Source organism: Bufo gargarizans, chromosome 3, assembly GCF_014858855.1.
Source record: "Bufo gargarizans isolate SCDJY-AF-19 chromosome 3, ASM1485885v1, whole genome shotgun sequence".
NCBI lineage: Eukaryota > Metazoa > Chordata > Amphibia > Anura > Bufonidae > Bufo > Bufo gargarizans.
Window position 1 is genome coordinate 213,120,481 of NC_058082.1, and position 144,179 is coordinate 213,264,659.

Consider the following 144,179-nt stretch of genomic DNA (forward strand, 5'->3'; position numbering starts at 1 on the left):
CATCAGATCTGGGTTTGCTTTTCACAAGAAGCATTGCCTGATGTAAATGATGCCTCGCACAAAAGAGCTCTCAGAAGACCTACGATTAAGAATTGTTGACTTGCATAAAGCTTGATAGGTTTATAAAAGTAACCAAAAGCCTTGCTGTTTATCAGTCCACAGTAAGACAAATTGTCTATAAATGGAGAAAGTTCAGCACTGCTGCTACTCTCCCTAGGAGTGGCCGTCCTGTAAAGATGACTGCAAGAGCACAGCACAGACTGCTCAATGAGGTGAAGAAGAATCCTAGAGTGTCAGCTAAAGACTTACAAAAGTCTCTGGCATGTGCTAACATCCCTGTTAGCGAATCTACGATACGTAAAACACTAAACAAGAATGGATTTCATGGGAGGACACCACAGAGGAAGCCACTGCTGTCCAAAAAAAACCATTGCTGCACATTTACAGTTTGCACAAGAGCACCGGGATGTTCCACAGCAGTACTGGCAAAATATTCTGTGGACAGATGAAACCAAAGTTGAGTTGTTTGGAAGAAACACACAACACTATGTGTGGAGAAAAAGAGGCACAACACACCAACATCAAAACCTCATCCCAACTGTGAAGTATGGTGATGGAGGCATCATGGTTTGGGTCTGCTTTGCTATGTCAGGGCCTGGACAGATTGCTATCATCGAGGGAAATTAATTCCCAAGTTTATCAAGACATTTTGCAGGAGAACTTAAAGCCATCTGTCCACCAGCTGAAGCTCAACAGAAGATGGGTGTTGCAACAGGAGAACGACCCAAAGCATAGAAGTAAATCAACAACAGAATGGCTTAAACAGAAGAAAATACGCCTTCTGGAGTGGCCCAGTCAGAGTCCTTACCTCAACCCGATTGAGATGCTGTGGCATGACCTCAAGAAAGCGATTCACACCAGAATATTGCTGAATTAAAACAGTTCTGTAAAGAGGAATGGTCAAAAATTACTCCTGACCTTTGTGCACGTCTGAACTGCAACTACAGGAAATGTTTGGTTGAAGTTATTGCTGCCAAAGGAGGTTCAACCAGTTATTAAATCCAAGGGTTCACATACTTTTTCCACCTGCACTGTGAATGTTTACATGGTGTGTTCAATAAAAACATAGTAACATTAAATTCTGTGTGTGTTATTAGTTTAAGCAGACTGTGATTGTCTATTGTTGTGACTTAGATGAAGATCAGATCACATTTTATGACCAATTTGTGCAGAAATCCATATCATTCCAAAGGGTTCACATACTTTTTCTTGCAACTGTATATGGCAGATTAACTTCTTTAAGGTTCTTTTGCATGGTCCAATGTTACAGGCAATTATTAGGAATGAACCAGTTGATCCCAATAATTGTATAGTAGTATTATCCAGCTCACCTCCTTGGCCTTTGTTCTCCCGTATGTCCAGAAACCTTTGGGTGTGTCCCAGTATAGCAGAAATAAGTGAAAAAATGGTTTTGGCACTAAATTTGTAGTCCAATAACTTCTTCTTTATTGTAACTTATGTACATCAGCAGACACAACCACGAAGTATGTGGTAATCATTGGCACGTTTCGGACAATATGTTCTTAGTCGTAACAATGTTCCATGGTAGTTTGAGATATTTAAAGACCAAAATCCCATCCCCAACAAAATAGCAGGAGGAGGTATCTCACCACCATTGGTCATTCTAACATGGAACCACCTTTAGCTCAATTTATCATGATCAAACTTCAGCACTGAAGTAGTGTATGTGATCGGATGTGAGGAATGTGATCTTATATATGTGGGCAGTACAATACGCAAGTTCAAAAATAGGATTCTTGAACATTTGAACTATATAACAAATCCCACAGCTCTAAATATCTCAAATGCAGCCAAACATTTTATTCACATCCATAGTCGGAGAACGAACACCTTTCGTGCTTTTGCAATTGAAAAAGTCACAGCGCCCCTACGGGGTGGTAATCATAGAAAGAAACTGCTTTTGAGAGAAGCCTTCTGTATTTTTAGATTAAATGCCAGGGTTCCTACAGATTTGAATCAGAGAAAGGAATTAATGTATGTTTATCAGCAATAGCAGTATAATAACATAACATAAAATAATGTGATATATCAGTTCATCTGTGATATGTTGGTTTCGAAGGTTCATAAAGTGGCTTGCTACTTTGTTTTAAATATTTTTGTATTTGTCACTGTGCACATTGTGCGATTTTTATTAGTTTTTTCCCAAGGTCCCTATACCCAAGAACATTTGATTCATTTATTTGAATTGGGTGGGGAGGATAGGGTTAACCTGATTTAAAGGATAAGTGAATAATGTTGCACAGGTGAAGTTTGATAATGATAAATTGGGCTAAAGGTGGTTCCATGATAGAATGACCAATGGTGTTGAGATACCTCCTCCTGCGATTTTGTGGGGGATGTGACTATGGTCTTTAAATATCTCAAACTAACATAGAACATTGTTACGACTAAGGACATATAGTCCGAAACGCGTCAATAATTACCGCATGCTTCATGGTTGTGTCTGCTGATGTACATAAGTTGAAATAAAGAAGAAGTTTTTATTGGACTACAACTTTAGTGCTGAAACCATTTTTTCACTTATTTCTGATCCCAATAATTGCCTGAGAGTCAGAAGTGATGAGAGCTGCATTTACATAGCAATCATTTCCTGTTGGGTGATCACTGGCACCTTTTACACAGGTCAATTATCAGGATTATCTGATTATTAGACCATGTAAAATGACCTTTTTTGACTACAACAAGATGGTAGATATTTACAGCAAAAACATGATTGGATCTCATCAGTAGAGTTGAGCGAACACCTGGATGTTCGGGTTCGAGAAGTTCGGCCGAACTTCCCGAAAATGTTCGGGTTCGGGATCCGAACCCGATCCGAACTTCGTCCCGAACCCGAACCCCATTGAAGTCAATGGGGACCCGAACTTCTCGGCACTAAAAAGGCTGTAAAACAGCCCAGGAAAGGGCTAGAGGGCTGCAAAAGGCAGCAACATGTAGGTAAATCCCCTGCAAACAAATGTGGATAGGGAAATGAATTAAAATAAAAATTAAATAAATAAAAATTAACCAAAATCAATTGGAGAGAGGTCCCATAGCAGAGAATCTGGCTTCCCGTCACCCACCACTGGAACAGTCCATTCTCAGATATTTAGGCCCCGGAACCCAGGCAGAGGAGAGAGGTCCCGTAACAGAGAATCTGGCTTCATGTCAGCAGAGAATTAGTCTGCATGTCATAGCAGAGAATCAGGCTTCACGTCACCCAACATTGGAACAGTCCATTTTCATAAATTTAGGCCCAGCACCCAGGCAGAGGAGAGAGGTCCCGTAACAGACAATCTGGCTTCATGTCAGCAGAGAATCAGTCTTCATGTCATAGCAGAGAATCAGGCTTCACGTCACCCACCACTGCAACAGTCCATTGGCATATATTTAGGCCCAGCACACAGGCAGAGGAGAGAGGTCCCGTAACAGACAATCTGGCTTCATGTCAGCAGAGAATTAGTCTGCATGTCATAGCAGAGAATGAGGCTTCACGTCAGCCACCACTGCAACAGTCCATTGGCATATATTTAGGCCCAGCACACAGGCAGAGGAGAGAGGTCCCGTAACAGACAATCTGGCTTCATGTCAGTAGAGAATCAGTCTGCATGTCATAGCAGAGAATCAGGCTTCACGTCACCCACCACTGCAACAGTCCATTGTCATAAATTTAGGCCCAGCACCCAGGCAGAGGAGAGAGGTCCCGTAACAGACAATCTGGCTTCATGTCAGCAGAGAATTAGTCTGCATGTCATAGCAGAGAATGAGGCTTCACGTCACCCACCACTGTAAGAGTCCATTTTCATAAGTTTAGGCCCAGCACCCAGGCAGAGGAGAGAGGTCCCGTAACAGAGGATCTGGCTTCATGTCAGCAGAGAATCAGTCTTCATGTCATAGCAGAGAATCAGGCTTCACGTCAGCCACCACTGTAAGAGTCCATTTTCATAAGTTTAGGCCCAGCACCCAGGCAGAGGAGAGAGGTCCCGTAACAGACAATCTGGCTTCATGTCAGCAGAGAATCAGTCTGCATGTCATAGCAGAGAATGAGGCTTCACGTCAGCCACCACTGCAACAGTCCATTGGCATATATTTAGGCCCAGCACACAGGCAGAGGAGAGAGGTCCCGTAACAGACAATCTGGCTTCATGTCAGTAGAGAATCAGTCTGCATGTCATAGCAGAGAATCAGGCTTCACGTCACCCACCACTGCAACAGTCCATTGTCATAAATTTAGGCCCAGCACCCAGGCAGAGGAGAGAGGTCCCGTAACAGACAATCTGGCTTCATGTCAGCAGAGAATTAGTCTGCATGTCATAGCAGAGAATGAGGCTTCACGTCACCCACCACTGTAAGAGTCCATTTTCATAAGTTTAGGCCCAGCACCCAGGCAGAGGAGAGAGGTCCCGTAACAGAGGATCTGACTTCATGTCAGCAGAGAATTAGTCTGCATGTCATAGCAGAGAATGAGGCTTCACGTCAGCCACCACTGCAACAGTCCATTGGCATATATTTAGGCCCAGCACACAGGCAGAGGAGAGAGGTCCCGTAACAGACAATCTGGCTTCATGTCAGTAGAGAATCAGTCTGCATGTCATAGCAGAGAATCAGGCTTCACGTCACCCACCACTGCAACAGTCCATTGTCATAAATTTAGGCCCAGCACCCAGGCAGAGGAGAGAGGTCCCGTAACAGACAATCTGGCTTCATGTCAGCAGAGAATTAGTCTGCATGTCATAGCAGAGAATGAGGCTTCACGTCACCCACCACTGTAAGAGTCCATTTTCATAAGTTTAGGCCCAGCACCCAGGCAGAGGAGAGAGGTCCCGTAACAGAGGATCTGACTTCATGTCAGCAGAGAATTAGTCTGCATGTCATAGCAGAGAATGAGGCTTCACGTCACCCACCACTGTAAGAGTCCATTTTCATAAGTTTAGGCCCAGCACCCAGGCAGAGGAGAGAGGTCCCGTAACAGAGGATCTGACTTCATGTCAGCAGAGAATTAGTCTGCATGTCATAGCAGAGAATGAGGCTTCACGTCAGCCACCACTGCAACAGTCCATTGGCATATATTTAGGCCCAGCACCCAGGCAGAGGAGAGAGGTCCCGTAACAGACAATCTGGCTTCATGTCAGCAGAGAATCAGTCTTCATATCATAGCAGAGAATCAGGCTTCACGTCACCCACCACTGTAAGAGTCCATTTTCATAAATTTAGGCCCAGCACCCAGGCAGAGGAGAGAGGTCCCGTAACAGAGGATCTGGCTTCATGTCAGCAGAGAATCATTCTGCATGTCATAGCAGAGAATCAGGCTTCACGTCACCCAACATTGGAACAGTCCATTGGCATATATTTAGGCCCCGGCACCCAGACAGAGGAGAGGTTCATTCAACTTTGGGTAGCCTCGCAATATAATGGTAAAATGAAAATAAAAATAGGATTGAATGAGGAAGTGCCCTGGAGTCCAATAATATATGGTTAAGGGGAGGTAGTTAATGTCTAATCTGGACAAGGGACGGACAGATCCTGTGGGATCCATGCCTGGTTCATTTTATGAACGTCAGCTTGTCCACATTGGCTGTAGACAGACGGCTGCGTTTGTCTGTAATGACGCCCCCTGCCGTGCTGAATACACGTTCAGACAAAACGCTGGCCGCCGGGCAGGCCAGCACCTCCAAGGCATAAAAGGCTAGCTCTGGCCACGTGGACAATTTAGAGACCCAGAAGTTGAATGGGGCCGAACCATCAGTCAGTACGTGGAGGGGTGTGCACATGTACTGTTCCACCATGTTAGTGAAATGTTGCCTCCTGCTAACACGTTGCGTATCAGGTGGTGGTGCAGTTAGCTGTGGCGTGTTGACAAAAGTTTTCCACATCTCTGCCATGCTAACCCTGCCCTCAAAGGAGCTGGCATTGACACAGCTGCCTTGGCGACCTCTTGCTCCTCCTCTGCCTTAGCCTTGGGCTTCCACTTGTTCCCCTGTGACATTTGGGAATGCTCTCAGTAGCGCGTCTACCAACGTGCGCTTGTACTCGCGCATCTTCCTATCACGCTCCAGTGCAGGAAGTAAGGTGGGCACATTGTCTTTGTAGCGTGGATCCAGCAGGGTGGCAACCCAGTAGTCCGCACAGGTTAAAATGTGGGCAACTCTGCTGTCGTTGCGCAGGCACTGCAGCATGTAGTCGCTCATGTGTGCCAGGCTGCCCAGGGGTAAGGACAAGCTGTCCTCTGTGGGAGGCGTATCGTCATCGTCCTGCCTTTCCCCCCAGCCACGCACCAGTGATGGACCCGAGCTGCGTTGGGTGCCACCCCGCTGTGACCATGCTTCATCCTCATCCTCCTCCACCTCCTCCTCATCCTCGTCCTCCTCGTCCTCCAGTAGTGGGCCCTGGCTGGCCACATTTGTACCTGGCCTCTGCTGTTGCCAAAAACCTCCCTCTGAGTCACTTCGAAGAGACTGGCCTGAAAGTGCTAAAAATGACCCCTCTTCCTCCTCCTCCTCCTCCTGGGCCACCTCCTCTTCCATCATCGCCCTAAGTGTTTTCTCAAGGAGACATAGAAGTGGTATTGTAACGCTGATAACGGTGTCATCGCCACTGGCCATGTTGGTGGAGTACTCGAAACAGCGCAACAGGGCACACAGGTCTCGCATGGAGGCCCAGTCATTGGTGGGGAAGTGGTGCTGTTCTGTAGTGCGACTGACCCGTGCGTGCTGCAGCTGAAACTCCACTATGGCCTGCTGCTGCTCGCACAGTCTGTCCAGCATGTGCAAGGTGGAGTTCCACCTGGTGGGCACGTCGCATATGAGGCGGTGAGCGGAAAGGCCGAAGTTACGCTGTAGCACAGACAGGCGAGCAGCAGCAGGATGTGAACGCCGGAAGCGCGAACAGACGGCCCGCACTTTATGCAGCAGCTCTGACATGTCGGGGTAGTTGTGTATGAACTTCTGCACCACCAAATTCAGCACATGCGCCAAGCAAGGGATGTGCGTCAAATTGGCTAGTCCCAGAGCTGCAACGAGATTTCGCCCATTATCACACACCACCAGGCCGGGCTTGAGGCTCACCGGCAGCAACCACTCGTCGGTCTGTTGTTCTATACCCCGCCACAACTCCTGTGCGGTGTGGGGCCTGTCCCCCAAACATATGAGTTTCAGAATGGCCTGCTGACGTTTACCCTGGGCTGTGCTGAAGTTGGTGGTGAAGGTGTGTGGCTGACTGGATGAGCAGGTGGAAGAAGAGGAGGAGGAAGCCGAGAAGGAGGAGGTGGCAACAGGAGGCAAAGAATGTTGCCCTGCGATCCTTGGCGGCGGAAGGACGTGCGCCAAACAGCTCTCCGCCTGGGGCCCAGCTGCCACTACATTTACCCAGTGTGCAGTTAGGGAGATATAGCGTCCCTGGCCGTGCTTACTGGTCCACGTATCTGTGGTTAGGTGGACCTTGCTACAGATGGCGTTGCGCAGTGCACACTTGATTTTATCGGATACTTGGTTGTGCAGGGAAGGCACGGCTCTCTTGGAGAAGTAGTGGCGGCTGGGAACAACATACTGTGGGACAGCAAGCGACATGAGCTGTTTGAAGCTGTCTGTGTCCACCAGCCTAAATGACAGAATTTCATAGGCCAGTAGTTTAGAAATGCTGGCATTCAGGGCCAGGGATCGAGGGTGGCTAGGTGGGAATTTACGCTTTCTCTCAAATGTTTGTGAGATGGAGAGCTGAACGCTGCCGTGTGACATGGTTGAGACGGTTGGTGACGGAGGTGGTGGTGGTGGTGTTGGTGGTACATCCCCTGTTTGCTGGGCGGCAGGTGCCAACGTTCCTCCAGAGGCGGAGGAAGAGGCCGAGGCGGCAGCAGCAGAAGAGGCCGAGGCGGCAGCAGCAGAAGAGGTAGCAGGGGGAGCCTGAGTGACTTCCTTGGTTTTAAGGTGTTTACTCCACTGCAGTTCATGCTTTGCATGCAGGTGCCTGGTCATGCAGGTTGTGCTCAGGTTCAGAACGTTAATGCCTCGCTTCAGGCTCTGATGGCACAGCGTGCAAACCACTCGGGTCTTGTCTTCAGCACATTGTTTGAAGAAGTGCCATGCCAGGGAACTCCTTGAAGCTGCCTTTGGGGTGCTCGGTCCCAGATGGCGGCGGTCAGTAGCAGGCGGAGTCTCTTGGCGGCGGGTGTTCTGCTTTTGCCCACTGCTCCCTCTTTTGCTACGCTGTTGGCTCGGTCTCACCACTGCCTCTTCCTCCGAACTGTGAAAGTCAGTGGCACGACCTTCATTCCATGTGGGGTCTAGGACCTCATCGTCCCCTGCATCGTCTTCCACCCAGTCTTGATCCCTGACCTCCTGTTCAGTCTGCACACTGCAGAAAGACGCAGCAGTTGGCACCTGTGTTTCGTCATCATCAGAGACATGCTGAGGTGGTATTCCCATGTCCTCATCATCAGGAAACATAAGTGGTTGTGCGTCAGTGCATTCTATGTCTTTCACCGCTGGGGAAGGGCTAGGTGGATGCCCTTGGGAAACCCTGCCAGCGGAGTCTTCAAACAGCATAAGAGACTGCTGCATAACTTGAGGCTGAGACAGTTTCCCTGGTATGCATGGGGGTGATGTGACAGACTGATGGGGTTGGTTTTCAGGCGCCATCTGTGCGCTTTCTGCAGAAGACTGGGTGGGAGATAATGTGAACGTGCTGGATCCACTGTCGGCCACCCAATTGACTAATGCCTGTACCTGCTCAGGCCTTACCATCCTTAGAACGACATTGGGCCCCACCATATATCGCTGTAAATTCTGGCGGCTACTGGGACCTGAGGTAGTTGGTACACTAGGACGTGTGGATGTGGCAGAACGGCCACGTCCTCTCCCAGCACCAGAGGGTCCACTAACATCACCACGACCATGTCCACGTCCGCGTCCCTTACTAGATGTTTTCCTCATTGTTATGGTTCACCACAACAACACAAATATTATTTGGCCCAATGTATTGTATTCAAATTCAGCGGGATATAAATTTGAGGCCTAGTATTTAGGCGCTGGGTGACCGGTATGGATTTACTAACAGAATTGGACTTGGAAATGCACAGTAGCGTGTGTGTGAAGTTATTCTGAATGACCCTATGTGCACCTTGAATATTATATACCCTTTTAGGGATAGATTTCAAATAGCTCTGATATAGCAGGAACCACTAAATTATGAAATTGCTAAATTGGGAATTGTATTTCAACCCAGAACAAAAAATGTGCTTTGACGGACACTGAATAACTTTCCCAGCCACAACAGGACAGCGGTAACGAGAGATTTAGCGGGATATAAATTTGAGGCCTAGTATTTAGGCGCTTGGTGACCGGTATGGATTTAGTGACAGAATTAGACTTGGAAATGCACAGTAGCGTGTGTGTGAAGTTATTCTGAATGACCCTATGTGCACCTTGAATATTATATACCCTTTTAGGGATAGATTTCAAATAGCTCTGATATAGCAGAAACCACTAAATTATGAAATTGCTAAATTGGGAATTGTATTTCAACCCAGAACAAAAAATGTGCTTTGACGGACACTAAATAACTTTCCCAGCCACAACAGGACAGCGGTAACGAGAGATTTAGCGGGATATAAATTTGAGGCCTAGTATTTAGGCGCTGGGTGACCGGTATGGATTTACTAACAGAATTGGACTTGGAAATGCACAGTAGCGTGTGTGTGACGTTATTCTGAATGACCCTATGTGCACCTTGAATATTATATACCCTTTTAGGGATAGATTTCAAATAGCTCTGATATAGCAGGAACCACTAAATTATGAAATTGCTAAATTGGGAATTGTATTTCAACCCAGAACAAAAAATGTGCTTTGACGGACACTAAATAACTTTCCCAGCCACAACAGGACAGCGGTAACGAGAGATTTAGCGGGATATAAATTTGAGGCCTAGTATTTAGGCGCTGGGTGACCGGTATGGATTTAGTGACAGAATTAGACTTGGAAATGCACAGTAGCGTGTGTGTGAAGTTATTCTGAATGACCCTATGTGCACCTTGAATATTATATACCCTTTTAGGGATAGATTTCAAATAGCTCTGATATAGCAGAAACCACTAAATTATGAAATTGCTAAATTGGGAATTGTATTTCAACCCAGAACAAAAAATGTGCTTTGACGGACACTAAATAACTTTCCCAGCCACAACAGGACAGCGGTAACGAGAGATTTAGCGGGATATAAATTTGAGGCCTAGTATTTAGGCGCTGGGTGACCGGTATGGATTTACTAACAGAATTGGACTTGGAAATGCACAGTAGCGTGTGTGTGACGTTATTCTGAATGACCCTATGTGCACCTTGAATATTATATACCCTTTTAGGGATAGATTTCAAATAGCTCTGATATAGCAGGAACCACTAAATTATGAAATTGCTAAATTGGGAATTGTATTTCAACCCAGAACAAAAAATGTGCTTTGACGGACACTAAATAACTTTCCCAGCCACAACAGGACAGCGGTAACGAGAGATTTAGCGGGATATAAATTTGAGGCCTAGTATTTAGGCGCTGGGTGACCGGTATGGATTTAGTGACAGAATTAGACTTGGAAATGCACAGTAGCGTGTGTGTGAAGTTATTCTGAATGACCCTATGTGCACCTTGAATATTATATACCCTTTTAGGGATAGATTTCAAATAGCTCTGATATAGCAGAAACCACTAAATTATGAAATTGCTAAATTGGGAATTGTATTTCAACCCAGAACAAAAAATGTGCTTTGACGGACACTAAATAACTTTCCCAGCCACAACAGGACAGCGGTAACGAGAGATTTAGCGGGATATAAATTTGAGGCCTAGTATTTGGGCGCTGGGTGACCGGTATGGATTTACTAACAGAATTGGACTTGGAAATGCACAGTAGCGTGTGTGTAAAGTTATTCTGAATGACCCTATGTGCACCATGAATATTATATACCCTTTTAGGGATAGATTTCAAATAGCTCTGATATAGCAGAAACCACTAAATTATGAAATTGCTAAATTGGGAATTGTATTTCAACCCTGAACAAAAAATGTGCTTTGACGGACACTAAATAACTTGCCCAGCCACAACAGTACAGCGGTAACGACAGATTTAGCGGGATATAAATTTGAGGCCTAGTATTTAGGCGCTGGGTGACCGGTATGGATTTAGTGACAGAATTAGACTGGGATATGGCCAAAAAATAACCACACTATTGCTGGTTAAATGCACTTGGTGACGGGCGCAGCTTGCCCCTGATGTAGTATATGGCCAAAAAATGAACAGACTATTGCTGGTTAAATGCACTTGGTGTCACAGCTTGACCAACCACACTACTGAGGGTTAAATGCACTTGGTGACGGGCGCAGCATGCCCCTGATTTAGTATATGGCCAAAAAATGAACAGACTATTGCTGGTTAAATGCACTTGGTGTGATAGCTTGACCAACCACACTACTGAGGGTTAAATGCACTTGGTGACGGGCGCAGCTTGCCCCTGATTTAGTATATGGCCAAAAAATGAACAGACTATTGCTGATTAAATGCACTTGGTGTGTGTCATGGAACCATGAACCAGACGTACAACAAGAGATAAGTGGAAATAAGAAGGCTTTATTGAAAATCAAGCTGTAAGCAAAAGTCCAAACGGATGGCTAAACCGAAGCAGGGTCTTGCGTAGACAGAGGTCAGGAACCAGAAGGGTAGTCAGACGAAGCCTGGATCAGGAACCAGCAGGGTAGTCAGACGAAGCCAGGATCAGGAACCAACGGGGTAGTCAGACGAGGCCAGGATCAGGAACCAGAAGCAGCAGCAGTCTTAGAAGCATGTGAACACAGGAGGACCAAGCAAGGAACTGAAGCCACAGACCTCCTATATATATGAGCTAGGCATCCAGCTCCTCCCAGTGGGAAGGAGAAGCCGCAGGGTGGGAGGCTACAAGAAACCCAGAAACCAAGATGGCCGCCAGCACATGTCAAACGAAGGAGAGTAGTAAGAAGGTAAGACCATGACAGTACCTCCCCCTCAAGGGCCCCTCCTCCGTGGAGTAAGGAACGGTTTCTGAGGGAAGCGTGCGTGGAAGGCTCGGAGCAAAGCAGGAGCATGGACATCTGCGGAGGGAACCCAGGAACGCTCCTCTGGACCATAACCACGCCAATGGACCAAGAACTGCAACCGACCGCGGACCAGGCGTGAGTCCAGGATATTGCTCACCTCATATTCCTCACGATTGCCCACTTGGACCGGACGGGGCCGAGGAACCGAGGAAGTGAAACGATTACACACCAATGGCTTCAACAGGGAGACATGAAACACGTTGGAGATCCGCATGCCAGGAGGAAGCGCAAGGGCATAGGCTACCGGGTTTACCCTGCGAAGCACTCGGAAGGGACCAACAAAGCGAGGCGCCAGCTTGGGAGTGGGCACTCGAAGGTTGAGGTTGCGGGTGGACAACCATACACGGTCTCCGACCTGGTAGGAAGGAGCGGGCGCTCGTCTGCGATCAGCCTGGAGTCTCTGGCGCTGCGCAGAGACCTCAAGGGACCTCTGGATCTGTACCCAAGAAGCACGTAGGACGGAAAGGTGATCCTCCACAGCCGGAATATCCTGGGGAGAGAATACCTCCGGTAACACGGCAGGTTGGAACCCATAATTGGCCATGAAGGGAGACGTCCCAGAGGAAGAGTTCACCGCCGTGTTCCTGGCAAACTCAGCCCAAGGCAGGAGGTCAACCCAATTGTCTTGGTGATCGGAGACATAGCAACGAAGGAATTGCTCCAAGGCCTGATTGGATCGTTCTGCGGCCCCGTTGGACTGAGGGTGGTAGGCCGAGGAGAAAGAGAGATGAATCCCCAACTGGGAGCAAAAGGCGCGCCAGAACCTGGACACAAACTGACTCCCCCAATCCGACACAATCTCCTTGGGCAAACCGTGCAACCGGAAGACCTCCCTGGCGAAAATCGTGGCCAACTCTTGTGCAGAGGGTAACTTCTTGAGAGGAACACAGTGGCACATTTTGGAAAACCGATCCACAATCATGAGAATGACCGTATGGCCTCGGGATGCAGGGAGGTCCACAATGAAATCCATCCCCAGGTGTGACCATGGGCGCTCCCCGGTGGCTATGGGTTGCAAAAGGCCCAACGGAAGGTGCCGAGGGGACTTACTCTGGGCACAAACGGAGCATGCCGCTACATATGCGGCGATGTCGGAACGTAGAGAAGGCCACCAGAACAGACGTGAAACAGCCCAGGACAGCTGATTCTTTCCAGGATGCCCCGCGGCCTTGGAGTTATGGTAGGTTCGCAACAACCGAGTGCGCAACTCCTCAGGCACAAAACACCTGCCGTTGGGTCTCCCAGAGGGAGCACCAGATTGAGCCGCCAAAATCTGCTCACCCAGGGGAGAGGTCAGGCTGGTGCGAATGGCGGCCAGGATCTGATTCGGAGGTATGACCGAAGTCGGAATCGACTCCTCCCCGGACAGCTCGGAGTACTGCCGTGATAAGGCATCCGCTCTGATGTTCTTGGACCCGGGTAGGTAGGAGACCACGTAATTAAAACGTGACAAGAACAGAGCCCATCTGGCCTGACGTGGTGTCAATCTCTTGACCTCAGAAAGGTAGGTCAGATTCTTGTGGTCCGTCAGGATGAGAACCGGAACCACCGAACCCTCGAGCAAGTGCCTCCATTCTTTAAGGGCCTGCACGATGGCCAATAACTCCCTGTCACCAATCTGATAGTTGCACTCCGCGGAAGACAGTTTCCGGGAGTAAAACCCACAAGGAAGCAGAGGACCCTCTGGTGTTCTACGCTGAGACAGAAGGGCGCCTACTCCCGTCTCAGACGCGTCCACCTCGAGGACAAAGGGCAACCCAGGGTTGGGATGCGACAGAATCGGAGCCGACACAAAGGCGGACTTTAGAGCCTCAAAAGCTCGGATGACCTCGAGCGGCCAGACCTGGAAATTACTGCCCTTCCTGGTCAGATCCGTGAGAGGCTTGGCTAGCATGGAAAAGTCCCTGATGAACTTCCGATAATAATTGGCGAAGCCCAAAAAGCGCTGCAGGGCACGGAGACCACTGGGCTGGGGCCACTGTAAGACAGCCGAAACCTTCTCAGGATCCATGGAGAACCCCTCAGCGGAAATGATGTAACCTAAGAAGGTTACCTGGGATCGGTGAAATTCGCATTTCTCAAGCTTACCGAACAGCCTGTTCTCTCGTAACCGTTGCAACACTCGTCTGACATCCATAATGTGGGCCTCCATGGATTCAGAATATACCAAGATGTCATCCAAATAGACCACCACACACTGCTGCAACAGGTCACGGAAAACATCGTTGATGAATTCCTGGAAGACTGCGGGCGCATTGCACAACCCAAAGGGCATAACCAAGGATTCATAATGACCGGTCCTGGTGTTAAACGCGGTCTTCCACTCATCGCCCGCCTTGATCCTTACCAGGTTATATGCCGCCCTCAGGTCGAGTTTGGTAAAGACCGTGGCCCCTTTGAGGCGATCGAACAGCTCGGAAATCAAGGGTATCGGGTAAGCGTTCTTGATCGTGATGCGATTGAGACCCCTGTAATCGATGCAAGGCCTCAACTCACCGCCCTTCTTTTTCACAAAGAAAAATCCAACCCCTGCCGGGGACGAGGATTTGCGGATGTGTCCGCGTGAAAGCGCCTCCCTCACGTACTCCTCCATGGCCTCATTCTCCGCTACCGACAGTGGATAGACTTTGCCACGAGGAGGAACGGCACCAGATTGTAACTCTATGGCACAATCGTATGGGCGGTGCGGAGGTAGGGCAACCGCGCGCACCTTATCGAATACATCCCGGTACTCTTCGTATTCAGGAGGCAACAGAGAGTCCGAGGAAGTACACAGCAACTTGACAGGCCCATGGATGCAACTAGCCCCACACTGCGGTGACCACGAGAGGATCTCGGCCGATCTCCAATCGAAAGTCGGATTATGCTTCTGGAGCCAGGGGTACCCCAAGACCACCGAGTAGTGTGGAGACGAAATCACCTGGAGACAGACCGACTCTCTGAACGGCACCAATGGCTATCCCCACTGGAAGGGTCTCATGAGTCACGTGTGGCGGCAGAAGGGGTCTGCCGTCTATCGCCTCAAGAGCCAGTGGGGAACCTCGAGGCTGCAGAGGAATGGAATTGGCGGCAGCGAACACACTATCAATGAACAAACCACCAGCACCAGAGTCCACCAACGCCTGGGTCGTCACCGAGCCCCCGACCCAGGAGAGGACAACAGTGATCAGTGGTTTGTCAACACGGGAAACCGGGGACGAGGAGACTCCACCCAAGATCTGCCCCCGACAGGATCTCAGGTGCGAGCGTTTCCCGGACGGTTCGGACATGCCAACCGAAAATGCCCACCGAGACCACAATACATGCATCGGCCTTCGCGTCTCCGGAGTACCCTCTCCCCCTCGGACAGGCGAGCAAACCCCAGCTGCATGGGTTCACCCCCAGACAAGTCATCCCCAGGAGGCGTGGGAGGAGAGGGAGGCACGGGTGGGACAGCAAACGTAGGCGCCAATCTGTTAGAAGACCTCCGCAGGCTCTCCTTAAAGGAAGGTCTCTCCCTGAGTCTGGTGTCAATCAAAATCAGGAAAGAAATAAGAGACTCGAGCTCCACTGGTAGGTCCTTAGCTGCAACCTCATCCTTCAAGGCATCCGAGAGACCATGAGAGAAAGCAGCGACCAGAGCCTCATTATTCCAGCCCACCTCTGCTGCCAGGGTACGAAACTCAATGGCGTATTCAGCTACGGATCGTGAACCCTGTCTGATGGACATAAGGAGCTTCGCAGCAGAGGCAGCACGAGCCGGCACATCGAATACCTTCCGAAGAGAAGCAACAAAACCGGAAAACTCGGCAACCACCGGATTGTTGTTCTCCCATAAAGGGCTGGCCCAGGCCAAGGCCTTGTCCGAGAGCAGCGAGATCAAGAAGCCCACCTTTGATCTCTCAGTAGGAAAGGCATGTGGCAGCAACTCGAAATAAATGCCCACCTGGTTAAGGAAACCTCGGCACTGAGTTGGCTCTCCCCCAAAGCGCTGTGGAAGGGGGGCAGAACCGGTCATACCCCGAGACACCGCAGGCGCAGCAACAGGTGTCGGGGTAGACTCTGGCGCAACAACCGGAGCGGCAGTAGGAGCGGGCCCAGGAGCGACAACCGACCCATCGGCAACGGAAGCGAAATGAGCCGTGCGTTCAAGCAGGGTTTGCAACGCCACAGCGAACCGACCCAACAGGTGATCCTGCTGATCAAGTCTGGCAACCAGCGTAGGTAGCGAGGATGGCCCTGTACCGTCAGAATTCATGGCTTGGTCCTAATGTCATGGAACCATGAACCAGACGTACAACAAGAAATAAGTGGAAATAAGAAGGCTTTATTGAAAATCAAGCTGTAAGCAAAAGTCCAAACGGATGGCTAAGCCGAAGCAGGGTCTTGCGTAGACAGAGGTCAGGAACCAGAAGGGTAGTCAGACGAAGCCTGGATCAGGAACCAGCAGGGTAGTCAGACGAAGCCAGGATCAGGAACCAACGGGGTAGTCAGACGAGGCCAGGATCAGGAACCAGAAGCAGCAGCAGTCTTAGAAGCATGTGAACACAGGAGGACCAAGCAAGGAACTGAAGCCACAGACCTCCTATATATATGAGCTAGGCATCCAGCTCCTCCCAGTGGGAAGGAGAAGCCGCAGGGTGGGAGGCTACAAGAAACCCAGAAACCAAGATGGCCGCCAGCACATGTCAAACGAAGGAGAGTAGTAAGAAGGTAAGACCATGACAGTGTGACAGCTTCACCCTGATGTAGGCTTTAGCCAAAAAACAACCACACCATTGAGGGTTAAATGCACTTGGTGACAGGCGCAGCTTGCCCCTGATGTAGTATATGGCCAAAAAATGAACAGACTATTGCTGGTTAAATGCACTTGGTGTGACAGCTTGACCAACCACACTACTGAGGGTTAAATGCACTTGGTGACGGGCGCAGCTTGCCCCTGATGTAGTATATGGCCAAAAAATGAACAGACTATTGCTGGTTAAATGCACTTGGTGTCACAGCTTGACCTACTGAGGGTTAAATGCACTTGGTGACGGGCGCAGCTTGCACCTGATGTAGTATATGGCCAAAAAATGAACAGACTAGTGCTGGTTAAATGCACTTGGTGTCACAGCTTGACCAACCACACTACTGAGGGTTAAATGCACTTGGTGACGGGCGCAGCTTGCCCCTGATGTAGTATATGGCCAAAAAATAAACAGACTATTGCTGGTTAAATGCACTTGGTGTGACAGCTTCACCCTGATGTAGTCTTTAGCCAAAAAACAACCACACCATTGAGGGTTAAATGCACTTGGTCGCAGCTTGTGCTGGCGCACCACAAGACACAAAATGGCCGCCGATCACCCCAGAAAAATGTGACTGACAAATGGTCTGGGCAGCCTAAAAACTTTGAGCAATTGAGTATCAGCAGCTCAATGATCCACAGCTGCAGATCGATCAATAATCAAGTACTTTGGAGGAGTTAATCTGCCTAATCTCGCCCTACTGTCGCAGCCGCAACCTCTCCCTACGCTAATCAGAGCAGAGTGACGGGCGGCGCTATGTGACTCCAGCTTAAATAGAGGCTGGGTCACATGGTGCTCTGGCCAATCACAGCCATGCCAATAGTAGGCATGGCTGTGATGGCCTCTTGGGGCAAGTAGTATGACGCTTGTTGATTGGCTGCTTTGCAGCCTTTCAAAAAGCGCCAAGAAAGCGTCACAAAAGCGCCAAGAAAGCGACGAACACCGAACCCGAACCCGGACTTTTACGAAAATGTCCGGGTTCGGGTCCGTGTCACGGACACCCCAAAATTCGGTACGAACCCGAACTATACAGTTCGAGTTCGCTCATCCCTACTCATCAGCAATTAGCTTTTTGAAAGTTTTTTTTTTTCATTTGATTGCACATGATGGCTCTAAACATTTTTAGCTGTAGAATTCTACTGTTATGCAGAATTGTGATATTTTTCTGAAAATAAGACCTTTTTAACAAACAGAAGTTCTAAAATGAACTGCTAATTCTAATGCAATTGGATAGAAGACCATGACTCATCTCCTATATCTTTTTTAAATCTTTTTTATTAAAATAGGTTTGACTAATGCTACAGTACAATAAACCAAGCCAATCCCAGCGGTTAAACTTTTAACATTAAAAGTAATATCTTTGTAGGCTTTTTTTAATAACACATTGACATACTGCAGGGATTAAATAAAGGAACTAAAACTGGGAGTCATTTTGTAAGCAAAATGTGCAAATTGCACACCATATCGTGGTTACTAAGAAGCCAACAATAGTGAAGGGCTGCTATTATCATGCTCTCGTACTGTAAGCTTTCACAGTACACTGGACAGTCTCAGAAATAACTTCTTATAAACCAGTTTTTCTGAGTGATCTCCGTGTACAAGGATCAGCAAATGTCATAAAATAGTAATTGCTAATAAACTCGACAGGAAGCAAAAAAGCTATTATATTTCTGAGGGCACGTGATGTGATAACAGTGTTCATGAGTGGCATTTCCTATGTGCTGCAAAGTCAGTGTTAGTTATAAGGTTCCCTATTGTGCAATAATATAGATCCTCTATTCTTCCCTACTTACTCAACCCTTAGCTAATCAGGCAACATTGATTTTGGGGGGGCAATGCCTCATAAATAAGAGCTCAGCATGACAAAGAGGATAGAAAGTAGGATCCTGCCAGGTGCTGATTGCTTGCAGTCCTATGGGATACAGTGTTACATTTAAAGAGATAACGCCTCACTGTGGATGAGCCAGACACACACTTACAGATCTAACCTTCCACAGTCTCTTCAAGATGCTCAAGTATAGGACACACAAAAGAAACATGTCACCTACAGAGAGGAAGAGGGTCCTTAAAATCAAATCCGTAAAGCACCATCCTCCTCTGCCTCTCCTGTTTGCATTCTGCTGCCTGAGTGCTCTTCACTTTTCTGCAGGTAAGAGAATTTCACTGCTATATAACTTCTACAACAATTGACATAAATACTATAAATATAGTACAAATAGTATAATTTACCTATCAAACTGATCAAGACTTGGTGTCATCTCCTGTTTCTGGCATGACAATCAAATTGTAAATGCCATTGTAATAAACTGGACATTTTGAAACTTTTTTATGTATTAGTAATGTACTTTTAACATATACTATTAAACAATTTGTCATTTTTATATAAGATTCATTTATTTACTGTTATTTCCATAGCACTGCATACATTTTGAAGGGTTAGGGTTCTCAGCCTGTGACTCCAGTGAGGCTAGCAATATAATCTCTATTTCTGTCATATACATTACACACACATAGGACAATTGGACTATTGTCTTAACAAGACATTTAGCTGATTAGTATGTTTTTGGCATGTGGCCAGAGAAGCTAGATTATTGTGATAAACTCAATTAATAACTTGCAAACCCCACCACTGAACCCAAAAAATAAATATTGTGTAGGTAAATGTTTTACTTTAAAGGGGTTGTCGAACTTCTAAACTTTGGTGACCTATCCTTCAGATAGGTCATCAATATTAAATCTGTGTGGGTCTGACACCGAGCCCCACAAGTGATCAGCTGTTTGCGGCAGCTACCAGCAAGAGAAACATAACCAGAAACTGCAGCTCAGCTCTCATTCACTCGAATGTAAGTTGAGTTGCACTATGCCACAGTGGATGGAGCCTTCTGCTACCAGTTCCATCCATGGTCATGTTCCCAGCTGCTGGGAACCTGTCATTTTGAACACGGTGTCTGATCTGTGGATAACACTGTATAGAACAGGAGAAGCTCAGATTCAGTAAAACTTGCATTTTACTAATTTAATTCCCTGCTCTTCCAATGTAGTCATATAGCCGGCCTTATTCAGTGATTGACAGCCTTCGCTGTACGACTGATTACTAAGATAACTGTCAGTCAAGGAGTAGGACCTCCCATTGGACTTCTGAGTTTAGAAAGCGCAGAGGTATAAAATGTATGTTACAAGTTTTACTGAATCTTTTCCCACAAAACCATATACCAATCTGCTCAGCTCCTCCTGCTCTATAACTACATGTTCATGCTGACAGGTTGTAATAGTTCCTCACCATTTTTTTTTATTGCATGAGAATATTTGTGTATATCTTGAAAACCATATATACCTAGATCTGAGTCATAGACAATGCTTTGTGACCTCAAACACAATCTGTCATCAGAAGAAAAAACAGAAATATTATAATGTTTGGATAGCTGAAGAGGCACATATTGCAAAGATGTTATTGTTATATGTGTACTCCCATTCATTCACCTGCTGCATTGTAATGTATCCCATGTACTCTTAAACTCAAGAAATACTGTAGTATAGCGGGACTCCTAGATGCTTCATTAGCATACATAGCAGGGGCTGTTTACTGATTTGGGGAGTGCAAGTGATTCAGATATAATAATTACATCTTTGGAATATGTAGGGGAAATTTATCACTTCCTGCACTCCAAGATTTTGTCTTCGTAAAGGGCTTTTGGGACATTTTTACTCACTCCTGTTTTGAAAAGTGGGTGTGGATAGTTATGGGTGGGGATAGTTATGTTAATGTTTCAGTCCATCTTTGTCACTGGGACTTTTTGAAAAGTCACAAAAAAATTCACAAAGTCACTCAGTAGAAAACTGTAGTATCATTTCTAGACAAAACTGTGAAGTTACAACAAATTTAAGAAACATCACGTAACATTTGACAAATTTAGCACAAAGTACATCAACACAGTCTGAAGCGACTGAAGAAATATATTACCATCATGATAAATTCCTTGTGTTTCTTCAATTATCCAGACTTGACAGTAGTTTAGAGGGTGGGGATCATGGTGAAAGACATCCTTTAAAAGGCTATGGATAGGGACACCTTTGTGGGAACTGTATTTTTGCTTTGTACTCATTTTGAGCTAAAATATATATTTAAATTGGTCTTTATTACAAACATTAAGACCCTTTCTCTGTATAGTCTTGATATTCTGTGGTTTTACTGTGTTCCATCAAGCAGCTCAGCTGATGGCTCCTTATCTGTCATCTCTGACCTCCTAAACCAGGGTTTCCCAACTCCGGTCCTCAGGACCCACCTACCAGTCAGGATTTGAGAATATCCCACAGAATTAATACCTGTGGTAAGTCCTGATACATGGAAATCCTGAAAACATGACTGGTAGGTGAGTCCCGAGGACCGGAGTTGAGAAACCCTCATTATCGTTCAATTCATATCTTACTGATAAGAATGTGGCTTAAATAAATGTTTATGACCTTTCTATACTTTAGAGTTAAGATTTATTAGAACACAAGCACAAAGCGAAAGTACCTAGACAAACAGTTAATGTGACAAAGCCCATAATGAGTAAAATGCAATCCACTGCTTGCTTTTGGCTTGCAAAAAAATGCCATCAAATGTAATTGTTTTTACAAGCCTTTTGGGGTGGAGGTTTTAGTCACACAACATTTTACTTGTGTTTTAATAAGAAAAAAAAGAACGGGACACAAAAAAGCCAGGAAACTGTTTTAAAAGAAATGCGTAAGTCATTATCTAGAGTGAAAGAAATTGTACATAATCCTTCCATTTTCACACTGGTGACTAGGTCAAATAATAAGTAATTGTACCTGTTCAGTAAACCTTTGTCACGGACGTTCCCGTGGCAGGTACAAGGAGACCAGTAAGACTGGCAACACGTGGGTTAAATTGACAAGTTCCTTGTGGATATTATTGTGTTTGTGTTTTGGTGAATGCCACACCCTTTGCTCCAGGTATTGCTTGTTGGTAATTTACCTTCCCCATAAGTAGCCGCTTCTCACTCTTGGAGGTGTGGTTTATAGATTTTCTTCTTGTCTTCTTACTAGCTGGTTGTTTGTACACTGTGGTGCTTCTGGAGTTGCCAGTTTTCTACTTAAAGCTAAGTCTTGTCTTTTCTTATTGTATTGTGTTTGTTATATTCCCTGTTGTTTGTATCTGGACCTGAGATAGAAACTTTCATTTATCCATCTGGGAAGGAATTTGTTGTCTCTGGTCCTGAACCTAAAGTTGCTCTCCCGGATAGATTCTCAGTGGGGGGGAATAATTTCATTTGGTTCAGGGAAGCATGCAAATGGTACTTTAAGCTGCGTCCACACTCATCTGAGGATGAGAGCCAGAGAGTGGGTGTGATTATTTTGTTGCTTAAATGGGATGCCCAGTCTTGGTCTTTTTCTCAGTAGATGTATTTTTTTTGAGCTTTAGGTCTCATCTATGATGACCCGGACCAAACCTCCCTGGCCGAGACTAAATTACGCAGCCTGCGTCAGGGAGAACGTTCGGCGGAGATCCATTGTTCCGAATTTAGGAGGTGGGCAACGGATACTGAGTGGAACGATCCAGCTCTCCATAGCCAGTTTTGTCAGGGATTATACCTGGGGAGGAACCCATACAATTAGGGAGAGCGACTCCTGGATCTGCTTGCAAAAGTAGGAGTCGCAAGCAGGGAGTATGTTTTTTCAAAGGGGACATTTTATCAATATACAGTACAGACCAAAAGTTTGGACACACCTTCTTATTCAAAGAGTTTTCTTTATTTTCATGACTATGAAAGCATGGATCCGGTTTCACTTTTGGCTGAACGCCTTCAGGGTCTTTCATTGGAGGTAGCTGATCTCCGCAGGACTTTTTCTCAGCTTCAAGTGACCGGTTCAGCTAGCGTTCATGGAGTTTGTTCTGAGCCTAAGATCTCGCTCCCGGATACGTTCTCCGGGGGTAGTGAGAATTTTGTGCGTTTTAGAGAGGCTTGCAAACTCCATTTTCGCCTTCTTCCCCATTCCTCTGGTGATGAGGAACGGAGGGTGGGGATCATTATATCGCTGCTCAGGGGTAACGCTCAGTCCTGGGCCTTTTCGCTGCCGGAGGGGGCACGGCCTCTCCGTTCAGTGGATGAATTCTTTTTAGCCCTGGGTCAGATATATGATGATCCGGATCGTGTTGCTCTGGCTGAGTCTAGACTACGTCTATTATGCCAGGGTAAACAATCCGCAGAGATATACTGCTCAGAATTTCGGAGATGGGCAGCTGATACTGGTTGGAATGATGCTGCACTCCGAAGTCAATTTTGCCATGGTCTTTCAGAGGGATTGAAAGATGCATTTGCCTTTCATGAAAGGCCTATTTCCTTGGACTGTGCTATGTCTCAGGCCATTCGTATTGACAGGCGTCTTAGAGAGAGAGGAGAGATCTCTCCTTCCTGTCATACTCAGTCGCAGGACAGTGCAGCGGTGCCATTCTGTGCGCAGGGGTCTCAGTCGCTGTCAGCCCCTTCTGAGCAGGAGCCCATCTGTTACTATTGGCAGGGTTGAGGCGGAAATTGAAGGTTTTCCGTTTGCTTGTAGTTCCCGTTTTGTCCTGCCTGCTAGGGTGGCGCTAGAGAGCAAGAGCATTTTTTGTGAGATTTTTGTGGATAGTGGAGCAGCGGTCAATCTCATTGATAATCAATTTGCAATAACTCATGGTTTCCAGGTGTGCACTTTGGGAAAGGATATTCCTGTTTTTGCTATTGATTCCGCTCCACTTTCTCAGAAATCATTAAAGGGCATAGTTCACAATATCCGTTTAATTGTGAGTGATGCTCATGTTGAGGATGTGTAATGTTTCGTCCTTAGCGGTTTGCCTACTCCTCTAGTGTTGGGGCTACCCTGGCTCACTAAACATAATCCCACCATTGATTGGCAAGTGAGGCAAATAAATGGTTGGAGTGACTTTTGCAGAGAGAATTGCCTCACGACATCTGTTTCTGAGGTTGCTACTAAGACTGTACCATCTTTTCTCTCTGAATTTTCGGATGTCTTCTCTGAGAGTGGAGTTCAGGATTTGCCCCCGCACCGGGAGTACGATTGCCCTATTAATCTCATCCCAGGCGCCAAGCTGCCTAAATCTTGTTTATACAATCTTTCCCAACCTGAAAGGATCGCTATGCGTGCTTATATCTCTGAGAGTCTGAGAAAAGGACACGACCCTCGAAGTCACCTGTTGCCGCTGGTTTTTTCTTTGTTAAGAAAAAAGATGGTTCTTTAAGACCGTGTCTGGATTTCAGGGAGCTGAACTGTATCACTATTCGTGACCCTTATCCGCTTCCTCTGATCCCGGACCTGTTTAACCAGGTTGTTGGGGCTAAAGTCTTTTCCAAATTAGATCTAAGAGGGGCATACAACCTGGTCAGGGTCAGAGAAGGAGACGAATGGAAGACGGCCTTCAATACCCCTGAGGGCCATTTTGAAAATTTGGTTATTCCTTTTGGTTTGATGAATGCCCCAGCCGTTTTTCAGCATTTCGTGAACAGCATTTTTTATGATTTGATGGGAAAATTTGTATTAGTGTATTTGGATGACATTTTGATTTTTTTCTCCTGATTTCAAAACTCATAAGGAACATTTACGTCAGGTCTTGCTCATTCTGCGGGAGAATAAATTATATGCGAAACTGGAAAAATGTGTGTTTGCAGTTCCAGAAATTCAATTTCTGGGGTTTCTTCTCTCCGCTTCTGGTTTTCGCATGGACCCCGAGAAGGTCCAGCCTGTGCTTGAGTGGGAGCTTCCTGAGAATCAGAAGGCGCTGATGCGTTTTTTGGGCTTTGCCAATTATTACAGGAAGTTTATTTTGAATTATTCCTCTATTGTTAAACCACTCACTGATATGACCAGAAAGGGGGTAGATTTTTCTTCTTGGTCGGTAGAGGCGCGTAAGGCTTTTTCTAATATCAAGGAGAGTTTTGCTTCCGCTCCCATCTTGGTGCAACCTGATATTTCTTTACCCTTCATAGTTGAGGTTGATGCTTCTAAGGTGGGTGCGGTCTTGTCTCAGGGTTCCCCTCCTGCCAAATGGCGACCGTGTGCCTTTTTCTAGAAAAAACTCTCCTCCGCAGAGAGAAATTACGATGTGGGAGATAGGGAATTGTTGGCCATCAAGTTGGCTTTTGAGGAAAGGCGCCATTGGCTAGAGGTAGCCAGACACCCTATTACCGTGTTTACTGACCATAAAAATATGGCCTACTCGGAGTCAGCCAAGCGTCTGAACCCGAGACAGGCCAGATGGTCTTTGTACTTTTCAAGATTTAATTTTGTTGTCACGTTCCGCCCTGGGCTTAAGAATGTGAAGGCAGATGCCCTGTCACGTTGTTTTCCGGGAGGCGGGAATTTTGAAGACCCGCGTCCCATTTTGGCCGAAGGTGTGGTGGTCTCTGCTCTTTTTTCTGAATTGGAGGCAGAGGTGCAGGCAGCCCAGTCAGAGGCTCCTGATCTTTGTCCTCTTGGGAGGTTGTTTGTGCCTCTCGCTTTAAGACACAAGATTTTTAAGGAACACCACGATACGGTCCTTGCTGGACACCCAGGTGCAAGAGCCACACTGGATCTCATCGCTCGGAGATTCTGGTGGCCTGCGCTTCGTAAGTCGGTTGAGGGTTTTGTGGCAGCCTGCGAGACTTGCGCTCGTGCCAAAGTCCCTCATTCACGGCCGTCAGGTCCTCTCCTTCCCTTACCCATTCCTTCCCGTCCTTGGACACATCTGTCCATGGACTTCATAACGGACTTGCCTCATTCCTCGGGGAAGACTGTGATTCTGGTGGTGGTGGACCGTTTTAGCAAAATGGTGCATTTCATCCCTTTTCCTGGTTTGCCCAATGCTAAGACACTGGCGCAGGCATTTATTGATCACATTGTCAAATTGCACGGTATTCCTTCAGACATAGTCTCTGATAGGGGCACGCAGTTTGTTTCCAGACTCTGGAAGGCCTTCTGTTCTCGCTTGGGGGTTCGGTTGTCATTCTCTTCTGCTTTCCACCCGCATTCGAATGGCCAGACGGAGCGCGTCAATCAGAATCTGGAGACATATCTGCGCTGTTTTGTGGCAGAGAATCAGGAGGATTGGTGTTCTTTTTTGCCCCTTGCTGAGTTTGCTTTAAATAACCGTCATCAGGAGTCCTCTGATAAGTCACCATTTTTTGGTGCATATGGGTTTCATCCGCAGTTTGGGACTTTCTCGGGAGAGGGGTCTTCTGGTTTACCTGATGAGGACAGATTCTCCTCGTCTTTGTCATCTATTTGGCAAAAGATTCAGGATAATCTAAAGAGCATGAGTGAGAGATATAAGCGTGTGGCAGATAAGAAACGTGTGCTTGGTCCGGACCTGAATGTTGGCGATCTGGTGTGGTTGTCTACCAAGAATATCAAATTGAATGTTCCCTCCTGGAAGTTGGGTCCTAGGTTTATTGGGCCTTACAAAATCCTGTCTGTCATCAATCCTGTTGCCTACCGTCTTGATCTTCCTCAGACTTGGAAGATCTATAATGTTTTTCATAAGTCCTTATTGAAACCTTATGTTCAACCCATTGTACCCTCGCCTTTGCCTCCTCCTCCGATTACGGTTGATGGGAATCTTGAATTTCAGGTCTCTAGGATTGCGGATTCTCAGCTTGTCCGCAGTTCTCTCCAGTACCTTGTTCATTGGGAGGGTTATGGTCCTGAGGAGAGGATGTGGGTCCCAGTGACGGACATTAAGGCCTCTCGTCTCATCAGGGCTTTCCATAGGTCCCATCCTGAGAAGGTGGGCTCTGAGTGTCCGGAGTCCACTCGTAGAGGGAGGGGTACTGTCACAACCAGACAGCTGAGAAGCTCTGACAGAAGCCTTTCAGAACCTCCTCCTTGAGTTTCTTTGTTGTGATGTTCAGTTCCTCATCTCGTTAGCCTCTCTCAGCTGTCATGTAGTTGGACTGATTGCATCCCTATAAATTCCACCCCATAATGCATCACTGGGCGGCTTATACTACTTCCTGGAGTGTGTGTGCATGCTGGTCCTGTTTTGCAGTCTGCTACAAAGTTAAGTGCTGAACATTTATCTGTTTGCTGGATCCCAGGTGACCCTGACTCCCTCCGTGTCTGGTGTAGGGAGCCGGTGGTCGTGTCCCCTCACTATTGTAGGGTGTTCAGGGGTTATACAGTCGAGGTACGTGGATATGCAACCATCCACCTCTGGGATATTTGCATAGGCTGAGCAGCCAGGGAAAGTCTCAGGTCTTGTGCAGGGGTCTCCCTTTTGGTTCCTTAGCTTTGGATCCAGTGAGTCATATATGCATGTTGCTTTGTCTTGTTTTCTGTACACCATCCGTGACATCTAGCAGCAGACACATCTCTAGAACAACTTTTAAGAGGAGACTGTGTGAATCAGGCCTTCGTTGTAGAATATCTGCTAGGAAACCACTGCTAAGGACAGGCAACAAGCAGAAGAGACTTGTTTAGGCTAAAGAACACAAGGAATGGACATTAGACCAGTGGAAATCTGTGCTTTGATCTGATGAGTCCAAATTTGAGATCTTTGGTTCCAACCACTGTGTCTTTGTGCCACGCAGAAAAGGTGAACGGATGGACTCTACATGCCTGGTTCCCACCGTGAAGCATGGAGGAGGTGTGATGGTGTGGGGGGGCTTTGCTGGTGACACTGTTGGGGATTTATTCAAAATTGAAGGCATACTGAACCAGCATGGCTACCACAGCATCTTGCAGCGGCATGCTATTCCATCCTGTTTGCTTTAGTTGGACCATCATTTATTTTCAACAGGACAATGACCCAAAACACACCTCCAGGCTGTGTAAGGGCTATTTGACCATGAAGGAGAGTGATGGGGTGCTGCGCCGGATAACCTGGCCTCCACAGTCACTGGACCTGAACCCAATCGAGATGGTTAGGGGTGAGCTGGACCGCAGAGTGAAGGCAAAAGGGCCAACAAGTGCTAAGCATCTCTGGGAACTCTTTAAGACTGTTGGAAGACCATTTCAGGTCACTACCTGTCACTACCAGAGCTTTGAGACGTTCTCACAGCTCTGTTTCTCCACCCCTGTGATGATGTCACTTAGAGCTAGGAGGAGTTCTCACTGCTCTGTTTCTCCGCCCCTGTGATGAGGTCTTTACTCCCAGCTGTTCCTCCTGCATTTGATTTCCCTGCCTTTAAATCACCCCTCCTCCTATTGTAGGGTGTGGATTATATTTCTCATTTCAGTTGTAGCTCTGGCTTGAGTATCTTCACTTGTAAGCTATCAGTTCACTGGACCTGTGTTCTGCTGCAGCAAGCACTCCGGATATTGCCAGCTGTCCTTGGATCCGTCTTCTCTGCGGTTGCAGCTCCTTCAGCTAAGTGTGCAGACATTGTTGTGTACCTGGTTATTTTCTGACTGATCTGAGGTGGCCACGGTTCCCTCCATATACTGAGCAGGGCACCGGTGGCCGGGCCCCTTCCACTATTGTAGGGGTTACAGTGGTCATCAGTCTTAGGTACGCGGGCATGCCTCGTTCCACCATTTGGATCCAAGCATGTGCTTTAGCAGCATAGGGAGAGCTTTGAGGGTCTGACAGGGGTCACCCTTTATCTTCCCTAGTTTGGGTCTGGTCAGTAGCTCTTTTTACTGTGTATGCTCTTGTTACTCTCAAACAGCCGTGACATTATAATCCACCAAAACCGTCCTTTTTGACATGGATCCGCTTTCTGGCCTGGTTGACCGCATGCAGGGTCTTTCTTTGGAAGTAGCGGATCTCCGTCAATCTATGACTCAGCTACAAGCATTGGGCTCTGCTCCGGCTCATGGAGTCTGTTGCGAGCCAAAGGTCTCACTTCCGGAAACGTTCTCCGGGGGCAGTGAGAATTTTGTTCGCTTCAGAGAGGCATGCAAACTCCATTTTTGCTTGTGTCCCCACTCCTCTGGTAAGGAGGAGCAGAGGGTGAGGATTGTCATCTCCCTGCTCAGGGGTAATGCTCAGACTTGGGCTTTTTCGCTGCCAATAGGCCGGACAGAACAACAGACGTGCAGGTTGGGGGACACCTGGGAAATAGTGACCACAAAGTAATAACCTTCCAATTATCATTCAAAAGAGCGTTTCTACAGGGAGGAACAAAAATACCAAACTTCAAAAAAGCTAAATTTAGCCAACTAAGAGAGGCCATAGGCCAAACTAACTGGGACAAAGTCCTCAAAAATAAAAATACAGCCACAAAATGGGATATCTTTAAAAACATCCTAAAATCTCATTGTGAGAGGTACATACCGTATGGTAATAAAAGGTTAAGGAATAAAAAGAAACCAATGTGGATAAATAGAACTGTAACGAAAGCAATAAATGACAAAAAGAAAGCATATCATTCACTGAAACAGGAGGGGAGCACGGAAGCACTGAAAAACTATAAGGAAAAAAATAGAACATGTAAAAAACAAATAAAAGCGGCCAAACTAGAGACCGAGAGATTAATTGCCAGAGAGAGTAAAACTAACCCTAAAATGTTCTTCAATTATATAAATGTTAAAAAGTATAAATCTGAAGGTGTTGGCCCTTTAAAGAGTAATGAGGGGGAAGTCGCAGAGAGCGATGAGGAGAAAGCAAAGCTGTTAAATATTTTTTTCTCCAATGTATTCACTGAGGAAAATAAATTGTCAGATGACATGCAGAATGCAAAAATAAATTCCCCATTAAAAGTGTCCTGTCTGACCCAGGAAGAAGTACATCAGCGACTTGAAAAGATTAAAATAGACAAATCGCCAGGACCGGATGACATACACCCCCGTATCCTAAAGGAATTAAGTAATGTCATAGCCAGACCCTTATTTCTGATATTTGCAGACTCTATACTGACAGGGAATGTCCCACAGGATTGGCGCATGGCATATGTGGTGCCAATATTCAAAAAGGGGCCAAAAACAGACCCTGGAAACTATAGGCCGGTAAGTTTAACATCTGTTGTGGGTAAACTGTTTGAAGGTTTTCTGAGAGATGCTATATTAGAGCATCTCAACAGAAATAAGCAAATAACGCCATATCAGCATGGCTTCGTGAGGGATCGGTCATGTCAGACTAATTTAATCAGTTTCTATGAGGAGGTAAGTTCTAGACTTGACAGCGGCGAATCAATGGATGTCGTATATCTGGACTTCTCCAAAGCATTTGACACTGTACCACATAAAAGGTTAGTATATAAAATGAGAATGCTCGGACTGGGAGAAAACATCTGTATGTGGGTAAGTAACTGGCTCAGTGATAGAAAACAGAGGGTGGTTATTAACGGTACACACTCAGATTGGGTCACTGTCACTAGTGGGGTACCTCAGGGGTCAGTATTGGGCCCTATTCTCTTCAATATATTTATTAATGATCTTGTAGAAGGCTTGCATAGTAAAGTATCAATTTTCGCAGATGACACTAAACTGTGTAAAGTAATTTACACTGATGAGGACAGTATACTACTACAGAGGGATCTGGATACACTGGAGGCTTGGGCAGATAAGTGGCAGATGGGGTTTAACACTGATAAATGTAAAGTTATGCACATGGGAAGGAAAAATGCAAATCAACCGTACATACTAAATGGTAAAACACTGGGTAACACTGACATGGAAAAGGATCTAGGAATTTTAATAAACAGCAAACTAAGCTGCAAAAACCAGTGTCAGGCAGCTGCTGCCAAGGCCAACAAGATAATGGGTTGCATCAGAAGGGGCATAGATTCCCGTGATAAGAACATAGTCCTACCACTTTACAAATCGCTAGTCAGACCACACATGGAGTACTGTGTACAGTTCTGGGCTCCTGTAAACAAGGCAGACATCGCAGAGCTGGAGAAGGTCCAGAGGAGGGCAACTAAAGTAATAACTGGAATGGGGCAACTACAGTACCCTGAAAGATTATCAAAATTAGGGTTATTCACTTTAGAAAAAAGACGACTGAGGGGAGATCTAATTAATATGTATAAATATATCAAGGGTCAGTACAGAGATCTATCCCATCAGCTATTTATCCCCAGGACTGTGACTGTGACGAGGGGACATCCTCTGCGTCTGGAGGAAAGAAGGTTTGTACACAAACATAGAAAAGGATTCTTTACGGTAAGAGCAGTGAGAATATGGAACTCTCTGCCTGAGGAGGTGGTGATGGTGAGTACAATAAAGGAATTCAAGAGGGCCATGGACGTATTTCTGGAGCTTAATAATATTACAGGCTATAGCTACTAGAGAGGGGTCTTCCTCTGGATCAACTTGCGGGATAACAGGCCGAACTGGATGGACAAATGTCTTTTTTCGGCCTTATGTACTACTACTATGTTACATCAGGGGATCCCTCCCTTCGATCCGTGGAAAGATTTTTTGTGGCCCTGGGGCAGATATATGATGACCCGGATCGTGTTGCTCTGGCCGAATCGAACTTACGTGTTTTATGCCAGAACAAACTGTCTGCGGAGCTTTATTGTTCTGAATTTCGGAGATGGGCAGCTGATTCAGGTTGGAATGATGCTGCACTCCGGAGTCAGTTCTCTCATGGTCTCTCAGAGAGATTGAAAGATGCGTTTGCTTTCCATGAGAGACCAACGTCCTTAGAGTCTGCCATGTCATTGGCGGTACGCCTTGACAGGCGTCTAAGAGAAAGAAACGAGACCTCTCTGTCCAGCCATTGTCAGTCTAGGGGCAATGGTGCGGACTCATTCAGTGTGCAGGGGCCTCATCCTGTCTCGCTCCCCTCTGAGGAGGAGCCCATGCAGCTAGGTCGACTTGCCCCTGATAAAAGAGGATTTAGTCCTCAGAATATGGTGTGTTTTTGTTGTGGGGGCATAGGTCATTTGGAAAATGTTTGTCCGTCTAGGAGATTCCTGAACTGTACTAAGAGCGATAATAAGAGAAAAACCTCAAAAGGTAAATCATCAAATTCTGCTTCATCTGCTACTTTGGGCAAAGTTGATGTAGGAATTGATGCTTTCCTCTGACCTGCAGTTCCCATTTTCTCCTGTCTGCCAGGATGGCGCTAGAGAGCAAAGTCATTTCTTGTGAGATTTTTGTCGATAGTGGAGCGGCCGTCAATCTTATTGACACTCAATTTGTAGCCATGCATGGTTTTCAAGTTTGCACATTAGAAAAGGATATACCTGTTTTTGCTATTGACTCTGCTCCACTCTCGCAGAGATCTCTGAAGGGCATTGTTCACAATATCCGGCTAGCTGTAGGTGACACTCATGTGGAGGATATATCTTGTTTTGTCCTTAACGGATTGCCTTCTCCTCTAGTTTTGGGGTTACCCTGGCTCACTAGACATAACCCCACTATTGATTGGCAAGGAAGGCAAATAAATGAGTGGAGTGACTTTTGTAGAGAGAATTGTCTCACAGCGACTTTTGCAGAGGTGTCTACTAAAACTGTGCCATCATTTCTCTCTGATTTCTCGGACGTGTTTTCCGAGAGCGGTGTTCAGGAGCTACCTCCTCACCGGGAGTTTGACTGTCCCATTAACCTCATTCCCGGCGCCAAGCTGCCAAAGGCACGCCTCTACAATCTCTCACAACCGGAAAGAATCGCAATGCAAACCTATATCTCGGAGAGTCTCGATAAGGGGCATATTCGTCCCTCAAAGTCACCTGTTGCCGCTGGGTTTTTTTTGTTAAAAAAGATGGCTCTCTGAGACCTTGCTTAGATTTTAGGGAGCTGAACCGTATTACGATTCGCGATCCCTATCCCCTTCCTCTGATCCCGGACCTCTTCAACCAAATTGTTGGGGCCAAGGTGTTTTCCAAATTGGATTTGAGAGGCGCGTACAACCTGGTCAGGGTCAGAGAGGGGGATGAATGGGCATTTCGAGAATCTCGTTATGCCTTTCGGCCTGATGAATGCTCCGGCCGTCTTTCAGCATTTTGTTAATAGTATTTTCTACCATTTAATGGGGAAATTTGTATTAGTGTATCTTGATGATATTTTGATTTTTTCCCCTGATGTTCAGACCCATCAGGATCATCTTTTTCAGGTTCTGCAGATACTGCGGGAAAATAAATTGTATGTCAAGCTGGAGAAATGTCTTTTTATGGTATCGGAGATTCAATTTCTGGGTTTTCTCCTCTCTGCTTCTGGTTTTCGCATGTATCCGGAGAAGGTCCGTGCTGTACTTGAGTGGGAGCTTCCTGAGAATCAGAAGGCATTGATGCGCTTTCTGGGTTTTGCTAACTACTACAGAAAGTTCATTTTGAATTATTCCTCTGTTGTCAAACCCCTTACTGACATGACAAAAAAGGGGGCGGATTTTTCCTCTTGGCCGGAGGAGGCGCTTGCAGCCTTTTCTAAGATTAAAGAGAGTTTTGCGTCTGCTCCCGTCTTGGTGCATCCCGATGTTTCCTTACCTTTTATTGTTGAGGTGGATGCTTCCGAGGTGGGTGTGGGTGCAGTTTTGTCCCAGGGCCCTTCTCCTGCCAAATGGCGACCCTGTGCCTTTTTCTCTAAAAAACTCTCCCCGGCAGAGAGAAACTATGATGTGGGAGATAGGGAGTTGTTGGCCATCAAGTTGGCTTTCGAGGAATGGCGCCATTGGTTGGAGGGGGCCAGGCACCCTATCACAGTTTTTACCGACCATAAGAATCTGGCATACTTGGAGTCGGCCAGGCGTATGAATCCGAGACAGGCCAGATGGTCTCTGTTCTTCTCCAGATTAAATTTTGTCGTTACATTCCGCCCTGGGATCAAAAATGTGAAGGCTGATGCTCTCTCTCGCTGTTTTCCGGGAGGAGGAAACTCTGAGGACCCGGGTCCCATTTTGGCGGAGGGGGTAGTTGTTTCTGCTCTATATTCCGATTTGGAGGCCGAGGTCCAGGCTGCCCAGACTGAGGCACCTGCCCGTTGTCCTTCCGGGAAGTTGTTCGTGCCTCCTGAGCTACGTCACAAACTCTTCAAGGAGCATCATGATACGGTTCTTGCTGGTCACCCCGGGAGTAGAGCCACGGTAGATCTCATTGCTCGGAGATTTTGGTGGCCGGCTCTTCGTAAGTCGGTGGAGGGTTTTGTGGCTGCTTGTGAGACGTGCGCTCGCGCTAAGGTCCCTCGTTCACGGCCTTCAGGTCCCCTTCTCCCGTTACCCATACCTTCCCGTCCTTGGACACACCTGTCCATGGACTTTATCACGGATCTTCCTCATTCCTCGGGGAAGTCGGTGATCCTGGTGGTCGTGGACCGTTTTAGCAAGATGGCTCATTTCGTTCCTTTCCCTGGTTTACCCAATGCTAAAACGTTGGCGCAAGCTTTTGTCGACCATATTGTTAAATTGCACGGCATTCCCTCTGATATTGTTTCCGATAGAGGCACGCAGTTTGTGTCCAGGTTCTGGAAGGCTTTCTGTTCTCGCCTGGGGGTTCGGCTGTCCTTCTCTTCTGCTTTTCACCCGCAGTCGAATGGTCAGACTGAGCGCCTCAATCAGAATCTGGAGACATATTTGCGCTGTTTTGTGGCAGAGAACCAGGAGGATTGGTGTTCATTTCTCCCTCTTGCTGAGTTTGCTTTGAACAACCGTCGTCAGGAATCTTCTGATAAGTCACCATTCTTTGGTGCATATGGGTTCCATCCGCAGTTTGGGACATTCTCGGGAGGGGCTCTTTCTGGTTTACCTGAGGAGGAGAGATTTTCCTCGTCTTTGTCTACCATTTGGCAAAAGATTCAGAGTAATCTTAGAAAGATGAGTGAGAAGTATAAGCGTGTGGCTGATAAGAGACGTGTGCCTGGTCCGGACCTGAATGTGGGTGATCTGGTGTGGTTGTCTACAAGAAATATTAAACTGAAGGTTCCCTCCTGGAAAATGGGTCCCAAGTTTATTGGGCCTTATAAAATGTTGTCAGTCATCAATCCTGTTGCCTTCCGTCTTGATCTTCCACTGGTTTGGAAGATACATAATGTATTTCACAGATCTCTCTTAAAACCATATGTCCAGCCCACGGTACCCTCCTCTTTGCCTCCTCCTCCGATTTTGGTTGATGGCAATCTGGAGTTTGAGGTTTCCAGAATTGTGGACTCTCGCATTGTCCGCGGTTCTCTTCAGTACCTCGTTCATTGGAAGGGTTATGGTCCTGAGGAGAGGATGTGGGTTCCGGTGTCGGACATTAAAGCCACTTGCCTCATCAGGGCATTTCATAGGGCTCATCCTGAGAAGGTGGGTCCTGGGTGTCCGGAGTCCACCCGTAGAGGGGGGGGGGGGGGTACTGTCACTACCAGAGCTTTGAGACGTTCTCACAGCTCTGTTTCTCCACCCCTGTGATGATGTCACTTAGAGCTAGGAGGAGTTCTCACTGCTCTGTTTCTCCGCCCCTGTGATGAGGTCTTTACTCCCAGCTGTTCCTCCTGCGTTTGATTTCCCTGCCTTTAAATCACCCCTCCTCCTATTGTAGGGCGTGGATTATATTTCTCATTTCAGTTGTAGCTCTGGCTTGAGTATCTTCACTTGTAAGCTATCAGTTCACTGGACCTGTGTTCTGCTGCAGCAAGCACTCCGGATATTGCCAGCTGTCCTTGGATCCGTCTTCTCTGCGGTTGCAGCTCCTTCAGCTAAGTGTGCAGACATTGTTGTGTACCTGGTTATTTTCTGACTGGATCTGAGGTGGCCACGGTTCCCTCCATATACTGAGCAGGGCACCGGTGGCCGGGCCCCTTCCACTATTGTAGGGGTTACAGTGGTCATCAGTTTTAGGTACGCGGGCATGCCTCGTTCCACCATTTGGATCCGGGCATGTGCTTTAGCAGCATAGGGAGAGCTTCGAGGGTCTGACAGGGGTCACCCTTTATCTTCCCTAGTTTGGGTCCGGTCAGTAGCTCTTTTTACTGTGTATGCTCTTGTTACTCTCAAACAGCCGTGACACTACCTCTTGAAGCTCATCAAGAGAATGCCAAGAGTGTGCAAAGCAGTAATCAAAGCAAAAGGTGGCTACTTTGAAGAACCTAGAATATGACATATTTTCAGTTGTTTCACACTTTTTTGTTATGTATATAATTCCACATGTGTTAATTCATAGTTTTGATGCCTTCAGTGTGAATCTACAATTTTCATAGTCATGAAAATAAAGAAAACTCTTTGAATGAGAAGGTGTGTCCAAACTTTTGGTCTGTACTGTATGTCCAAGCATTCAGTGGCATAAAGAGAAACTAAAAGGGACGTCTTAATCCCATCTGACTATCAGAGGTGTGAGTGGGGAGTCAGAGAATGTGCATTTGTCCTTTGATGGTAGTACCCGATTTCTTCTGACTGCTGGGGTGGCGCTAGAGTAAAAAACTGGGGGAATTGAAGTATTTATCGATAGCGGGGCTGGGGTGAACCCGATTGATGCTCGGGTTATAACCAAGTACATTAAAAAAGGACATTCCTGTATTTGCTATTGATTCTGCCCCTCTTACTCAGAGGTGCTTGTCACAAGTTTTGCATGATATCAGATTAAGAGTGGGTGACTTTGATCAAGAAGTTATCTCGTGTTTTGTCTTGGAAGGTCTCCCTGCACCTATGGTTCTGGGTGTACCGTGGCTTACCAAGCATAATCCAACTATCAATTGGCAAGCTAGGCAGATTCTGGATTGGGGGGACCATTGCATTGATAATTGTCTCAATACATCCATTTATATGATTACTACGAAGGCTGTACCCTCTTTTTTATCAGAGTTTGCCGATGTGTTTTCTGAGAGTGGATATCAGGATTTACTTCCCCATCGGGAAAATTTTGCCCTGTCAATCTTATTCCCCGGACTAAATTGTCTAAATCTAGGTTGTATAATCTTTCTGAACCTGAAAGCCAGGCCATGAGAGAATATATTGCCGAGAGTTTGAAGAAAGGGCACATAAGTCTCCAGTGGCTGCAGGGTTCTTTTTTTGTAAAAAATAAATAAAAATAAAAAGGATGAAGGTCTTCAGCCATGTCTGGATTTTCGTGAACTCAATCAGATTACCAACCGTGATCCTTACCCTCTTCCATTGATTCCCGATTTGTTTATCCAGATTATTGGTTTCAAGTTGGACTTAAGGGGTGCATATAATTTGGTTAGGATCAAGGAAGGGGATGAGTGGAAGAAGGCTTTTAATACTCCTGAGAACCTGGTCATGCCTTTCAGGTTGACCAATGCCCCGGCGGTCTTCCAACATTTTGTGAATTACATCTTTCATCACCTGGTGGGGAGGTTTATGGTTGTGTATTTGGATGACATTCTTATTTATTCTCCAGACATTGAAACACATCTGAATCATGTGAGACAGGTGTTACAGATCCTAAGGGATAATAAATTGCTTGCAAAGTTAGACAAGTGTATTTTTGCGGTACTCGAGGTGCCGTTTTTGGGCTACCTACTCTCATCTTCGGGTTTTCGAATGGATCCTTAGAAATTCCGTGCTGTATGGAACTGAGATCGACTCGAAAATCTGAAGGCTCTTATGCGGTTTTTAGGGTTCACCAACTATTACCGACAATTTATTAAGAATGATTTGACAATAGTATAACCCTTAACGGACATGACTAAAAAAGGGACGGATGTCTCTGTATGGTCTGATTCAGCGTTGCAAGCCTTTTCTGCGATTAAGGAATGCTTCTCTTCTGCTCCCATATTGGTGCAGACAGATGTGTCACAACCGTTTATTGTGGAAGTGGACGTATCCGAGGTAGGGGTAGGAGCAGTTTTGTCACAGGGCCCCTTACTTGGTAAATGGCTACCATGTGAATTTTTTTTTTAAACTATCCCCTGCTGAAAAAAATTATGTGGGTAGCAGAGTTTCTGGCCATTAAATTGGCTTTTGAGGAATGGCGTCATTGGTTGGAAGGGGCAATTCATCCGATCATGGTATTCACTGATCACAAAAATCTGGAGTCAGCGAAACGACAGAACCCAAGACTAGCCAGATGGGCCTTGTTTTTCACCAGATTGAATTTCACTGTCATCTATCGTCCTGGGATTAAGAATGTCAAGGCGGATGCTTTGCCACATAGTTTCCCTGGAGGTAGCGATTTTGAAAACCTGAGTCCCATTCTGTCTAAAGGGGTGGTGATATCCGCCCTCTACCCTGACCTTGAGGTGAAGGTGTTAGACGCTCAGAGAGACGCACCGGACTCGTGTCCCTCTGGGAAACTATTTGTGCCACCGGAATTGCGTCACAAGGTGTTATAGGAACATCATTGTACAGTTCTTACAGGACATCCTGGGAGTAGGACCACTGCCAACCTCATATCTCGTAGATTCTGGTGGCCGGGGTGGCGTAAGTGTGTAAAGGACTATGTGTCAGCCTGTACTACCTGTGCACGTGCCAAGGTGACACATAGTCGACTTTCGTGATCTTTACTTCCGTTACCCATTCCATCCAGGCCATGGACTCCTGTATCCATGGACTTTATCACTTATCTACCTAATTCTTCAGGAAAGACAGTTATTCTGGTGGTATTTGATCACTTTAGTAAAATGGTACATTTTATTGCATTACCAGGCCTACCTAATGCTAAAACCCTTGCACAGGTATTTCTTGACAACATTGTGCGTGATTCTGTGTGGCTGTCCACAAGAAACATTAAGTAAGGCTCCATTCACACGTCCGTGATGTGTTGCGGGTCCGCAACACACCAGCCCGACACCCCCATAGAAATGCCTATTCTTGTCCGCAAGCTGCAGACAAGAATAGGACATGTTCTATCTTTTGCGGAGCTGCGGACTAGAAGATCGGGGACGTGCTCCGCAATTGCAGATGCAGACAGCACACTGCGGAACGGATGCGGACACATTCTGCGGACATGTGAATGGAGCCTTAAAAGGTACCTTCCTGGAAGTTGGGTCCAAGGTTTATCGAACACGTGAGGCGTGTTTCCCAAACTGAATACTCTTGTGTGAATTTGCCTAGTTTTGCTTTGTGTGATTAGCTTTTTTTTTCCGTTTTGCTGGAAGGAATCGCAGCATAACTGTTGATATGTTGTTGCAAAAACTGTATGCATTTTCAATGTATTTTTACCCATGCACAAAACACAGCATAACCGTGATGTATGGCAGTACCCTAAGGCTACCTGCATACGTTGTGGATTACGTACAGTTTTTCTGTGCGGATTCCCGTGTGGAAAAACTACTGTGTAATACATTACCAGCAAAGTATATGAGATTAGACAAATCTCATGTACACTTTGCTTTTGCGTTCTGTGCAGAAATCTGCAGCATGTACAGTAGACTCTATTGTGTGGATTTCACCCTTTTCAATGCAAGGGTGAAAACTGTGATAAAACCGCATCAAATCTGCACCAAAAACTGATGTGTTTTTTTTTTGCACAAATTTGTAGCGGAAATTCAAAGAAATCCGGATGGAAATTTGTGCGGAATTTCTGCTAGACAGCTTGCATCCGTGTGCAGGTATCCCATCGGTAGCGCAAAATTTATGTTGCCGCAATGACGTGTGACTTTTGTAATGATGGCCTATGGTGTCGCACGGTGACATATGATAGTCTCACTAAAATCCAACTTAGATGGATTTTTGAATGACTGTCCCGTCGCAACATGTTGCATGTTGCAATGTGACACCATAGGCTCATTACAGAAAACCTTGCACAACATTTCTGCGACAAGTAGTCGCACAGCCATACTCCAAGACTACCCATACATGATGCACCCTGTCAGCACCTGTACATACTATATGATATGCATTGTGTACTGTCAATCTTAATAAAAATTCAGGGACTTATTAGCTGCCATGACGTATGTCATTAATTTAGATGAACATTGTATTTCATTTACTATTACAGGATTTCCCCAGTCAGCAGCAGCACACTACGTGGATGGATTGGATATTCCAGAGAGTGAGGTATAGTCACTTTTAGTACTCTCTCTACAAAAATATAAATGCACGGGGAGAGAATATCCTCTACAAAATTGCTTAAGGGTCCATGCACGCATATTTTTTTTCCGTGTCTGTTCCGTTTAGGGATGAGCAAATCGAGTTCGGATGAAAACATCCTAGGTGGATTTGTATAAAACTTTGTTAGAATACTGTACAGAGTGAGTGCTCTATACAGTATTAGAAAGTTTTGGCTCCTATGAGCCGAAGTCATTACTTGTGAAGTCTCACAAGACTTCGGGTAATAACTTCATAAATTCATTTCTACTGTAAAAACCTTTTACCAAACTCTGGTTCGGTTCCAAGGTACCACTTGGAACCGAAACAGAGTTCGGTAAAAGGTTTTTAAGCCAATATATTCTAATACTGTACGGTATTCTAACAAAGTTTTATGCAAATCGACTTTGGATGTTACATTCATAGTGTATTCGCTCATCCCTAGTTCCGTTATTTTCGCGGCCTGTATGCGGAACCATTCACTTCAATGGGGCCACAAAAAAAACAAAAACGACTGTGTGCATTCCATGTCCGTATGTCCATTCCACAAAAAATTGGAACATGACCTAGTATTGTCTGCATTACGGACTGTTCTATTAGAGCCCGGACTGCAAAACATCCAACTGTTGTGTGCATGAGCCCTTATAAAGAAGATATACCACACTGAGGGTCATTTTTTGGAAACCTTTCTGGAAATTTTACATGATTTTAATGACAATTCTTACTGAGAATCTTGCAACACACCTCTTTATTTATTTCCATTAGTTATAGAGCACCAACATACTCTATGGTGCTGTACAGCGATTGTGATTAGTGTTGAGCAAATCAAAGCATACAAAGCGGAATTCCAGCTAAAGTTTAGGAAAAATTCAGTTTGCTGCTAAGCGGATTTTACTCGCACTTTTTCTTAAAATGGTGGCTGAAAATTTAAGATGAAAAATGCCAAGTCAGAGATTCTTAATATCACACTCTCTGAGGATAAAGTAACGCAACTAAAAAGAGCATGCCCCTTCTGTTGGTCCAAGGGTCCCATTAAATACTTGGGAATTAAAATTCCACAAAATCTAGGAAACTTATTCAAACACAACTACATACCATTACGGGATAACATCAAACAACTACTTCAACTAAAAATATAACATACCATTTTTGTCATGGATGGGCAGAAAAAATATTATTAAAGCATAAGTAATGCCCATACACATTTCATCGCGATTGTTTCCAGACATGAAACGTCTGTTTTCCAACTTTCTCTGGTTTGGGAGGAGACCGTGCATATCATATAAAGTCCTGATAAAAATCAGAGAAAGGGGCGGCCTAGGATTACCCTAAGTAGGCACATATTATAAATCAATACAGCTTCATAAGTGGCTAGAATTAGCGGACCCAATAAGACAGAAAGGTGTCAAGGATCTATATGAATACAGTGTGGGGTCTTCCTTTCAAAAATACCTTTGGCTCCCGAATAAAAAGACAGATGCAATAGAGGGAATGGACCCTATGTTTAAAGGAGTATATGAGATGGGGAGCTCTGAAAGGGGTACTTTAGCTCCTACTCCATCTCCAACGAGTCTTTCTAATCTCCAACGGGATTTCTAACAGATCTGGGAGGAGACTCGTCTCCAACCAGTCTCCTCCCAGATCTGTTAGAAATCCCGATACACAGATTAAAGTAGGAGATTTTATGGGTGACACAGATCACTATTTAAAAGAAAAGCTCACCGAAACAATTAGAAAATCTTCAACATTTTTCCTTGCCAACTCACATATAAGAACTGTGTGCAGGAGAGCTGCAGGGAAATACCTGTTCCAGAGACCCCTTACCGACTTAGAGACACTGCTGACAACAACTCAAGCGATACAAAGGAAGGTTTCTGAGATCTGCTTGGTTTTGGGAGGTCAAGGTGAGGTTCCAAAACCACCATACTTATTGGCATGGGAAAAGGAATTAAATATTGTGCTCTCAGAACAGGAGACAAAAAAGATACTAGCAACCTCTCACGGATTTACGCAATGTGTCCGTCTACAAGAGAACCATTTTAAACTTCTCACTAGATAGTACAGAACACCTGAGTTCTTATTTAAAAGAGGGCTTTCTGACTCCCAGCGGTGCTAGAGATGTAAAGAAGGAGTGGGCTCTTTATCACATATCTGGTGGTTTGCCCCTAGATTATAAAGTACTGGGAAGAGGTAAATAAAGCGGTTAAGAAAATAGCCATACCAGACTTTAACATCACTATTGAGATGGTAGTTCTCTCAACACCTTCTAGCTTATACACTCCTGCAAAGAAAAACCTAATAACACACCTGATAGCAATAGCTAAAGCACATATACCAGTACACTGGTTAGATACACGACCTCCCACATTTCAAGAATGGAAAGCCAAAGTAGATCAAATCTATAATTTTGAGGAAATGACTAGCTGGATAAATAGAAATCATGATAGTTTCCTTAAGGTTGGAGATTTTGGGAACTTGTGAAAGCTGATGGTTAGGAATTTGTAGAAGAGTGAGATTGTAAACCGAGAACAAGGCAGGTGATTTGACTCCGCCACCAGAAAAGAGTGCGTACGCAGAAGTCAAGATTAAGAAAATAGCATTTACTATAAATTAATAAAAGTAGGTTAACAGTGAAGTTACAGAGGTAAAGACAAGCAAAATATTCAAAACAGTATAAACAATACAAGTTAAACACTGCAACAATTTTCACCTTTGCTGTGTCCGTATTCGCAGTGCGGACACTAAGAAATAATAGTCCCAGAAACTGTCCCTAACTGACCCTAACTTTCAAGCGGGTGCGCACCCCCCTTATTCCAGTGGTCCAACTGGACCGCTTACAGTTTGTGGAAGTGCGCGGTGGGGCCCGATGTCGTCCTTTTCCTTTAACTAGCGCAGGATACGCAACAAAGAAGTCCTCTTCAGTAGGGCGGGAAAATAGTTGAATATAATCCAGAATTTTACAGTTACTGTCTGGTACCTCGACAGCACTGTGAGTCTCTTTACTGTTTGGGGCAATCCATTCAGCCCAATGTCGGGTCCACAGGTTAGTTGCTGCACACAGTCCTTTTTAACTTGGCTTCACTAAATGCACGGTTTCTTTGTACTCCATCCGTCTCTAGACTGAAGTTCACACAGCTTGGCTGCTGTCATGGTCTTACCTCCTTGCTGTTCCCTTCGTTTGACATGTGCTGGCGGCCATCTTGGTTTCTGGGTTTTCTTGTAGCCTCCCACCCTGCGGCTCCTCCTTCCCACTGGGAGGAGCTGGATGCCTAGCTCATATATATAGGAGGTCTGTGGCTTCAGTTCCTTGCTTGGTCCTCCTGTGTTCACATGCTTCCAAGACTGCTGCTGCTTCTGGTTCCTGATCCTGGCCTCGTCTGACTACCCCGTTGGTTCCTGTTCCTGGCTTCGTCTGACTACCCTTCTGGTTCCTGACCTCTGTCTCCGCAAGACCCTGCTTCGGTTTAGCCATCCGTTCGGACTTTGCTACGGCTTGCTCTTCAATAAAACCTTCTTATTTTCCACTTATCTCTTGTTGTACGTCTGGTTCATGGTTCCATGACATTAGGACCAAGCCATGAATTCTGACGGTACAGGGCCACCCTCGCTACCTACGCTGGTTGCCAGACTTGATCAGCAGGATCACCTGTTGGGTCGGTTCGCTGTGGCGTTGCAAACCCTGCTTGAACGCACGGCTCATTTAGCTTCCGTTGCCGATGGGTCGGTTGTCGCTCCTGGGCCCGCTCCTACTGCCGCTCCGGTTGTTGCGCCAGAGTCTACCCCGACACCTGTTGCTGCGCCTGTGGTGTTTCAGGGTATGACCGGTTCTGCCCCCCTTCCACAGCGCTTTGGGGGAGAGCCAACTCAGTGCCGAGGTTTCCTTAACCAGGTGGGCATTTACTTCGAGTTGCTGCCACATGCCTTTCCTACTGAGAGATCAAGGGTGGGCTTCTTGATCTCGCTGCTCTCGGACAAGGCCTTGGCCTGGGCCAGCCCTTTATGGGAGAACAACAATCCGGTGGTTGCCGAGTTTTCCGGTTTTGTTGCTTCTCTTCGGAAGGTATTCGATGTGCCGGCTCGTGCTGCCTCTGCTGCGAAGCTCCTTATGTCCATCAGACAGGGTTCACGATCCGTAGCTGAATACGCCATTGAGTTTCGTACCCTGGCAGCAGAGGTGGGCTGGAATAATGAGGCTCTGGTCGCTGCTTTCTCTCATGGTCTCTCGGATGCCTTGAAGGATGAGGTTGCAGCTAAGGACCTACCAGTGGAGCTCGAGTCTCTTATTTCTTTCCTGATTTTGATTGACACCAGACTCAGGGAGAGACCTTCCTTTAAGGAGAGCCTGCGGAGGTCTCCTAACAGATTGGCGCCTACGTTTGCTGTCCCACCCGTGCCTCCCTCTCCTCCCACGCCTCCTGGGGATGACTTGTCTGGGGGTGAACCCATGCAGCGGGGGTTTGCTCGCCTGTCTGAGGGGGAGAGGGTACTCCGGAGACGCGAGGGCCGATGCATGTACTGTGGTCTCGGTGGGCATTTTCGGTTGGCATGTCCGAACCGTCCGGGAGAACGCTCGCACCTGAGGTCCTGTCGGGGGCAGATCTTGGGTGGAGTCTCCTCGTCCCCGGTTTCCCGTGTTGACAAACCACTGATCACGGTTGTCCTCTCCTGGGTCGGGGGTTCGGTGACGACCCAGGCGTTGGTGGACTCTGGTGCTGGTGGTTTGTTCATTGATAGAGTGTTCGTTGCCGCCAATTCCATTCCTCTGCAGCCTCGAGGTTCCCCACTGGCTCTTGAGGCGATAGACGGCAGACCCCTTCTGCCACCACACGTGACTCATGAGACCCTTCCAGTGGGGATGGCCATTGGTGCCGTTCACAGAGAGTCGGTCTGTCTCCAGGTTATTTCGTCTCCACACTACTCGGTGGTCTTGGGGTACCCCTGGCTCCAGAAGCATAATCCGACTTTCGATTGGAGATCGGTCGAGATCCTCTCGTGGTCACCGCAGTGTGGGGCTAGTTGCATCCATGGGCCTGTCAAGTTGCTGTGTACTTCCTCGGACTCTCTGTTGCCTCCTGAATACGAAGAGTACCGGGATGTATTCGATAAGGTGCGCGCGGTTGCCCTACCTCCGCACCGCCCATACGATTGTGCCATAGAGTTACAATCCGGTGCCGTTCCTCCTCGTGGCAAAGTCTATCCACTGTCGGTAGCGGAGAATGAGGCCATGGAGGAGTACGTGAGGGAGGCGCTTTCACGCGGACACATTCGCAAATCCTCGTCCCCGGCAGGGGCTGGATTTTTCTTTGTGAAAAAGAAGGGCGGCGAGTTGAGGCCTTGCATCGATTACAGGGGTCTCAATCGCATCACGATCAAGAACGCTTACCCGATACCCTTGATTTCCGAGCTGTTCGATCGCCTCAAAGGGGCCACGGTCTTTACCAAACTCGACCTGAGGGCGGCATATAACCTGGTAAGGATCAAGGCGGGCGATGAGTGGAAGACCGCGTTTAACACCAGGACCGGTCATTATGAATCCTTGGTTATGCCCTTTGGGTTGTGCAATGCGCCCGCAGTCTTCCAGGAATTCATCAACGATGTTTTCCGTGACCTGTTGCAGCAGTGTGTGGTGGTCTATTTGGATGACATCTTGGTATATTCTGCATCCATGGAGGCCCACATTCTGGATGTCAGACGAGTGTTGCAACGCTTACGAGAGAACAAGCTGTTCGGTAAGCTTGAGAAATGCGAATTTCACCGATCCCAGGTAACCTTCTTAGGTTACATCATTTCCGCTGAGGGGTTCTCCATGGATCCTGAGAAGGTTTCGGCTGTCTTACAGTGGCCCCAGCCCAGTGGGCTTCGTGCCCTGCAGCGCTTTTTGGGCTTCGCCAATTATTATCGGAAGTTCATCAGGGACTTTTCCATGCTAGCCAAGCCTCTCACGGATCTGACCAGGAAGGGCAGTAATCCTCAGGTCTGGCCGCTCGAGGCCATCCGAGCTTTTGAGGCTCTAAAGTCCGCCTTTGTGTCGGCTCCGATTCTGTCGCATCCCAACCCTGGGTTGCCTTTTGTCCTCGAGGTGGACGCGTCTGAGACGGGAGTAGGCGCCCTCCTGTCTCAGCGTAGAACACCAGAGGGTCCTCTGCTTCCTTGTGGGTTTTACTCCCGGAAACTGTCTTCCGCGGAGTGCAACTATCAGATTGGTGACAGGGAGTTATTGGCCATCGTGCAGGCCCTTAAAGAATGGAGGCACTTGCTCGAGGGCTCGGTGGTTCCGGTTCTCATCCTGACGGACCACAAGAATCTGACCTACCTCTCTGAGGCCAAGAGATTGACACCACGTCAGGCCAGATGGGCTCTGTTCTTGTCACGTTTTAATTACGTGGTCTCCTACCTACCCGGCTCCAAGAACATCAGAGCGGATGCCTTATCACGGCAGTACTCCGAGCTGTCCGGGGAGGAGTCGATTCCGACTACGGTCATACCCCCGAATCAGATCCTGGCCGCTATTCGCACCAGCCTGACTTCTCCTCTGGGTGAGCAGATTTTGGCGGCTCAATCTGGTGCTCCCTCTGAGAGACCCAACGGCAGATGTTTTGTGCCTGAGGAGTTGCGCACTCGGTTGTTGCGAACCTACCATAACTCCAAGGCCGCGGGGCACCCTGGAAAGAATCAGCTGTCCTGGGCGGTTTCACGTCTGTTCTGGTGGCCTTCTCTACGTTCCGACATCGCCGCATATGTAGCGGCATGCTCCGTTTGTGCCCAGAGTAAGTCCCCTCGGCACCTTCCGTTGGGCCTTTTGCAACCCATAGCCACCGGGGAGCGTCCATGGTCACACCTGGGGATGGATTTCATTGTGGACCTCCCTGCATCCCGAGGCCATACGGTCATTCTCATGATTGTGGATCGGTTTTCCAAAATGTGCCACTGTGTTCCTCTCAAGAAGTTACCCTCTGCACAAGAGTTGGCCTCGATTTTTGCCAGGGAGGTCTTCCGGTTGCACGGTTTGCCCAAGGAGATTGTGTCGGATCGGGGGAGTCAGTTTGTGTCCAGGTTCTGGCGCGCCTTTTGCTCCCAGTTGGGGATTCATCTCTCTTTCTCCTCGGCCTACCACCCTCAGTCCAATGGGGCCGCAGAACGATCCAATCAGGCCTTGGAGCAATTCCTTCGTTGCTATGTCTCCGATCACCAAGACAATTGGGTTGACCTCCTGCCTTGGGCTGAGTTTGCCAGGAACACGGCGGTGAACTCTTCCTCTGGGACGTCTCCCTTCATGGCCAATTATGGGTTCCAACCTGCCGTGTTACCGGAGGTATTCTCTCCCCAGGATATTCCGGCTGTGGAGGATCACCTTTCCGTCCTACGTGCTTCTTGGGTACAGATCCAGAGGTCCCTTGAGGTCTCTGCGCAGCGCCAGAAACTCCAGGCTGATCGCAGACGAGCGCCCGCTCCTTCCTACCAGGTCGGAGACCGCGTATGGTTGTCCACCCGCAACCTCAACCTTCGAGTGCCCACTCCCAAGCTGGCGCCTCGCTTTGTTGGTCCCTTCCGAGTGCTTCGCAGGGTAAACCCGGTAGCCTATGCCCTTGCGCTTCCTCCTGGCATGCGGATCTCCAACGTGTTTCATGTCTCCCTGTTGAAGCCACTGGTGTGTAATCGTTTCACTTCCTCGATTCCTCGGCCTCGTCCGGTCCAAGTGGGCAATCGTGAGGAGTATGAGGTGAGCAATATCCTGGACTCACGCCTGGTCCGCGGCCGGGTGCAGTTTTTGGTCCATTGGCGTGGTTATGGTCCAGAGGAGCGTTCCTGGGTTCCCTCCGCAGATGTCCATGCTCCTGTCTTGCTCCGAGCCTTCCACGCACGCTTCCCTCAGAAACCGTTCCTTACTCCGCGGAGGAGGGGCCCTTGAGGGGGAGGTACTGTCATGGTCTTACCTCCTTGCTGTTCCCTTCGTTTGACATGTGCTGGCGGCCATCTTGGTTTCTGGGTTTTCTTGTAGCCTCCCACCCTGCGGCTCCTCCTTCCCACTGGGAGGAGCTGGATGCCTAGCTCATATATATAGGAGGTCTGTGGCTTCAGTTCCTTGCTTGGTCCTCCTGTGTTCACATGCTTCCAAGACTGCTGCTGCTTCTGGTTCCTGATCCTGGCCTCGTCTGACTACCCCGTTGGTTCCTGTTCCTGGCTTCGTCTGACTACCCTTCTGGTTCCTGACCTCTGTCTCCGCAAGACCCTGCTTCGGTTTAGCCATCCGTTCGGACTTTGCTACGGCTTGCTCTTCAATAAAACCTTCTTATTTTCCACTTATCTCTTGTTGTACGTCTGGTTCATGGTTCCATGACAGCTGCACAGGGAAGTCCTTTAGTATCTCCACACACATCTTACACAGCACAGAACTTGTTTTCTATCTTGCCAATATGGCGGCAGCTGCAGTTCAAGTCCCTCTTCCTCCTTCTTTCTGCTCACACTGAGGCAGGCCGACATCATAAGGGGCGTGTCACTTCAATACTTAGCTGCTGCCTTAAAGAGCCAGTATCACAGTAATACACTCTCTCTATGGTAAACTCCAATGCAAATTGGTCCTATGCGGCCATCTACTGACCAAACAAATACTGCAGATATTTTACATTAAATTTTAACAGTTTACCAGGATAATGAAACTTAGAGGCATAACATGACTGTTTATTACAAGATGACAGTGACATTCTGAATCACAGTCAAGAATGTGAAATCAACTTAAAACCTATTGAAAGCCAGATATTGGCTAACTAGAAAAGATAAGGAGGAATTGGTTGCCCTTTTCTTTCCCCCCTCCCTCTTCCCCACCTTTACACAGTTCCATCCCCCCCTCCCTGATACCTTTCGAGGTTCTGATAACACTTAGCAACACTAGATTCTTTGTCCATGACAGTCCAGAATGCTGTATATAAGATCCTTGTTGAAGGAAGGCAAGATATATGTGTAAATGTACAACAGAAGATCTCTTCTTAAACAAATTTGTACAACATCTTGTAAAAACTGCTGTTTTTGACTGCTTTAGACATTTGCCGACTGAAAAACAGTTATCAGATTGTCTTTAAAATGTTTATTGAATCTGATATAAAAAAAATGAAAATAAAGTATTTACAAAAAAAAGGGCTTAAAATAAAAATAAAATATACTCACCTCATCCACTGTCCATTCCATCTTGATTGAAAAAAACACGCCAACGGACCTGCGGCAGCATGAAGACGACACCATGCGATGCCACTCTCCACACTTGGCCACCTTGGCCAGCGTGAACGCGTGGTGACATCATCACGTTCGCCGCAGGACCTTTGGAGGGTTTTCTTTAATCAAGATGGGAGCTGACGGCAAGTAAATGAGGCAAGTATAATATTTTTTTAAACCAGAGTTAATCCCCTAAGCACCTGAATGTGAGTCTCAGATTCCATTATCCACATTGAACATGGCATCTGAGGGGTTAAATGACAGAGGGCGGCACAATCACTGTTCCCCGTCATTGCGCCCACTCCATATAATGAAAAGCGAAGATGCCGAACCAGATTTGCCCAAACTTTGCTCATCACTAATTGTGACATTAGCTCTTTTCCTCAATGGGGCTCAAAGTCTAATTACAATATAATTAGCCTTTACATCTAGTATAGCATTATCACATTAGAATTGATAGCAGTTTGTGCTGTGAAATATAGATTAGTTGATGTCAGGATTGGCAAGGAAGACAAAACCATGAATTCTAGGAAACACAGATCAAATCTTGACAATAAATCATTTTCCATAAAAAAGGTTAGAGGAATACACAACACTAGTGAATGATTTATATCACTAGTATAACCAGTATAAGTCCAGTTTTAGACAAAGTGTGGCCCCTTGGCAAAATAAAAATTAGGGCCCAAATGCTGAAAAACTGTAACAACAACGTGAAAGTGGTGTACAAAACACTGCAGTGCTTCCAGGGATACTGCTAAAGTCTTAAAGCAGGGGTCAGCAACCTAGCCAATTCCCAGAATGCTCCATTCTTTTCTATGAGATTTCTAAGAAGAGAAAGTATGCATGCTGGGAGTTGTAGTTTCACAACAGCTGCAGTGCCGGAAGTTGCCTACCCTTTTCTTAAAGGATCAGGGACATGAGCCCTATACCAGAAAAAATTATATACCATAATTGCCAATATTTCAATTTTGTCTGGACAATCATGCAAAGTGGACTGCAATAGGGATGGGGTTTAATCCTCTAATAATCCTTTTACAGTGGGCAGTACAGGTCCCCAGTCTTCAGCAACATCTGATTGGAGGGGGGGGGGGGGGGGGGGGGCATGTTAAATGGATTTCAGGGCGCTAATAAGCAGATGTTTTCAGCAGCATTTCAGCAACAAAATATAAGCAGATTACAAGCAGATGTGCTGCATATTTTTAACGTGTAAACCCAGCCTTAGGCCTAGTTCACACAAACGTTTTTTTTTGCGAGTGTACGGGCTGTTTTTTTGTGTTCCGTATATGGTCCGTATACAGAACCATTCATTTCAATGGTTCCGCAAAAAAAAAGGAATGTACTCCGTATGCATTCCGTTTCCGTATTTCCGTTCCGTTGAAAGATAGAACATGTCCTATTATTGCCCGCAAATAACGTTCCGTGGCTCCATTCAAGTCAATGGGTCCGCAAAAAAAACGGAACACATACGGAAATGCATCCGTATGTATTCCGTATCCGTTCCGGTTTTCCTGAACCATCTATTGAAAATGTTATGCCTTCTATGTAATTTCTTCTATGTAATTACTGTACACTGTACATGGCATACAGAAAAACGGAACCGAAAAACGGAAAGGAAACGGAAACACAACGGAACTCAAAAGCGGAACAACGGATCCGTGAAAAACGGACCGCAAAAAACTATAAAAGCCATACGTTCCTGTGAACTAGGCCTTAGAGTACCTGCACATAGGTGCAGAGGAGCCATACAAATTTCCATGCGGATTTCTGTGAGTTTTCTACACCCAAACCTCACCAAAAACCCGCAGGGGCACAAATACAAACACCACTGCCTAAATTCTTTGCATATAAGAATTCTGGAGCACAAATAAGATTTCATTTTGGCTGAAGTTGGTAGGCATGAGACATAATATAAAACATACCTTTGTTAGAATTATCCTTAGTTTAGAAAATTTGATTTTCTATATACCCTAGTTTGATTTGTATGCTAATGAGGCCTCAAAGTGTCCAGAGGGGCATGAATAATGGTAAGCCCACCTTTTTCAACAACCTAAGCCCACGCCTTCCCTCGATCCCAGTAGATCCCATCCAGTCTTCCCCCTCCTCTGTGACGTCACAGCATAGAACTCCCCCCATCTGGTCATCGACATCACATGGTCTGGCGCCAGGGGTGCACCTAGCCTTTCTGCTGCCTAAGGAGAAAATTAAAAAAGCGCCCCCCACTTGTCACTAGGGCTGCGCCACCTAGCCTAATTGGCGTTGCCAATTATAAGTACAGTGAGGCCGATGCCCACTGCAGAGAAGTCAATGCGTAAACACAGACATTTCCTGTTCTGTGCAACATTTTCTGAGGGACATGATGACCAGGTGAGAGGAGTTCTATGCTCATCGTGACATTGCAGAGGAAGAGCAGACTGGATGGTGCACGGGGAGGTACTGAGATTGAGTGAAAAGGCAGGCTAGGATTCTTGCTGGAGGCGGTCTAGTACTCCTGAAACAGTTATTCACGTCCTGCTGGGCACTTTGAGGCCTCACTAGCATACCAACCAAATTACTGCTTGCTCTGCTCTGGCCCAAAGTGTCGTTATCTCAGGTGATGTCTACCTCCTATCAGACTTTGAAAAGGGGTCCTGAGTACTCCAAAATGCATTGTCCATGTGAAAATACGCAATAAAGGTCTTACGGTTCATGACCACATTGGTCATGGATTTGCACCTGCTAGTTATCACTCTTTAGTGAGGCTCAAGTAGTCCACCCATTCTCTTCCTGTGCTTCTCCTGCTCCTTCGGTTGATTGGCTTCTGCCCTTAGTGACTGAAGATAGCACCAGCTGAACCGACCTCCGCCCCTGCACTCTAAAATTCACTAGGATTGTGCCCGATTTTGTGGGGCAACAGGTGAGCATAATATATCCACTTATTCACATTATGAGAGCTTCTTTGGCCATTTTTTTACTGCTCCTGTTCTTGATGTGGCAAGAAATGGCTGAGAATGACAATCACTGGCTGTAAACAAGCCATGACACTGATGTGGAATTCTAATGTAGAAAAAAGCACTCTCCAGTATTCCTTAAAAAAATCAATCCTTTATTGTGAATGCATTAAAAACATACAAAAGGATACAAAAACCTACGTAATGCAGACAAAGTAAGACTTGTCATTACTCATGGCATGCATAATGGTTTCCTCTTAGCCAGTTTTCTTATAACAATAACATTGCACTTTTTTAGTGTGTTTTAAGAGAACTAGCTAAGAGGAAACCATTTTGCCACAAGCAAGGACAAGTTTTACCGTGTTCGAAACACGTGGGTGTTAGTTTTTTTTTAAAATGTGGACAAGGTCTAGCTTGGAGCCTTGACCAAAATAATCCCAAAATTTAAATAGCAAATGGACTGACCCCTCATTGGGGACCAAAGGGAATAAAACTTTTAATGGTAACTAAATTAGAATAAATGGCACAAAAAAGGATACAAAAATAGACAAGCCCGGATGGGCCAAAAGACAAGAGCACAAAGACAACCCAGTGTAAAGAAAGGAACGTTCTCACCCGGATAGTTGATGGATAGATGGATAGGTCTATGTAGACGAAGCCCGGTTAGAGATGCATCAGGGGAGATGTCCAATTCTTGGGAGATGATGATCACTGCAAAACGTGCGTTAAAGATGATAGTACTGGAGATTGCTTGATAGTAGGCAAGGTCGGCCCTGACTATATACCCCATGACTTGGGCCCCACAGTGACCATATTGCGCTCTATAGCGCTCCAAATGTGCTAAGACAGCCCACTGGCATGCCAGCACTTGTGGTCCTTCTGTGAAGATAAGTTGTTGTCAGGCCCCACTGGTCTGGCCACCGTACCATGAGCTCGAATAGGTCCCACTGGTCCATTCTTTTTTGTCTTTTAGCCATTTTGGACATAATGACTCAGCTCATAGCTTGTAGCCAGTTCTTCTAGCCCATCTGGCTATCAGTATTGCTAATTTTACAGGCGCCACACTGCCTGTTACCCTGTATTTTTTCATGTCCCCTGATGAGTTTTTTCAACTGAAACGTGACACGTCGGGACATCTATAGGGCATACTAGGGACACCGGGCCCACACTAGGGTTAGGTATCCAGACGGGGTCGCTCCTTGCGGAGAAAGCACTCTGTATAGGTAGGCAGGGTCTATTAGCCCCTTCCCTCCTTCCAGGGTCACATTATGGACTCTGTTCCCGACCTTGCCTACTATCAAGCAATCTCCAGTACTATCATCTTTAACGCACGTTTTCCAGTGATCATCATCTCCCAAGAATTGGACATCTCCCCTGATGCATCTCTAACCGGGCTTCGTCTACATAGACCTATCCATCAACTATCCGGGTGAGAACGTCGCTTTCTTTACACTTGTTTGTCTTCGTGCTCTTGTCTTTTGGCCCATCCGGGCTTGTCTATTTTTGTATCCTTTTTTGTGCCATTTATTCTAATTTAGTTACCATTAAATGTTAAGTTTTATTCCCTTTGGTCCCCAATGAGGGGTCAGTCCATTTGTTAGTTTTTTTATCCTTTGTACAAGATGTTTTTAATGCATTTACAATAAAGTGTTTTTTTGTTTTATTTTGTTTTTTAAGTTGTGCTGGAGAGATTGCTTTTACGGTTCTACAATTCTCTGTGCACCTAGGTCTGAAAGCTGCAAGATTATGACAAAAGTGCTGAACAAATCCCATTTTTTCTGTCATTAGATAACACTGATGTGAACACAGCCTAAGATTAGGAATATGCTAAATCAATGCTTTTAGTTTAGTAAAGTGTATAATATTTTATGTTATTGCCAGTACTTTAATATGTACTTCTTTTTTGTCTAGAGACTAGCATTCTGCTTCAGCCAATGGACAGCGCTGTCAGATCAAGATCAACCCCAGGTAAAACCATAAGAAAAATGTATATTTTGGGTGACAATACATTTCATAATGAGCTATGTACTCTATGGTAGAATCAGTTTTTTTATATAAAGCAGATAAAATATAACTTGCAGCCTGTTACCACATCTCCTGGTTTTTGAAAAGCCCATGGAGGGACAACAGCGTAACACACCACTGCAAATTTTTTCTACACTGAGCTACGCCTCTAACTCTGCCCAGTGCTCCTTTGCCTTTTTCACTCTAAAATTGTACAAAACTAAAATAATTCACTGATATTGTTTAGAATGTTGAAAAGTGTGTTTCATCTTCAACTTTATGCCTTTTGGAGATTATTTCATGTCCAACTATTCACAGTAACAGTCATTTTGACAAGGGGTGCCCAAACTTTGCATGCCACTGTACAGGTGAAACTCGAAAAATTAGAATATCGTGCAAAGTTAATTTATTTCAGTAATGCAACTTTAAAGGTGAAACTAACATTTGAGATACTGTAGACTCATTACATGCAAAGCGAGATATTTCAAGCCTTTATTTGTTATAATTTGGATGATTATGGCTTATAGCTTATGAAACCTCGAAGTTACAATTTCAGGTACCCTTTACTCAGGGGGTATGGATTAATTAGCTGACTAGAGTGTGACACTTTGAGCCTAGAATATTGAACCTTTTTTTTCACAAAATTCTAATTTTAAGTTGCATTTATGCAATTCCTTTTAATTTGCATTACTGAAATAAATGGACCTTTGCACGATATTCAAATTTTTCGAGTTTCACCTGTATGTGTTACTGTGTACATTTTCAAAATGTCTACACGTATGTGATACCATGTATCTGACAACCTTTCCAATGATGAAACGTTTCTACAGAAAATGTATATATTATAGTACATTTGGTTGGTGCAAGTATAAAAAAGGTATTTAAAGTGAATCTGTTACCTGAACATGCTGCCATATTTAAAGGGGTTGTGCCACCAGTAATATTGAGAACCTATTCTCAGGACAAGTAATCAATATCTGATCAGGGGAGGTCCCACTCGCAGAACCATCTGTGATCAGCTGTTTAAAGAGGAGGCAGACTCATATGAGCGCTACTTCCTCTTCAAGATTACACTGCATGTCGTCTCGGAAGTCTCAGAGTGTAATTAGAAGTGTTTGTTCCTTTCATATAAACGGTAAACACTTATAAACAAAAAAATAGCACACTGCTTCCATAACTTATTAAGAAAACCCATGTTTATTGAATAACATATGGTTAAAAAGACATCCACATGGTATTGATATCCAATACCACATGTAGGTGCCGAACAGTGGTCACATAACAAGTTTTGCAGGATATATAAAAGAGGTATAAAACCACAGTGTGGTACATCTAAAATAACCAAATATTGCACAGTATAAAGACCCAGAAGAAAACACCTCCACAGGAGCGTTAGCTTCCTCAGGGGAGACTAAGGAAACCAACGCAAAACACAGCAACATGAAACCAGGAGATAATGTCAAAGGTAAAGTCAGAGGGCAAAGGCAAGGTCACAACAGGCCCAGTCAAATACCAGGAGGTCATGTCAGAGGCAAAATCCCTAATCAGAGGCAATGTCAAAGTAACAGGGAAAGGTCAAAGATCCAGACAGCTAGTGACTGAGGCTTAGAAAACTAATCACTGGCACCAGATGCCTGTTTAAATAACCCTCTTCAAGAGGCATGTGACACCAGCACAGAGCCTGATTGGTCCATCGTCCTAGCTCCCTGATAGGTCAAGCAGCCCCAGTGTCAGTGGGGCTAATTGCTGTAGCAACAGAGCACCGCCTGCGTCATCATATTGCAGCTGGTTTTGCCGCAGGAGTGCAGACAGGTAAGGCTACTTTCACACTAGCGTTCGCGGTTCCGCTTGTGAGTTCCGTTTAAAGGCTCTCACAAGCGGCCCCGAACGCATCCGTACTGCCCCAATTCATTCTGAGTGGATGCGGATTCGCTCAGAATGCCTCAGTCTGGCACCGTCTGTCCTCCGCTCCGCTCAGCAGGTGGACACCCGAACGCTGCTTGGCCGTGTGGAGCCAAACGGATCCGTCCAGACTTACAATGTAAGTCAATGGGGACGGATCCGTTTGAAGGTGACACAATATGGTGCAATTTCAAACTGATCCGTCACCCATTGACTTTCAATGTAAAGTCTGGACGGATCCGTCTGACTAACTTTCACACTTAGAATTTTTTCTGAAATATAATGCAGACGGATCCGTTCTGAACGGATCCCATCGTCTGCATTATATGAGTGGATCCGTCTGTGCAGATACCAGACGGATCCGCTCCGAACACAAGTGTGAAAGTAGCCTAAGTGTGTGACATAACAAAGATCAAGAATAAAATGTCAAGACTAGGAGCAGTTTAAAATCAATACTTTGTAACATTATGACTCATAAAAACACCATTTAGCCATCCTTCAAACAGACTTTTTTGTGGCATTTTTTTCTCTAGCATTTTTACAAGCATTTCTGCGGTTTACTTAATACAATTTTTTTTTACATTATCTGAAATTTAGTAGAGGAATGCACTACAAGCAGTGTTTTTTTTTTTTCTCGTGGTGCGTTTAAATTTTTTCATTTTTTTTTTCATGGCATTTGTTTTCAGAATACAGCATGCTCTAGGTAGGAAATGTTTTTCTTTTTTTGTTTTCTATAGCGAAGTCTATGCAAAAATGCCTCATAAAAGGTCCATACCTACAGCATTTTAAGTTTTGAAAATAGGCAAAAAAGAATATTTTTTTGTTGCTTTCTATACTGAATTCCTGATAACATCTGACCAGTGTTTTTTAATTAAAAAAGGCAAAAAAGATAAGGAAAAATGTTGAAAAAACACACTAAGGGACAAGTCACTCGATTCTAAAAAACACATAAAAAATTAATAAAAATCATCATGGAGTCTGCACATTTCTTTCTTGAGGTTTTTAAAATTCACAGTTATGACATTAACCCGTCAAAGGGTCATCTTACTAAAGGTAGTACATTACCACAAGAACTCACAGACTACTACACTATTAAAATGCAGCCTTTAATATAAATATACTAAAAATAATCCTGAGTCATAAATAATGATATATAAAAAAAATTAAATAAATCCACAATAGTATAATGGGCAGTTATATAGGCATGGGTGCAGGTTAGTTAATGAATCGGGCAGTTATCCCTAAATCTCGCCCTATACTGTCAACCCTGCAAATAAAACGGAATGGCCGCCACGATAGGGGCAATCCCGTATCAGGAACCTCCTGCACACCTTAGGATGGCCCTGATTGGGGATAAGTGGCCCACTCAATATGTGGCCTCTAACTAAATTATGAATCAACTACCACAGGTACGCAAAATAATAAACTGCATTTTCAGCTTGAGCTTTTTGACACGGATCTGCACCAAAAAACGCACTGAAAATGCAAAAAAAACACATAAACGTACATAGAGCTTTTCTTTTCTGCTTCCTATTCAGATAGGGCATGCTGCTTCTTCTTTCCACACTTCTTTTTTACACAATGTTTCCCATTGAAATGGCTGTTTTGAGAATTGATTTTGAGGCAGAAATGCTCCAAAATCAGCGCCAAATAACTCCATGTGAACTAGCCCTTAGGAATGAGTCTGAAAATCTTTATTTTTAAAATCAGATAAGGCTAGTTTCACACTAGCGTTCGTCGGTCCGCTCGTGAGCTCCGTTTGAAGGAGCTCACGAGCGGACCCGAACGCCTCCGTCCAGCCCTGATGCAGTCTGAATGGAGCGGATCCGCTCAGACTGCATCAGTCTGGCGGCGTTCAGCCTCCGCTCGCCTCCGCACGGACAGGCGGACAGCTGAACGCTGCTTGCAGCGTTCAGCTGTCCGCCTGGCCGTGCGGAGGCGAGCGGATCCGTTCAGACTTACAATTGTAAGTCAATGGGAACGGATCCGCTTGAAGAGGTCACCATATGGCTCAATCTTCAAGCGGATCCGTCCCCCATTGACTTTACATTGAAAGTCTGAACGGATCCGCTCAGGCATCTTGCGCACTTAGAAAATTTTCTAAGTTATTAATGCAGACGGATCCGTACTGAACGGAGCCTCCGTCTGCATTAATATGATCGGATCCGTTCAGAACGGATCCGATCAAGCGCAAGTGTGAAAGTAGCCTAAATTCCAAAAATAAACCTGCACGCCTGGCTCTGCAAGTGCTGCTATTAGACTGCTCCAGGTTCACATGGGCCCTTGGGCGAAAAAGCCTCAGTGGGCCCCCTTGTGGCATTTTGCACAACAGAAGCGGCAATTAAGCTGCATGTGTTATAGATGTTGCCAAATACAATAGACAGAACACGCTACAGAGCGGATATATGTGAATCGATCCTTATACCCCTAGTTTTTAATCCCTTAGGTCTATTTAGTATTCCGTTTTTACTGTACACCCTCTAAAGAGAAACAGACATTAAATATGAAAATAAATTTCAATATGAATTCTGATAGCACTATGCTGCTGCCTGCCCCTGTGCCCCCAATGCCCAATAAATATCAATATGATGATATTTTAATTTGGAGCACAGCAGGGCAGGCTGCAGCAGACTAGGGTTGTCGCGGTACCTAAATTTTGATTTGATTTCTATAACATAAAAAAGTATTGCGATACTCAATACCATTCGATACCACGCGGAAAAAAAAAACACCCAAAAAAAAAAGCGTGCATTCTGCATTTTATGGAACGTCCGGCCCATAATCGAACAGTTCTATCCTATTTTTTGGGATGACAAGTTGACAAAAAAAAATGTCGAATCGCTTGGTTTATGTTTTATTTTTTTTCTGTTACGACGCTCACCGCATAGGAGATATTTTAGTTATTTTAATAGTTTGGACTTCAGACATGACGATATGTAATATGTTTATTTATTTATTGTTCATATATTTTATATGTAAAATTGGTAATGGTGGTGATTTATACTTAATATTTTGGTGCTTTTTTGTAACTTTTTATATATTTTTATTTAATAACTATTTCCCCCCTTAGTGGCTAGAACCTGGGATCTTTTCATCCCTTGTCCTAATCACCCTAATAGAGCTCTATCAGGGTGAATAGGACTTCACATTCTCCCTGCTGCCCTGTGCATAGTACACACAGCAGCAGGGAGCTTACCATGGCAGCCAGGGCTTCAGTAGTGTCCTGGCTGCCATGGTAACCGGTCGGAGCCCCAGGATTACATAGCTGGGGCTCCGATCAGAAGCTGCCACTGCCACCAATTAGGAGAGGGGAGGGGACCCTGTGGCCATTGCCACCAATGATTTTAATACTGGGAGGTTTGGGGGGGCGCATTGCGCCACCAATGTTTTTAATACTGGGGTGGGGGGGAGGGTGCAATGCGCCACCAATGATAATTAACCTTTAATACAGATACAGGAGGCAGGTGCGGCAGAATCACATAGCCCTCACCCGACCTCTGACAGGGAGCTGCGATCAGCGGCAGTTAACCCATCAGGTGCTGCACCTAAGGGGTTAACTACCGCTGATTGCAGTTCCCTGTCAGAGGTCAGGTGACGGCTATGTGATTCTGCCGCACCTGCCTCCTGTATCTGTATTAAAGGTTAATTATCATTGCAAGTAAATTCAATAATTCAATTGTACAATAAATAGACTGTACAAACAAAATTATTGAGACACCTACACATTACACCTGTAGGAGCTTTTATGGCATACTATTCTAAATCCAAACGCATTAATATGGAGTTGGGCCTCCCTTTGCAGCTAAAACAGCTTCCACTCTATTGGAAAAGCATTTTACAAGATTTTGGAGTGTGTCTGTGGGAATTATTGTTCATTCATCCAGAAGAGCATATGTGAGATTAGACATTGATGATGGACAAGAGGATCTGGCTGTCAATCTCCATTCTAGTTTATTCAAAAGGTGTTCACTGGGGTAGAGGTCAAGGCTCTGCGTGGGCTATTCAAATTCTCCAACAACAAACTAACTAAACCACATCTTGTCATGCTGGAACAAAAAAGAGCCAAACCCAGACTAATCCATGAGACTGCCAGATTTGTCTCTTCAGAGAACACCTTTCCACTGCTTGGTGATGTAAGACTTGCATGCATCGGGCATGCTAGGAAGATCCCAGAGCACCGTTTTCAGGTGATGTTAATGCCAGATGAGGTTTGGAGCTCTGCAGTTATTGAGCCAGCAGTGTATTGGAGTATTGGTGACTTTGCGTTAGTATTAGTGACATTTGGCTACTTCACTCTGTAACATTACCCGGTCTGCCACTTCATGGCTGAGTTGCTGTGGTTCCTAAATGCTCCCACTTGGCAATGATATCACTCACAGTTGATTGTGGAATAATTAGGAAGGAATACATTTCATAAACTGACTTGTTACAATGGTGGCATCCTACTACAGGACATGTAATTCAGTGAGCTTTTTAGAACGACCCATTCTTTCACAGATGTTAGTAAAGGTAGACTGCTTGGCTAGGGGCTGGATTTTATACACCTGTGGCAATGAGACTGAATGAAACACCTGAATTTAATGATAAAGAGGTTTACTTTTATCTTTAAGTGTAAATGTATAGGAAATGTAAATGAGCTGTAAGACAGCAACAGAAGGAGACTTAGGCCTCTTGCACAGGACTGATATGGTTTCTGTTTCAGTTTTTGATCCGTTCTGTATAAGTTTTTTGCATCCAAGTGTATCCAGTTTTTCACGGATACACAAATTGGTTAAAGTAACTGTAGTGTACATTATGCCATTGAAATGCATTGGTTCTATCGCTCTCCAAGTGATACCAGTTATAAAAACAGATACTAAAAATGATTGTGTGCAAGGGGCCTTAACCCCTTCCCGCAACACGGGAGGTTGCTAGGCAACCAGTTACGCCGGCGGGAACGATTTACAGCGCTCACCGGCCGGCAATCGCTGTTATTGGTCCATTACTGCAGACGGACCAATCTTCGTGCATTGTTGCTGTTTAGGCAGGAACTATGTGTACTCTCCTTCTGATCGTCCCAATTCCTGTCAGGGAAGCGATCAAAGAAGGACCTACTGTCAAAATCCACACACTACAGAGTATTAACCCCTTCAGTGCCAAAACGCTGCTCTTCAGCCTGTCCATCCATCAAGACACCTGTCACTCCAGCCTGTCCTTCCATCAAGACACTTGTCACTCCAGCCTGTCCGTCTGTTAAGACACTTGTCACTCCAGTCTGTCCGTCCATCAAGAGACCTGTCACACCAGCCTGTCCGTCCGTCAATTCGCCTGTCACACCAGCCTGTCCGTCTGTCAAGACACCTGTTACACACTCCCAAGTTACCAAAAAAAATAAAAATTAACCCTGTCACTACGTGTACCATCCTCCTGTGTGTATATACTCGTGTCCTGTGCTTGAGTGGCACCAGTTTGTAAAATATAAGTCTCCTATGCCCTATGTGGATTTGTGCCACCTATAACTGTAAAATAATACATTAATTAACCCTTTTCTGCTCCAAAAAGGATATTGGCACTACTCTGTGCCCCATACTAGACCCCTATATATCATTTTCAGCCTCCTGAGGCTCATAGCCAGCCATCTGTGCTACCTGTGACACCTGTCAATAACTGCCAAGTGACTCAGGGAGTTTTTATCCAGAATTTATAGGATTTTAGTTCGATATTATATATATACAGACGTGGACAAAATTGTTGGTACCCTTTGGTCAATGAAAGAAAAAGTCACAATGGTCACAGAAATAACTTTAATCTGACAAAAGTAATAATAAATTAAAATTCTATAAATGTTAACCAATGAAAGTCAGACATTGTTTTTCAACCATGCTTCAACAGAATTATGTAAAAAAATAAACTCATGAAACAGGCATGGACAAAAATGATGGTACCCCTAACTTAATATTTTGTTGCGCAACCTTTTGAGGCAATCACTGCAATCAAACGCTTCCTGTAACTGTCAATGAGACATCTGCACCTCTCAGCAGGTATTTTGGCCCACTCCTCATGAGCAAACTGCTCCAGTTGTGTCCGGTTTGAAGGGTGCCTTTTCCAGACTGCATGTTTCAGCTCCTTCCAAAGATGCTCAATAGGATTGAGGTCAGGGCTCATAGAAGGCCACTTTAGAATAGTCCAATTTTTTCCTCTTAGCCATTCTTGGGTGTTTTTAGCGGTGTGTTTTGGGTCATTGTCCTGTTGCAAGACCCATGACCTGCGACTGAGACCAAGCTTTCTGACACTGGCTAGTACATTTCTCTCTAGAATTCCTTGATAGTCTTGAGATTTCATTGTACCCTGCACAGATTCAAGACACCCTGTGCCAGACGCAGCAAAGCAGCCCCAGAACATAACAGAGCCTCCTCCATGTTTCACAGTAGGGACAGTGTTCTTTTCTTGATATGCTTCATTTTTTCGTCTGTGAACATACAGCTGATGTGCCTTGGCAAAAACTTCGATTTTTGTCTCATCTGTCCACAGGACATTCTCCCAGAAGCTTTGTGGCTTGTCAACATGTAGTTTGGCATATTCCAGTCTTGCTTTTTTATGATTCGTTTTCAACAATGGTGTCCTCCTTGGTCGTCTCCCGTGTAGTCCACTTTGGCTCAAACAACGACGGATGGTGCGATCTGACACTGATGTTCCTTGAGCATGAAGTTCACCTTGAATCTCTTTAGAAGTCTTTCTAGGCTCTTTTGTTACCATTCGGATTATCCGTCTCTTAGATTTGTCATCAATTTTCCTCCTGCGGCCACGTCCAGGGAGGTTGGCTACAGTCCCATGGATCTTAAACTTATGAATAATATGTGCAACTGTACTCACAGGAACATCTAGTTGCTTGGAGATGGTCTTATAGCCTTTACCTTTAACATGCTTGTCTATAATTTTCTTTCTGATCTCTTGAGACAGCTCTTTCCTTTGCTTCCTCTGGTCCATGTCGAGTGTGGTACACACCATATCACCAAACAACACAGTGATTACCTGGAGCCATATATATAGGCCCAATGGCTGATTACAAGGTTGTAGACACCTGTGATGCTAATTAGTGGACACACCTTGAATTAACATGTCCCTTTGGTCACATTATGTTCTGTGTTTTCTAGGGGTACCATCATTTTTGTCCATGCCTGTTTCATGAGTTTATTTTTTTACATAATTCTGTTGAAGCATGGTTGAAAAACAATGTCTGACTTTCATTGGTTAACATTTATAGAATTTTAATTTATTATTACTTTTGTCAGATTAAAGTTATTTCTGTGACCATTGTGACTTTTTCTTTCATTGACCAAAGGGTACCAACAATTTTGTCCACGTCTGTATATATATATATATATATAAAAAATCTACGTCAGTTTACAGTTTAAAATGATTAAACGGCTTTTCACTGCTGAAGAAGCATATGCCATGCTTTTTGAGGACACTGACTCCAACAGTGGAGATGAAGTGACATTTTTAGTTTCATCTTCCTCAAATGATTAATCTAATGATGAACCCCCTCGTAGGCGTCCTAGGGGTAGTACGCAGTCGCAGCCCCTTACAAGTGACTCTTCATGGATCCCCACAGATAACTATGTGCCCCAGGTGCCTGAATTTGCAGCCACTCCAGACATCAATGTAGATACTAGATATGAGTGAATTTCATGTTATGAAATTCGTTCATGCTTCGTTTGGTGGTAAAAGCAGAATTGCCTTATGGATTCCGTTACCACAGACCATAACGCAATTCTATAATGGGATGCATAACAGAATGCCTTTAGAGGCATTCTGTTATTCGTTCCGTCATAATAGAAGTCTATGGCCTGCATAACGGATCCGTCCCATTTCTGTTATGCAGGAAAGGACTCCCCTGCATATCCTTTTTGCAGCCCATAGACTTCTATTATGACGGAAGCATTCCATCATAGAATTGCGTTATGGTCCGTCGTAACGGAATCTATAATGGAATCTTCAATGGTAAGTAAAGAGACACTAGTAGCTGTAATATCCCAAGGTAATTAAAAAAATCAACCTAAATATCCTAATGTTAAATGCTAATGTTAAGGTTAATACATAGGCCCCAACTGTGGAAAACTGAATGAATGAATAAACAGAGGATATAGTGGTATAATGAAACAATACCTTGGTAAACAGCCAATAGAGGGATCCGATCTCTGGAAAGCAGGGAGCACACCCCGACGCACGTTTCGCTACCGCTTTCTCAAGGGGCCCAGGTTTATTCAATATAAATAGACCTTAAAGGTAGGAATATTCATATTCTGGATACCTAGGCCCTTATTTCCCTATAATGCCCTGGAATAAGGTTAGGACCTCTCCAGATGGATGAATGGAAGTCTATCTCAGGCCCAGATACAAACAACTGGGAATATAACAAACACAATACAATAAGAAAAGACAAGACTTAGCTTTAAGTAGAAAACTGGAAACTCCAGAAGCACCACAGAGTACAACCGACCAGCTAGTTAGAAGACAGGAATAAAATCTATAAACCGCACCTCCAAGAGTGATAAGTTGCTACTTATGGGGAAGGTAAATTACCAACAAGCAACACCTGAAGCAAGGGGTGTGGCATTCACCAAAACACAGGCCCAATAAGAACCACAAGAAACTTGTTAATTTAACCCACGTGTTGCCAGTCTCTCTGATCTCGTTATACCTGCCACAGGAGCGTCCGTGACAATGAGAGAAAAGATTAAAAAATTGAGGCAACCGTTTGTCCGCTGGTTCTAGGTAGAAGTGGGAAGATAGTATGGGATTTAGTCCACCCCCTGCTGGACCACGGATACCATCTATATTTGGACAACTTTTACAATAGTCTCCCTATTCTGAAGTGCCTTGCTGCCAGAGGCAGTCTCCCTAAATCCTTTATAGACCAGACCGTGCGTCGTGGGGAAAGCAGCGCTATTTGCTCTGAAAATTAGATGTTGCTAAAATACAAGGACAAACGGGATGTTCTTATATTAACTACCATTCATGAAAATCAGTCCACCCCAGTCACAGTCCGAGGAACCACAGAGCAGAACACCAAGCCTTTGTGTATCCAGGATTACAACCAGTTCATGGGTGGAGTGGATCTTTCAGACCAAGTACTACAGCCCTACAGTGCCCTAAGAAAATCTAGGGTGTGGTACAAAAAATTAGCTCTGTACCTAACCCAAGTGTCACTATATAATGCCTTTGTCATCCATATAACAGCTGGTCATGGGGGGACCTTCTTGGAATTTCAGGAAAAAAATCATAAAAAAATTGATTTTTCGCGTTCAAGGAGGAGAGGGCAGTATTTCAGTCAGCAGTGCTTCTGGGGTCTTAAGAATAATACATGGGCAGCATTTCCCTGGAGTACTTCCCCCTACAGAAAAAAAAGCGACCCAAAAAAAGGTGTCAAGTTTGCTCGGTTAGGGGGATTAGGAAAGACACGACTCACTACTCACAGACCTGCCTCTCTAAACCAGGCCTCTGCACTGGAGAGTGCTTTCAAGTTTATCACACTTCAACTGATATCCATTAAGTCCATTTCATTCATTTCTTAATTAATCCATGGGAAGACATTTTCAGTTTAGCATTTTTCAATTTGGCAATCCAATAATAGCTCCCCCCCAATAAAAAAAACACCTAAAAATTCCCATTATACCCCTAGATAAATACATTGAAGGGTGTCATTTTATTAAATGAGGCATTTCTTCAATTTCCTTTTATGTTCTGGCACCCCTAGAGCCTTGTTTTTGCATTTTTCACTGTCGGGTGCCTGAAAATTATTCCAGCAAAATCTGCCCTCCAAAAGCCACACGGTGTTCCTCCCATTCTGAGCCCCGCTGTGTGCTCATACAGCACTTTACGACCACATATGGGGTGTTGCTGTATTCAGGAGAAAATGGGTAACAGATTATGGGGTACATTTTCTCCTGATACCCTTTGTTAAAATGAAAAATCTGGGCCAAAATTGAGATATTCTTGTAAAATATGAAATTTTTCATTTTCACTGCCAAGTGTTTCTAAATTCTATGAAACGGTTATTGGGTTATTGGTGTTTTTTCCATAATGGGGTCACTTTTTTTTCTTTTCACTGCTCGGGTGCCTCAGGGTGTCTTCAAAAGCGACATGGTACCTGAAAATTATTACAGCAAAATCTGCCTTACAAAAGCTATACAGTGTTCCTCCCATTCTGAGCCCCGCCATGCACCCATAGAGCACTTTATGACCACATATGGGGTGTTTCTGTAAACTAAAGAAGCAGGATAACAAATATTGAGGTTTATTTTGCTGTTAGCCCATGCTGGGTTGCAGTAAAAATAGATCTAAATAGAAAAATCTGCAAAAAAATGTAATTAAAAAAATTCACCTCCATATTCGTTTCATTCTGGTGGAACACTTAAAGGGTTACCAAAGTTTGTAAAATCAGTTTTGAATAACTTGAGAGGTGTAGTTTCTAAAATGGTGTCATTTATGGGAGGTTTCTACTATGAGTCCCACAAAGTAACTTTACAACTGAACTGGTCCTTAAAGTGGCTTTTGGAAATGTTCTGAAAAATTTAAAAATGTGCTTCTAAGCCTTCTAACGTCCTAAAAAATAAAATAACATTTATAAAATGATGAAAACATGAAGTAGACATATGGTAAATGTAAAGTAATAACAATTTTGTGAGGTACCACTATCTGGAAAAATTGCTACTTTTTCCCAAATTTCAGTAAATTTTGGATATTTTTTTTATAAAGAAAGGTAAAACATATTGACTCATATTTATCACTAACATGAAGTACAATGTGTCATGAGAAAATAGTCTCAGAATGGCTTGGATAAGTAAAAATGTTCCAAAGTTATTACCACATAAGTTGAAACATGGCAGATTTGCAAAATGGGGCTTGGTCCCGAAGGTAAAAACTGGCTTGGTTTTGAAGGGGTTAAAGTTAACATATTTAAATTAGATGTTTTTCAATAAACTTTCCCAAAGTAGTTTTAGAGCTTAAAATGCATGTATTTGTTATCTATTAGGACTTGAATAACAATTGCGTGGTACTAATCAATCTTTATTAACAAACCTCTGGTAGCAAAAAAACACAGTGGATTTTCTTTCCAAAATGTAAGGGTAGAGACATAGGCCCTGATTTATCATGGCTTCACTCCAGAATTCTGGCTTCAAAAAGTCACAAAATAGGGCTATTGTGGATTTTTTACCTTACTTGCCCAAAAATTGAATTTAATAATTCTTACTAGTGTTGGGTGAGCATGATTTATGCTTTCTTCTGCCTCCTTATTGGTTTCAAGGAGAAGGCAGATATATATACATTAATAAGCTCTTGATATGAGTCCTTTGATGGGTCCTTACGATTATACCTACATTGAGCCAGGCTAGCGATGCGGTCCGCGGATTGGATTCTCCCTTACCATAAGCGCGCATGCGCTAACTCCTGGGAGCTTCACAGCTCATCTGGGTACTTGCCGGTCAGAGGACGTGACCTGGGGACACGCCTTTATCTCTGACTGGCGCTCGTACCGGCGCAGCAACCCTCTGTTATATCTACTCGGCGTGTGTTCGGCTGCGTACGGTCATCACCACGTCGGAGGTCGTGCGCATAACAGTGCTGGGCACTTGCTTTCACAGGCGTCCTAAAATTAGCTCCTGATGACACGTGGAATATTCATGTCACGTAGAAACGCGATGAGCCGATGTCAATGCCTTTAGGACACGGTTCTGGAGGCAGGGTGTGAATGTGAATGGGCGGTTATCCTCTGAGATAGTTACCACTGGCAACAAGTATATAGGTGTCCTGAGAGTTAAGCACTGATATCAATGTGGATGATGATTGAGTGAGTCCACTGAAAACCTAACACACAATGACTGTGGGTGGTGTATGTTATTTGGATGATTGGTTCAAAACAGAAACCGTTCCATACATAGCCGAGTGCAAGCAGTGTGTGTGGGACCAAGCAAATCTATTAGCAAACCCAGCATACAATAACTGCTGATGCCTGTATCCTGTATGGATGACTGGTTGTAAACTATAGACCAGATTATATACGTTGAGTATAGTCAGTGGGGCTATATATACAGCTCTCAGAGATGTTAGCCACGCCACCATTTGAATACTAGTAGTTGTCAGACTTGTTGTCGTCACACCCTAGCCAATACCTAATCTGGACCGTGCCCTTACTCCTTTGCTTGCAGACTATTAGCAGCACACTGCTACCGAGCATAGGGATTATTCCAGACTTCACCATTTAGGTCTGGTTGCCTGATGGCCACACAAAGTAATACACAGAATTTCCCCCCTTTTTAAATGGATTATAATAAATACTTTGCTTTCTTTTAATACGTTCCTAAGCCTGTGTTAATATATATTCAGGAACGTAAACCATCATATTTAATTAGTGTTAGATAGGTTTAAGGATAAAGACAAATTTATCAAACAACCTGTGATATTTGATAAATGTGACATAAAGTATGCCAACGCAAACTCAAGCAAAACCAACTTTAAATATTACCACCATAGTGCCCACAGTGAGGCCACGATGGAGCCAAAATTGTACTGTCCAGTGGTTTTACCACAAATCACAAAGTTTTAAAATTGCTATTAATGTTTGTGTGGTTTTACATGTTAATAATATTTTTACCTACAAAACTTGGCCTCACTGTGGCCATTGCATGGATCCACATTTGCAAATCATTTGGGGAAAAATGCAATGCATTCAGTGTGACACCCGGGACCCCTGCCAATGAACACTGAAGCCTTTTCCTAGGCCAGTGACATCACTTTACATCGGTCACATGTCCTAGTTGCAGATAAGCCCCATTCAAGTCAAAGGGGCTGAGCTGCAGTACCAACCACTGCCACTATACGATGTACGGCGCTGTCCTTGAAGAGCTGCTGGGAGCCTGCATCGCTGACCAAAGCTACGGTGAGCGCCGCCGCGCCCTGAAACAGCTGATTGGCAGGGATGCTGGGACTTGGACCCCCGCTGATGTGATAATGATGATCTATCTTGAGGATAAGACATCATTATCTTTTCCAGGATAATCCCTTTAAAGACTATTTTTATTATTGATCTGCATCTACAGATAGTTTAGTATAGAAAACATATTTACATCTAATATCTATCTATTTCCTATCTATCATCAATCTATCTATCAATCTGGGACATTCTGATTGAATTCAACCTGTATTTATGTGTGTTTTCTTTACTGGTAAAGACATTTTCACACGAAATAGGCCATTTTCTGCAGCAGGGCAACTATCTAATAAAATCCTTTGACTTTAACACTGCAGCTTTCCAGGAAGTTGTTAGCACATCCCCAGAGCATCCCTTCCTTGTTAGCTATATCTTTGCAGAGTCAAGCTCTATTGATTTATCAAACACACTGGCTGTGCCACAGTGATATGCATTCTGTAAATCTAAAGACTGCAATGACAACGTTATCAGAAATAAGTAAACCTATGAAATGATGAGTTAATGTCACTTTAAAATTATTTTAAAATATTTGAATTCAAGCTCTTGCATTGTCCTGGATTCCATTTTAGTAATGCCCTTACGGAGCTAAGCTGCAGTGTAAAGCAGCACAAACAATGGGTTGGTGCCTCTTGCTGAAGCGCAGGTCATCTGATCCTGACACGGTGGCCACCATGTTGTTGACTTGTAGTAGAGGCATCACCTCTAGCTGTATCCCATATTCATTGCAGGGACACAGTGAGGCCCCTGCTCTGGTACAGTGATCTGCAGATGCAAAACATATAACTATTTATGACTGAACATGGAGAAGAGGAACATTACATGTAAGTGATACACAATTTACTCCCGGTCAGTGTGGGTCATTGCAATCCCTTTAACTGCATTAAACTTGGGCCTATGTTTCTAACGCTTATCAATGTCATTGACTGTTATAGCTGTTATTCCTGTTTTCGGACTCACTGCTGTATCCAACATAAACAGAATACACCTTATTATATATTTTTAAAGGGTTTTGAGCTCAGTTTTCCTGATACAAATAGTCAAAACCTCTGCTTTCTTACACACTTTCCTAGTTAAAATTCTGGGAGCCATTGCTCAAGGTGATCTACGTATTAAGGTCAATGGGAGCTCCCCCTAGTGTTGACTGCAGGCAGTTAGAATTTTATCATACTTACAGTTGCAAGAAAAAGTATGTGAACCCTTTGGAATGATATGGATTTCTGCACAAATTGGTCATAAAATGTGATCTGATCTTCATCTAAGTCACAACAATAGACAATCACAGTCTGCTTAAAATAATGACACACAAGGAATTAAATGTTGCCATGTTTTTATTAAACAAACCATGTAAACATTCACAGTGCAGGTGGAAAAAGTATGTGAACCCTTGGATTTAATAACTGGTTGAACCTCTTTGGCAGCAATAACTTCAACCAAACGTTTCCTGTAGTTGCAGATCAGGCGTGCACAACGGTCAGGAGTAATTCTTGACCATTCCTCTTTACAGAACATGGTAACATTTAATTATTTGTGTTATTAGGTTAAGCAGACTGTGATTGTCTATTGTTGTGACTTAGATGAAGATCAGATCACATTTTAAGGCCAATTTGTGCAGAAATCCATATCATTCCAAAGGGTTCACATACTTTTTCTTGCAACTGTATATACCATGTATTAGGCGATTTGCAGAATTTTCCACAAATAGCCACTGCTTTGCTCATCTTCATGGAGAATCTAAACCCTAAATTATTCTGTGTCATCACTCTGGTGTCTCCAGAACTTGGCATCATGTCTGTTATTATTATGAGCTCCTGTCATAAATCACATTACATTTTATGACTCCTGTAACAAGGATCTTACTTTATTTAGGGATCTTTTTGGTTCTTAAGACCAATACCTTCTAGCAGGGATCACTGGTGAAGATCAGGAGATGGTTTATTCTGCGCCTCATTTTGTCTCAGACCTCTGGTGATCAGACCTGCTGCAATTGCCTTCATAACCCCAGGCTGTTTTTATTTCCAGTGGTGACCAGTGGATACCGCTGTGTCCAAGTTATACAGAAAACACCATAAATATCAAGAGCAGAAAAATGAAGATACAAGGTCTAGATACGGTCCCTATCATCTGATAGTCTGACACATGTTCCCAGGATACAACTGCCTGATAATCTGGTCTCTAGGACAGAATTAAAATACTAAATTACTATACCCCCCTCAATAATAGGTATAACTATAGACGCAGCAAAGTTATGGGGCCCATAGGCTAAAAGGCCAATGTTTGTAGGGTGTGATTATCCTGAACATTTGGTGGTTGTCTAAGTACTTAGTACACATACATATATTATAACATGATAAGACATTATTACAATCAGTACATGAAGATCATGAAACTTATAAATGTCACTGGTTACTTACTGATGCCAACAAGTCTGTGGGTTTTAGACCTGTACCATTGGTCAGCGGTTGTAATCTTGAGGTAGAAACTGCAGCTTTTCAGTAATACCAGGCTTATGGTCAGGGTAATCTCTTGGCCCATCATAGACTCGACACATCATGAAAGACATGGAGTCACTAACTTACCTTTTTGGGAAAGCGCAGTGCTATCAAATGGACAGCGCTGTGCTTTATAAGGAGCAAAAAGGCTGCGGCGCTCACTGAAACATCGCAGTCTCCTCAAACAGCTGATTGGTGGGGGTGCCAGGAGTCAGACCCCCACCATCTCATAACTCTCTGAGTACAGATTTTATAGATGTTACTTGCAGTCCTATGTAACACCCCACATAACACAGTGAACTATTGTATGTGGGGTGTTACATAGGACTGCATGGAACATCGAATACATTATCTGTACACAGAAAGCTATCACTGTTATCTGGGCTGTTACATAGGACTGCAGGTGACAAATTAAAATTTTTGTTGCCAAATTTAAAATACATACGATTATTATAAAAAAAAAGACTTGGAGGAGACGATGAGACGCAGGTCACAGTAGTGAGCCAGCTCTACATATAGGGGAATACAACATCACATACCTCTTACATCCAGTGACATATCCTGTCATGTAGACCTTCTCTTTCCTCTTCTCCTCCGTTTGACCCAGACCGCCATGACAAATTCTTTCAGCCACATCTCGTCTCTACAGAGTTTGTTACACAGACATGTTAGATTTCTCATAATTGGGGTCATTTGTCAAACTGGTGTAAAGTACAACAGATTCCACCTTTCATTTTCCAAAGGAGGTGTCAAAAATGAAATGTGGACTCTGTTGCAATGGGTAACTAACCCAGTTCTACTTTACACCAGTTTGATAAATTACCGCAAAGGTCCCTATAGTGTCTACAGCAGTTTCCTAGAGTGCCCCCAGTAATAATAACACCCTATATTGTGCTCCAGGTAATAATGCCTGTATAGTGTCCACAAAAATAATGTCCCCTAATAGAAACGCCCCCACACTGCCCCATATAGTGATTTCCCACACACTGCCCCATATAGTAATTTCCCCCACATAGTAATTTCCCCTACACTGCCCCCACATAGTAATTTCCCCCACACTGCCCCATATAGTAATTTCCACCACATTGTCCCTATGTAGTAATTTCCCCGACACTGCCCCATATAGTAGTTTCCCCCGCACTGCCCACATACAGTAATTTCTTCAACACTGCCTCCCATGTAGTAATTCCCCCCACAAAGTAATTTGCATATTGCACATGTACTTGTGAACTGCAATCCTGTTAAATAAGCTGAATTCAAGGCAACTATAAAATGAACAGTTTGTACAGTATGGGAGGGGTGATAAATTGAGATGGGTTTCACTCACCAGAGTAAATCTTAAGTGGGACAACCTTACAGGTACAGACCGGTAGCAGCTCTAGTCACAGCGACTAGTGTTGAGCGCGAATATTCGAAAAGCAAATTTGTCCGCAAATATCAGCATTTTGGGAATTTGCAAATATTTAGAATATAGTGGTATATATTTGTAATGACGAATATTAGTTTGTTTGTTTTTTAACCCAGTACATTTCAGGTGATCTTCTAGCTTGTGGGCCAATAAGAAGGCTTAACAACATCCCTAGCAACCAATAGAAAAGTTGTCTACCCCACGCCAATATTTTGTGCGCATTACGCGAATAATACATTGCCGATTTTCGCAAGCAAGAATATGATCTCAAATTCGCGAATTCATGAATATATGATGAATATTCTACAAAATATTCGCGAAATATCGTAAATTCTAATATTGCCCCTGCCGCTCATCACTAACAGCGACAAGCAGCTGAACCTAAGAAATCACCAGACTGAGATAACCAGGGTTGAGCTGCCACAAAACCCAAATAGTGATGGCATCCTGCTATATTTTCTGTGGATTTTTTGGGCAGACAGATAGCAGGTGGAGGATGAGCCCTGTGGGAGTAGCATGATCAGTCATTGATTACCTATCCTTTAAAAGGCTGTATGAGGTTGAGCCATTTGCTCCACAGAGTGACATTTTAACCTGTTACGGACACAGGGCGTACAGGTACGCCCTGATGTCCTGCTACTTAAGGACACAGGGCGTACCTGTACGCCCTGTGTATTTCCGATCACCGCCGCTCGGCAGACGGTGATCGGAACCCGGTGCCTGCTCAAATCATTGAGCAGGCACCTGGGCTAAATGCGAGGGGGGGTCCCGTGACCCCCCTGTGTTGGCGATCACCGCAAACCGCAGGTCAATTCAGACCTGCTGTTTGCGGCTTTTCACTGTTGTGGCGGCGGCACCATCGGGTCCCCATGCGGCTGTAGGGGGGACCCGATGGCATAAAAGGCAGCGCAATGCCTTCCTTAGGCATCGGCGCTGCCTTCCGGTGACGAGCCTGTGAGATCCAGCCACCTGGAACTCACAGGCCAGGAGTTGTATGAGTAATACACACAGTATTACTCATACAGCCAATGCATTCCAATACATAAGTATTGGAATACATTGTAAAAGGGATTAGACCCCCAAAATTTGAAGTCCCAAAGTGGGACAAAAGATAAAGTAAAAAAAGTTGGAAAAATAAAGTTTCCCCCCCCCAAAAAATTAAAAGTTTCAAGTATAAATAAACAAAAACGTAATTTTCCCCAAATAAAGTTGAAAAAGGTAAAAAAATAGGGGAAAAAAAACATATTAGGTATCGCCGCGTCCGTATCGACCGGTTGTATAAACATTTCACATGACCTAACCCCTCAGATGAACACCGTAAAAATAAAAAAATAAAAACTGTGCTAAATAAACAATTTTTTTGTCACCTTACATCTAAAAAAGTACAACAGTAAGCGATCAAAAGGGCGTATGCCCACCAAAATAGTACCAATCTAACCGTCACCTCATCCCACAAAAAATGAGACCCTACCTAAGACAATCGCCCAAAAAATAGAAAAACTATGGCTCAGAATATGGAGACACTAAAACATCTTTTTTTTTTGTTTTAAAAAAGCTGTTATTGTGTAAAACTTAATAAAATTTTTAAAAGTATACATATTAGGTATCACAGCGTCCGTATCGACCGGCTCTATAAAAATATCATATGACCTAACCCCTCAGGTGAACACTGTTAAAAAAATATATATTAAAACGGTGTTAAAAAAAAGCAATTTTTAGTCATCTTACATCACAAAAAGTGTAATAGCAAGCGATCAAAAAGTCATATGCACCCCAAAATAGTGCCAATCAAGCTGTCATCTCATCCCGCAAAAAATGAGACTCTACCTAAGATAATCGCCCAAGAATTGAAAAAACGATGGCTCTCAGACTATGGAGACACTAAAACATGATATTTTTTTTGTTTCACAAATTATATTATTGTGTAAAACTTACATATATATATATATATATATATATAAAAAGTATACATATTAGGTATCACCGCGTCCGTAATAACCTGCTCTATAAAAATATCACATGACCTAAGCCCTCAGCTGAACACCGTAAAAAAAAAAAACTGTGTAAAAAAAGCCATTTTTTGTCACCTTACATCACAAAAAGTGCAATAGCAAGCGATCAAAAAGTCATACGCACCCCAAAATAGTGCCAATCAAACCGTCATCTCATCCCGCAAAAGTCATACCCTACCCAAGATAATTGCCCAAAAACTGAAAAAACTATGGCTCTCAGACCACGGAGACACTAAAACATCATTTTTTTTGTTTCAAAAATGAAATAATTGTGTAAAACTTAAATAAAAACATTGTATACATATTAGGTATCGCCACGTCTGTGACAACCTGCTCTATAAAAATACCACATGATCTAACCTGTCAGATAAATGTTGTAAATAACAAACAAAAAAGGTACCAAAACAGCTATTTCTTGTTACCTTGCCTCACAAAAAGTGTAATATAGAGCAACCAAAAATCATATGTATCCTAAACTAGTACCAGTAAAACTTCCACCCTATCCCATAGTTTCTAAAATGGGGTCACTTTTTTGGAGTTTCTACTCTAGGGTCGCATCAGGGGGGCTTCAAATGGGACATGGTATCAAAAAACAAAACTGTCCAGCAAAATCTTAAATATTAAAATAGAAATCTGCCAAAAAAGTGACATTTTGAAATTGTATCTCTATTTTCCATTCATTCTTGTGGAACACCTAAAGGGTTAACGATGTTTGTAAAATCAGTTTTGAATACCTTGAGGGGCGTAGTTTCCAGAATGGTCATTTTTGGGTGGTTTCTATTATGTAAGCCTCACAAAGTGACTTCAGACCTGAACTGATCCTTAAAAAATTAGTTTTTTTTAAATTTCTGAGAAATTTCAAGATTTACTTCAAAACTTCTAAGCCTTGTAACGTCCCCAAAAATAAAATGTCATTCCCAAAATGATCCTAACATGAAGTAGACATATGGGGAATGTAAAGTAATAACTATTTTTGTAGGTATTACTATGTATTATAGAAGTAGAGAAATTGAAACTTGAAAATTTGCTAATTTTTTTAAATTTTAGGCAAATTTGGTATTTCTTTATAAATAAAAGTGAACTTTTTTTACTCCATTTTACCAGTATCATGAAGTACAATATGTGATAAAAAAAAACAATCTCAGAATGGCCTGGATAAGTAAAAGCGTTTTAAAGTTATCAGCACTTAAAGTGACACTGGTCAGATTTGCCGAAAATGGCTTGGTCCTTAAGGTGAAATAAGTCTGTGTCCTTAAGGAGTTAATATATATTTGACTTTTATATGTAATGTCAAGGTTGCCAACGTTCAGAAATTTCTGGACAGTCCTTAAAAATAGGTGACTTTTTTCAGTGTCCATGATTTTTTTGAGGTTGGAGGTACTTGAGTGGATTATTTTGTTGGTAATTATCATCATTTTACAGCTCAGTTCTTATGTGTTATTATCAGTATGATGAGCATCAGTCATGTTTTTTTTACAATCTTTATCATTCACTGTGGTTTTCCAATTTGACCGTAAAAAATGTTGGCTGTCCATGATTTTGGGATAAGTTGTCCAGAAAATGAAAAATTTTGGTTGGAAACACTGTGTAATATAATTTTGAGGGGGGTGGACTGTCCACGTGTGTGGCATGTTTATTATATTGACATGGCTTAATAGCTGGCATTACAACAAAGTGTCAGACACAATAATGAGCACATGATGCTCTTATAGTAATGTTAGTCACATAACAGCCCTGACATTCTAAACGGCACCTTGACCACCATCCACCTTGTAGTTCCCACATACCAGTGCCAGCTACAGCCATTGCCTTATAAACAGACACGGTTGCACTCTGTGTGAAAGGTGGCACACTTTGTATGTGGGTTGCTAGGGTTTGTGTGGCAGGGCTTCTTTTCAGTCCCAGTCCAGCCCTTGTGGGTAGCCACATAAAAACAGGTGCTTAGCTTGTTATTAGACTGTAATCAGTACTCCTACTGAATGACTACAAGCAGATCACAAGGAATTTATACAATTTTCCAAATTACATTCTGTATCAGTTTTTTGTTATGCAAAGCCAGTTTTCAGTTCCACCACAAACATTTATTTGCTGAAACTGGAATAGTTCTTCAATGTAAAAAAAACAGCTCTAACTTTTCCACAGGTTCAATACATATCTTGGTAAAATCATAACCAGAGATGGAACAGATAATAGACATTGTTATGCCATGCTTATAAGATTAATTGCCAGCGTTATAAGTCATTTTCTATTATAGGGCTTACTTTTATATTAGCCCATTTACTCATTATCAGTGATTTATTACACGTATTGGGAACTTAATCTGATTACACAGGAGAAAATAATAGTGTCACAAACCGAATCAATAACCTATATTACTGCCTAAGGAAATAATCAATGGTTCTACAAGTTAGTAATAAAACCCAGTATTAACAAGCTGATGTATAGTTTTGTCCAAATGTAGTTTAGTTGTTTGCTATACCTTAACTCCGGCTCCCAACCTGAAAAGCTTGTTTGGCTGCTCATATGCAGTTTTCATGTCAGAGAGATGAGAGGTGGCATACGCTCAGCAGCAAGGATGGACAAGTACTAATGGACCGCTGAGTAACTATCTCTGGGTCCCCAAATAACAGTAGAATGGGGTCCCTTGACCTATTTGGCACTCCATAAAGGAATATATGAGTTAGGCCTCATGCACACGGGCGTTGTTTTGGTCCGCATCCGAGCCACCGTTTTGGCGGCTCGGATGCGGACCCATTCAATTCAATGGGGCTGCAAAAGATGCGGACAGCACTCCGTGTGCTGTCCGCATCCGTTGCTCCTTTTCGTGGCCCCGCTAAAAAAATATAACATGTCCTATTCTTGTCCGCGCTTTGCGAATAGGCATTTATATTGAAGGCTGTCCGTGCCGTTCTGCAAATCACCATCCGCGTTTTGCAGATACACGACTTGCGGACAGCAAAACACACCACGGTCGTGTGTATGAGGCCTTAGAGAGGTGGCTCGTTCCATTGTAGTTGATAAAAGTTTATGAAAGGCTTAGCTTAAAGGCCACAGCATCAAGAATCTTCAATGGAGAGAGCCACGTGTATTGTACTTTTTTGTTATGCCATTTATTCTAAATATCATTTATTAAATGTGAGGTTTTATTCCCTTTGTCCCCATCCCAGGGGATCAGTTTACTCGCGAGAGAGTCACGTGCATGTATGGTCTCCTCAACTTCTCTACAGTGCCAGCTGAAGAGAAATTAACCCTTGTTCTCCTGATAGATTGAAGTCCTGGAAGTGGAACCTGCATTTCTGACATACCATAAATGTGTAAGAAAATGCTTTTCATCATGTAAATAAAGTTAATACAAGGCACTTACTAATGTATTGTGATTGTCCACATTGCTTTCTTTGCTGCATGATTCATTTTTCCATCATATTTTACACCTCTAGTTTCCAACCAGCAGCAGTGTCCGTGCTGTTAGACTATAGAAATACATTAGTAAGTGCCTTGTATTCACCTACATGATAAATTCCATTTGCTGAAGTCAGACAACCCCTGTAAGTTTTATTACGGCCCTTGAGAGTTGTTCGATACGGCAGTGTAGCCATCGAACCAGAAAAGGTTGTGCAGCCCTGCTTTTACTAAAGGTTATTGTGGCGCAAACCCGAACTGTAAAGTTCGGGTCCGTACCGAACTTTGCGAGTTTGGGTATTCGGACCTGAACCCGAACTTTGCCAGAAAAGTTTGGGTTCGAGTTTGGTGTTCAGGCATTTAATAAAGCTTTTGAAAGGCTGCAGAGCAGCCAATCAACAGGCTTTTAAGCTGTGGGCACTTAGAAGCCATCACAGCCATGTTAGTAATGGCATGGCTGTGATTGGCCGATGCATCGTGTGACCCAGCCTCTATACAAGCTGGATCATGTGTCGTACCACCCATCAGCTCTAAGAAGTGCAGGGACAGGAAGCAGGCAGCTGAAGTGAGGGGGAGTGTTAGGAATCTGGCTATTTGTTTTGTGGGTGACCTATAATGATTTTTTGTGGGTGCAGCGCACCATCTTTGTACCCCTAACAGAGGAATATAATAATTAATCTGGCTGTTAATTCTGTGGGTGGCCTATAGTGATTTTTTATGGGTGCAATACACCATTTTTGTACCCCTGACACAAAAATCTAATAGTTAATCCATCTGTTAGTTCGATGGGTGACATATACCCATTTTTGGTGTGAGGTACACCTGCACTGCATATGTGACAGGGAAATGAATATAGCTAATCTGTCTGTTAGTTCAGTTGGTGACATATATCCATTTTTGGTGTGAGGTACAACTACAGTGCATATGTGACAGAGAAATGAATATAGTTAATCCGTCTGTTAGTTTGGTGGGTGACCTATTCCCATTTTTGTGTGAGGTACACCTGCACTGCATACGTGACAGGGAAATTAATATAGTTAATCCGTCTGCTAGGTCAGTGGGTGACATATACCCATTTTTTGTGTGAGGTACACCTGCATTGTATATGTGACAGGGAAAATAATATAGTTAATCTGTCTGTTAGTTCGGCGGGTGACCTCAAAGAATGAGGAGAGCATCAAATAAGGGAGTTGGCACTGGTCATGGTGCTACTGTTGCAGGGAGAGGACGTGGTCGATCTGTGCCAGCTACAAATGAAACACCTTCCTCAGGTGCACATAGGCGACACGACGTTCAGCATCATTTTGTAGGCCTGAATACCGCGTACGACTTGTGAGGCCAGAAGAAGTAGATGCTGTAGTAGACTGGATGGCTGACAGTGCCTCCAGTTCCTTCACATTGTCTCCCATCCGGTCCCATGCTGAAACCGCAGAGTTGGACCTGCAGCCTATGAGCATCTGTCTTTCACCTCACCCCCTGGCAAATCAGCCAAGCAGTCTGAGCCCCAAGTCATGCAGCAGTCCCTTATGCTTTTTGATAACTCTGCTGGCGGGGTTTCCGTGGGCCATCCACCTAGCCCTGCCCCAGAAGTGGAAGAGATTGAGTGCACTGATCCCCAACCACTTATGTTTCAGGATGTGGACATGGGAGGACCACTGCAGGACATCTCTGATGATCATGACGAAACACAGGTGCCAACTGCTGTGGCTTTCTGCCGTGTGCAGACCGGCAAGAAGGGCAGGGGTGAAGAGTGGGTAAAGGTGATGTGGAGGATGATGAGGTCCTAGACCCCACATGGAATCAAGGTCATGCGAGTGATGTGTACAGTTCGGAGGAAGAGGTGGAGGTCACACAGCGCCAGCCGCACAGCAAAAGAGGGAGCAGGGTGCAAAAACAGAGTTGCCATCCCCTAGCCAGTATGCCTGCTACTACCCAACACAACAATTGACTAAACACACCAAAGCCAGCTCCAAGGAGTTCCCTGGCGTGACCGTTCTTTAGTCAATGTGCTGACGACAAGACGCAAGTGGTTTGCACTGAACACCAAATGTTCTAAACCTGAGAAAACCACCTGCATGACCAGGCATCTAAATGCAAAGCACGAGCTGAAGTGGAGTACACACCTGAAAAACCACAAAAGATCTCAGGCTCCTCTTGCGCCCTCTTCTGCTGCGGTCTCGGCCTCTTCCTCCCCCTCTGGAGTGACAGTGGCACCTGCCACCCCGCAAACAGAGGATGTGGCAGCAACACCACCACCTCCACCATCGTCACCCAACATGTCCACACTGTCCCATGGAAGCATTCAGATGTCCATCCCCCAAACACTGGAAAGAGGAAGTACCCCCCCTACCCACCAGCTATCCCTGGCCCCGAATGCCAGCATTTCAAAATTCCTGGCCTTTGAAATCTACCATTCCATCTGGTGGAGACAGAGACTTTTAAAAACCTTATGGCGGTGGCTGTCCCGCAGTACGTGGTTCCGAGCCGCCACTACTTTTCCAGGCGATCCATCCCTGCCATGCACAACCAAGTGGCGAACAAAATCAGGTGTGCACTGTGCGACGCCATCTGTGGCAAGGTCCACATAACTACCGATACGTGGACCAGTAAGCACGGGCAGGGACGTTATATCTCCCTAACTGCACACTGAGTAAATGCAGTGGCGGCTCGGCCTGAGGCGGATAGCAGTTTGGTGCATGTCCTACCTCCCCCAAGGATTTCAGGACATTTCTCGTTGCCTCCTCATCCTACTTCACTTCCTCCTCTACAGCCTCCTCATCCGGTCAGCGTAACACCTTCACCACCAACTTCAGCACAGCCACGAGGAAAACCAGCAGGCTGTTTTGAAACTCATCTGTTTAGGGGAAAAACCCCACACAGCGCAGGAGCTGTGGACTGGCATGGAACAACAGACCGATGAGTGGTTGATGCAGCTGAGCCTCAAGCCTGGCCTGGTGGTCTGCGATAACAGGCGACATCTTGTAGCAGCTTTGGGGCTAGCCGGTTTGACGCATATCCCTTGCCTGGCGCATGTGCTGAATTTGGTAGTGCAGAGGTTCCTGAAAAATTACCCCGATATGTCAGAGCTGCTGCAGAAAGTGCGGGTCGTCTGTGTGTGCTTTTGGCATTCTCACTCTGCTGCAGCTGCTCGCCTGTCTGCGCTGTAGCGTAACTTCGGCCTTCCCGCTCACTGCCTCATATGCGATGTACCCACAAGGTGGAACTCCACCTTGCACATGCTAGTAAGACTGTGGGAGCAGCAGCAGGCAATAGTGGAGTTTCAGCTGCAGCACGCATGGGTGATTAGCTCTGAGTAACACCACCACTTTACCACCAACGAGTGGGCCTCCATGTGGGACCTGTGTGCAGTGTTGCGCTGTTTCCAGTACTCCACCAACATGACCAGTGTCAATGACGCAGTCCTCAGCGTTACTATCCCACTTCTATGTCTCCTTGAAAAAACACTTTGGGCGATGATGGAAGAGGATGTGGTACAGGAGGAAGAGGAGGAGGAAGAGGGATCATTTCCATGGTTATCAGGCCAGTCATTCACAAGTGGCTTGGAGAGTGGGTTTTTCTGACAGGGTATATTATGGGATATTTTTATAGAGCCGGTCACTACGGATGCGGAGATACCTAATATGTCTGTTTTTCTTTTTTAATATTTTTTAAACAACTTTACATGTGTATGTTAGGGTGAAAGGGTGTTTTGTTTTTTACTTGAATCTGTATTTTTTTTACGATGAAATTTGTTTTCAACTTTTTTACTTTTATTTTTTTTTATCACAGTCGGACTTCAACTTTTGGGGGTCTGATCCACTCTGCAATGCATTAATGCATTACAATACATCTGTATTGTAATGCATTGCCTGTCAAGTGTATTACCAGTATAATGCACTGAAAGTTGCCTAGGACACCGAGACAGGGGCTGGATCTCATAGGTCTCCGTAGAATGCAAGCCCCGATGCCTGTGTAAGGCATCGAGCTGACTTCTCACCTATCGGGTCCCCTTATACACTGCAAAAACCTTCTGTACCGCGCTCAGGCTCAGCGCTGACTGCAGCATAGAAGGGCTTAATCCTCAGGCATCAGCTTTTATAGCGATGCTGGCAGATGCAGTAGAGGCCCGGCTGTCAATGACGGCTGGGCCCCTGCACTGATCGGGCGCGCACTGTTTTGGTGCCCACCCAATCAGCATCACATACTAGTATGTAAAATTGCGGGAATTCATACTAGTACGTCATAGGTCGGGAAGGGGTTAAAAAACTGCAAATGGATTGCCCATGTATTACATATCATATTAGGCTAGGCAGGAAACACTGGTATCTATTGGTAGGAGAAAATATAATCTTCCATCCCAGTATGCAATTGTGTAGCAGTGAGAGCTCCCAGTATGCTATCACTATCTTGCTAATTATTTCATTGTAAAATAATTTTAATTGGATGATGGATTCTGGATACAGTGTGTGGTAATCAGGACCCTTGTTGTCACCAAAGGGCCACCCAAGGATCTTGTAATTGTATTGTGTATTTTTGTTTTTATCACCTCCAACTTCTGATACTGTAAAACACAGAGATGAGTGGTGCAGAAACATACTGATGGGGAGTTCACATCACAGTTATTTCTCTGTTCTGATCCGTCAGAACAGAAAAAAATAATGATCCTGTGAATCAGTTATACATTTGACATCTGTTTGAGCAATTTCCGTCAGGGATCCATTATTTTAGACAGAAAAAAAATCCTACATGTACAGGTGAAACTTGAAAAATTAGAATACCTTAGATTGTGAGCCCCACTGGGGACAGTTGGATGATAATGTCTGTAAAGCGCTGCGGAATTAGTAGCGCTATATAAGTGTGCATAATAAATAAAATATCATGCAAAAGTTCATTTATTTCAGTAATGCAACTTAAAAGGAATTGCATTAATGCAGCTCAAAATTAGAATAATGTGAAAAGGTTCAATATTCTAGGCTCAAAGTATCACACTCTAGTCAGCTAATTAGTCCATATTCCCTGAGCAAAGGGGACCTCAAAATTGTGACTTTGGGTTTCATAAGCTATAAGCCATAATCATCCAAATTATACCAAATAAAGGCTTGGGATATCTCGCTTTGCATGTAATGAGTCTACAGTATCTCATATGTTAGTTTCACCTTTTAAGCTGCATTACTGAAATAAATGAACTTTGCACGATATTTTAATTTTTTGAGTTTTTGCCTGTATGCCTTTTTTTCCCTTCTTTTAGCTTATGATAATATGATAATTTAACACATCAGCAAGCCACACATTTGCAGTGTTTTAAATAGGTATTTTCAATAAAGTCTAATCTTAGCGTTTCTATTTTCAGGCAGTGAACTTTATACCATATGTGGTTACAAAATCTCGGATCACTCTCATGCAACAGAGAATAGAGAATAGTGCAGAAGCAGTACATTACATGTGAGAGCCCTCTGGTGGCTGCTTGCCTGTAATACCCTAAATTTCTATGTCTAAGAGCTTGTAAGTGTAATGTGGCATGGCATGCATGCAACAGTGTGGTCTTCAGCTAATGACAGAGTAGTACCCAGTGTTGGGGATATTGTGCCTGGCATACATGGTAGCACTGTAGTTAGTGGTAATGGGGCATGGGAGCAGATTTACTAATAAAAATGCGCCAGATTTTTGACACAATTAGCACCAAGAAAAATGATTTGCCTGTTTTACAATCCATGTGACTTAGTAGAAGGGTGTAGTAGAGACAACTACATCATAAAAATATTATAAATACATATAAATAATTAAAGTGATAAATTATTTTAATAAAAGATTAGTAGCAAGAAAGAAAACGGCATCACTGGTTAGCATTAGCACACAGAATAGATATCAAATAGTATCAGATAACACCATATTGATACATAGAAGCATATGACAATACATGTATGTATACATATGTAAAAATCATGTAAAGTAGTAATGCCCCATAAAAATATGGCTTAACTACATGCACAGTAATGAACATGAAAAGGAGAGGCAAAAGTGACATTGCGTCCTAAGTTCACATGACTATTTGGAAAGAAAATGCCACAGCTGAGCCATCAGTCAGTGATATAAAATAAGTTGCCCTTAGCTGATGCTTGAGTAGGGTGGCGCCTGTCCTGCCATAAAGCTGATGTGAATTATGTGCCCAGTATGCCCAGAGCTTCCGGCTCACCATGTTATGCGTATGGAGAAGAAGGTATGCAAATGAGTTCATAGCAAGCTTTGTCTCTGATGCCACCAGATGTAAGGCAGCTATCTTATAATTCAATGTTCCACTCTTTAAATAGGCCTTGAGACATGACTTGGATAATAAGCCAGCACCTCATCTGCAGACAGCTGTTTCGGGGTGATTGCTCCCCATCAGTGCAGAGCAGAGAGTGCTGGCTTAACTGGGTGAGAGGCCTTGGTTAGGATTTTCTGGTACTATCTCTCCTTACAGAGAGCGCCTTAATCAACATCTGGAATTCTGGATGAGTCTATTCTGGATGAATAAGTTCAGGTGCTGGCACATTAATTATCCAAGTCATGTCTCAAGGTCTATTTAAAGGATTGAAAATTGACTTATAGGATATCTGCCTTACATCTGGTGGCATCAGAGGCAGAGCTTGCTAAGAGCTTATTTGCATACCTTTTTCCCAGAATTCCAGGGGACCATGTATGGACTATAACCCTCCTCACGTCGATTAAGGTGCTTACCGTAAGGAGACATCGTACCACCCAAATCCTGACTTAGGCCTCTCACCTAGTTAAGCCAGTATTCTCTGCTCTGCACTAAGGAAGCAATTACCCCGAAACAGCTCTCTGCAAATGAGGTGCTGGCTTATTTACATATTATCCAAGTCATGTGTCAAGACCTGTTTTAAAAGGTAGAACATTGACTTATAGGATAGCTACTAGAGATGAGCGAATTTCATATTTTGAAATTCATTCACACTCTGTTTGTTGGTTAAAGGTGAATTGCGTTATGGATTCCGTTACCATGAACCATAATGCAATTCTATGACGGAATGCATAACGGAATGCCTTTAGAGGCATTCCGTTATTCATTCCGTCATAATAAAAGTCTATGGGCTGCAAAACAGATCCATCCTGTTTCCGTTATGTAGGGGAGTCCTCTCCTGCATAAAGGAAATGGGACGCATACGTTTTTCAGGCCATGGACTTGTATTATGACGGAATGAATAACGGAATGCCTCTAAAGGCATTCCGTTATGCATTCCGTCATAGAATTGCATAATGGGTCGTGGTAACGGAATCCATAACGCAATTCACCTTTAACCAACAAACAAAGTGTGAACAAATTTCATAAGCGCAAATTCGCTCATCTCTAGTAGATCCCTTACATCTGGTGACATTAGAGGCAGAGCTTGTTAAGAGCTCATTTGCATACCATCTTCCCAGAATTATAAAATTCATATGAGTGAAAATGTGATATTTAATATATGCTAAAAAAAATTGAACATAATTTAAAAAGTGGAAATGAAAAATAAAATGAAAAATGTAAATAAAGACTAAATGTAAAGAAAAATAATACAAAATAAAGCGATATCCGCTAGAGTGATCACCGGGTTCAGGGCGATCACGTGACTCAGAGGAGCGGTCATGTGATCGGAGCGGCGGGCACGTGACCAAGCTTCCGAGCTGTCTTACATTTAGACCATCTTCTATGCCTAAAACAGGAGTAGAAAATGGTGAATAAGATGTCCCTCTCCCTTCCCTGCTCATGCCATGCCCAACATTTTTTGCCGCCATCTACGCCTTAAATACGACTAATATAAGCTTATTTCATGGTAAAGGAACTGGGCACTCTCAGGACATAGGAACCATACAGATATTTATTAATATATAAGACACTCCCATATATAAGGCTCCCACTCTCTTTCACACATCCCCTTACACCCATAACTCCATGAAATACTGAAAATATCTAATGGTAGGACCCAGAAAGTTGGATTACAAATGCTGTCTATCAGTATTTATTGATCAATTTTGTAATTTTTATGTGTATGTTTGAAAATAATTGTTTTTATTTGCTTTGGAGTAATTGACTCCATTTTTATGCAGTCTACTACCCAACAGATAGTAAGGAACATGAAAAGATATTTTTGGGAAAAAACGCATGGAAACCGCATCTAAACCGCATGGGTGCAGATGTGTTTTTTAGTGCAATACAACCAGTAGAGAGAGATAAGTCACTGGTATGAATGCTTTTTAAAACTGATATTGCTTTGATGTGTTATTAACAGTTTTTTGTACAAATATGTTTTATGTGATTGAATACCAATGCATATAAACTGAATATGTTGGTAGCATGAAGAAAAAAGCTCCATGTGTTTCAGGATTAAACACTAATGCTAGTAACTGTGGATCTCAAATCTGGTCAAAATCCGTGACGGGTTTTGAGGAAGTAGTCTGGGACTATAAAAGGAAGCACTTTTAGGGGGACTGGTAGCTACTGAGGAAGGGGCGACCTTAAGCCCCGAAACGCGTCTAGCTGTGAATTTCTAAAGAGTGACGATCAACGGATAGTGCCGGAACCTCGCACCATAATGCTCAACACCACGAGAAGGTTAAAGTAGAAGGAATCTGTGACAGCCAACAGCAAAGACCGGGCTGCAGTGCCTACGTGGGATTTTAACAACCTGACCGCCTCAAAAGTGCCTGGAGGTAACACAAAAAAGGATCCAGCAGAGCGACAGTGTGCAGGGAAGGGGTGAGGAGAGTTTTTTCCGGTAAGACTACCTTTACATTTTCATCGAATATTTGCTGACAGGAGATCCAATGAGACTTGAATGCCATTAGTCTAGTGGGACGCCACTGGTTAAATATAGAGCGGGACGCCGCTATACCTGTTTGATGTGGGACTATCACTCCACGGTGCCTACAGTTATTGTCACCTTGGAGCTTCAGAACTTCATTAGCAATTTTGTGAATAACTCTTAACAGTGAGAGCTGTAGTTTTCCCAGTGAACACTCAGTGTATTCGTTATTTATGCGACAACTTTGCGAATATTATGTGATTTAGCTATCGATTTTACCAATCTAATGCCGTTTTATTATATGCCATGCGAGTTTTTAGTACTTTGCTATTTTTAGTGATGAAGTGTTGTTTCAGTATATAGATTGCCAACAGGAGGGCCATATTCCCTCTCTTTTTATTATCTTTATTGTCTTATATATTAATAAATATCTGTATGGTTCCTATATCCTGAGAGTGCCCAGTTCTTTTAACATAATTTTTAGCCCATTTGAGTGGACTGGGTGAGTCCACTTTACTGAGTGCACCTCGGTTTGGTCTTTGTGAGTTCCTGTGCACCACATTTACTATATTATAAGCTTATTTCAGTATAATAAATGACCCCCAATGTTCTTGTCATTAGCATCTTTGCCTCTTCTGATGTATCCCATTATTTTATTTGCTTAAATGGCTTCTGCCCCCTCCTCCTGTTGATTTGACAGGGCCAATGAGCGCTCTCCTCCTTCAGATGGGTCTGTGTGCGTTCCAAATCTCGCACCTGTGCCGTACCGGTCTTCAGTCGGCGCAGGCGCACTGAGAGGAGGACCTCGCTCGGCCGCTCCTTCCTCAGTGCGCCTGCGCCGATGACGTCACATCTACACCCGGCGCACTGAAGAAGGAGCGGCCGAGTGAGCGTCCTCCTCTCAGTGCGCCTGCGCCGACTGAAGACCGGTACGGCGCAGGCGCGAGATTTGGAACGCACACAGGGCCAGCCGGAGGAGGAGAGCACTCGCTGGCCCTGTCAATCAACAGGAGGAGGGGGCGTTTTTTTGAAAGGAGGATGTGGCGGCTACCAGCAAGCAACCGCCCTACTTGCTGGTAGCCAGGTAATTAACATATTATAAAAGTGCGTTTTTTAAAGAAACTAAGCCACAGAAAAATGTAAGAGCATTATATATTGAATAATCGCACTATAAGGATTTTAATTAGCCCAAAAATGAAAAATTACTTTTGGGGGGTGACAGAAGCCCTTTAAGCAGCAGTTGCCTGGCATTGGTCACTACTGTCTATCAGTATCCCAATGGGTATGTGCATAAAATCTGCTAATCCGCTAATGTTTTTTTCAGTGTGCTTTTTGGCATGTTTTTCATGTCGTTTTTGATACATATTAAATGTGGGGGTTTTTAACCTATGGCTGTCCACTACTAAAATTGCATTCCCTTACGTCCTACCAGCAGCACAGATGGGGTTAACTGCCCCCCGTGGACTGGTAGGACCGGCGGAATTTTTAATGAGCCCAAAGACCTAAACCAATAAAAGAACTCCAGCTCCCTTAAAGGGAGGGGTTCATCCCCCAGCCCACCGTGTTTTTTTCTGTCCTTTGGACAGGTGGACTGGCGAGTCTTCTCCCTGGTTTATTTATTTTAGACAGGGTGTTTTGGGACGTTACCGTGTGACCTGAGAAGGTCTCCTTTAGTCCCTTATGGGGGATGCGCTTATTTTTTGCGCCCCATTGCAGTGTGGTTTCCATGCTCACATGTCGTCCCTCCGTCTTCTCCCCTGCGATAGCCGGCAGCGCTCCGCTGAGAAAGTTTGCCTGGGCGCCGCCATAACTGGAAGTGACGCGGCCCTAGCTGCGACGTCACTTCCGGTTTCCCCGGCGTCTGCCGAACGGGTTTTTCGGCTGTTGTTTTTCTTGCGCAGGGGGGAATAGGGATGTGGGGGACACTCTCACTTAGGCTTAGGCCTTCTTTTCCCCTTTTTAACAAGGGAAGGCTGTGTTCGTATGGCTGTTTTCAGGGGGAGGTTTAGCCCTGAGCTTCACCACTCCCCTGGGCGGAGCTATCCTATTTAAGCTCCCTGATTCCCTCAGTCGGTCTCTGGTTGCGCTGCTTTAACAAGCTAGCTCCAGAGTCTCCTGTCATTTGTGAGACATTGCCTTCAGACCGGTCTTTTTTGCTTTAACAGCTATCTTTGCTCTCTCCTCTGGTTCGTGCTAATCTGGAGGGTTTTTTCTTTATTTCCATTTTTTTATGATGTTTAAAATTCCTCTCCTTTTGTTTCCTTGTAGCTATGGCCTCTCCTGCAGAGCCCGATCAGCCACAGAAATCAGCCACCAAGAGGAGACACCTGGCTTGCTATGATTGCAATACGCCTCTTGAGGACAGCTGCCCATTTTCCAGATGTAACAGCTGTCGTTCCGCCACTGCTACTGAGCCTTCAATGCAGGATATGTACCAGTGGGCTAAGACTTATGTCGACGACTCCATCAAGGGGGTCGTAAGTCTCCTTAACGAGAGACTACCCGTTCCCTCCTATATACCTATGGAGGTGCCCGCCCCCACCGATAGGCCTATGCCCCTTTCTGTGGGGTCATCTTCCTCGGATGAGGAAGAAGCAACTTCTGGCTTCTTTCCACCGGAAAAGACCCAGAAGCTTCTAAGGTCCATCAGGTCGGGGGACCATGATGTTGACGTAGGGGAGTCTTCCGATCCCGCCTGCTGGACCCAGCGGGTCTTTAGGGCGGATGAGACCCTTCTCTCTGTGATGCGCACGGAGTGGAAAAAGCCAGAAAAAGGCCCAGTCCTTACCAGGAAGTTCAAACTAATGTTTCCTATGGCTATACCCTTAGTGGAATCATGGGGTTCCATTCCTAAGGTGGACATGGCGATTGCCAAGTTGTCCAGGCGCACTCTGGTCCCTGCAGATGATGGGTCTAGCCTGCAGGACCCCCTAGATAGGAGGGCAGAGTGCACCCTCAGAAGAGGTTACTCGGCGGCCGCAGCCTCGGCCTCGACTTCTATTGCTGCCACAGAGGTCTCCTCCTTCCTCAGAACCAAGCTGAACCAGATCCAGATGGATGTTGACCAGAGTGTCTCTCGGGATGATATCCTCGCTGCCTTTAAGTCCGTCAACCTAGCCATGGATTTTCTCTGTGACACAGCCCAACTCCAATTAAAGTTGGCGGCCAAGACTATGGCTTTAGTGTCTGCCGCCAGGAGACCTCTGTGGCTCAAACCGTGGAACGCGGATAACGCGTCCAAATACAACCTCTGTGGGCTCCCCTTTGAACCGAACCGTCTATTCGGATCTGAGCTAGACACCATTATGGAGGGTCTATCAGACAAAAAGGGGAAGAGCCTTCCCCAACAGCCCTTTCGAGGCAGGGGAAGACAAGCCCGCGGAGGCCGACCAGGACAGCAGGGACGTAAGGATTGGGGGGGGCCGCCTAGAAAGTTTTCTAGGCGTTCCCGCAAACCCACCAGGGAGGCAAAGCCCTCCTGACTATGGGCCTCTCAGAGGCTCTTGGATAAACCCTGCTATCCCTGCCGTTACGCCTCTGGATTTTCCCGTACCCCTCCCCCACCTTTCTGTGGGGGGGCGTCTTCTCCACTTCAGCCACGTATGGGCCCAGGAAATCCGGGACCCCTGGGTCCAAAATATAGTAGCCGTCGGCTATCTAATAGACCTTATTTCTCCCCCCCAGGAAGATTCATTGCCACACGCAGTTTTTTGCCAATCAGGCAAAGGGTCTTGGAAGCCTATATCCAAGACTACCTTTCCAAGGGAGCCCTGGAGGAGGTACCGGCAGGGGAGAAGGGTCTAGGGATTTATTCTCCAGTTTTCCTGGTACCCAAAAAGACAGGAGATCTTCGGATGATTATAGATTTGAGATTTCTCAATCGTTTCATAAGGAGGACCAGGTTCCGCATGGAAACCATAAGGTCAGTCAGCCACCTCCTCAACCCTGGGGATGTGATGGCTACTCTGGACCTCAAAGATGCTTACCTCCACATCCCGATCCATCCTTCCTCCCGGAAGTTTCTCAGGATCGCGGTCCAGATATCAGGAGTGTGCAAACATTTCCAGTTTGCCGCCCTGATCTTCACCAAGGTGGTAGTATCGGTTGTGGCAGCATTGAGACTCCAAGGTCTGACCATTGTCCCTTACCTGGACGACTGGCTTCTTCTAGCCCCTTCAGTCCCGCTACTTTCCCACCATCTTCATGTCGCAATTTCTTTTCTGCTCCGCCTAGGCTGGATGGTCAACTGGTCGAAGTCGAACGTGAGCCCTTCGACTTCTATCCATTATCTGGGATTCATAATCGACTCTCTGCAGATGTCCCTCCAGTTGACACCGGAAAGAAGAATGCGGATTCAGGACCTAGCAAGGTTCCTTTATGTACCACGACGAGTCTCCATACGGACCCTCATGAAGATGGTGGGGCTCATGTCAGCGGCTGCGGATGCAGTCGCTTGGGCTTTATGGCACCTCCGACCTCTTCAATCGGAGGTCTTAAGCAAATGGAACGGCAGCCCCAAGGGGCTAGATTCCCTGTGCTCCCTATCCAACCAAACCCGGAATTCCCTCAGATGGTGGTTCCATCTACCAGAAGGGAAGTCTATGACCCAACCAGCTTGGCTCATATTGACCACGGACGCGTCCCTTGTAGGCTGGGGCGCTCATCTAGACGGGTCCCCAGTTCGGGGATCCTGGTCTCCTCAGGAGCGGCATCTTTCTTCAAACCTCCGCGAGATGCGTGCTATCCGGCTAGCCCTCCTTCACTTCGCCCCTCGGATTCGGGGCAAAGCAGTGAAAGTCCAGTCAGACAATATGACTGCCGTGCTTTATATAAACAAGCAGGGAGGCACAAGATCCGTACCCCTTCTTTTAGAGATTGGGGTAATTCTTCGGTGGGCAGAGCTGAACCTATCCCATCTATCCGCCACTCACATCAGAGGCTCCCTCAATGTCATCGCGGACCGTCTAAGTCGCGGCCTACCGACCATGGAATGGTCATTACATCCGGAGATCTTCAAACAATTAGTCCTCAGGTGGGGGATGCCAGAGGTGGATCTCATGGCAACCAAGTTCAACGCCAAGGTACAGAGGTTCTGTTCCCTTTACAGGGAGGACAACCCCCTGGCAATAGATGCTCTGACAATACCGTGGAGGTTCAGGCTGGGGTACATCTTCCCTCCCTTTTCCATGATTCCGAGGGTATTGATGAAAATCCGTCAGGATCAGGCCTCGGTAATAGCCATCATACCGTTTTGGCCCAGGAGATCCTGGTTTACCCAGCTCATTCAGATGAGTCGGGGACAATATTGGAGACTCCCCCTGGAGCAGACCCTGGTGTCGTGGGACACTCATCTCTGCCCAGATCTGCACAGATTCAACCTGACAGCCTGGAGGTTGACCAGTCCCTTCCCAGAGTAGAAGGGCTCTCTGAGTCGGTCCTGAGAACATTATCGCATTCCAGAGCAGAGTCTACCAGAAAGGCCTACTCCCGGATTATGAGGATCTTCACCTCTTGGTGTAGCTCCAATCAGGTGGCGTTTGCAGATCCGCCCCTCGCAGCGATCCTACAGTTCCTTCAGGATGGGATAGACAGAGGTCTCTCCCCTTCTACCCTGAAGGTCCAAGTGTTTGCCATCTCGGCCTGTCTTAACAGACCTTCCTTAAAGGAGCGGAAAGATTGAAGCCTACAATACTGAGACCCGTTCCTCAATGGGATTTGTCAGTTGTTCTTAGGGGGCTAGCATCTCCCCCCTTTGAACCCTTGGAGGAGGCAAGTTTTAAACTCTTAACACTTAAGATGGTTTTTCTTCTGGCCATAACTTCGGCCAAAAGAGTTTCGGAGCTTCAAGCTTTCTCCGCGTTATACCCTTATACCATGTTTTTACAAGATAGGGTCCTTTTGAAATTTCTACCTTACTTTAGACCTAAGGTTTCTACCTTTCAAAATATTAATCAGGTAGTCTCTCTTCCTGTATTACTCTCTGCCTCCTCCCCAGATGCTCCTGTCCGACATCCACTGGACATAGCTAGATGCCTTCAGATCTATGTGGATAGATCCAAAGAGTTCAGGATGGATGAAAATCTCTTTATCCTGTTTGCCGGTAAGTCAAAAGGCCGTAAAGCGTCTAAGACGACCATTAGTCGCTGGGTTAAGGAAGCCATTAGGGAAGCCTTCATTTCCCAAGCCTTAGATCCTCCGGAGTTTGTGAGGGCCCATTCTACAAGGGCCGTAGCTACCTCTGTGGCGGAAAGAAATCTTCTCCCCCTAGAGTTGATCTGAAAGGCAGCTTCCTGGAGCTCGGAGTCTACCTTCATCTCCCATTATAGGATCGATGCTAGGATATCTGAGTTCCTGGCCTTTGGGCAGACAGTCCTTACTTCTGCCGAGCATGAGGACCCTCCCTAGGGGATTCTTCTTGCTATCTCCCCATCTGTGCTGCTGGTAGGACGTAAGGGAATCGTTAATTTCTAACGATAATTTGTTTTCCCTTAGTCCTAACAGCAGCACACAAATTTCCCGCCCTAAAGTACTTTTTCCCTTTAAGGGAGCTGGAGTTCTTTTATTGGTTTAGGTCTTTGGGCTCATTAAAAATTCCGCCGGTCCTACCAGTCCACGGGGGGCAGTTAACCCCATCTGTGCTGCTGTTAGGACTAAGGGAAAACAAATTATCGTTAGAAATTAACGATTCTTTGCTTGCACCAAAAAATGCACAGAAAACACGCAAAAACACACGGACTTACATGGAGCTGTTTTTTATGTTTTCTATTTATTTCAATTGGAGATTCGGTGTGGATTCTGCCCCAAGATAGGACATGCTGCATTTTTCCCACGTTTCTTTTTTCCATGTGGGAAAAAAAACTGGTTCTGCTTCCCAATGAAATGAATAGGAGGTTGTTTTGAGGTGTTTCCTGGAGTGTGAGATGGAAACCATACAAAATCAGCACCAAAAAAAACTCTGTGTGAACTAGCTCTAAGGCTTTTTCAGTTGCAGTTCTACCAGTGTTTTATTATTTATTACATAATAATCTTTCCTTACAATAATAATAGTAATTGAGATAATCCATTATAGCATCTCTAACGCTACTTTCACACTTGCGTTTGGGGTTCCGCTTGTGAGTTCCATTTGAAGGCTCTCACAAGCGGATCTGTACAGCCCTAATGCATTCTGAGTGGATGTGGATTCGCTCAGAATGCATCAGTCTGGCCCCGTTTGGCCTCCGTTCTGATCAGCAGGAGGACACCCGAACGCAGCTTGCAGCGTTTTCGTGTCCACCTGGCCGTGCGGAGCCAAACGGATCCGCCCAGGCTTACAATGTAAGTCAATGGGGACGGATCCATTTGACGTTGACACAATATGGTGCAATTTCAAACGGATCCGTCACCCATTGACTTTCAATGTAAAGTCTGGACGGATCCGTCTGACTACAAATTGGACTTTTTTCTGAAATATAATGCAGACGGATCCGTTCTGAACGGATACCATTGTTTGCATTATAGGAGCGTATCCGTCTGTGCAGATACCAGACGGATCCGCTCCGAACGCAAGTGTGAAAGTAGCCTAAGAAAACGTTCAAATATTTTACCAACAACACAAGTTCAACTTATAGTCCTATAGTTTCCAGATTCACTTTTTGACACTGTAATGACCGGCGTCACGCACAGGGAGGGAAAAGGGAAAGCCCTGCCCAAGGGAGAGGGAAAGGTGGTAACCCCTGACTCACCTTGCGGCTGGCACCTGACTGCCCTGACGTCCCTAGACGGGTTCCTCACCCGTGCGGCGATCACGTGCCTAAACCCTGGCTTTCCCTAAAATGAGCCCTAGGTAGTGAACGGGCTGGTGGGATCGCTAGTCCGCACCACTGACACTATGAGGGAAACGCCAGGGAGAGGACAGACAATACAGACAAACACATAAACCCAGGTGGGCGACCACAGCAGACCACAAAGGTTCAACAGGGATCCGGAGGGAAACGTTCTGGACCAACAACCAGAGAACGCAGCAACACAGCTCCAGTGGGTCAGTATAGAAGTCCAGGCAGGAAGCTCTATATGTGGCAACCAGAGAAGTGTGAGAGGGGAATATAAGGAGGTTGGGAGTGCTGGACAAGGAACAGCTGAGGAGAAGGAGCTACGGATCCCTGAGTGAGCCAAAAAGGGTTGCAAAGTAAACCCAGAAAGCTACCATAAGGAAACAGCCCTATCTTACATAGAGCGCGCAGCCAACCGCTGCGACTTCCTGACCCCGGGTATAACGGAGTCAGGTGTGGTTCTTGACACCCTTGTGACAGACACCTGAATACTGGCACCACATTTGCTATATATGAGTCCTGAAGAACAGACCCTGTCGATATGGAATTGTTACAAATAAATAGGAACTTGTGGGGTGAATGCCATCTGGACCCAGTGATTTCGCCATTGTAGTGTTTTTAAAGGAGTTGTGCAAGATTGGGGGGGGGGGGGGGTTGCATGAACTGCAAAGGGACAATTACTTACCTGCTTCCCGGCGCCGGCTCGATGCTCCTTTGTCTCCCAGTTTCTGATGCTCCTCTGTGCTGCGGCAATGTCAACATCCAGTTTGACATTGCCGCAGCCAATCACAGGCTGCGACAGTGTCAGACTCCCCCTGTGACCATTTGTCATGATGCAAGGAGAGCCAGACACTGCCGCGTCCTGTCATTGGCTGTAGCGATGTTTTGGAAAAACTGGGGTGATTTGAATTTTTATATATTTTTTTAAAATACTTTTTATTTTACACTTTTTAACAGGTCCCCTAGGGAACTTTAATACGCAGTCATTAGATTGCTTCTCTTATAGACAACAATGCAATTGACCCTATGATGTTATCAAAATAGATACTTTGTATATTCCTGTCTCAGTATGTTTGCTTTTATTTATTTAACTAGAGATTATATAATAAGGGAGATTTTATTAGGATATTGCCTTCATACTGTATACTTTTGAACTGCTGTGCTATGGCAATATTAATTATTATTGTATCAGCTTGTTGCTCTTGCAAGACCTAAGGCACCAAGTGTAGCAATTCATTAGCTAGCTTGCCATAACACAATTGCCATGTATAGTCTTGTTAAATAGCACTTTTTTTTTCCAGTGATAACGGCGTCCTCAGGAGTTACTTTCACACTCGCGTTTTGTGCGGATCCGTCTTGTATCTGCACAGACGGATTCGCACCAATAATGCAAAAGCTTGTATCCGTTAATAATGGATCCGTTTGCATTATTTATAAAAAAAAATCTAAGTCAAAACGGATCCGTCTTGACTTACATTGAAAGTCAATGGGGGATGGATCCATTTTCAATTGCACCATATTGTGTCAGTGAAAAACTAATCCGTCCCCATTGACTTACATTGTAAGTCTAGACGGATCCGTTTGGCTCCGCATAGTCAGACGATCACCAAAAAGCTGCAAGCTGCGTTTTAGTGATCGTATAAAAAAAAATGGAACGGAGACCAAACGCAGCCATCCTTATCCATTCAGAATGCATTGGGGCTTTACTGATCCGTTTTGGGCTGCTTGAGAGAGCCCCGAAACAGATCTCACAAGCGGACCCAGAAACGTCAGTGTGAAAGTAGCCTTATGGAGCTTGCGCTTGTTCCGATTTGAACGTTCAGGGCAGGTTTACCTTCTGTATTAACCAATACACACTAGCCGCTCGTGTGACCTGTAGGGGGGAAAAGACAATTAGGTTCCTGCACCTTGCTATCCTTATAGATAATAGGAGGAGGTGCTTTCATCTGCACTTGCAACTGCGCATGAGTTAGATGATAGTTATATTTTGAGTCTCTTCTACTTATTGCGCATGTTTCGGGACATAGAGTTATTCCCTCAATTTCCAGCTATCACCTACGCTTGTGCTTGGACTTTTTTTCATGTTCATTCCTTGCTATATTCTTAAGAGAAGGATCTCGACCACTGAGCTGTATGGGTTAAATCAGGATTAAGGAGTATTCATGTAATTTTACTCCTTTAGGGGATAGGACAGAAATGAATAATAAATATTACATTCACATAGGCTTTTTAGTCACATATATAATCTTCATTATTTTAAATTATTTTAATGTCTTCAGGTGTTTATACCTGTTTTATTCCTGTGTGATTATAATGGAACATTAAGGCCTCTTTCACACGAGCGTGTCCGGATAAAGTCCGGATGCGTTGCGGCAAACCCGCGCGAGTAGGTACCCAATTGCAGTCAGTTTTGATTGCGATTGCATTCCGTTGTTCAGTTTTAATCGTACGGGTGCAATGTGTTTTGCATGCGCGTGATAAAAAACTGACTGTGGTACCCAGACACGAACTTCTTCACAGAAGTTCAGGTTTGGGTTCAAGGTTGTGTAGATTGTATTATTTTCCCTTAAAACATGGTTATAAGGGAAAATAATAGCATTCTAAATACAGAATGCTAAGTAAAATAGGGCTGGAGGGGTTAAAAAATAAATAAAAAATAATTTAACTCACCTTAATCCACTTGTTCGTGCAGCCGGCATCTCTTCTGTCTTCTTCTTTGAGGAATAGGACCTTTGATGACGTCACTGCGTTCATCACATGGTCCATCACGCGATCCATCACCATGGTGATGGATCATGTGATGGACCATGTGATGAGTGTAGTGACTTCATCAAAGGTCCTCTTCCTCACAGATGAAGACAGAAGAGATGCCGGCTGCGCGAACAAGTGGATTAAGGTGAGTTAAATTATTATTTTTATTTTTAACCCCTCCAGCCCTATTTTACTTAGCATTCTGTATTCAGAAATAAATAATAATGATCAGGTCCCCATCCCAATTGTCTCCTAGCAACTGTGTGTGAAAATCGCACCGCATCCGCACTTGCTTGCGGATGCTTGCGATTTTCACGCAGCCCCATTCACTTCTAGTGTTTTCTTGGAGATCCCAATGTATTTCTTATTTATTTGTTCTCAAATTAATTTTTTTCATACCTTAGTGGCCTCTATTTTCTTTTCTTCTCATTACTCATATATTATTATTCCCCTTTAATCCAAATATATAGACCCATCTAGCATCAATATAATATACTCATAGCAGTATAGTATATTCTTCCAATCCTATTAAGGAAAATTGGCTTAATAATCACATAGTTCCCCTTATTGAGCTATAAGTATTAATACTATTACATGTAAATACATGAATTAATGAAGAGAGTTGTAACAAGTGTTACTTTAATGTATTCCTATTCATTTTCTCTTAAATAAATTGTCACAGGTTAAGGGGAAGGGAAAACACAAAATACACAGCAGAACGAATAGACAACAATCTAGGCCTCAAAAGCTAAGGAAGAGGGATGGTGACCTCCTAGCAATCCCTAGACCTCTCCATAACTCCTGCCAGTATGAGCAGATCCTGATGGTAGAAATACTCATACACCGGATACCTAAAGCCCTGCTAAAACTGACGAGCCCTAGGATTGGTAGCAGGGGATGAGACAGCTGGTTCCTTCCAGAATGAAGGAACCTGCGTCTCCCTGAGGCCTAGAAAACAACACACACCAGATAATAAGAAACAGCGAAGACAACAAGTACTTAGCTTAGAGATGTATGGAGAAGCAGGAGATCCAAGACAAACCAGCACTAGCAACTAGAAGAAGAAACCGCATGGTCAGCAGTGTGAGGCGGATCTAAATAGAGCCTCATCACTGATAATGAGCGGCACCTGAGGAGAGGTGAGATCCTGCCAAACAACAACATACATAAAGGAAAACAGAGAGACCTGTCAGATAGCCTCACGTGCAGCAAGTCTATCAGATCTTCTCACCTCTCTCACAGGAGGGACCGTGACCTAACCCCCCCCTTCTACGAATGGCCTCCGGACACCCAGGACCAACTTTATCAGGATGCGCCCTATGAAAGGCCCTCACAAGGCGACTGGCATTCACGTCGGTTGCAGGAACCCATATTCTTTCCTCTGGACCGTAACTCTTCCAGTGCACGAGGTACTGAAGAGATCCACAAAGAATACGTGAGTTCACTATCCTGGCAATCTAAAACTCAAGATTACCATCAACCATGACAGGAGGTAGTGGCAGGGAGAACGGTTAAGCAGGTTCAACATATCTTTTCAGCAAAGACTTGTGAAACACATTATGAATCTTCAAAGCCTGCGGAAGCTCAAGACGAAAAGCAACCGGATTAATAATGGCAGAGATCTTGTATGGCCCAATAAACCTTGGCCCCAACTTCCAAGAGGGTACCTTTAACTTAATGTTTCTTGTGGACAGCCACACAGAATCACCCACTCTCAGGTCTCTTGTCAGACATACGTTTATACTTTTTGCCCATTTTATTTAAATTGTTTTGAATCTTCCGCCAAATACACAACGAAGAGGAGAATCTTTCCTCTTCAGGTATACCAGACGTCTCAATACCATAAAATGTGCCTAACTGCGGATGGAACCCATATGCACCAAAAACTGCGACTTATCAGTGGACTCCTGTCTACGGTTATTTATGGAAAACTCTGCAAACGACAAAAATGAAGACCACTCCTCTTGATTCTCAGAGACAAAACATCTCAAATAAGTCTCCAAATTCTCCAATTCGCTCATTCTGCCCGTTCGAATGAGGTTGAAAGGCCGAAGAGAAGGACAATTGGACCCCAGACGAGTACAGAACGCCTTCCAGAATCTGGAAACAAATTGAGTCCCTCTATCAGACACCACATCAGAGGGAATACTATGTAGTTTTACAATGTTATCGACAAATACTTGAGCGAGAGTTTTGGCATTAGGTAAACCTGATAATGGTATAAAGTGCGCCATCTTGTTGAAGCGCTCAACAACCATCAGAATCACAGTTTTCCCAGAAGAATTAGGCAAATCTGTGATAAAGTCCATGGACAAACGAGTCCAGGGTCGGGATGGGATAGACAAGGGAAGTAGAGAACCTGATGGCCAAGTATGAGCTACCTTAGCATGTGCACAAGTCTCACAAGCTGCCACATAACCCTCAACACATTTACGTAACCTTGGCCACCAGGATCTTCGAGAAATGAGATCCTTGAGGACAGGAATCAGGTGTCTCTCCCTAGGCCTCCATCACCTCTGCCTCCGCTTGCAGATGCTTGCCTCCGAATCACCCAACCCCGGAAAAGCTACACGACAAGACATCCGCCTTGATGTTTTTAATCCCAGGACGATAAGTAACAATGAAATTAAATCTAGTAAAAAACAACGACCATCTGGCCTGCCTTGGGTTCAGACGTTTAGCCGACTGCAGGTAGGCCAGATTTTTGTGATCAGTAATTACCGTAATGGGATGAATCGCTCCTTCCAACCAATGACGCCACTCTTTAAAAGTCAATTTAATGGCCAACAACTCTCTATTACCTACATCATAATTTATTTCAATAGAAGAGAGTGTTTTAGAGAAAAAAGCACAAGGGCGCCATTTTCTAAGGGAAGAACCCTGCGACAAGAATGCTCCAACCCCTACCTCTGATACATCAACTTCCACAATAAATGGTTGTGACACATCCGATTGCAGTAGAATAGGAGCAGAAGCAAAACATTCCTTTATTGCTAAAAAAGCATGCAATGCTTCTTCATACCAGACTGAGAAATCTGTGCTTTTCTTAGTCATATCAGTTAATTGTTTAACAACAGTTGAGTAATTCAAGATAAATTTACGGTAGTAGTTGGTAAATCCCCAAAATCGCATGAGTATCTTTAGATCTTCGGGTTGATCCCAGTCCAACACAGCACAGACTTTTTCTGGATCCATGCGAAAACCCGAAGATGAGAGTAGGTACCACAGGAACTGCACTTCAGGGACCGCAAATACACACTTCTCCATTTTGGCATACAATTTAGTCTCTCTTAGGATCTGTAAGACCTGTCTCACGTGATCCTTATGCGTCTCCACATCAGGGGAAAAAATTAAAATATCATCCAGATAAATAACCACAAACCTGCCCACCGGATAATGAAAGATGTCATTGATGAAGTGTTAAAAAACCGCAGGAGCATTGGACAAACCAAAAGGCATGACCAGATTCTCAAAATGACCCTCTGATTGAATAAATCTAGGATCAAAGGAAGGGGATAGGGATCATGGATAGTGATGCAATTAAGCTCACAGAAGTCCAAACATGGCCTAAGAGTTCCATCATTTTTTTAAACAAAGAATAACCCCCCCGCCATTGGTGATTTGGATGGTCTTATATGACCTTTAGCCAAACTCTTGGTGATATATTCTCGCATGGCTACTCTTTAGGGTTCAGAAAGATTATACAACTGAGACTTTGGCAATCTAGCTCCGGGAATTAGGTTGACGGGGCAACATACTTCTGATGAGGAGGCAACTCCTGGTCTCCACTCTACATACATCAGAAAAATCCGAAAGGAAAGGAGGTAACATTTTAGTAGTTACAACAAAAAGCAACGTGAGAGGAACTTTAGATCTCTTCCTCAGGCGTCTATCAATATACACCGCTAGAGAAATGGCCTCTTCCAATGATTCTGGATTTGCGTGAAATGCCAAGGCGTCCTTCAGGTTCTCAGACAGTCCTTGACAAAGTTGAACAACGGAGAGCAGGGTCATTCCACTGCTTAACAGTTGCCCACCTTCTAAATTCAGAGCAATAGGACTCAGCTAAATGCTCTCCCTGCCGCAAGCAACACAATTTAGATTCGGACAGGGAAACCCGATCTGGGTCATCGTAGATAAGTCCCAGAGCTCTGAAAAATTTATCTACCGACTGGAGGGATTGTGAACCAGTCGGCAAAGAGCCCGAGACTAAGCGTCGCCTTTCATCAACGAAATAATAATCCCCACTCTCTGACTCCCCCAGAAGAGCTAGGGCGCAGTCTGAAACATAATTTGCACGATTCCCTGAACCGAACACAGTTGTCCCTTCCACTGGAAAACCTATCCACGAGAGCAACCTTCGGTTCAGGGCAGGCCTGGTTCCCGCTGCCGGAACCCACCGCCTGTGGTCTCTGAAACTGTGCAACGGCCGTGCAGAGGTCAGCTACCGCCAAAGACAGCCCCTGCGTACGATCGACCAGTGCAGAAACAGTATCCATAGCTGCACTGATAAAACAAAGGATAATGGTTTAGGCGGTTGATAATGTCACAGGTTAAGGGAAAACACCAAATACACACCACAACGAATAGACAACAATCTAGGCCTCAAAAGCTAAGGAAGAGGGATGGTGACCTCCTAGTAATCCGTAGGCCTTTCCCTAACTCCTGCTAGTATGAGCAGATCCTGATGGTGGAAATACTCATACACCGGATACCTAAGATAGGTAGCAGGGGATGAGACAGCTGGTTCCTTTCAGAATGAAGGAACCTGTGTCTCCCTGAGGCCTAGAAAACAACACACACCAGAAATGAAGAAACAGTAAAGGCAACAAGTACTTAGCTTGGAGAAGCAGAAGATCCAAGACAAAGCAGCACTAGCAACTCCAAGCAGAAACTAAAAACCGCATGGTCAGCAGTGTGAGGCGGATCTAAATAGAGCTGATAACGAGCGGCACCTGAGGAGAGGTGATGATCCTGCCAAACAACAACATACACAGATAGCCTCACGTGCAGCAAGTCTATCTGATCTTCTCACTTCTCTCACAGGAGGGACCGTGACATAAATGCTGTGAAGGAAAATCTTTCATTAAGTCTATACGGGCTCATAGTGTTAAGCCTATGGATCCAGCGAGCCTCACATTGTAAAAGATTTTTTCTAAATTGCCCCCTCTGGGTCCCAGTCTTATCCTCTCTACTCCCAAAACCGTAAAACCGCTACTGTTTTTTCCGTGGACATATTTAATGTCTTGAGCTAGAAGTATCCTTGTCTGTCTCTATGGCACTTAAATGACCCAAAATACTGCGTCTTAGTTCTTGTGTCGTCTTCCCGACATACAATTTAGGACATGGACATGCTGCAATGTAGATTACCCCTTGAGTCTTACAATTAATCAGCTGTCTAATCTCATATTCCTTCTTATCAACTGGATTAGTGAATTGCTTAATTCAGGGGATATAGCTATAGAAAGAACAGTCTCCGTACCGTGCTGATCCTCAATGTTTTTCTTTGATGACCGTAGCAAGTGTATTTGCGCGAAACGGCTGTCGCTATGAGCGTTATGTAAAGGCTACAGTCCGCCCCAGCCCTACTGCTACTTATGTCCAAGTGAATAATAACGAAGATTCGACGATACCAGTGGTGAGTGCTGCCTGCTTTTTTTCTTATCTACAATCAAGCGCTGACTCTTTTGAATTATCGAGGTTGTGCACCACCTGTACTGGGTTTGTCAAGGTACTAAGTGGACGTGTTGCCGCGGAGGAAGCACTGGGCAGTGCCGCCTGCAATTTCTGTGTCTTTTGGAATGCTAGTCCATCTATTAATGTTCCATTATAATCACACAGAAATAAAACAGGTATAAACACCAGAATACATTAAAATAATTTAAAATAATGAAGATTATATACAGGGAGTGCAGAATTATTAGGCAAATGAGTATTTTGACCACATCATCCTCTTTATGCATGTTGTCTTACTCCAAGCTGTATAGGCTCGAAAGCCTACTACCAATTAAGCATATTAGGTGATGTGCATCTCTGTAATGAGAAGGGGTGTGGTCTAATGACATCAACACCCTATATCAGGTGTGCATAATTATTAGGCAACTTCCTTTCCTTTGGCAAAATGGGTCAAAAGAAGGACTTGACAGGCTCAGAAAAGTCAAAAATAGTGAGATATCTTGCAGAGGGATGCAGCACTCTTAAAATTGCAAAGCTTCTGAAGCGTGATCATCGAACAATCAAGCGTTTCATTCAAAATAGTCAACAGGGTCGCAAGAAGTGTGTGGAAAAACCAAGGCGCAAAATAACTGCCCATGAACTGAGAAAAGTCAAGCGTGCAGCTGCCAAGATGCCACTTGCCACCAGTTTGGCCATATTTCAGAGCTGCAACATCACTGGAGTGCCCAAAACCACAAGGTCTGCAATACTCAGAGACATGGCCAAGGTAAGAAAGGCTGAAAGACGACCACCACTGAACAAGACACACAAGCTGAAACGTCAAGACTGGGCCAAGAAATATCTCAAGACTGATTTTTCTAAGGTTTTATGGACTGATGAAATGAGAGTGAGTCTTGATGGGCCAGATGGATGGGCCCGTGGCTGGATTGGTAAAGGGCAGAGAGCTCCAGTCCGACTCAGACGCCAGCAAGGTGGAGGTGGAGTACTGGTTTGGGCTGGTATCATCAAAGATGAGCTTGTGGGGCCTTTTCGGGTTGAGGATGGAGTCAAGCTCAACTCCCAGTCCTACTGCCAGTTTCTGGAAGACACCTTCTTCAAGCAGTGGTACAGGAAGAAGTCTGCATCCTTCAAGAAAAACATGATTTTCATGCAGGACAATGCTCCATCACACGCGTCCAAGTACTCCACAGCGTGGCTGGCAAGAAAGGGTATAAAAGAAGAAAATCTAATGACATGGCCTGCTTGTTCACCTGATCTGAACCCCATTGAGAACCTGTGGTCCATCATCAAATGTGAGATTTACAAGGAGGGAAAACAGTACACCTCTCTGAACAGTGTCTGGGAGGCTGTGGTTGCTGCTGCACGCAATGTTGATGGTGAACAGATCAAAACACTGACAGAATCCATGGATGGCAGGCTTTTGAGTGTCCTTGCAAAGAAAGGTGGCTATATTGGTCACTGATTTGTTTTTGTTTTGTTTTTGAATGTCAGAAATGTATATTTGTGAATGTTGAGATGTTATATTGGTTTCACTGGTAAAAATTAATAATTGAAATGGGTATATATTTGTTTTTTGTTAAGTTGCCTAATAATTATGCACAGTAATAGTCACCTGCACACACAGATATCCCCCTAAAATAGCTAAAACTAAAAACAAACTAAAAACTACTTCTAAAAATATTCAGCTTTGATATTAATGAGTTTTTTGGGTTCATTGAGAACATGGTTGTTGTTCAATAATAAAATTAATCTCAAAAATACAACTTGCCTAATAATTCTGCACTCCCTGTATGTAACTAAAAGCCTATGTGAATTTATTATTCATTATTCATTTCTGTCCTATCCCCTAAAAGAGTAAAATTACATAAATACTCCATAATCCTGATTTAACCCATACAGTTCAGTGGTCGAGATCCTTCTCTTAAGAATATAGCAAGGAATGAACATGAAAAATCTTCTTCTACGTCCAAGCACAAGCACAGGTGATAGCTGGAGATCGAGGGAATACCTCTATGTCCCGAAACATGCGCAATAAGTAGAAGAGACTCAGAATATAACTATCATCTAACTCATGCGCAGTTGCAAGTGCGTATTAAAGCACCTCCACCTATTACCTGTAAGGATTATTATATTTTCAGGCTTATAGCAAACCCCTATTACAATGCTATTATTTGCCCTCCCTCTTATTTCTACACATAGGGAGTTCACTAATGTTTTTGCCTCACTGATATCATCACACAGGATGGGCTTAAAGGGATTGTCTCACTTCAGCAAATAGAATTTATTCTGTAGAGGAAGTTAATACAAGTCACTTACTAATGTATTGTTATTATCCATATTGTTTCCTTTGCTGACTTGATTCATTTTTCCAACACTTTACACAGCTCATTTCCATAGTTACGACCACCCAACAATCCAGAGGTGGTGGTCGTGCTTGCACACTGTAGGAAAAAGCACCAGCCTATGTATGTTCCCACGGTTGTGGCCACCGGAGCGGCTGGCACATTTTCCTATAGTGTGCAAGCACGGCCACCACTGATGGATTGCAGGGTGGTCGTAACCATGGAAACAAACAGTGTATAATGTGATGGAAAAATAAATCCAGCCAGCAAAGGGAGCAATATGGACAATCACAATACATTAGTATGTGGCTTGTATTAACTTTCTGTACATGATAAATGCCACTTGCTGAAGTAAAACAGCCACTTTAAGATAGGGTTTTTACATATAAGCAAACTCCCTCCCCTTTCTTATCTGTATGGGCTATGTCTACAATATCTTTCCTTTTTCAGATATCAAATTTCGTCATGGACCTTTGTAGCTCAATTTACAACAGAATGAAAGTAAATGAGGTAAGGACAATGTGTACTGTTTTTCTGGCATATAGAATTTCAAATGTAATGGGTCATAGGGCTGCTCTTTTAGGGTCCATTCACAAGTCCATGTGTGTTTTGTGGATCCACGGATCCGCAAAACATGGACACCGGCCATGTAAGTTCCGCATTTTGCGGACCACACATCGCCGGCACTAATAGAACATGCTTATTCTTGGACATGTTCTATTTTTTTCGGGAACTGAAATGCGGACCCATCGATTATATGAGTGCAGGACAATAGCCCCGTGGGGGCGGCCCGATGCGCACAGTATCATAGTAACCTACAGTATGATGCTGTGCGCTCTCGTGCGCACCGTGTATGTCACTCCGGGACATATGGCCCGCTCACGGACTGTATGTCTCGGAGGGCATACGGTCGTGTGCATGAGCCTTAACTTAGGGACAACTGAGATCTCAACTCAGAGATGCAGCATGCAAAGGAGAAGGCTGCAGAAATATTCCAGCTTCAATTCCCATAATGGCCTGGTCATAGTGCTATTACTCATGTATACACATATCACAGTTTATTCTGAAAACTTGTATGAAAAGACAGTATTTGGGCCATAAATTTGGCCTCAAGTAAGCCAACTGTAAAGTCTGACAAAAATATCTTGTCATACACTAAAAATTATCATCCAGCATCAGCCAATGTGATAAATTTGGAGCATTTTTAGACTGTCCAAGTGTTTTACATTTTAAACAGTATTATTTAATCCACCCCACTGTATCAAATCCCAATGTCCATGTCAAAACTCAGCTGCTGTTCACAATCTTGTATATTAAATATAAAGGGGTTTTCCACAAGTACAATATTGCTGACTAGGGGTGAGCGAATCGATTCGTGGTTGATTCGTTCCCCAATTTCGTTTTAATGCTCTACGGAAACTGGTCTCCATACAGCATTAAAATGTATGCACTGCGAGGAGGCAAAATTCATTAAGTCCAAAGTCTTACGGGACTTCGGTGAAGAACTTCAGGCTTCAATTGTACAACTGTAAAAATATTTTAAAACGGCAATCTGAAGTCGGCTTCTGTATTGAGTGGTACATCGAGTGGTCTTTACCGCCATGTCTGTATTGAAGCAATTTTGTGCTCTGATGAAAATATATGGCCTCAAGGAAATGCTCCTGTGAATTTTAATGCAGCTTTCAAAACTGTACCTATTAGCATATTAGGAACAGTATGTACCTTAGACACAGTACTAACCCCTGAGCCACCTGAAATGCAACTGTGCATTTATTTTAGTAAACTGAACCTCTTTTTCTGATTAATCTGTTTCTTTCTAGGAGAATAAACAAGAAATATACAAAAGGGTAAGTATTAAAATGCTCCACTATTTACTATATCGTCTATGCTCTTTTTCTTACAATGTACCCTTTTCTATAGTTTCTGTTTCACTACTCCAGAGCACAGGATCCTGCCTTTAAAACTGGGGTAGGTAAATTCAATTTAATCCATGTAAAATGCACAATGATGACTAACTAGTACAGTAAAAATACTCCTTCAGGGCATATTATACTTGTTATAGCCCACAGAGATACATGTGGCCCTACTCCACATGAATCTGATTTCATACGTAAGATAAAGAATTTTCTCTGACTGTTGCTTTATGATTTATTGTATTTGTTTATATAGCACTAACATATTAGGCAGCGCTGTACAGAGATTATTGTCACTCACACCAGTAAATTCCATATTAGGTGAGTTTCACACTAGCGGCAAGGGACTCCAGCAGGCAGCCTGTTGGATCCGTCCTGCTGCTAGTTCACGTGTGCCCCGGACTGCCGCTCGTCCTAATTGACTATAATGACGGGGGCGGAGTTCCGGCGGCAGCACAGCAGCGCACGCCGAGAGGTGGCCGGACTAAAAGTACTGCATGCAGTACTTTTAGTCCGGCAGCCTCTCGGCGTGCACTGCCACCGGAACTCCACCGCCTTTATCAGATTAGAATCCAGAATCCAAGAGCTGCAAGGCACCAGTACTAACCCCTGAGCCACGATGCTGACACGAATACAAGTGTACATGCTACTCTGAATCCCATATTACAGAGATATTCTCCTTTAAAAGCATTTCTACAGGGGACGATTGCTCTATAACAGGGGGTGGCAACCTCCGACACTCCAGCTGTTGTGGAACTACAAATCCCAGTGTGCATACTTCTTCTGCTCTTCTCAGAACTCTCACAGAAATGAATCAAGCATGCGGGGAATTGTAGTTTTACAACAGCTAGAGTGGCGAAGGTTGCTGATCCCTGCTCTATAATAAAGTGCTTTACAGCAGCACACAACAAACCTATGGCTCTGAGAATCTGTGTGTCTTATATTATCCCCATGCAGCCTTTATCCACATAATCTTTTAGGGCAATTGGCAATTGTCTGTCAACACAGACTTTAATATGAAACGTTTAATCAAAGTTATGTATTTCCACTTTTATATTTACTTTTACTTTAGAATGAACATTATATATACATTTATTTATTTTTGGGTGTTTTTTCCAAAAATACAAAAATCTAGCACTTTTTGCACCAGCTGACAGGATTATAATGAAAGATGACACCTATGTATAGATAACATGCCATAGGTGATGGTCGCCCCTTATCAGCTCCTCCTCTCTGTGCAATTATCTTTAGACAGGGCACAAAGAATGTCTAGAAAACTCTCCAATAGAAAGCAATGGACATTTCCAGTCTATTGTGCTTATGGCCTATGGTGGGTGCTGTCAATCAGATTAGAAAAAGGGAATAGGTATTATTTTTTGGTTTTAATAGATGACACATTCCCTTTAAGATTCCCTTTAAAGAGGTATTCCCATCAGAGACAATGGTGGCATATCGCTAGGATAGGTGCGGGTACCACCTCTAGAATCTGCACCTACAACGAGAACAGAGTGGGAAGAGCTGCGGCTAGTCCGTCCACCACCATCAATCGCTGCTCCACTCTGCTCCCATAGAAGCGAATCGGGAGTGCCCAGCGCACGTGCGGCCCTTGCTCCCATTCATTTCTATGGGGCAGACGGAAATAGCCGAGCCAGCGCTCACCTATTTTCGGCGCCCCTACAGAAATGAATGGAGTGTGGCTGCGCATGCGCAGTGTGCCCTCTGTTCATTTCCCTGCTCCGTTCTCATTGTAGGTGCGGGTCCCAGAAGTGGGACCCCCACCTATCAGACAATGGGGGCATATTGTCTGTCTGTGATGGGAATACCTCTTTAAGATAGAGTCAGAATTGGAGCTGTCTGAGACTACCATTTACAGTAAACAAGAACAGTTTGGGTTTTTTGCCATGTGATGTGGACCATCAAAGAAAAAGATACAGAGAAATTGATCAACATGAAAATATGAGTAATATTAGTATAGTGACGCAAATGGAAAAAAATGATTATAGCATAGAATAAATCAAATGATACCAGTATATATCTATTCTACTCAACACATCCTGCAGTTAAATCCATCTACAGTACAGGGAGTGCAGAATTATTAGACAAGTTGTATTTTTGAGATTAATTTTATTATTGAACAACAACCATGTTCTCAATGAACCCAAAAAACTCATTAATATCAAAGCTGAATATTCTTGGAAGTAGTTTTTAGTTTGTTTTTAGTTTTAGCTATTTTAGGGGGATATCTGTGTGTGCAGGTGACTATTACTGTGCATAATTATTAGGCAACTTAACAAAAAACAAATATATACCCATTTCAATTATTTATTTTTACCAGTGAAACCAATATAACATCTCAACATTCACAAATATACATTTCTGACATTCAAAAACAAAACAAAAACAAATCAGTGACCAATATAGCCACCTTTCTTTGCAAGGACACTCAAAAGCCTGCCATCCATGGATTCTGTCAGTGTTTTGATCTGTTCACCATCAACATTGCGTGCAGCAGCAACCACAGCCTCCCAGACACTGTTCAGAGAGGTGTACTGTTTTCCCTCCTTGTAAATCTCACATTTGATGATGGACCACAGGTTCTCAATGGGGTTCAGATCAGGTGAACAAGGAGGCCATGTCATTAGATTTTCTTCTTTTATACCCTTTCTTGCCAGCCACGTTGTGGAGTACTTGGACGCGTGTGATGGAGCATTGTCCTGCATGAAAATCATGTTTTTCTTGAAGGATGCAGACTTCTTCCTGTACCACTGCTTGAAGAAGGTGTCTTCCAGAAACTGGCAGTAGGACTGGGAGTTGAGCTTGACTCCATCCTCAACCCGAAAAGGCCCCACAAGCTCATCTTTGATGATACCAGCCCAAACCAGTACTCCACCTCCACCTTGCTGGCGTCTGAGTCGGACTGGAGCTCTCTGCCCTTTACCAATCCAGCCACAGGCCCATCCATCTGGCCCATCAAGACTCACTCTCATTTCATCAGTCCATAAAACCTTTGAAAAATCAGTCTTGAGATATTTCTTGGCCCAGTCTTGACGTTTCAGCTTGTGTGTCTTGTTCAGTGGTGGTCGTCTTTCAGCCTTTCTTACCTTGGCCATGTCTCTGAGTATTGCACAACTTGTGCTTTTGGGCACTCCAGTGATGTTGCAGCTCTGAAATATGGCCAAACTGGTGGCAAGTGGCATCTTGGCAGCTGCACGCTTGACTTTTCTCAGTTCATGGGCAGTTATTTTGCGCCTTGGTATTTCCACACGCTTCTTGCGACCCTGTTGACTATTTTGAATGAAACGCTTGATTGTTCGATGATCACGCTTCAGAAGCTTTGCAATTTTAAGAGTGCTGCATCCCTCTGCAAGATATCTCACTATTTTTGACTTTTCTGAGCCTGTCAAGTCCTTCTTTTGACCCATTTTGCCAAAGGAAAGGAAGTTGCTTAATAATTATGCACACCTGATATAGGGTGTTGATGTCATTAGACCACACCCCTTCTCATTACAGAGATGCACATCACCTAATATGCTTAATTGGTAGTAGGCTTTCGAGCCTATACAGCTTGGAGTAAGACAACATACATAAAGAGGATGATGTGGTCAAAATACTCATTTGCCTAATAATTCTGCACTCCCTGTATATCAATTTCTGTTATCTCTTATGTGTCAGCATCAATAGTACGTTATGGTGCATTGAGAGTCTAATACAGGTTCACAATGATGCATATGGCAAACTCCTAAATAACTGACAAATGTTATACAGGTATATCGATAAATTTGATTTAAATATAATAATGATAATTATACTATTTGGTTGGTAAATACGAAAATCCACATCACATTGCTGCAGGTTTTCAATTCCAAAGCATGCCCTATATTTTGCAGATTTACAGCAGTGTGAATAGAGCCCAACACGTGGTTTTTAAAACAGAATAATAAAGTATTAGCTTTATAGGTAAAAATCTAGTGTATATATCACACTGACTATGGTCACTTTGGCAGGAATCCCAAATATCTACAGAAGAGTTTACAAAAAAGGTAAGCTTTGCTTTTCTAAGCGTTACAGGTGGACAGAACCTATGCGACTGCTTGTCTTAAGGGGAATGTTCACAATTTACTTCTTATTTATTTATTTTATTCCTCCCCTAACCAGAGGTACCTTTGAAGGGAACTATGCTTACACGCTGCCCGCCAAGTATCCAGCTCGATGAATCCAGGCTATCTTTACTACACTTCTGAGCCCTGCATATACATTTCCTGCATGGACATGGTCACATGCTCCACTGCAGCAAATGACTAGCCTCAGCTGTGACGTGTCTCCAAGCAGCATATCACTGCTGGGTCATGTGGTACTTGGGGACACCGAGATATATAGAAACCACGGCACTCAATGTTAAATTATCGAAAATAATTCATTTATTTATTCATTGTCCATCCCAGGTAGGATCATTTATAAGGCAAATGGCCATTTGCCTTATAAATGATCCTACCTGGGATGGACAATGAATAAATAAATGAATTATTTTCGATAATTTAACATTGAGTGCCGTGGTTTCTATATATCTCGATTTACCCTTTCCACTGAGCACCAACAGCGACACATAAGGAGTGCCATCCACTATAATTTCTCGTACTTGGGGACACATCACAGCCGAGACCAGTCATTGGCTGAGGCAGTGCATATGACCCCATTCCATGCAGGAGCTTACATATAAGGACAAAGTGCAGTGAAGAAGCCAGTCATTGGTTGCAGTGTCATACGTGACCCCATCCGTGGGGAAAGTTTACATGGATGGACCTGAAGTGCAGTGAAGATAGCCTTAGAGCCGCAGAGCCAGAACCAAGCGATGGGGAGTAGATATGTATAGTTTCCCTCACAGGTCATGTGGGGTGGGGTCGAATTGTATGAAATAGTAAATTGTGGACAACACCTTTAAAGTGGTTTTCCAGGAGTAACACCCTTAAGATAGGTCATCAGAATCTCATCAGTAGGGGTCTGACACCCAGAACTTCTTATATCCAATGAGCACTACGACCTTATCACATAATACCCTAGGCCATGGGTGGCGAACCTATGGCACGGGTGCCAGAGGAGGCACTCAGAGCCCATTCTGTGGGCACCCGCACCCTGGAAAAAGTCTATGGTGTACCAATTTGCCTTAGACTTTTCCTGCCATTCATCAGCGCAGGGCACGCTATGAACAGCCCAGGCAGGCTAAATGTAGGCAGGTTATTATAGCTGAGTGATAAAGTACATGGAAGATATACTATATGGGACTGTAGTGTTCAGGTTACATTGCCTTGTTGGCACTTTGTGATAAATGAGTGGGTTTTGGGTTGCAGTTTGGGCACTTGGTCTATAAAAGGTTCGCCATCAGTGTCCTAGGCCAATAAGAATTCTTTAAGAACTGCACTTCCTATTTGACCAATTTACAAACTAGGTACTAGCCACAAGAAGACTCCAGTACAAGGTGCTTTATTGTGTACATATAGAGGACCTGTTACCTCTCCTGACATGTTTTTTTACTCATGCAATAAATATTCTGGAGCATGTATTTTTATGACTCTATAATGTGCCATTGCTCTATTATTCCTTCTAGACATTTATGAATGAATTGCCAGCAGTCTGAAATAGAGTCCAATTGGGTTTTATCAGTTGTGAAGATGTCCCTGAACAGTCCTACACTATCAAATCAGTGCTGCCACTGTCAGATTGTGTAGGAACAGTCAGTAAAGGTCCCTTTACATGGGAGGATACAGCAGCGCATTGTCAGGAAGGAAGCTGCTCGCTGGTGGAGGAGTCCGCTTAATTTACATAATTATACACTATAGTTGAAAGGAAGACACATGTCCATCAAATTCCATCAATATTCAATATAATATATTTTCATCTATATTCATTTGTGTTTAGTTACTTTACATTATAAGCTTGTACATTTATTACAATGGGCTCATTCTCTAGTTGAAGTACATATAATTTTATCTACTCATTTTCGTCTGTTCCACATATGAATTTAATATAAATGGTGAGGAATATATTATGTTCTATTTTACAGGATAGCTCCGGCACCGTGGGAAGACCTTTTTTCCTTTTTAGGGTACGCTATTATCCTTTGTTCTGAATTAATAACTTGTTTATGACATATATATGGCTGTGATGGTTATTAGTGTGCTGCATGGTTTAACCTTTCAGGAGATGACTGCTGAGAGCCCTCATTGTATTGTATTGGTATTCTTTCAAGTTTCAATTGCATAAACAGGCAGGAGTTCAATAAATTGTTTACAGCAAAATAGGACAGAGTGTTAAAGGGGTTTCCCGCTTAAAAAGTAATTTCAGTGTCATGCATTTTTTTCTTTGGAAAAATTACACAGGGGTGGCTGCTATGGTGGTTAAATGCCACAGTGAACTGTATTCTCTGTTATTCAATTGCCCTTGGTACTCCAGTCCTCGGTTTAAAGGGGTTGTGCAAGAGTGGGGAAGCCCACCCATTCTGCGGGAAAATGAAGGACACTCCTCTGGTATGACAATGCCGCAGCCAATCACAGGCCGTGCTGGTATCAAGCTCCCCCTGCGTCATGACAAATGGTTGCAAGGGGAGTCTGACACTGACCGAGCCTGTGACTGGCTGTGGTGATGTCAAACTGGATGTTGACATCACTGGAGCCCAGAGGAGTGTTGCAGGCCAGGAGAAGGAGTGGGAAGCTGGCGCCAGGAAGCAGGTAACTCATCTTCCCTACGCAGCTCCCCCCTCATTCTTGCAAACCCCCTTTAAGGCCAAGGAAAGGGATAGGTCTGATCGGTCCCTGTATGTCACAGGGAGATTTTTTTATTTTTTTTATCTACATCCCTCCTCATTCCCTTCCCTCCACTCCATCCTTACAGCCCATATACCTCCCTCCTTCACTGGAACCCCTCCCTCTCACCTGGCTGAGATTGTATTTATTACTGAGGCACGGCATTACCGATCCAATTACTGCACCATCCAGCATCTTGACAGTACATGTGCTGGACATGGTGTAGGAAAGAAGGAAGACAAACTGGTGGGGTGAGGGGGTATCGACCACTGAGGGTGAGTTTGGCACAGTGAAATAGAGAACTAGTGGTTGGTACCACTGACAACCAATGAATTAGCGTTTTTTCCGCCTTCCCTTATTTTTAAATCCTCACGGCTCTCCCTACCCACCTGCCTCTGATTGACAATTTATTCCCTATGAATCAGCAGCAGGTGGGTGCAGAGAGCCATGAGCTCATGAATATGGTGACTCATTGGCAGGAGCTGTTCAATACGAGATTTTAGCAAAATAGCTGGGTTAATTAAAGAAAGTGAACCAGCATTTTGCTAAAGGGATCTGTCCGTAGTTTATGATGCCCTTAGTTAGGACACCATAGTTGTGACAGATTCCTTTTAATTGAATTAAGTGGGAGCTTTTAGATCATTACATTTTGCTTTTAGATAATTTAAAACATAACAATTTGCAGTTATTTAAAAATATGCTACTGTATCTAGCTATTTCCACTCAAAACCTCCACTAAATGTGACTATTCCAGTGGTCACACATGCCCAGCAGCTGGGTCCTACTACCTGGATCATCTTGCAGGCAAGCCAGTAAGAATTGCCACACTCTTCTCACTGACACATTTTTCAAATATACCAGCAAAAAAATGTTTGTATTACAGGCCAAGTCATATTCAACTGTGTGACAACCCTATTAAAGTACAGCGCTAGGCTATTTCTAGCAGTCCCATAGAGAATGAATAGAGTGGCAGGGGGCATGCTCAGCGTGATGCTCTGTCGGGATGGATACATTGGACCCCGATTCTGAGTTTTGGTGGGCGTCCCAGTAGTCGCCCCCCACCAGTCTGTTAGTTATCTCTTATCCTATGATTAGAGGATAACATTCAAACTTGGTACAATCTCTTTAAGAGGTTGTTTGTCAGCTCGGTTTTCACTGTTGTTAGATAATTCAACACTCTCTTCCATTTTATTTTGCCAAGAAACATGGTTTCAAGAACTTTGAGTAGTTTTGTGAAAAAGCCATTACATCCTTTTTTTTTTCATTTGGACAGTAAGGGGGTAATTTATGATAAGACGTACATCACTTTTTTGCATACTTTTGTTGCAGTTTCAGTCGCAAAAGGGATATTCGTCCGAATCTGCAACTTTTCCCCGCTCACACCACTTTTCCGAGGTGGCAGAAAAAGGGGGTGACGCATGAGAGCGGGCCAGCCTCTCTCATTTATAATTTTACACCTGCAAAGGAGCTGGCGTAGACTTAAAGGGGTTGTCTGGGTAAAGAGCTGAACCCGGACATACCTCCATTTTCACCCAGGCAGCCCCCCGTGACTTGAGCATCGGAGCAGTTCATGCTCCGATGCTCTCCTTTGCCCTGCGCTAAATCGTGCAGGGCATAGGCATTTTTAGGAATTCCGGTGACTTGGGGCTGCCAGGAAGCCCAGTGACGTCACCAGCACTGATGGGCGGGCTTTAGCACTGCCCTAGCTAGTAAAACGGTTAGGGAAGGTCTAAAGCCCGTCCATCAGAGCCGGTGACGTTACCAAACACACTGCCGGGCGGAAGCTTCCGCCCAGCAGTGTGTTATGATAAACAAAAGAGCCTGTGCCCTGCACAATCTAGCGCAGGGCAAGGGAGCGCATCAGAGCATGCGATGCTCCAATGCTAGCCTCAGGGGGGCTGCCTGGGTGAAAATAAGGGTATGTCCAGGTTGAGCTCTGAACCTGGACAACCCTTTTAAGCAAGTCGCATGGCCAGCGCCTAAGTTATTTAGAGGCTGGCACCTCTACCTAGGCGCTTCAAGCGCCAGCGCAGGGTTATTCAGACCTGCGTCTAAAACGCCACTTTTAATAAATGACCCTATAAGTGTTTTGTTGCAGGGTATGTAATGTAGGTTTAGCATTCTAACAATCCCGGTATATTGTAATATGTCATAACAAAATTCATCTTGTATTTCAACAGCCTAGAAATGGAAGAAAAGTTTCCACAGAAAACTAGTATTACTTCCATACTTCCTGAAAGGTATGTCGGAAACATATGTTCCATAACATTCACCAGCATGGTTACAGACTGCAAATAGACCTATGTGTACTCTGATACTGCAGTCATATGTTAAACCATTCTCGCTCCTTGTATGCAGTAGCGTAACTAGAGTTCTATGGGCCCCAGGGCAAACTTTGAATTGCCCCCCACTATAGGTTTGAATGCATTGTAGTACAATATTAAATAGAACAGGTAGGTGTTTTTTTGCCCCTCTCTGTATATATTTCCTGATTTTTCCCCTCTCTGTATATATTTCATATTTTGCTCCTCTCTGTATATATTTCTTGATTTTCCCCCTCTCTGTATATATTTCATTTTTTTTTCCCCTCTCTGTATGTATTTCATGATTTTTCCCCTCTCTGTATGTATTTCATGATTTTGCCCCTCTCTGTATGTATTTCATGATGATAAAGGATTTGCTGCCAGTGGGCCTGCCCTCATATGGCCGGCGCGGGCTTCCCTTTCTGAATTGTCCGTACAATACCGTCATACCCTCTGCGGTGTCGCGTGATGCCGCGAGACCTGTGACCTCAGCGCCGGCTGCACTGTAGGCATAAAAATAAATTGCACAGAGAGGCCCTGAGCCTGACTGGCTATTAAAAGCACTTGCGGGGCTGCAGACCGCGACCACGATCGTTACACCCCTGCTTGTATGTCAAACACTTAAAGCCCCAGTGATAAAAAAAAAACCCTCACCAACTGGTAGGCTTGGCAGATATGAGGAGAACTCTTAAGGCCAAGATTACAGTGCCATTGGTAAAGTTTAGTGGAGGTGGTCGGTGTCTGTTTATTTTCATTATGAAATTTTCTTTATCACAACAAAAAACTACCGGTTCTGTGTTGGCAACCTGTTTTATCATTATGGGTTTAACCCCCTGCCTACACTACGCCCGCTTTTCAGAAAGTGGAGAAGGCATTGAAGAAATGCCACTTGCACCTAAATTTAGGTGCAATAGTGTTCCAAAAGTAGTGGTTTGCATCTTTTTAACACAAGTTTCTGGCAGAGGGGTCATAGTAAATAATCCCCAATATCTACAAAATGATTCATTTTTTTTATACATAAAACTGTCAAATATAGGCTGCTAAGATGTGATGAAAAATGTTTCCTGTAAGTGTCCCTTTAAATACCTGCTTAGGAATTCCCTAGAGTAACATTATCACACTGTTTACTTTACAGAATTTCCTAGGAGGCCCTGCATGGATTGACTGAAGATTTTTTGTCTACAACGTGTTCTTAACCTCAAATCCGCATTATTTTTAACAGCTAATTATAATTACTAACATGGTGTTACATTTAATAAATGTTTATAAACATTGTTTTTATTTTAACATGTCCAGAAGCAATTATAGTGAATTATATATAATTTGTTATAATATTGTTTATTTTATAGTATCTGCATTGGTATGCAATTCTAGCTCCAATGTAAAGATCACATTAAAGAATTAGAAATCTATCATGTAATATTAGGCTACTTTCACACTAGCGTTAATATTTTCCGGTATTGAGAGCCGTCATAGGATCTCAATACCGTAAAAAAACGTTTCCGTTTTGTCCCCATTCATTGTCAATGGGGACAAAACGTAACTGAAAAGAATGGAATGCTCCAAAATGCATTCTGTTCCATTTTCAACCGCAGCAGTTTGCTTTCCGTCATGGGATGTGGAGCAAGACGTTTTCGTCATGACCCACAATGCAAGTCAATGGGGATGGATCCATTTTCTCTGCCACAATAGAAAACGGATCCAGCAAAAACGCTAGTGTGAAAGTCGCCTTACTGAAATCGTTCAAGTTATAAACATCCCTCAGTCCTGCAGGTGTCATAAGCAATGTAATGGCACCACTATGGTAGCCAGTATTTTGTAAATGGAGAGTTTATAGAGAATTAAAGGGGTTATCCTCAAGATAGGTCATCAGTATCAGACTGGCAGCTGTTAAAAGAGGTCAGCACTCCAAGAGATCCAAGGCCTCTTCCTTGGCCATGTTATGTACCCGTACATCGGTCACATGGCCTAGTTGCAACTCAGCCCCATTAAAGTGGATGGAGCTAGGCTGCAATTCCAAGCACAGATGCTGTACAATGTACGGTGCTGTGCTTGGAGAGCTGCTGGGAACTGGCTGCGCTCACTAGAGCTCTGGTGGAAGCGGCGGCTCCCTGAACCACCTGAGTGGCCGGGGGTGCTGGGACTCGTATACCTGCTGATCATTATCCATTACTGGATAACCCCTTTAACGGAGCTGTCCGAGATTTGATACTGATGGCCTATCCTCAGGATAGGTCATCAATATCAGATTTGCGTGGGTCCAATTCCTTGCACCCCCGCGAAGATAAGGCAGCACTCTACTGAGTGCTGGGGCCTTTTACTAGGCCAGTGATGTTACATTCATGGGTCACATGACCTAGACGCAGCGCAGTCCTATTCAAGCACAGCCGCCATCAAATGGACAACACTGTGTTTGGTAAACTGCAAAGAGTGCCATGGCCTTCTCAGAAAGCTTAATTAAAGGGACCCTCAAACAGAAAATTGGCAATAGGTCATCTGATATTTATGACCTATTATAAGGATATGTCATCAAAATTAAACACTTGGGATACCCCTTAAAGAAAGGGAAGTGGATGTAGATGTCAGGCAGGGAACATGAGTTCTTTACAGCCCTGCATAGCTGCAATGTCTCTAATAAGGGAAGCATACTTAATTGCTGACAGCATCAGGTATGAGCCGGGGAGAACCTTACAAATGTACATTTGTCAAGCTTTTATTAACAGTAGTGTGAATATAACCCCTAAGTAACCAGACTGTTTTGGGCCTTAGTGACCATTTTTATTTTATTTTTGTCTCATTTCAAGAGCTATAACATTTTTATTTTTCTCTCGATGTAGTCATAAGAGGGCCTGTTTTTTGTGGGAAAAGTTGTACTTTTTGTGTCACCATGTTTGGGTACACATACTGTAACTTACTGATTAACTTTTATTAGGGGGTGCGAAAAAACTGCAATACTGCCACCGAGTTCATTTTTCAGTATAAATAACTTTATTCTCTGGGTCAGTATGATTACAGTGATACCAAACACATGGTTTTGTTTTGCACAATAAAAAACATTCGAAAATGGTGATGAACAAGCAAAAACCAGCAATTCTGGCATTTTTTTTTTTAACGACGTTCATCGGTCGGGATAAATTACATGATAATTGTATAGTGCGGGTCTTTATAGATGGAGCGATTTTATTCTAGAGAATATTATTAGTCCCTTTGACATCAATATTCTGATTGCTTCTATAATACACTGTACAGCTTATATAGTACACTGTACTATATATTGTCAGTACTATACTGATAGGCACCATCAATACACTGCAATCACATTTGCAGGGTGCCAGACCAGTGACAGAGAGGGAGCCCCGTCTATCTAAACCACTTAAATGTCTTGGTCATCTTAGGGGTTAAGAAGCCCAGATCAGCTCCTCTGCTGATTTGGGATGTTATAGCAGGAAAAAAATACTTCATATTCAAACGGCTGCTATTAAAAATGCCACAAAAGGTATGTTTGTACTGCTCTTCCTATCCCCTACCTCGCACTGTCAGCAGCTTAGCTTGGTCAAAACTGCAGACTCCATATCACATTATATTAGGAGATATGTTTAATAATAACATTTCGAATTATCACATTATATAAAACTATACTTCTGTTAAATCACTTAATTTTTACTACATTTATAGGCAAAAAGTATTACTGTATGGGTGCTGTACCTAAAGGTTAACAGTATATCACACATGTTTAATGTATTGTTGTATACGTTATGTTTTGTACTATACTTTATGTAATTTTTTTTACAAGGTGCTGACTAATTCTTGTGGCACTGAATAGACTAATACAGTACATGTGTATGATAGAAACAAAATGTTTCCTTAGTACCAGCAGAGCCAATTGTCGTTAGCTTATGCCTAACACATTATTAAAATCATTTTATGAAAAAAGCCTCATCAATTATATGATGTGCCCCTTCCAGATGTCCTGTTATTATGTATTTGTCTGCCAGTTACAAAATCCACGTTTTGAATTTTAATTGTATTTATTCAAGGAACAAAGTTATATGTTTAAACCCCTTGGGTCCGTGGCACCATTCAGTCATATGGACGTAGTCATGATTTTAAGTTCTGGTTCATTGAATTGCTGTTCCTCTCCATTATCATCTATGCACATGGCTGTGGTACTGCCGTGCCTGTGTGCTCTCTGCATCAGTGATGGCCATTTTGCAGTGTTCGCCAACGAACACATGCAGGCTGCCATCTTAACTCACAAGTCCGGCGATGCACAGGTAAGCCCTTACCTGTGCCTGCGCCACGAGCCGGTCTGAAACAAATGCGGTCACCGGGAGCAGGCAGTTCTGAGAACAGCCCGATGAAGGCCCCCGGCGGCTGTTCTTGAAACTGCCTGCTCCAGGTAACCGCATTTGTTTCAGACCAGCTCGCGGCGCAGGCACAGGTAAGGGTTTACCTGTGCATCGCCGGACTTGTGAGTTAAGATGGCAGCCCGCATGTGTTCGTTCGCGAAAACTGCGAACTGGCCATCCCTGCTCTGCATTGTAGTGCGGACCCATTGACATCAATGGATCCGCGATCTGCAAGATATGGCGAAACATGGTACATGTCCTATCTTTTGTGGTGCAGAGGCACTGACATGGATCCAGGTGGGGACCTGTCTTTTGCAGAATGCCAGTTTGTGGTCTGAAACACACGCACAGCGGCACCACAGTCGTGTGCGTGGGGCTTTACACTTTAGCTTGAGCTGAGGAACCAGACCAGATCAATTGAAGAAATGTCTGACAAACTGTGAAATTCTACTTTTTTACATTTGAAAACAATGAATCTTATTTTTGAAGTGACAGGGACTTGAACCTTGGGAATCACTATGTAACCTTTTCATATAGATGTATTTTAATGGGGTAAATTCATGTTATTTTGGATGCCCATATTTTAAAGTAACTCGCAGGTGAACCATTGGAACCTGAGCACAATCATGCAGTTGCTTTTTCAAATGGGTGATACAGACTATAACTTTAGGCATTGTTCACATTTCCGTGTCCATTTGTGGAGAAATCTGTCAGTGTTTCATACATGATGTATGGTCCGTGTGTAGGTTTTTGCACCCTGTTTGTCATCCATATTCAATGGACACTGCTCAGCTAAAAATTCATTTCCAGAGCATCTGCTACCAGTGGTCAGTAAAAAACTGAGCAAACACGGATGTCATCCCTGTTGTGTCAGTGATTTTTCACTGACCCATAGGCTTTAATTGGCATGTTTGGTCAGCATCATGGACCAAAGTAGCGTATGTCTCCATGATTTTTTTCTCTCACTCAATGGGTACATGTGCTGTCCATGGAAAACGCGAATAGCACACGTCACTGAAAGAGGAAATGTGAACAAGCCCTTAGTAAATGTTCTTTAGAAACTCAGATTCTAACATCCCACCGAATATGAAGATCAGAAACATGACAAATATGCAAGAATCCTGGCCATCTGAAAGGTGGTAACTACATACAGTATTTTCTGCACTATAATCATTTTCATACATTTCATACTGGCTACAGTATATGTGTTTAGATAAACATTTGATTGTTGCGGTTCCTATTATATATTTGATCCAGGCAGAAATTGTGAGTTGGAACGATATTGTCATATAATTATATTACCACTTGCTGTAAATGACACAAGCAAATAAAATTTTCAAAACTGAAAAGAAAGTTTCTGTGCTTTTATTGTTACACTGTTGATCCCAAAATGTATCTGTTGTAAGCATGTGAGACTGTACTATTTACCTTATAATGTATGTTTGTGTGTGTACATTGCATGTTCCATACTTGTGTAAAGGTTAAACCAGGCACTCAATATGGAGTAAATTGATCAAACTGTTTATTTAAGGGAATATTCCCACTATAACAATAGAATATAACAATAAAATATACCATTAAAATATACCATAAAAATCCACATAAACAAAAACACTGATCATATAGCAGCAATATTAGTCATATGCTTTGAAATGGCCATGCGGTTTAAATTTCAAATACTGCAGCCATTATTCCAATCTGGAAGAAAACGCAATTCCGTATGTTGAACCAAGTCTTATGGACATTCGCCGGTCTTTAAGTCGGTAATCACAAAGTGCAGTTGTGTACAACGGTGGCGTCCCACCTAATTGAGCAACTATGTTGCTTTGTTTTACCTGGCCGGTATGTGTTTATCCTACGTCCGGACCTGAAGAAATGCGCTGTGGGCACGGTGTCACCTGGATATCCGCACACAAAACTATGTTTGTGGCTTTTCTCTGCTGGGATTCCTCCGGTGTTCGTACCTCTCAATCACAGCTATTCGGTTTCAAAAGACCATGGAAGCTACTATTCCAGCATGCCGGTGCAAGGTATTTGACCATACGCGTTTTCGGGGTTCTTTGAATGGCCCCTTTACACAATTTTGAAACTCTCTTTTGTGACTGGGTGGGTCACACAAACCAAGAGCACCTTGAATCCATTACCCAGCTGCAGTGATCCACAGATACCGTATTCCATGTTCTATACTTGGTTTATGTAGAAATGTAGTTCAAACTAAATAAAGCAAACATCCTATTGCTATTCCTAATGCTATTCTCTTTCAATTATTATGGAATTATCCCATGGTTTATGGGTTAAAAAAAATTAAAATCAGACATCATATTCTACATGACAGTCTCTTTCTAACAAAGCTAGAACCAGCTCTGTACCTCACATGGATCCAGAGATCTCCTTATTCATTGCTCCAATTGCTCTGCTACACATATACCAAGCTGGCAGCTCAGGGGGCATGTCTTTTATGTTGAAGCTGAGGGGGCATGTCTTTTCTGCAACAGCTCTCTTCCGATGACAGCTCAGGAGGAAGTTGAAGGATGGAACCGTGCATGTATATCCACCTCAGCAAGATGGACAGAAAAATTAGGACAAGAACAAACAGCAGGTGGCGCTTTACAAAAAAATTTTGATTCAATAACTCAGTGACTATACAAAAATTTTATTACATGCAATTACAAAAGTATTCAGGTGCTAGTGTTGGATTGAAAAGTGCAGAATACTTTTTGTTGGACAACCCCTTTAATAGGCATTATTTAGGTCTAAACATCATAGGCTAAATTTTCCAGTACAAAATAACAAAACAAAGATTCTGTAACATATCCATAAAAAATACTAAATGTAACCACAAATCTATTTTAGCCTTCATAGCCACCTGGGTCTCTTCCCTCCGGTCTATAGATACAGTCATAGACTTAAAAGTTGATTCTTAATATCTTTCCATTTTTTTAAAGGAGTTCATCGAGGCAGTGATTTAAAAAGAAAAAAGACTCACCTGTCATTGCCAAGATGAGATCACTTATCTTCTTCCTTCAGTCTCTGGAGCAATGAATGAGTCCAGAATATTGTAGCCCTCAATGTAATTCTGAACTAAATGGTAGGTTGATAACACCACCATACCCATTTACCGTATTTTTCGCCCTATAAGACGCACCTAGGTTTTAAAGGGTGAAAATAGAAAAAAAAAATTTTTTAACAAAAGGCGTGTTAAATTTTTTAAATAAAATAACAGACCAATATTTTAATATTATTAAGGGGTCACTTTATTGGGGGGTCACTTTATTAGCAGTGGGGTCATTAGGGATAATCCTTCTGTCAGCGAACAGCTCTGCACTTAGCCAGGAGCACGTAGTCAGAAGCAGGCAGTGTGACGACTGTGTGACAGGGAAGTCTGCTCCACCCCTCGTCTGCCTGCTCCTGCGCTCCTCAACTTTCCTCCCCCACCCTCCTCCGTAACAGCGCTTCGGGACAGCCTTGCTAAGGCCGGCCAGTCCCTTCTACAGACAGACCGCAGAGGCGACCAGCCCCTGCATCACAGCCGCGCCCAGTACCTGCCACTGAATACCTGCAGTGTGTTTTTTACCTATATTCACACCTATATTCACCCCATAAGACGCACTAACTTTTGCCCCCGATTTTTTTTTTTGGGGGGGTGTCTTGTAGGGAAAAAAATACGGTACCTTACCAAGGAAGGTCTAGCAAAATATTAAAGAGTACAATAAAGTACAGTAAAACACAAAAACTAGACTGAAGTGACGAGAGTGTTAGTTTGCCATCTGACAAGGAGACATGTATTGTCAATGTACAATTAGTGGCACAATAAATGTACAGTATAATAGGAACATAGTGTAATCCACATAGACTCCAATGCTAATGCATCGGGATCTATAAGATAAACAATCTAATGATTGCTTGTTGAAGTTGCCTAGGGTAAAATATTAAAAAGCTTAAAAAAATTGAAAAAAATAAAAAAAATTCAATCACCCACATTTCCCCAAAATAAAAATACATAAACAATTATAAAAGTAAACATCACGGTGTGTGAAAATGCCCATACTATTTAGATATAAAAATGTTTATCGCAAATGGCAAAATGGAAAAAAAAGTCAAAATGGACGATACGCCATTATTGGGTAGCCTTACTTCTCACAAAAAAAAAAGAATAAAAAATAGATCAAAAATTTGTACACAACCCGAAATGTACAGATAGCCCTGTCGTGTGACCTGGAGAATGACTGCATAGGAAACGCTGTAAAAACAAAACCCCGGCGATAAAGCTGTGGCAGAATTGTGTGTTTTTATAATTCCACGCCATTTCGAATTGCTTTTCCTGCTTCCCACCACATTGTATACAACCATAAACAGTGCCATTAAAAAGTACAACTAGTCCTGCAAAAAAACAAGCTCCCATACGGCTATGTGAATGGAAAAATAAAAAAAGTTATGGTTTTGGGAAGGCTGGGAATAAAAAACGAAAATGAAAAAAATATGGAAAATCGCCCTGTACCGAAAGGACTAAAAACAGGTACACTGGTGGAAAATGGATTTTTAGAGGTAAAAAAAAAATTACTCAACCTATCCACTTGCATGTATGTAGGCAGTCGCTCCTCTCTTGATGCTGGAGGACCTGCTCTCCCAGCGTGATGACGTCACCATGCGCTCCCAGCTTGAACCTCATCATGCTGGGAGCCCAGGACATTCAGCATCCAGAGTAGAGCGAGGTGATGAGGTGAGTAACTTTTTTTTTAAACATTAACATATTAATGCTGGAGGTCACTCTGGCGACATTATTACTGCTGGAGGTCACTATGGGAGACATTATTACTGCTGGAAGCCACTATGGGAGACATTATTACTGCTGGAGGCCAGTAAGGGAGACATTATTACTGCTGGGGGCCACTATGGGAGACATTATTACTGCTGGAGGCCACGCTGGGGGTCACTGAGGGAGACATTATTACTGCTGGAAGCCACTATGGGAGACATTATTACTGCTGGAGGCCACTAAGGGAGACATTATTACTGCTGGGGGGTCACTGAGGGAGACATTATTACTGCTGGAAGCCACTATGGGAGACATTATTACTGCTGGAGACCACTATGGGCGACATTATTACTGCTGGAGGCTACTATGGGCAACATTATTACTGCTGGAGGTCACTATGGGAGACATTATCACTGCTGGAAGCCACTATGGGAGACATTATTACTTCTGGAAGCCACTATGGGAGACATTATTACTGCTGGAAATTCTTGCATACATCAAATTATATTATAGAAGCTTTTAGACAGTTGTATTGAATGTTGGTGCTTTACACCCCAACAAGTACACAAATGCTCCCAAAAACTTCAAACATCGTCTATTGATATTGGCCCAGAACCGTCTCACTATGGGATAAGTCCATCATACATGGAGGGTGTTACCAATTTCTTGTCAACCCCTAAAACATAAAGGGGAAACCATTGGATAAATAAGGTGTAATCTAGAAGGGGCCATATATACTCTGTGAAGCATATTTAAAGAAGGCTCCATTAAGGTTACCTGCCAGCTGCCTTTGCTGGTTGCTGTACAACAGTCATGCCATTGCTCCAGTGTGAGGGTCTCCCCCAAATCCACCTCCTAACTATGCATAAAAGCTAACTTGGTATCAGAAAGTGGCGAATTTAAAGTAGAATAAAAAAGGGAGCAAATACCCCTCTCTAAGGCTATACAGTATATTTGCATAGTTGTTCAAAGATTGTGTATTCTACTGAGCCATGTGTTGGGACAAGGGAAGTTAAGAAGTGGAAGATTTGGGTAACTCTAAAGAATTCAGTAGTTGGGGGTGAGAAAGTAGAAGGAAAGTATGCTCTAGAGATGAGTTTTGAATTAAGCAGGAAGTCACCAACATGGCGTAATTTGGCATGTTTCCACCAAACAAACAAAACTAGTGATAACCCAGGGGGTTTCTAAAGATAGGAAGCATAGGTTTGTATGTAAAGCAGACTTTTCTCCAAAACTGCAAAAAAGGCTACATGCACACAAACGTTTGTTTCCGTGTCCGTTCCATTTTATTTATTTTTTTCAGATAGGATGCGGACCCATTCATTTAAATGGGTCTTCAAAAAATGCGTACAGCTTTCCACATCAGTATGTCTGTTCCGTAGCCCCAGCAAAAAAAAAATAGAACATGTCCTATTCTTGTCAGTTTTAGGCATTGTTACAATGGATCCGCAAAAAAAACTGATGGCATACGGATGTCATCCGTCTTTTTTTTGCGGATACGCAATTTGCAGACCGCAAAACACATACGGTCATGTGCATGTAGCCTAAGATAGGCTTTCGAGCTGTCTTGCATTTAGACCATTTTCTACACCTAAAACAGGCGTAGAAAATGGTAAATGAGATGCGCCTCCCGTCCCCTGCCCACGCACGTCCACAAGTTTTGAACTGGAGTGAGCAGGGCGAATTCACATATAGCCATTTACCCCTGAAATACTCTTAATTTAGGTGTATTTCAGCTTAATTAATGACCCCCTTAGTTTGTATTTGCGGGATCCAATCTTCACACCTGCAATGTTTGGATTAGCATGTATCTTAATGGCCAATGGCTCAATAGCTAAAGCAAAAAGGGCAGGGGAAAGAGGAGATCCTTAATGCATGCCTCGACTAATATGCATAGGAACTGGAGAATCTGTGGGCAATTTAAGATACGCAGTGCTGGTTGTATAAAGAGTTTATATAGAATGTAGAAACGCTCCTGAAATTCTCATGGTGGTCATAACTTGATAAAGATAAGACCAAGAAAGGCTATCGAAAGCCTTCTCAATGTCTTGGACCAATAAGGAGATAGTCTGAGAATTCGTATTAGCCCACTGAATAATATTACACACCTTACGCACATAATCCGGTGCTTGCCGACCTGGGATAAACCACACCTGGTCAGAGTGTATTAGAACAGGGAGGTAACGATTAAGGAGATTAGCTAGTATGGACGTAAAAAGCTTAACGGGATTGTGCAGCCGGTAATACTGATGATGACCTATCCTCAAGATACATTATCAATAACTGATCTGCAGGGTTCCAACACCTGGCATCCCCACAATCAGCTGTAAGACAAGGAGGCGGTGCTCCATGCGATTGCCGTTTCCTGGTCTTCACACTACTTCTGATCTCCAGTGGAGTTGTGGCGTAGTGTAATTACAGGTACCCGCTCCATTCACTTGAATAGAGCGAGTACCTGTATTACACTGCGCTTCCGAGATGGAGTGCCACCTCCTCTTCTAACAGCTAATCACCAGTGAAGCCGGACCCTCACCAATCAGATATTGATGACATATCCTGAAGATAGGTCATCAATGTTAATGGGTTCTGCAGTTTGTTTAAACTAATGATCTATCCTTTGGATAGATCATCAGCATCTGATCAGCGGGGGCCCGACACCCGGGACTCCCGCCGATCAACTGTTTGAGAAGGCAGCGGCGCCCCAGCAGCGCAGCGGCCTTCAGACTGTTTACCGCAGGCCCAGTGACGTCACGCCTAGTATCAATGGTCTGGGCGGGGCTAAGCTCTGTTCACTTGAATGGAGCTTAGCCCCGCCCAGGTCAGTTGATACTAGTCGTGACGTCACTGGGCCTGCGGTAAACAGCGAGAAGGCCGCGGCACTACTGCCAGCGCCGCTGCCTTCTCAAACAGCTGACCGGCGGGGGTCCCGGGTGTCGGACCCCCGCCGATCAGATCAGTTTAAACAAACTGCAGAACCCCTTTGAGGTCGACATTAAGGCTGGGTTCACACCTGAGCGTTTTACAGCGCGTTCCTACGTGCTGTAAAACGCTCAACAAGGAGAAACCAATGCTTCCCTATTGGCATGGATCTCACCTGGGCGTTTTACAGCGCGTACGATCGCGCTGTAAAACGCCCGACGCCCCAAGAAGTACATGTAATAGTATCAAGTAATTTCCCCAGGACATGAAAGAAAGAGACGGGCTGATTGTTATGAGCATAAGAGTTAACTAGGCATGAGGGGTTATAATATAGGAAGCCTAATACAATAATATAGCTTCCATCAGGATCCATAACAGTGGACTCAATCCAGAAAGGTAAGGATTTTTTTTTAATAAAAATGGCAACACCTCTGCTTTTAGTGTGGAACGGAGCATGAGCCAGCAGAATAAATCGGTTATGGAAATACCTGGGATAAGAAGTTGGGGTAAAATGAGATTCCTGAACACAAATAATATCAGGCTTAAGTCAGTCATATTGGAGGAAAGCCCTGAGGCTCTTTTGAGGTGAATTAAACCCCCTAATATTATGAGATATGATTTTACACATGACTAACAAGTAAAATGGCAGCCTATGAACCTTAAGACAGTGAGTCACATCCAGAGAAAAGGCAATGGAAAGGCAAAAGAACGAGGGCCTGGAGAGCTGATCGAAAGGCATATATTTTCTTCATAAGAAAGGATTCAGTAACTCGCAACAAATATAACAGAACTACTTGAACAATAAAAGTCAGTAACCGCGTATCAGACAAAATATGTCAACGTGTCCTAAAACGCCTAAAGAGTGGGGGGATAATGGAATACAGATCCAAGGCAATCATTAGACAGAACAACAGTAGAAAGGTAGGAGGAAAGGAAAAGTTGTGGAGGGGTGGGTGAAGATAGGATGTCTTTCATACAGCTCCACCATGAAAACTGCACATAAATCAATGTACTACTATGATGTACTATGAGTACTACAATGTAGTAATGGAGTGAAACATATCATGCTAGAAAAAGAAGCATAGTGAGTGATGAATGTCCCCTATCCGGGTCCCAGAAGGAACGCCATAGAAAAAAAAAAAAACAACCAGGTAACAGAGAAATACTCAAAATCTAGGAGAACCACAGCAGACCAGGCAGTCACATCTACAAAGTCACAGTTCAAGTCATCAGTATCACATAAATTGCTGCTAACGGCGTCAGGCAATGAGAAGACATTCTAGGCGAGTTGAGTAACTTATCTGAGAAATAACACCTAGCACGATCAACCTGTGCCACTGGACAAGGGGATCACCCCACTAACAGACACTGGAGAAGCCAAAGATCAAGATGCATTAAAAGGCCAAAAGGGATATGGTATTCCCCACTGCCCAACCAGCAACAATGGATCAGGTGTATAATAATCACCTACTGCAATCACAAATTGCAACGTGTAACAAAGGGGGGCACCATCTCTGCATACTATTAGCACAGCTGAAATACTGGGGGGAAAAAAAGAGACTCGTCTCTGAAGCGTTTTGCTGAAATGGCAATAGTCAGTCTACACAGACATACAGTTCTGCAGAGTGGAAGTCTTCATGGCAGTAGGGCAGACTTGCCAGTGGGCATCCATGAGGTTCTGGTAAGGCAGGAAGATACCGTCTACTGACTTGCCACAATCTCGGCGGCCGTTGCAGTAAAGGAGCAGGAGCGATTGGCTGGTCAAGTGGAATGCCCTCCCGTTGCAGCATATTAAAACTAGCTGTAGCGTATTTGAGCTCCTTGAAGGCCCATATGCATTAGTCGCATCGCTTTCTGTTTTTCCAAAGTGAATGGAGCTAAATCGGCAAACAATTGTACAGACTAGGGTTGTCACGATACCAAAATTTCGATTCGATTTCGATACCATGAAAAATAATTGCGATACTCGATACCATTCGATACCACGTGGGAAAAAAAATAAAGGCATTTCCGCATTTTATGGAACATTCGGCCCATAACTGAACAGTCTTATCCTATTTTTTGGGGGGGCAAGGTGACTGAAAAATGACGAATTGCTCGGTTTTTCTTTTTTTCTGTTACAGCGTTCACCGCATAGAAGATATTTTTTAATATTTTAATAGTTTGGACTTTTTTGGGGCGTTGTGATATGTAATATGTCTATTTTTTTTACTAGCTAAAGGACCCGGCTTTGCTCGGGTATATTTAAAATATATCAATACTATCCACTATAACCATGACATCTACAGCACCCTGCCCCCTTAACAATGACCTCCACAGCCCCCCACCCCTTAACACTGAACCCCCCCACAGTGCCCCATCCATTAAAATTGGACTTCCACAGCAGCCCACCCCCTTAACTTTGACCTTTACAGCAGCCTTCCTCTTTAAGGCTGGGTTCACACCTGAGCGTTTTACAGCGCGTTCCTACGCGCTGTAAAACACTCAACAAGGAGAAACCAATGATTCCCTATGGGAATGGTTCACACTTGGGCGTTTTACAGCGCGTACGATCGCGCTGTAAAACGCCCGACGCTCCAAAAAGTACATGAGCGACTTTTGGGGCGTTTGTGGCCATAGGACACTGTAGTGAATCACACAAACGCGCGTCAAACGCGCGTTTACTATTACAAAAACGCGCATAAAAATGCGCGTCAAAAACGCGCGTAAAACGCGCGTTTGCGCAACGCTCAAGTGTGAACCCAGCCTTACAGTGAGTTTCACAGCAAATCACCCCCTTGACAGTGACCTCCACAGTTGTCCGTCCCCTTAACAGTGGCCTTTATAGCAATCTGCCCCTTAAGGCCTCATGCACACGACCGTTGTGTGCATCTGCGGCCGTTGTTCCGTTTTTGACTTTCAATGGGTCCGTGGAAAAATCGGAAAATGCACCGTTTGGCATCCGCGTACGTGATCCGTGTTTCCAGTCCGTGAAAAAAATATGACCTTGCCTATTTTTTTCACGGACAACGGTTCACGGACCCATTCAAGTCAATGGGTCCGTGAAAAATCACTGATGCACACAAGATTGTCATCTGCGTCCGTGATCCGTGTCCGTTTTTTCCTATCATTTCAATGGCAAACTTGACTTAGATTTTTTATTCATTTTTCATGTCCGTGGATCCTCCAAAAATCAAGGAAGACCCACGGAAGAAAAAACGGACACGGATCACGGAACAACGGAAACCCTTTTTGCGGACCGGAAAAAAAAACGGTTGTGTGCATGAGGCCTAACACTGACCTCCATAGCGGACCATCCCCTTAACTGTGATTTTCACAGCAGCCTGCCCCTAGGGTGGCCAAAGGTCCAGTTTTAGGCCAGACAGTGTGGCTTTCAGACTCCCTGTCCTCCATCTGGCACAGGGCCTGGATGGACTCAAGGATGTTGTTTTGAACAGCTCACTCTCAGACAGCAGCACTGTGCTGTTTGAGTGTGAGCTGCAGGAAGAAAGTCACTGTCCCTTCCACCCCTGCAGCTGACAGAAGTTGATTTTTAACTTCATTTTTTCAATCCCTATCGCCTGAGTGGGAGAGGGTGTGGCCTAACCAGATCGAGGCGTGGCTTAGTGGGACCTAGAAGTTGATTTTTAACTTCCTTTTTTTAATTTCCTGTCAGCTGAGGAGTTGGAGGGGCGTGGCCTAACTGGATGGGGCGTGTCCTTTTGAACAGCTCACTCTAAGACAGGGGCGTGGCTCAGCAGGACCCAGAAGTTGATTTTTAACTTCATTTTTTCATTCCCTGTTGGCTGAGTGGGATGGAGCGTGGCCTAACCGGATCGGGGGCGTGTCCTTTTGAACAGCTCACTCCAAGACAGCATCACTGTGTTGTCTGAGTGTGAGCTGCAGGGACGAAAGTCATCGTCCCAGCCCTACAGCTGACAGAAGTTGATTTTTACCTTCATTTTTTTCAATCCCTGTCGGCTGAGGAGTGGGAGGGGGTGTGACCTAACCGGATCAGGGCGTGGCTTAGTGGGACCTGGGGGCAGGGTTTTAAGTTTGTCTTTTGAGGGTGGACACATTGTGGCAGGGGCGTGTCTTGGCTCCTTCTAGCAAGAGTGACGCCCCTCTGGGCACCTTACTGGCTCATTTGCATATCAAATAAACTGGATTTTGAGAGGATAAAAACATCTATTGCTGGAACAAAGGCACATCTTGAAATAAGGTACTAAGTGCTATTAGGCCATGGCTTTACTTCAATAGCGATTATCCTGGTGACAGATTTCCTTTAAAGCTCACCTACAGCAGTGAAGAAAAATGGCTGGGTTGTTATGGAAACCTGGAGTAAAACTGTGTATGTGGAGGTTAACGGCCTGCGAGCTTCTATTGGCTGATAAGGGTCATGTGACCAGGCTTGTATTGGCTAATGCATTTTTTGGGAATATCTCAGGAACAGTACATCCTAGAGAGCTGAGACCTGGTCAAAGACCTTCCCGGACACCTGATGTACCTGTGTGCCAAATTTAGTGATTGTAAATGCGACGGTGTGGATTCCTTTAGCGGACATACATACATACACACACACACACATACACTCAGCTTTATATATTAGATTGTTTATATATTTTATATGTAAAATTGGGAAAGGGCGTAATTTTGGTGTTTTGTTTTAAAGTTTATTTTTTAACTTTTTATTTAATAGCTATTAGAACCCTTATCCTATTCACCCTGATAGCTCTCTATCAGGGTGAATAGGAGCTCACACTGTCCCTACTGCCCTATGCTTTGTGCAAACAGCAGCAGGGAGCTTACCATGGCAGTCAAGGCTTCAGTAGCATCCTGGCTGCCATGGTAACCGTCTTGGATGCCATGGCTCTGATCGGAAGCTGCCAAAGTGAAACATGATGGGGTTAATGTGAGGCACAGGTCTAACCGTTCCTAGTGATAAAAGTCCCATATGCCTCATAATAACTCTATCAATTATCCATATCCTTGCAACATGGGGTTAACGAATGAGATACATGAACAGTCACTTGCTATTGGCACAGTCTTTTGAATTTTGACTTCTAATCCATGTGCCTCATATTAATAAGTGGCCTGTATTCTGTAACTCACATTAACCCCATGTTGCCCATTATGTGAGATGGTACTTTGGGGGTCACTTACTATTAATGTGAGGTACATGGGGTCCAGTCCAAAAGCATGTGCCCAGCCTGACATAAAAAATAATTGACCTCCATCCTGTTTAAAACATGGTAGTGGCAAGATTGGGGTTAATAAGTCACATTAACCCCAATCTTGCTGGCTGCCTGATACATACAGGTCCTTCTCAAAAAATTAGCATATTGTGATAAAGTTAATTATTTTCTGTAATGTACTGATAAACATTAGACTTTCATATATTTTAGATTCATTAAACACCAACTGAAGTAGTTCAAGCCTTTTATTGTTTTAATATTGATGATTTTGGCATACAGCTCATGAAAACCCCAAATTCCTATCTCAAAAAATTTGCATATCATGAAAAGGTTCTCTAAACGAGCTATTAACCTAATCATCTGAATCAACTAATTAACTCTAAACACCTGCAAAAGATTTAAAAACTCCCAGCCTGGTTCATTACTCAAAACCGCAATCATGGGTAAGACTGCCGACCTGACTGCTGTCCAGAAGGCCAGTATTGACACCCTCAAGCAAGAGGGTAAGACACAGAAAGAAATTTCTGAACGAATAGGCTGTTCCCAGAGTGCTGTATCAAGGCACCTCAGTGGGAAGTCTGTGGGAAGGAAAAAGTGTGGCAGAAAACGCTGCACAACGAGAAGAGGTGACCGGACCTGAGGAAGATTGTGGAGAAGGACCGATTCCAGACCTTGGGGGACCTGCGGAAGCAGTGGACTGAGTCTGGAGTAGAAACATCCAGAGCCACCGTGTACAGGCGTGTGCAGGAAATGGGCTACAGGTGCCGCATTACCCAGGTCAAGCCACTTTTGAACCATAAACAGCGGCAGAAGCGCCTGACCTGGGCTACAGAGAAGCAGCACTGGACTGTTGCATGTCATTCGGAAATCAAGGTGCCAGAATCTGGAGGAAGACTGGGGAGAGGGAAATGCCAAAATGCCTGAAGTCCAGTGTCAAGTACCCACAGTCAGTGATGGTCTGGGGTGCCATGTCAGCTGCTGGTGTTGGTCCACTGTGTTTTATCAAGAGCAGGGTCAATGCAGCTAGCTATCAGGAGATTTTGGAGCACTTCATGCTTCCATCTGCTGAAAAGCTTTATGGAGATGAAGATGTCATTTTTCAGCACGACCTGGCACCTGCTCACAGTGCCAAAACCACTGGTAAATGGTTTACTGACCATGGTATTACTGTGCTCAATTGGCCTGCCAACTCTCCTGACCTGAACCCCATAGATAATCTGTGGGATATTGGGAAGAGAAAGTTGAGAGACGCAAGACCCAACACTTTGGATGAGCTTAAGGCCGCTATTGAAGCATCCTGGGCCTCCATAACACCTCAGCAGTGCCACAGGCTGATTGCCTCCATGCCACGCCACATTGAAGCAGTCATTTCTGCAAAAGGATTCCCGACCAAGTATTGAGTGCATAACTGAACATAATTATTTGAAGGTTGACTTTTTTTGTATTAAAAACACTTTTATTTTATTGGTCGGATGAAATATGCTAATTTTTTGAGATAGGAAATTTGGGTTTTCATGAGCTGTATGCCAAAATCATCAATATTAAAACAATAAAAGGCTTGAACTACTTCAGTTGGTGTGTAATGAATCTAAAATATATGAAAGTCTAATGTTTATCAGTACATTACAGAAAATAATGAACTTTATCACAATATGCAAATTTTTTGAGAAGGACCTGTATGTTTTTTGCCTGCCTTTATTTTGAGGCAGGCTAATCATTCTTGCACTGTGTGGGTGAGGGCCGGGTACCTGCCATGCTGGCTGCTTTTCAGTGCACTAGTGCACACTGACTCTGGGGCTCGGGCTGACACTGGGGAGGACACAAGACACTCAGGAAGAGGCTGCTGCTGCCATTCGCCGAGCTCACTAGCTCAGACGGCGCAGCAGTTTATTACCTCCCCCATCCCTCCTCCTGCTTTAATTAGCTGCACATTCATTGGTGGCAGTGGTGCAGGCAGCTTCAGAGCCCGCTCATTTCATTGGGCTCAGCGGCGGCCACGTCATAGGAGGGAGGGACTCCCTCCCTCCTTCTCCACTTTCTGGCCGCAGAACATAGCGCGCACCGAGCGCCATGTTCTCTCATAAGAAGAGATACTAGGCTGAGCAGCAGTGCAGCCTAGTATCGCAATAATGCAAATCCCGGTACCGAATCAATACTGGTATAAAAGTATCGATTGGGTATCGAAATTTCGATAGCCGATGCAAGCTTAGTACAGAGTAGTAAAACACCTTGGAGATGTTGTAAATAGCAAACTGCCGCCAGAAGCTGATCCACAATGAAAATGTTTAATGGCCAATAAAAATGGATGCAAAACGGACAGAAATTGAATGCAAAAATTGTTCAAAAATGGCCAGAAAATGGTCATTGTTCGTTTTTCTTAGCCAGTTGTGCAACTGTAAGGTCAGTTGTAATTACTTCGGTATGACTAACCACTTATATATCTTTTATGATTGCTCCTAAGAGAAAGTATACATATAGAGACTGTCCAAACATATAAATTCTTCTTGAACTAGTGAAGTCCAGTTATACCCTACATCTGATACATTTTACCGGTGTTCACTAGAGACAGAAAACATATTGTAGGAAAAGAGGCTTTGATGTTTTTCTGTCCAATTAGATGCTTTTTATTACAGTTCTTGGATTGAAAGAAGGTATTAGAGCAATACATTGTTCCATAGGTACATAAACTTGATGGAGATTGAGAGTAACATTCATTGCATCTTGTCCAGTTACAGAAAGAGGCATTTTCTGTTCTTCAATATCTATTTGTAAACCTAATTAGGCCAGGTTCACATCACCATTTAGTTTTCCGTTCTGCTGATCCATCAAAAGAACAGAAAAATATACCCAAAAAAAATGGATCCTGTATTTTAAGCATCTGTTATGCTCAATTATGCACATTTTGCATCCGTTTTGGCCATTTCCGTTTTGGATGGAACCAGGAGGTTATGAAAAAAAAATATATATCAATTGCATTGTTGAGTTTTTACATGGTAAATTTTGCTCCGTTCCCTTTGCAGCATAAATAGCATAACTTCATTCTCTGGGTCAAAACAATTACAATTTATAGTTATTGTAACAATTACAATTACATCTGACATATGATAGACTGTCCAATCCCCTGAAGACGCCAGGTTAGCTGGCGAAACATATCGGGGGACAGTCATTGAGGGTGTTTTTAAAGCAGGGATGTAGCCTATTAATATTGAGTGTATTCAGCATAATGGAGTGTATTCAGAAATAAGCGCACTCAGCCTAACACAAGTGTATTCAGCATAAGAATAGGGGGGAGTCTGGAGCCAGCGTGCAGCTTCCAGCTCCTTATTGAATTACAGTCCAGGTAGTAAACGGAGTATAAATTGATCCACAAAAAATAGGCAACAGAACTGATAGTTTTTAAATGGGTAGATTTAATGGTCAGTAATAATTATTCAGCTGTAATAAAAGTTGTTTTATAGAAGTGAAAGGCATATGTCAAGTTAAGGCAAAAACAAACAAACAGTCTTAGGACTATAGGCAAATGATCGCCACATGTCAAGACCCATAACTTTTTTTTATTTTTCCCTCTACCGAGCTGTGTGAGGGATTTATTTTTTGAGGACATGTAGTTTTTATTGGTATAGCTTTTTGGATACAAATCACTTTCTGATCACTTTTTATTTATTTTTATTTTTTATGGCAAATAAGCACTGTGCTCACCGTGTGGGATAAATTATGATATAATTTTATAGTGCAGTTTTTTACGGATATGCAGATTCCAAATATGGGGAGGAGATTAGATTTTTGCAACTTCGTTTTTTTTAAGTAGATTTTCAGTGGAAAAATGTGGATTTTTTAACCTGAAGGTTTCTATTCATTTTTTTTTTTTTTACAAAAACTTTAGCTTTTATTTTGCCATTTATTAATCCCACAAGGGGACTTTAACAGGCAAGCGTTTATCACTTCTAGAATACACTGTACTGCTTATACAGTACACTGTATTATACTGTCAGTGCTGTATTGACAGGCACCAACAGGGTGCACCAAAGAGGCACAACCTGAAAGGCATAAACTGCAGGCAGGTCTGGGGACTTCATTAGGCCTTCAACTGCCATGTTAAGACATCATATGCGGGGTGCTGATGCCTGAGAGAGGTAGCCCCCTCCCTCTAAACCATGTCACAGTCAATAGTGATTGCGGTATCTAAGGAATTCAAAGGCCCTTGATGGCACTTCTGCCTTTCCAGGCCATTAGAGAAGGAGCCCAGCTATCATGTAAAAGCTGCAGCAGAAAAAACACTCCCCTTGAGCTGTCAGGGTCATATAAATCTAGTAGGGCAATGAATGTGGAGATCTCTGGATCCATGTGATGTACAGGGCTGATCCTAGCTTTGTTAGAAAGATGAGATGAGACTGTCATTGTTACAAAACTGTTAGTTACACTGTTACAAAACTGTGGTTGCCAGCAGTCGCCTGGATCTAAGGGCGGATGCGCAGACAGGCGAGCACCGCGGAGTCCTCCAGGACAGCGTAGATTCGTGCTGGGGTTGCCGACCGACCGGCCGTTCGGTGGAAGGACTAAACCTTGCAGGGGTTTCGTGGGGTTTTGGGCGCACGAGCGGAGACTGGCTGCAGGACCAAAGCTTGGGGAACCATTTTCGGCTGAAAAGTCTGTGCGGTCGGTCAGGACTTCAGGGACCCGTAACTCCCGAACCCTTGGACCGACGGAGCCGGATTTTGGATATGCTGTTCCCCTACACCAGGACTGTCTGAGGATACCGAATGTAAAGATGTACCCCCTGGTTTTGGGGTACATCCAGAACTTGGGTAACATTGTGTGTGGGTTAATTATGTTAAAGGCTTATCTGAGGGGAGGAGACATGGGGGTTGTAACAGACATGTAATTGTGTATTGTGGTAATCATGTAAATGTAGCCCTTTCCAGAGCAGGATTGCATAAAAGGAGACCTAGGGTCAATAAACTTGTTCTTGCTTAACCTTCAAATCGCAGCCTTGACTCGTTTGTGGAGGGGGGAAGGATTATCCTAGCTGAAAGATCGTTACCGGGATTGTTCTACATTTACAGGATCCTTCTGGATATCGCGACGAAGCGTCTCTCTCTCTCTCCCTAAACCGAGATCCAGACTATCCAAGCGGTCCAGCTCCCAGCTAGCCGGGGAGTAACCGTAACAGTCATGTACTACAGTGTATCGGATCTCCTGGCACCCAGACTGAGTACCTCAGTTGATGGATGCTCCTAGTGCTTTCCAAGGGCTCCAAGCACTCCACTCGACACTGTAACCACCACAGGAACAAGGAACAGGAACAGCTCTTACAAGAGATGGGGTTATAGCCAGGGGAGTATACAGCGTATAGCAATACCCACACACATGAAATGAGGCTCTATGTTGAATGTAAAACAGGAACTGTTTATTGACGACACAAGCATTAACTTTTATACACATTTTCCAACAAGGGTACCACCCCCGTGGACCTGGTTGGGAATTGAGGACATAACATAACAGGCAATCATTACCAGTTTAAACAAAACCTATACATTCAACAAACACAATGGCATTGCCTGTGACGCAATCAACAAACACAATGGCATTGCCTGTGGCGCAATCAATAACAGAATAGGCATTGTCTGTGACGCAATTAGCAACACAATGGCATTGCCTGTGACATATTTAACAAACACAATGGACTTAATTACTCACAGGCATAAAATACACATTTTTCCCAACCACAGAAAACACCCCAAAACACCACATATCCCTATAAAAGCTACATCCCCTGATAGCCTCGATTTGGGTGAACAACCTATCCAAAAATAACCCAGATTGGTTCAGGGGTTCAGGAATTGCCTGGAAGTCTTATTTTTGCCCCACCGTGCACATGGTCACATGCCCCAAATAGTTCCAGTAAAAAGTCCAAGGGGGCAGAAACAGAGCCTTTGAAATCCAATATGCCCAAATAGTGTCCCATAGTCACAGGGCAAGAGGCTGGCAAGCAGGCCTCTCCAACTCCTAGTGACAAAGGTGTTTTCGTCACATACAGTACATGATGTTTGATTTTCATTTTTTTAACATTAGTCATGGGCTAACCCCTTTAGGATATAACTATACCAAAGAAGATATATCTATACCAAAGAAGAACAAAAGGCTTCTACCACATAATTACAATCATCTCTACACATGCCTATGGTATACTATTAAACTACAAAAACCTATGCAAGAAAGTACCAGGACGCATGGAAACAAATGTTATATTTATTAGCAAAATTATTAGAATAAAATAAATTACAATAAAAACAAGTGCAGGGGAAAAGGGCGATATCTACCAGAGGAGGACACCATGGCATCAATTCATACTGTTCCAACAATTCATCCAGAGTTGTATACAGTGCAAGTGCAATAGAAAACCATAACAAAGGAATTACAGAGAACAAATCAATTACCCATATTTCCCCCCTCTCCCGGGATGGCGCCAACCCCGACACGCGTTACGGCGAACCTTCGTCTGGGAGTGGGGTCATCACCGCGGGACACGCAATAAATTTCCATAGTGAACAATCATGTTGCTCAATATAATTATAACCTACACACACCTGGGCCATACACACAAAAGCTTGTAATGAGCGGACCGCCTGTTCATGATGCGATGAGTCACGTGACACATGAGTCACATGACCAACCATCCAGTCACGTGATGATGCCGGCAGATCCCGCGATATTTGCCGGATAAATGTCAGCGGCATCGAATGAACTAATAGCGCATGCACAGACCTGGCATAGACCAACTGAGAATGAAAAACAACCCACAAAAACCTAGGCAATCAAACACATAAATGATGCGTGAATGTGTTAAATATATATATTTAAAAAGTGAATGAATTAATAAATGTAAATACGTGAATTATAAATACACATCATAATTCAATATAACATGATAGTGAGTGAATGAGCATAACTCATGATTCAATAATTCAATAATAAAAATCCATCATAATCATAATACAACAACCAATAATAAAACCATTTTTTTATAAAAAAATTAATAAAAATTACAAATGTGACAATGTGTGAAAAATGTGTAGGATAACAAAAATAAATAATGCAAAAGTGAAAAATACAAAAAAAATGGTAAATGATAAATAATGAATGTGAGCGCATGAAGTTGTATGTGCAAAGTGGTAATGAACAATGTGCTATGAATGCTGGTATATAACATGATATGATGAAATGGTAAAAAAAAAAAAAAAAAAAGGAAAAAAGGGTAATTGTTAGCCATTGCCAATAATTGTGTTGTTTACGCACCAGGAGTATATTACAATCGAGCCTAAAAATGTAAGAGTGATTAATTTCATGCAGTGCACAACATTAAATAAATAATTATAAATAACAATTCATACCAATGTACAAAAACAAATTAAAAACAATAACATGTGCTGGACGAAAAACCAGAGGACTCATTGAGTCCATTTGGACGCAATGTGTTCAATTTACAAATCCATTTACATTCCAACTGGGCAAGTTTCTTTGAGGTGTCCCCACCATGGACACTTTTTGGTACGCAGTCAATTCCCTGCACTTTCAAATACTTGGGGTCACGATCGTGACACATTTTAAAGTGTCTTGCAACAGGTTTCAAATTAGTCATATCTTCTTCATTGAGGGCGGCTAAGATGTCACGGATATGCTCACGCACCCTAACCTTCAACTCCCTTGCATTTCCCACAGGGACAAAGCCCCATTTGGGTTTTCCAATCCCAGGAAAGATGGGAAATGGTTTAATGTAAAGGCTTTTCACTAAATGATCTTTCAAATTTATAGATCTTCTGGCCACTACTTAAGGGCCCGAAGTGGCATATTGCGCAACAAACGGATCCGACTATAGTACTGGCCAGAATTTCTCCAGGCAAGCTTTCATCTCAGGCCATCTGGAATGATAGCCTGTGATGAACCTTACTTTGTCATCCTTGGATTGCTGTTTCTTGGAGTAAAGAAGATCAGAGCGAGAACACAATTTAGCCATATATAAGCATCTTTTTTCTTTTAAATAAATATATATTTTTATTTTCAAAGTCATAGTATTAATACATAAAACAATATTAATCACAGCGGTGTGCCCAGCATGGCAATCATAGACGTCCTTACAAGAAAAGTTCTACACAACATCCTAAGAACACCCTCAAAGTATTATATAATAATAAACTATATCCCCCCCACCCCCCATTGGCTGCCGTCACTCCATTCATTATTGTATAGAATAGTATCAGTATTAGTTATAGCTATGCAGTTCTGCGTGCAACTCTCCGTTTCCTTTCAATGTCCTCATATACCTTAATTCTTTGGAGGTATGAACCCCACTCCCTTATTGAGGGCGGGGAGACAGAGCCCCAATACTTTATCAATATAGCCTTAGCGACCATCAATCCCCGCATCCAAACCCGTCTAACCTGGGGCGGGACTTCCACTTCTGACCCATAATCTCCAAAGATCACTATCAAAATTCCCGGGTTATAGTTCATTGAACTCTCCTTTTGTAGGGTAGCGAAAACCTCATCCCAATAACTTCTTATTTTGCTGCAGCTCCAAAGCAGATGGACATAGTTTGCATTAACATATCCACATTTAGAGCAGCAGCAATCCCGATCTTTATTTTGGGGAAATTTTCCTTGGGTTTTAGGCGTATAATACAGTCTATGGAGTATCTTAAATTGAATTAAACTATGTGCACTGGAAACTGTCGCCTTTTTCACATTCCTATAAATAGTAGACCACTGTAGTGGGGGGCAATTCAGCTCTTGCTCCCACTTATCTGTGCTTTTGAAAGGTGTTACAGTTGCCAGTGCTATTCGGAGTTTCGCATAAAGTCTAGATAGCCTCACTTTTTCATACTTCTGAGCGTCACAAAAATCAAAGAATATATTCTCTCGTGGAAAAATAGCACCCCTATTCCTAGAGGTTTCAAATATATGTTTCAAACGTGAATACATAAATAGGTCTAATGGTGAACTATCTGAAAAACCAAATTCCAAAAGTGATTTGAAACGACCCATATAAAAAAGGTCGGACACTCTGTTAATACCACTACGTAACCAATAACCAAAATCTGTAATTTTGAAGAACTCCTCCAACCCCCTGTTCTCCCACAGAGGGGTGAAACCAAACGGACCGGAAGATTTAAGGATCTTCTTCAGTCTGTTCCAAATCCTCTGCAGTGAGCACGGGATCAGCAAGGACCTCCTCATTCCCATAAACCCTCCAAACATGCAAAGATATTATCAACTGGATTATCAAAAACTTTTGTCAAATAACGTGAAAGTAAACTCTCTTTAGAAAAACAACAGTGCTGAATCTGTGCACATAAAAAATAACCTTGAAAAAAAGGTAATGACAGCCCACCATCAGCCTCCGACAGCCATAGATATCTCTGCTTTATACGCACCCTCTTCCTTCCCCAAATTAAATCATTAATCATAGTCTCCAACCTATGAAAGAAGATATCATCTATCCAGATAGGGGAGGCACACAACGGAAACAAAACTAACGGTAAGATAATCATTTTAATCAAAGCTATACGGTCCGTCTGTGCCAATATCAATTTCCGCCAAGCGCTGATTTTGTCCCTAACTTTATTCAAAACCGGGGCCAGATTAAGATCATAAAACCTATTTATAGGGACCCCAATCTTAACCCCCAAATAATCTAAAGTATCATTAGGAGCCAAAACACGAACTCGCCTCCCCTCATCTACAGCTTTGCGGTTCAGCGGGAGGAGCGATGACTTTGACCAATTAATTCTATAACCTGATAGTTTGCCATAATCTTCTATTACCTCTATGACATACGGGAGAATTTTCCCGTATGAATTTAAGCATCTTTAATAGATCGTTGACTGTATCCACGATTGGAAAATAACTGTTTCAGATCACTTGCATATTCTTCAAACTTGTAATCAGTAGAGCATATCCTGCGTCCTCTCAAGAACTGTCCAACTGGAATTGATCTAATCATCTGTGGAGGATGAGATGAAGAGGCAAAAAGAGTTCACAGAAGTTGGCTTCCTAAACATGCTTGTTAAAATGGAACCATTGTCTCCCCTCCAAACTTGGACATCCAGAAAATCAATAGTGTCTCTGTCAAATTTGTATGTCAATCTAATATTCCTATTGTTAGGAATCCAAATAATTCCTGTAAATCATAAGTGTCTCCCTGCCAGATCATAAACACATCATCAATATACTGCGCCCAAAGAATGGCGCGGCCCATTAGTGGGAGTCAATCTGACAGGAAGAGGTCCCTCTTCCACAGCCCCAGAAAGAGATTAGCGTAAGAGTGAGCACACTCATCGTGGTCCCCTGGAGCTGCAGGTTGAGAGAGAGCTTGAGAAATTTGTCCAGGCTTTCTGACGTTGTGTTTAAACCCTCGAATACAGGGGGCAACATTGTTGTCTGGCCCTACTCATTATATGAGAAAGAAGCATATAGACAATTGAGGAATAAAGAGTGCTATAAAAGGTTAACCTTTAATC

The 144,179-nt window shown here is 43.9% G+C and overlaps 1 protein-coding gene across 2 annotated transcripts; it reads left to right on the top strand.

Moving 5' to 3' along the window:
• Positions 1–18,781: 18,781 nt before the first annotated feature.
• On the top strand, positions 18,782–117,896 carry NMS (neuromedin S). Of its 2 annotated transcripts, XM_044288279.1 has the most exons (10): positions 18,782–19,095; positions 39,686–39,744; positions 53,820–53,876; positions 105,903–105,962; positions 107,273–107,299; positions 107,373–107,420; positions 111,370–111,405; positions 113,424–113,465; positions 116,343–116,402; positions 117,601–117,896. In XM_044288279.1, the coding sequence occupies exons 1-9, from the start codon at positions 18,954–18,956 to the stop codon at positions 116,376–116,378; spliced, it is 507 nt and encodes a 168-aa protein (XP_044144214.1). In that variant the 5' UTR covers positions 18,782–18,953; the 3' UTR covers positions 116,379–116,402; positions 117,601–117,896. The 2 variants fall into 2 exon arrangements, with proteins under 2 accessions (XP_044144214.1, XP_044144215.1); XM_044288280.1 differs by lacking the exon at positions 111,370–111,405.
• Positions 117,897–144,179: the final 26,283 nt, after the last annotated feature.

Excerpts from the sequence above, each read along its gene's own strand:
- NMS (XM_044288279.1), top strand. The coding sequence starts at position 18,954 with ATGCTCAAGTATAGGACACACAAAAGAAACATGTCACCTACAGAGAGG. Across the intron at positions 39,745-53,819 it reads TGGATATTCCAGAGAGTGAG|AGACTAGCATTCTGCTTCAG; the intron begins GTATAGTCACTT and ends TTTTTTGTCTAG. Across the intron at positions 107,421-111,369 it reads ATCCTGCCTTTAAAACTGGG|GAATCCCAAATATCTACAGA; the intron begins GTAGGTAAATTC and ends TCACTTTGGCAG.